We start from the raw sequence: 118,379 nt of genomic DNA on the forward strand, positions 1-118,379 counted from the left end.
GGTGTCCTATTCTTTAGCTACTTGGAGGCACTGCAAACAATCTTTAACCAGACTGTAAAATACCGTTGACTATCTGTGAGATGGAATCAAAAAGTTCAGGAAAACTAAATGGAATTTAGTGGAATTGCATTTTTTGACATAGTAACTGTGTCTGCTCCCAGATCACCAAAGAACAAAAAAAAAAAAACAGCACAAATCAATTTAAGCATAAAAACTTATAAAGAATAATATAGCATTCTCAAGTGCACCAATGAGTAAAACATTTAAATGTGGATTATTAAACATTAGGTCTCTCTCTTCCCTGTTAGTAACTGATTTAATAATTGATCAACATATTGATTTACTGTGCCTACAGAAACCTGGTTACAGCAGATTAGACAAGTGTTAGTCAACACCTGTCAGAATGCTCATAGCTCAGTCGAGATGGAGGAATAGCAGCAATCATACACTCCAGCTTATTAACCAAAGACCCAGACAGAGTTTAAATTAATTTGATAACTTGACTTGTACACCCCAACTGGAAACTCAAAAAAACAGCTTTATTTGTTGTTATCTATCCTCCACCTGGCCCTATAGTGCCGAGTTCTGTGATTTGGTTTGATCATTTCTTAATACTGTCTAAATTTACAATAATGGATTACACAGCAGTAGGGAATAAATCTCATTACAGTAGATGCCATTCTGAAAGTGCTGTAACTAAGTTTAAGGATATAATACTTTCAAGCCTGGTGGAGGGTTGGACACAAGCATGGAGAGCAGTGATACGGTTTGAACAAAAGTTATTTTACAAAGAAAGCTGAGTCCTCTTTGAGGTGATTTTGCCTGTGAGGGGCAAGTTGCAGCTCTCTCCCTGCCGCATCTCTCTCCACAGCTCCAAGCGATTCCTGGCCAAAAGGACACAATGGTAAGTAAGAGCCCAAAAAACAGCACTACACCGTTCAGCTAGTACTGCAAGTGGTGCAATGATCCAACAGCACCTGAGAAGACTCTCCAGCCTTTTGTAGCCCACGGGTGAGTGATTAGGCATGTGGCTCAGGTGTGTGATTGGCAGGGCGGAGACTCTAGCATGCTCAACTTACATATCCGCACAGACACTCACACACAAAGAGAGAGAGAGAGACTGCAGATCATGACAAATTCCTCCACTGCTATCTTCAGTGCCATGTGCCAACACAGTGCAGAGCAGCTATCTAAACTCTACTTCCACAGAGGTTGATTATCTCGTCTGTAATTTACATCCTCATTGCATATGACTGTGGATACTGTGGCTCCTCTGAAAAAGAAAGCCTCAAATCAGAAGTGCTTGACTCCCAGGTGTAACTCCCATATGTACAGCTTAAAGCAGATAACCTGTAAGCTGAAGAGGAAATGGCTGGAAAAAGAGTTTGTTGCACTATTAAAAAAAGCCCTCCATAAAGCTAAGACATCTTACTGTTCATCACTGACAACCCCGGGTCTCTTTTCAGCGCTGTAGCCAGGCCAACAAAGAGTCACAGCTCTGCTTATTAGAGTATTCCTTAACTAGTAATGATTTCATGAATTTCCTCACAAATAAAATTTTACTATTAGAGAAAAAAAATGATACACAACCATTCCACGTACTTATCTTTGTGTACAGCTACTTTCAATACTATTGCTATTTATTTAGACTCTTTTTCTCTGATTGATCTTTCTGAGTTAACTTAAGCGGTCTTACCTAATTATAGGCCAGTCTCCAGCCTTCCTTTTATCTAAACATTTCTTGAGTACTTGCAAAGCAGCTAATTGATCATCTGCAGAGGACTGCTTTATTTGAAGAGTTTCAGTCAGGTTTCAGAATTCATCACAGCGCAGAAACACTTTTAATGAGGGCTACAAATGAGCTTCTTATGGCCTCTGACAGTGGATTCATCTCTGTGCTTGGACCAATTCTATTTACACTATACATGCTTCCCTTAGGCAGTATTATTAGAAGGCATAGCATACATTTTCATTGCTGTACACACTGTAAACCCGGATAAGTTGAATCTACTTAAAAAAAACCAAGGTAACTCATTGCCTTAAATTTTTTAAGTAATGAAACGTTGAATAAGTGCAGTGGACTATGTTCAATGTACTCGAGGCCCTTTTGGAATGGAATGGAAGATCTAAGTTGAATGTACTAATAACAGAGTTTCAGTAACTGAAGATACTTAGTTTAAGCAATCATTCACCACCCATTTATTTAACTCAGCCTGTTAAGTAAGCACTACTCCATTCCAATTGAACTAAATTGTATGTTCTAATTGACCAAACTTATCTTTTATAGTTCATGAAAAAATAAAATGTCTTTGATCAATCAACTTCCCTACCCTTTTCATGGGGGCGTGGTGGGGGCTGGAGCCTATCCCAGCTAACAAGGCAGTAAGACACAGGGTCACACAGGTCACCAGCCTGTTGTAGGGCTGACACAGAAGAGAGACAGACAACCATTCACACCTGTGGGCAATTTAGAGTGACCAATTAACCTAACCCCAGAAAGTGCATATCTTTGGTTTGTGGGAGGAGGAAACCCACACAGACACAGGGAGAACATACAAACTCCACACAGCAAGACTCCCAGGCCAAGGTGGAATCAAACCCAGGCAGCAGTGCTAACCACTACACCACCATGCAGCTGCTCATTAGTCCAGTCTGTTAAAACTGGTATAAACTAGATTTTTAGCAGGTGCAAAACGTGATGATATTAAGTTGTTTGAACTCAAACACATCATTACAATAAGATTAGACCATCAAAAAGTACAGTCTACTCAGCATAACAAGTAATGTTCACATACTAGGCAATTTTAAGTAATATGAACTCAGTATTTTTTAAGTGGAACCAAAATCTGGATTTACAGTGTAAGTTCTGTTCTCAAATTCTTCTGTTAGACACTGTTTTTATTTTGGTGAGAACTTTTATTTTGATATATCCTGTGTGGCGAATGGAACTTCCTGCAGAAACTATTTGTGGTTTTTTTTACTTTGTTTTACGACAAGTGTAAAGTTTTACAACCATGGCTACTGAGCACATTTCCAGAGCTGTGATGAAGTTGAGAATAAAGGAGTCAAGAGACTAAGAAGTGTGTGATCATTTACGACATGGAAGAAGCTGCAGGCAAACCCAACAGGTTATGGGCCAGGGCGCAACACAGAAGGAAGATGGCAGAGATTAACTTTTGATGGCGATGAAAACAACTACGAACTTTGGGAGGTAAAGTTCCTCGGCCACATGAGAATAATAGGCTTAAAGGACACAATCCTATCTACTGGTAATCCAGATCCAAGAAAGAATTGCAGAATGCTACGCGGAACTAATTCAATTTCTTGATGACAAAGTCTGTCGTGTGGTGATGAGAGACGCTGCGGGATGATGGCAAAAAGGCGCTACAAATTCTACGCAGCCATTACGCCAGTCAGGGTAAGCCAAGAATCATCGCCTGTATACAGAGCTAACGTCCCTCAGAAAGAAGCCAGACGAGACATTGACAGACTATATCATACGCGCTGAAAAAGCAGTAACCGCCCTGAGAAACGCCAAAGAAGTGGTAAGTGACGGACTGACAATCGCTATGATTCTGAAGGGCCTCCCGGAGTCGTACAAACCTTTCGCCATTCACACGACGCAGAGCAGCGAGGAGTTAACATTTACAGTGTTCAAAAGCAAACTCCGAAGCTATGAAGAAACAGAAAAGTTTGACATTAAACCAAGATCAGACAACGTGATGAAAGTGGACATGACATCGGTGACGTGTTACAGCTGTGGTAACCGCGGGCAACATTGCGAGGGACTGCCGGCAGAAGGGAGTACCAAAGTGGTGCAGCTACCACAGGGAGCGCGACACACAGCGATGAGACATGCAGGAGCAAAATCAAGCACAAAGATGATGCAAGCAAACTGCAGAAGAGACGAGAAAACAAAGAGGAACAACAGACATTTGTATTCAACAGTCAGTCAGTGTTTTTCTACCAAACAACTTAAAGAAAATAGAATAATGGTAGATTGTGGAGCCACATCTCACATCATCAGAGAGGAAAACAAGTTTGTGAGATTTGATGATACTTTTGACCCAGATGAGCACTACATGGAGCTAGCAGATGGAAGCAGGATGAACAACGTGGCACTAACGCGAGGAGATGCAGAGGTGCTTTTAAAGGATTCAGAGGGGAGAGACGTCGTGGTCACACTGAGAGGAGCCCTGCTCATCCCACTTACCCACAGAGTATATTCTCAGTGAAGGCAGCCACGGCTGATGGAGCCACAGTAACTTTCAGAGAGAGACAGAATAAACTCATAACAAAAGATGGGACACACTTCCACATCAGGGAACATGAGAGACTCTACTACCTGAAAACGGCAAACAACTACAAGCAAGTACATTGAAGGTCAGGTAAATGGACATGTCAGGTGACAAAGTGAATGCAGCCTACGATGTCAAGACATGGCATGAAATATTGGGACACTGCAATGTAGATGATGTACTAAAACTGCCAGATGTGGTTGAGGGCATGAAAATCACAGGTAACTCAATGATAGAGTGTAATGTCTGCACAGAGGGAAAGTTACCAACAGTAGAAACAAGAAACCAGATGCAAAGGCTAAAGATGCCCCTAGAGTTGGTTCACACTGATTTAGCAGGCCCTATTGAGCCTACTGGGTTAGAGGGACATAAATATGCCATTTCATTCACAGATGATTTCTCAGGTGCCGTGTCAGTTTACTTCCTTAAAAATAAAGGTTGAGGCAACTTTAGCGACGGAGAAGTTCCTAGCAGACAGCGCACCATACGGTGAGGTAAATGCATCAGGTCAGATAATGGCACAGAATACATGAGCGGTGCTTTTCAGTCACTGCTAAGGAACAAGGGATAAGACACGAGACATCATCCCTTATTCTCCTCACCAAAATGGCACTGCTGAACGGCAATGGAGAACCCTTTTGAGATGGGAAGGTGTCTATTACTAGAAAAGAGGCTACCAAAAGTACTATGCCTTATGCTGTTCAAAATGCTGCTCACATTCGTAACAGATGTTACAACGACAGAACTAAAAAACACACCTACTTCATGCTAATAGGAAGAAAGCCAGATCTCTCAAAAATGTGGGTGTTTGGATCAGAGTGTTATGCATACAAACATGATCAAAGAAACTGGACCCCAGATGTAGAGGAAAGGAATATTTGTAGGTACAGTAGGAACAGCCCAGCATATTGGTCTATAATCCACAGACAGAAAAAAAGTGTTAAAACACAGACTGGTGAGGTTCATTAAAGGAACAGTATTGAACAACAGACACCGACAGATGAGTGTGACCCAGAAATCCAGGGATATAACAGAAGAACACCCAGTGACAAAAATGGCATAGAGTACAGCCAGAGTCAGACTGATGCAGGAAACCAATCTCAGTGCTAGAAATGATGAAAGTGTGAACACAGGTGTTACAGAACAGCTACAAGATGAGGAAAATATAGAAATTATAGCACAAGATGGACAAAGTACAGATGCAAAAAGTGAACAAATCAGAATCATTACCCACGAAGAAGAAAGAAGCCTCCAAAACACTTGAAGGCTACCCTACCAGATTTTGAAATAATGATGTAACTCAAACCACTGTAGACTGTTGCTACAAGGCAGTGTGTGGAATCCCCCCAAAATTATAGTGAAAGCCAAGATGTCACCCGATGGCACACACAGATGGGAACAGGCCATGAGAGAAGAGATCAGCTCGCTAAAGAAAATGACACTTTTGAACTGAACCTTCTACCAGAAGGTAAAAAAACACAGTAGGAGGAAAGGGGGTGTATGCACTCAAAGAAAACACAAGGAAAAGGGGCAGATCTTTAAGGCCAGATACGTAGCAAAGGGCTACAGCCAAACAGAAGGTATAGACTATCACGAGACTTTTGCCCCAACAGCAAACATTACATCTGTAAGGGTGCTGATGCAGGTAGCAGTACAAAACAATCTTACCATTCATCAAATGGATGTTAAGACAGCATACCTACATGCTCCAATAGATGAAGAAATTTTCTTGGAGCAACCAGAAGGATTTGAAGAAACGTCAGAAACAGGGGAGAAGTTAGTGTACAAGTTAAGAAATCCCTCTATGGTTTAAAACAGTCTGGGAGAAAACTGGTACAAGCTTCTAAATGATCACCTTGAACAGGACAACTTCGTGCGAAACCTGTCTGACCACTGTGTGTATCGCAAGCAGGTCAAAGATGATATCATTATTGTACTCATTTGGGTGGATGATTTAGTCATAGCAGCCAGCAATAATGACCTACTTGACAGTTTTAAGGGAGCCATGAAGACCAAGTTTAACATGAAGATATGGGAAAAATATCATGTTTTCTGGCATACGATTTGAACAAAAGAAGGAGAAATCAAAATGAGTCAGAAAGAATACATCCTAAAAATGCTTGAAAGATGTAAGATGTCTGAGTGTAAAGCCAGGTCTACACCAAGTGAGCAAAAACAGGATGACCTTAAAAATGAGCAGGAGGATACAGAGGAGGTTGTCAACTCAAAAGAGTACCGTGAGATAATAGGCAGCCTTATCTATGCCATGACCTGCACCAGACCAGATATCAGTTGGATTGTGAGCAGGCTCTCACAGACACTGGCAAAGCCAAAGCAGAAAACTTGGTGGCTGCAAAACATGCACTGAGATATCTGAAAGGGACAAGTGACTATGAACTGAGTTTCAAGAAAAGTGAGGAGGACTTGAACTTAATCGCATTCAGTGATTCTGATTGGGCATCTTCAATGGAAGACAGACGCAGCACTACAGGGTATTGTTTCAGCCTTACTAAACAAGGTCCAGCCATTTCGTGGAAATCAAAAGAAACAACCAACAGTGGCTTTGTCAACTTGTGAAGCTGAATACATTGGTTTAGCAAGCACCACTCAGGAAAGCATGTATCTAACTCAGCTGTTAAATGGTATGGATAAAGAGGGTACAAATGCACAGTGATTCACGGAGACAATCAGGGAGCCATTGCACTGAGTAAGAACCCAGTGAGCAGACAAAGATCTAAACACATTGATGTAAAGTACCACTTCATTCGTGAAGCATTCAGCCAGGGAAAAATAGATGTCATCTATTGCCCAACAGAAAACATGGCTGCTGACATACTGACAAAACCCGCAACCAAAGCAAAACTGTTAAATTCAAATGTGGTTCTTTGGAAATTAAGTATCTGGGTTACAATGATGAGAACAAGGGGGGGTGTTAAGTTCTGTTCTCAAATTCTTCTGTTAGACACTGTTTTATTTTGGTGAGAACTTTTATTTTGATATATCCTGTGTGGCGAATGGAACTTCCTGCAGAAACTATTGTGTTTTTTTTTACTTTGTTTTACGACAAGTGTAAACGTTTTAAACCATGGCTACTGAGCACATTTCCAGAGCTGTGATGAAGTTGAGAATAAAGGAGTCAAGAGACTAAGAAGTGTGTGATCATTTACGACATGGAAGAAGCTGCAGCAAACCCAACATACAGTACAAATGATACCCAACTTTATCTATCCATTGAAGTCAGATGGACACACACATCAATAGTTGCACAAACATCTTAAAGGCATAAAGGCCTGGATGACCTGGATTTCCTGTTTCTAAATTCAGATAAAACTGCTGCACTCAGCCCTACAAATTTTAGAAACATGGTGTCTAACCAGATACTTACACTGGATGGCATTACCTTGGCCTCCAGTAACACTGTGAGGAATCATGGAGTTATTTTTGGCCAGGATATGTCTTTCAACAAACATGTAGGACTGCTTTTGTACAGTGTCTCTAAAATTAGAAACATCCTGTGTCAGAGTGATGCTGAAAAGCTAATTCACACATTTATTCTTCTAGGGTGGACTATTGTAATTCATTATTATCAGGCTGTCCTAAAAGCTCCCTGAAAGCCTTCAGCTGATCCAAAATGCTGCAGCTAGAGTACTGTCAGGGACTAGAAAGAGAGAGCATCTCCCATACTGGCTTCTCTTCATTGGCTCCCTGTTAAATCTAGAATAGAATTTAAAATCCTTCTCCTCACCTACAAGGTCTTGAATAATCAGGCCCCATCTTATCTTAAAGACCTTATAGTCCCATATCACCCAAATAGAGCACTTCACTCTCAGACTACTGGCTTACTTGTGGTTCCTAGGATAGTTAAGAGTAGAATGGGAGGCAGAGCCTTCAGCTTTCAGAACCCTCTTCTGCAGAACCAGCTCGCAGTTTGGATTCGGGAGACAGACACCCTCTCTACTTTTAAGATTAGGCTTAAAACTTTCCTTTTTTGATCAAGCTTATAGTTAGCAGCCTCCTCTCTATGTTGACATTGTGTTTCTGAGTTTATCCTTTGCTCCTGTTGCAATTGTTGTGGCCACCAGCAGATGCTGTCATGCTATGGTATGACAGTCTTGAATAATTTGCTTTGCTATTTTCTCTTGATAATATACTTGCGCCTGAATATTGTTGCGTTTAGCACAATTTATGAAACATTTCATATTCTGTATGATAACGTGTCTTCTATACGTCACATTTAGACGTAAGAGCTCTCTGTGGTTGCTGAAATACATTACACAGTGTTGATTACAGTTTGGAGGTTACAGGTATAACATTTTAAACTTCCACTTCCCCAGTCACCCATGCCTTGGCAGGGCCTGTAAGCAAATGAATGTTTGCATGAGAGATGTCAGATATTGTGTCCTGTGAGCCCTGCTGCACTCTATGCTGACCTGAGTTGTGCTGATGCAGCGGAGATGAGGGAGCCTCAAATCAATGGTTCAGTGTGTTGGGCATAAAAGGAGCATGTGTCCCAGATAGAAGGGTTGTCTGTGCCCCAGCGCCATGCAGCTGTGGACCCGGGCACCCATCCATGCACTCTGCTCCACACGCTGTTAGACCTCCCTCTATGGCCAAAAACACTGGAAGCAGTAAATTTTTCCAAAAAGGACTGCACTTCAAGTACATCTGCTACTGCAATGCAATGTTGCATATATCTTTGAAAAATGTGTGCAAACAGAAAGTTACTGACTCATAAGCTGGAGCCTGGTACTTGCAACCTTGTGATCAGTGCCTACTCCTTTCAAAAATCATCCAAGGCCACATATAATAATGACATTTAACCTGTGTTTGAATTACTGCCCCACTTTTCTGCAGAAGCTGCTCCCTGAGTCCAGTGAAGCAGCACGAGGCGGGAGACATAATTTAATATCTGGGGTTTTTACAGTTGTTTCATTCATTTATCACATATTTGAAAGTTCATTGATCTCTAAAATCTGTTTTGAGTTTTCACAGAATCTGAGGCAGAGCAGGGACTTTCTTGTGACCACAGGGCTTCATGCTCAATAGCACACACATTAAGGCCTCTGTATTTCCCTGTAAGGCATGTGTGATTTCAGATATTAGACTCACTGCTACACCCTATTTATCTCCTGTTGTTGTGCAATCGGGTGGAATTATGTTTTTTAAAAACACACCAACTTTCCCCCCCCCCTAGCTAGTGACAATACAAACACAAACATGGTTATGGGTAGGCTACATCCAACTTCTCCACAGCAGCATTAGCATTTTTGTTTTATTTTCCAGTGGGGAAAAAAACATCCAAGAATCCAAAGCTTTGAAGAAGTAAACTTTAAACCAACCCTAAGCCTATGAATATATGACTGCACAACTATACATTTGCCAGCCACTTTATTATGTATGCCTGATCAACTGTAATGTAAATATCTAATCAGCCAATCATATGGCAGCAACTCAAAGCATTTAGGCAGGTCAAGACAGCCTGGTGAAATTCAAAGCGAGCATAAGAATGGGGGTAAAAAGGTGATTTAAGTGACTTTGAACGCACCAATTATTGGTGCCAGACAGGCTGATGTATTGGGATTTTCCCACTCAACCATCTCTAGGGTTCACCGAGAGTGGTCTAAAAAAGAGAAAATATCCAGTGAGCAGCAGTTCTCTGGGGGGAAAATCCCTTGTGTATGCCACACGTCAGAGGAGAACTGCCAGGCTGCTTCGAGCTGATAGGAAGGGAACAGAAACTCAAATAACCACTCACTCAACCAAGGTATGCAGAAGAGGACCTCCGAACACACAACACACCAAACCTTCAAGCACATCTACAGCAGTGGAGGACCACATCAGGTGCCACTGCTGTCAGCTGAGAACAGGAAACTGAGGCTGCAATTCACATGGGCTCAACAGAAAATTGGAAAACCACTGCCTGGTAAGATGAGTCATGATTTCAGCTACAGCATTTGAATGGGTCTGAATTTGGCATCAACAGCATGAAAGCAGGGATCCATCTTGCCTTGTGTCAACAGTTCATGCTGGTAGTAGTTGTGTGGGGGATATTTTCTTGCCACAATTTTGGTCCCTTACTACCAACTGAAAATTGTGTACCATGAAATGCCATGAAGAATGAAGACAGTTCTGAAGGCAAAAGGGGGGATCCAAACCAGTACTAGCAAGGTATAAATCATAAAGTGGCCAGTGAATGTACGTTTTAGTGTCTCCATGTTTATGTTAAACTTTGGTGGCTTTCTGTAACCAAATCTTCAAGCTTCTTAACCATAATATGCAAAAAGGATATATTTTTATCAAGAAGCCAAAGCTGACAATGAATGACTTAGTTCTGAGAATGTTTGCTTTAAAAAATGCAAAGTAGAGATGGTCATTAATGCTTTTTGACTTCGAAAATACTGAAACTATAACTTAAAGTTGCAGTGTATCATTTTTTTTTTTAAATGGTGGCTCAAATGATTACTATTGATTACTATTGTTTAACTGGGTTGTACCCTTTTTATTTTCTCAAATAGAACAGCTTTGAACCAAGGGGCAATCTCCAGAGCTGAACAATGAAACCAAGGAGGAAGTGGCAAAAACTGCCATCCATCTATTGAGGCTGGCTCCAAAGGGAGTCAACCCCACAGACCCCATAAATGTCCAACTTTACAGCATTAAAAAGTGTATTTATAACCTGGTATAAAAACCCCCATATATTTTGCCAGAATTGCATAAATTGCTTCCTAATAGATTCACCATTATAAGTTTTTAGTTTGACAGAATGTTTGAAACAAGAAAGAATTGGTTAATGCTGCAATCATCATATTGTCAGCAGAACATATTTTTAACAGCAAAAACTGTGAAGGGAATAAAATTGGCTTTCACATAATGAAATGCCTTCCTTTCCTTCATACTGTGAGTCAAATGAGAAAGCTACGGATAAACTTTAAATCTGAGGATAATTATGACATATATTACATACAACATTACCACTGAGTCAGTCTCTGTGGGAGCAAATGGAGAGAGAAGACGCATTTAGGCTTCAGTGCAACACTAATTCAACCACAGTTCTTTCCTGTGTGTGTGTGTGTGTGTGTGTGTGTGCGTGCGGTGCGCACTTACTGGATCTGGAGCTGCATTTTAGGTTTTTGCCAATAACCAAATTATCATCCATAGCCAACCTGTATACAAAAGGTTGCCATTATCCTCATCTCAGTAAACTGAACCACAAGGAGTCATTCATGCATGTACCAATATGATATACATAGAGTGTACACTTATTATCTTTAACATTGCATTTTACCTATGTTCTTGTGCAATGTCATCAAATTGAACAAACTACAGTGATGAAACTATATTTCTTAAGTATAACAGTTTGAAACATGGGATTGTGCCATTGATTCATATTTCTGGAGCCTATCCCAGCTGCCATAGGGGCGAGGCAGGGTGCACCCATTTAATATTAATATTTCTTAATTGTGCCAAACATAATTACCTTAAATTTATGCAAATTGGAGGCTAATGGGCATCATAACTTAGTAGTTACCCAACCTAGTATTTAGCTGATGTTAAGTTGTGTAATAATAATAATCATGTATCAATAGGTTTGACAGCTGGCTGCTTAAAAATGTCAAAAACATAAGAAACTGACCAGAAATGGGTAGGATGGAATCTAATTTATTAACCTCAAAACCATATTTCTTGGTGTCTCAGCCGATGAGTTGCTAATATAAAAAAGGACAAAATTCAGTGAATCAGTTGACTAGGCATGTCATTTCTATTAAAGCATTTTTTAACAACCCATATCTTATATGTACAGAAAAAGTTAATCATTTTTATCTTTGATTATAATAAGAGAAGCTATTTAAAATAGAATACGACAGTGGATCAGTAAGTGCAGCAAGTTGTGTATAAAGCCAAAATCTTCTGATGTGATCTACAGGCTTTTCCAACTGGCACTGGTATACGCCACTACTCTGTCATGCATAGATATACATCAGCCACTTTCTTAGGCACGCTTTGCTAGTACAGGGATAGACCACCGTTTGCCTCAGAACGGTCTTAATTCTTCATGGCACAGATTCAACAAAGTGCTGGAAACATTCCTCAGAGATTTTGATCCATCTTGACATGATTGCATCACACACACATCTATGATGCAACTCTCCTGTTCCACCGAATCCCAAAAGCACTCTACTGGATTGGAATCTGGTGACTGTGGAGACCATCTGAGTACTGGCACTTTCAGTCTGGTTTTAAACCTCTCCACAGTATGGAATCTGCATTGTTGAGGGTGTTTAATGACATTCTTTGACTACAGATACAGGAGATCATGTGATTTTAATGCTTTTAGATTTAACGGCTGCTTTTGACACAGTGGACCATGATATTTTAATTTCTCATTTAGAGCATTGTGCTGGTTTCATGGCACTGTTCTGAAATTGCTTAAGTCTTACTTGACCCAAAGGTCTATCTGTGTTAATCTAAATGAGTTGTTCCGTTCCGTTAACGTGTGGAGTACCACAGGGTTCAATTTTGGGACATCTGTTATTTTTCTTTGAATCTGCTCCCCCTTGGATCCACTCTCAAGAAAGCATAAAATTGCTTTCCATTGCTATGCTGATGAAACTCAGATTTATATGCCTTTTAAAACGCAAGGAAGCCAACTTTATACAGACCCTAATTGAGAGTCTTGTTGATATTAAAGCGTGGATGGCTCTAAACGTTTTGAATTTTAATGAAAAAAGACAGAGGTGATCGTCTTTGGTCCCCAGCGTCCCAGGTGGATCTTCCCCCACGGACGTGGGTTCATTATCGCAATATGTAAAACCATCTGTCACAAATTTGTGTTTTATTATGGACGAGAGTTTTAAATTGGAGGATCAGATCACGGCAGTGGTGAGATCTAGCTTCTTTGATTTGAGGCAGCTGGCAAAATAAAAAATATGTTATCGAAGAAGCATTTTGAAGTAGTGATTCATGCTTTTATTACAACTAGACTGGATTACTGCAATGCTTTACAGATTGGTGTTAGCCAGTCTGCTCTAGCCTGTCTGCAGCTGGTTCAAAATGCTTCTGTGCGTCTTTTGACGGGATCGCGAAAGAGAGAGCATATTACTCCTGTTTTATCCTCACTGCACTGGCTGCCTGGGTGTTTTAGAGTTCATTTTAAATCCTTTTTATTTGTTTTTAAGTCATTACATGGCCTTGCTCCACCTTATCTTTCCGAGTTGCTGCACCTACATACTCCATCCCGTCACCCAGATCAGCTGATCAGCTGTATCTTGATGCGCCGAGGACACAGCGAAGGCTCAGGGGAGATAGAGCGTTTGCTGTGGCAGCTCCAAAACTCTGGAATGCTCTGCCATTAGACATTAAACAGGCCTCTTCATTGGCCAATATTAAGTCTGCTCTTGAAACGCACTTCTTTCGTTTGGCCTTTGACTAGTATGAGCTGCTGTCTGTTGAATTTTTTTACTTTTTTATTTTATTTATTTCTAAGGTAAAATTATGCTTTTATAGTTGGTTTTAACTGTGTCTATTATTTATATATTGTTAGGGTAAATTATGCATTTTATTGTTGTTTTATTTGTGTGTAAATTCTTAAATTTTTACTTTTGTAAATTTTATTTTTATGCTGTCCTGTTTTATGTACAGCACTTTGGTCAGTGGTTGCTGTTTTTTAAAGTGCTTTATAAATAAACTTGGCATGTTCAGGAAACTAGGCTGAGATCATGGCGCATTATCCGCTGGACACAGCCATCAGAAGATGAGCACGCTGTGGTCATAAAAGGATGGACACAGGCAGCAATAATACTCTGGTAGGCTGTGGTGTTTAAACAAACAATTTTCAGTACTAAGGGGGCCCCAAATGTGCCAAGAAAATATCCCCTACACCATTAGACAGACCATTAGCAGCAGCCTGAACTGCTGCTAATCGTTGGATCGATCCATGCTTTCATATTTTTGGTGCCATATTCTGACCCAACCATCCAAATACTGCAGCTGAAATCAAGACTCATCAGACCAGGGAGCAGTTTTCTAGTCTGCTATTGTTCAATTTAGGTCAGTCTGTTTGAATTCGAGCTGGTGTGGTCCTCTGCTGCTGAAGACCATCTCAAGGTTTGGTGTGTTGTGTGTTCAGAGGTCCTCTTGTTCTGCATAGCCTGGTTGTGCTGAGTGGTTATTTGAGTTCCTGTTGTCTTCCTATCAGTTTGAAGAGGTTTGGCCATTCTCCTCTGGCGTGTGGCATCAACAAGGCATTTTCCCCAGAGAACTGCAGCTACCTTGACATTTTCTCTGTTTTAGACCATTTCCCATAAACCCTAGAGATGGCTGTGTGGGAAAATCCCAGTCGATCAGCATTTTCTGAGCCTGTCTGGCAGCAACAACCATGCCATGTCTAAAGGCACTTAAATCACCCTTGTTCTCCATTCTGACACTCAGTTTGACTTCAGCTGGTGAGCTTGACCCACATCTACATGCCTAAATGCTTTCAGCCGGTTTCCCCTTAATGGATTAAGCATGGTCCTAGACTGAAGGAAAAAGTCAATGAAGACCACAATAGGAAAAAATATTTAGTCCAGGATTAGACATAATCCCTGTACAGGAAACTGGGGCCTGAGTTGCTGAGATGTGATTGCCTGATTAGATATTTGCATTAACAAGGAGTTGGACAAGTGTACCTGATAAAGTGGTCAGAGAGTGTTTTTATACAGTCCAGATCCTTGAGAGACAAAATTTGCAATTTATCATTTGATCTTTACAAAACAAGTGTGAAGAATCTCAATGAGTTTTATTAACGACTTGAGGGATACAGTTTGAGGGGGGAGTTCAATTTAAAGCATCTCCGTGTCTGTGCGACACTAAAAGGTTTCTGCATCTCTGTGGAGTGAAGCTGAGGAACAGACTGTTGATTTGTATTAACATGTTCAAGATAAAGCCTCATCATCAAATCCATACCTGTCTAATATTCTATTATTTTATTAATTATAGAATGGCTTTATTGTCATTGTATGTCACAAATAATGAAACGAAACTGTATTTATCATAATAAATCTGTTAAGCTTCAGTCAGTTGTGTCAATAAAGTCATAGATGCACAACAATCTTTGTTGTCTGTCAGTTCTTGTTGTTGTTTTGATGACCAGATGTAAGCAGGAGTACAGGAACGTACAGGATGTCATGGTTGGTTTCCTGTGCAGCTGCAAAGGAGCTGTGCTGCCACCTGCAATCATCAGCGGCTGTCCAGATGAACATGCATGGTGGAGCATGTCAGGCGGGTTCCCCGCTGACCTTGATGCTGCACAGATATGACTAGAGTGAACCTCCATGTGGCACAAGAGGTAAAACAATAAATAGCAGATCAGCACCGAGGCATCTCACTGTTGTTGAGTTAACTGAATTAAGATGGAAACTTCCAGTACTGCAGTGGGTACCTTAGACAATCCATGTTAATTAGCTGTTAATTTCCTGACAGTGAGCTTTAAAACATTCTATTTAAAAAGGCCTTTTTTTAAAAAAATCTGTGAAATACAGACTATCAGTTGTTTATTGCTATCATTCTTATCAGTCAAGGGCTTCCCGCAAAGGTCAAAAATATATTTTGCTTTAATCTTAGGCAATCAATCATTTTGTCAAACCATGGGTATCGCCTTATTCTGTCAGATATCCCAAAACTGCAAACTGTGCAAGAATTCTTGGCAAACACAATTCAAAACACATTAATTCCGTGTTTCTATTTCTTCCATTTTTAATCTGACACATCACACTTGAAATTTAACCTTTTAAATTTGACAGAGTTTTAACCACATCAAACAGTCACGCAGAGAAAAGGTCATGTGGTGGTGGAACAAATGAAAAGAAGGAAATAGCCACCAGATAGCGGGGAGGACGGTGAGGAAAACAGGATCAGACTGAGAAGAGACAGGATGTTGCAGGTCTCCTCTGAGTCTCTTCAAAAAACACTGTAAATCACTTGGACGGGCCCCCACTTTATCATTTCACGGCCAGACTTTGTCACACAGGGAGGAAAATTGTTCGGGATGTGACTGGTTTACATAAACAGATGGGCTTAACTGGTAACAGTGAGCATAATAGATAAAGTGGGATATTTTCCCAGACGCTGAGGAAAACACAGCGTGTTCATGGGCATGTTGACACAACTACAGTTCAGGCAAAGTTAATATATGGTAGAAAGCTTTTGTGGGAAGAACGGAGCATGGAGGACCCAGATTTCATTCCCATGTGGACATCTGCTAAAATAGCTATCGCAACTTTTCTGAAGTGAGTTGGTGATGAATTTGTCAACGAACAAAACTGAAATGTGTAAATAAACTTGTTATGTTTGGTTGATTATTTCTTTCTTGTAGCAATGCTTCTTGGCAGTAAGTCTCATACCATTGGAAAGCCTAAGCAGCAGAGTTGAAAATGTGGGTTGCTCCCATGAAAACTTGCCAGATCTCCTCTGCCAGTGCCAACAGCTTATTCTGCTACTGACTCTTGTTTTGAGCTTCTGGTACCCGAGGCGCTGACAGTCAGGCTTTCATCATTGAAGGCAATCTCAGTGCAGAGAGATATTGGGATGAGATTCTGAAACCAGTGGCAATCCCATATCTCCACAGTCTGGGACTGAACTCTATCCTACAAGATGACAACGCTCTTCCCCACAGAGCAGGATTTATCAGAGACTACTGCCAGAATTTGAGAGTGGAAACAATGGAATGGCCTGCCTGCAGTCCTGACCCTAACCCCACTGAGGATCAGCTTAGGCATGCTGTTCGTGTCAGAGTGACCAACACAACCACACTGTCTGACTTGCAACAAATGCCGGTTGAAGAGTGACATGCCAGGTGCCAGGCTGTTGTGGTTGTGTTTGGTTCTTCCACGTGATACTGAGAGTCCTGTTTGTTTAATGAATAAGTTGTGAAATTGCCAATATGTCCTGTTTCTTCAGACTTCAATCATACAATCCAATAAACAACACCAAACAAGAGTCAACAGCAGAATAAGTTGTTTGGCATTGACAGAGAAATAAACAGGCTTTCCAGTGTTATAAGAGTTGTTACAACAAAGAAATAAAAGAAATGGGGGCTCCAACCAAAACAACTGCAGGAACACATCCACCTGTATGCACCCAAAACCCTGACAGCAGCCCTAATCGAAGCAGAGAAAGCTGAACACGTGCTTGGCTCATAAGAATACAGCTCCAGCACAAGTTATTGTGAGTGCATCAGGCAGACTATCATGGGAGCGGCAACAAAGAAATGACCCATCACATCACCACCACATCTCCTTGGTGGCCACAATGGGGAACTGGAAGAGCAGCCTGGCAGTCTAGAGATGACTGGTAAATGGACTGGTTCTTATATAACACTTTTCTACTCTACTTTGAGACCTCAGAGTGCTTTATACAACATACTTCATTCACCCATTTGACCCATGTGTGACATTCATACAAGCACTTCTTCCTATGCCTAAGTGCTTTCTACTTGACATTCACACACATTCATGCTCCAATGGATACAGCGGAGAGCAACCTCTTGGTTCAGTACATTGCCCAAGGCATGCAGACTGGAGCAGCCAGGGGTTGAACCATCAACTTTCTGATTTATAGATGACCTGCTCTACCTCCTGCCAGTGTGTGCCGGTATGACGAGCCGGGCCACATCATATCGCACCACATCACATGTTACTGCCCATCTAGGACGAAGCCGAGCACAACATGTCTGGACTGTGATATCAGTGAGACCACATGTAGAGCCCTCGTAGACCCTGGATCTGCTACCAGAACACTTCCTGGCACACGTGGCCCAAGACCTGCTGTTTGCTTCATGTTTGAATCTGATAGTCAGTGTTTCTTTTAACCATGAGGATGAAGCACTGTTGCCTTTGTTTGTTTGGTTTTTTTTTTCCCCATTTAAAATTTTCAGCGACACTTTTTCAAACACATCTTAATAGAATGCTTTGAACACTACACGCTAGGTGTTTTCTTCCTTAAACAAAAAGCATTCAGGATTAGAAGCTTATTTTTTTTTTCTTTTAAATCTGGAATCCGTTGCCTTATAGTTTTCATCCTGTCTTTTTTTTTTTTTGTGAGAACCCTGACCTCTAACTTCAACCATAGACAATCATGAAAATTCATTTTTGTTTTTATTTAATTGTTCTCCCAAATCTTGATAATCAGGCAACAAAGCAAAGAATCTAAATGGCAGACATCAACAACTTTTGACAATTTTTCTCTAAAAAAATGTAAGGACAGGGTAAGGTTAGGGTTAACACCTACGATGACTTTGATCTCAGAGGGTTAAGGACTTCGAGACCAGTACCTGTTACCATTTCCTCCATATAAGTGAAAATGTGTTTTTAATTAAGGCTATCCAGTTGGCCAGAAAAAAAAAAACTCTTCCTATCATTTATGCTCTTCAGTTTGACAGCCCTTTGAAGTTAATTTGAAGACAGTGCATTTCAGGCACTCTTTTAAGTTAGGTTGGAGACTCTACAGTGCTCCTCGTACGGGCTTGAGCATCTGTCTCTTTGTGTTAATCGTTTGGTGGACTGCCTACCTGTGCTACCCTACCTTCCATGCAGTGCGTGCTTTGATAAGCCACTTTGCCGGTGGGAAAGAAGAAGAAGTTAATGAAATAAATATGATGTTCTTTCCTGTTTAAAAACATCACTGGAAGCAGCAGATGCCAGAAACCATGCAGCATCCTTGCTTCACATTGAGTATTCAGCTTTTCTTTGATTAGCAGCCTGCAGCTAACAGCAGATTCCAATAGAATTCTAAAAGCTTGTCTCTAGGATCTCTCATAGATTATCTATCAGCTCCAATTTTGAGAAATTCTGACCTAAGGTGACCTGGCGCTGTGATGAGTGAGATGAATTAAGGGTATAATAACACAGTGGATGTGTAACCGGCATTTGTGTGGTTTCAGCTGTTTTTGTTGTCCACAGTCTACGGAGTATCCTGCCAAGTTGGTGTTTGCTTGGAGCCAAACAAATCCTGCTTCCATGGAGTCATAAATTGAGCTAGTTTAAACTAAAGTATCATTTGGATGCAGCAATCGGTTTGTGTCTGCACACACAAAAAAAACTCATTTTCTGTGGGTTTCAGTGGTTTCATCATTTCCAAGAGAGTGAGAAACAAAGAGATCTCTCTCACCGCCACACAGTGTGAAGTAAAGTGAATGCCGGATCTTCAGTTTTGGAAATTTACTCATAATATACGACAGACACCCCCTGTATGAGGCCAAAGGAGCGTGGGGGCAGGGGGTTCGAGATGCTTTTAGGACAGCGCATGAATCCAGTTTCATCTCCGCTTTTAAGACTTAAATATATTGTTGGCCTAAAGCCACAGTAAGTAGTTTGAAATTTTCCAACTTTGGGGAACCCACTGATAGAATCCAAAAAGGTGACTGCAGTAAGCAGCAATAATCCTGATCTAGGTAATGTGAGATGAACGAACCAGAGGAACAAATAAACTGCACCGGTTCTCACCAGAATTGCCGTTTTTGTTATTATTATTATTATTTCCCTGCAGGCAGTTAGAATGATTGAACTGAGTTTAAAATACTTTAGTCATCCCAGAGGGGGTAATTTGAGCTTAGCTAATTTGAAAGTGCAAACGCAGTCATTGCCATAGTAAACAATCTAGGAATACTAAATATGATAGCTTAAGAAAGTAGCTGAAACACACACAGCAGTTAGTTGCAGTGGCTGGCAAACAATTTCCAGCACTGCCACCAATTTATAAAAGATACATTTATTAAACTGTACACAAGTTACACTGAGACCATGTGGAATTATATCATATGCTGTATGATAAAATATATGACAGCTGTAAAAACTGCTGGCAGCTTTTTCACAATTTCTGAGTTTCTCATAAAGAGTTCAATGAAAAGCAGAGCATTATTATTGTTATCTGAAAGAATAATTGCTACCTCACGTTTCAAAATGGACATTAAGGTTGATGGTTGAACCTCAACCAGCAGCTCAGAGTCATGTTTCTGTGCTTACTCAGCCAGTCTGGATAATTAAATTGTGAGCAAGGGACTGGAGCCCAGGATCAACTGATTAACATCCTGATTGTCTATGAATATGCATTACTGCTGTGCTGTGTCCATCTTTGTGTCTGTTTCACTTTCCTCAAAGGCCTGGTCATCATCTCGTTTCGCTCTCCTCTGAAGAGCCATTGTTGTTTCCCACTGCAGAGGAGAGAGATGCTTCATTATTAAACAGGCTGCCTTTGAAGTAGTTCAGATTGATCTGTCCACCCGCAATTTAAACAATCCTGTGTGTGTTAAGAAGAAGGGTGCAGCATGGATCAATAGCTAAACACTTATAGTAATTTCATTTTGACTTATAGCATTGTGCATGCAGATGCAGCTGAGTTGAACTCGAGTAAAGAGGAACACAGCCACTTAAACCGCTCTCAACCTCAGAGTACTTCCACATAGAATGCACGCTTGTTTTCAAAGTGCAACAGCACTTTTATCTCTCGCTGACTTTTAGGCTCAAACACTGTCTCGTCTGCTATTCAATTCTCTCGGCGGAAATGTCTTAATGATGCAACTGTGGGAAAAATGATACTTTTACAGATGGGTTACAAACGAAGAGGAGACACCTGAATAAAAGAGTTGAGAATCGTAACATAGACATGCTACGAACACTGAGTGTAATAAACGTAAACATAGTTCGGTTAACCTGACCCTAAGATTTGTATTCACTGGCCACTTTATTAGTTTATACCTTGATAATACAGGTTGAACCCTCTTTTTCAGAAACTACCTTATTTCTCCCTGGGCAGAAGATTTCAGGCAAAGTGCTAGAAACATTCCTCAGAGATTTTGCTCCACATTATTATGAATGCATCACACAGTTGTTGTAGATTTTTTTTGGCTGCACTATCCATTGATGTGAATCTCTTCTTTCCAAGCCTCCCAAAGGTGCTTTCATTGGACGGCTCCATGCTTTCATGCTGTTTATACAAAATTCAGAGCCACACCTCCAATATTGCCAGCAGAAACGGGGACGGCAGGGCGACGATGGAAACATGTGCACAGGCGGGTCAAGGTGTGGGCTGGAAAAAAAAAAAAAGGCGAAGACAAGAGCGAGCGGCTAGCGAGCTAGCGAGCTATGCGAGCGAGCGAGCTAGCGGATAGCTAGCGAGCCGATCTATGCAGAGCGAGCGAGGATCGTAAGCTAGCGAGCGATCGAGCGAGCGTAGCGATCTATCTATCTAGGTATAGCTATCTAATCTATCTATCTATCTATCTATCGATCTATGCTATCGAGCTATCTATCGATCTATCTATTAAATTAATAAATAAAAGCATTTTAATTCTATTTCACCCGTAAATGGTTTTAAAGTGGGTGCCTGTAGAAAAGGAACCAACCCACATTACAGCAACCTGTCACTAAATAGCCAAATTTGATACTTTCAAACATTATAATTTGACTGCCTGAACATGTAATAGGCTTTGGTCCCAAAGCACTGCCACTTAGTGGTGTAGAACCATACTGTAAGCGCCTCTTAAACATGTGAAATAGCTTTAAACCTTTGAAATGTGCTGCTGCTGGAACACAAAGTCAAAAATTGTAAAAACACTGTAGAGTTGAGGGTTGCTGCAAAGTTAGAGACCCCTCACACGAGCATTCCTAACCAAAATTACACAGCAAAGTCTTTACAGATGTAGGGGAGTGGTACACACTGAGTATACACTATGAATAAAGTTTAATTAAGCTTTTCTGTTTCTCCAGAAGACAAAGACTGGTAAACAGCTGCAAGTGATCTCTTAACTCGTTTGGGCTAATGAAATGAAAATAAAAATCTGGGTTTTGGAGTTAGAAAGAAGTGAGCTTAATCAGCGCCTCTGCTCTGCTTGAGGCTAGCCGCTCAAGGCTTCATTAGCTCCATAACACAGAAATCCCAGATGAAACTGTTGGTGGTTATGTTGTGCTGAGGGTAATTTAGGCATGAAGTTTTTACAGGAAAAAAAAAAATGCATGGCAAAGACTTCAGGCCACTGCGAGTCATTTTCTTTAAGTATAGACCAGCTATTTTAATAACACTGTCAATCCAACCTGCACTCTTCTCTAGGGCGTCAATTAATGCTGTTTTGTCAAAGCACAAGGTTCCCTTTTGCGCCTGTGCCCTGATGCTCTGGGTTAAGGCATTAGTGAGAGGGATCTGTTACCCCAAGGTCTTGATTTGTCAGTGAGCACATTTCCAATCAAACACCAAAGCGTTTAATTTTCAGTGCCCGAACTTAACCAAGCAGTTTTTCAGCGCTTAAACCCAAGCGGCAAGTGGGAAAAATGAAAAGGTTGAAAAACACAGATGTCCTATTGGGACAAGAACAATGGTTCTCCTGGCAAACAAACCGACAATTTATGCTGCTGCCACCCTCCAGCCTCCTAATGGAGACTTTGTAGGCCTCTAAAAGGGGACTGTGAGCTCACGGCTGCGGATATTGCTGCATCAGGATGCTGTGCGTGTACTGAGGAGACACGAGAAGAAATGAACAAAACTGCATTATGTTACTCCAACATTCAAGAGTTATGTTGAGCTGACAGCAAAACTTTCATTGGACCAACATAGAGAGCAGAGCATCACCACTGGTTATTCAGCACTGTAACGTTTGCTGGGTTGTTACTGTATACCCACCCGGTAATGGGCTTTAATGGGATGAAGTTTTTATTAAATCAACACAAACTCTGAACGTGAGTGTGTGTGTGTGTGGGGGGTGTCTAATGGCAGTGTTACACAATACTGTAAACTAAGTTTTTCTAGCATATTACAGCACTGCAGCCCTGATTTTCTGAGAAAGGATTAATCAAAACAACCTGGGCAACATCTCATCAGTGATTAATTATATCTAACTCAGCTCTCAAAATAATAGCCCACCTTGTTAATTTAGCAGGCACAATGGGGAACTGATACCTCCGTATTACTGCCCTTTCACGGACGAGCTCCCATCATTTTTATTTACAGGAGGGGGCGAATAAGGGCGCGCTGCCCTTTGGGCCAATAAATCCCATCATCTCTGTATGCAAAAGTGAGGGAGTCAATAGGCTGCTATCAGCTGTTGACTTCGTGATGAATCAGTGAGGGGATTGTGCCCATCCTGACGACACTACAAGAAATAACAGCAGCTCCTCGCATAGTTACTGGAGCTTTTAAATATCTCATTGAACGCGAGATGCTGCCTAAAATTAAACATCTTCGCTTGCTTGGCCCTGTGTGTCACTATAATGTAGCAGCAGTGGGAGCAATAAAGGATTGTGTCACCTTGATGCCCTTTTCCCTGCATTTGTATTCATATTTGGTCACTTGTTGACAGGAAGAGATTTTTATTTTTTTTTAGCTGGAATGACACAAGCGTTTTATTTTTTCACGGCTTTACGTCCCCCCCCCCCCCGCCCCCCACAGACCGACAGTATATGTGCCCGAGCGCGTCTTCCACCCTCCTGCTTGCCTTCCTGCATCTGACAACGTCCCTCCCTCTTTCTCTCTCCCCCGCCCTCCCTCTCTCATTACGCTTTTTCACCGGCAAAACCCCAACACACACCACCTTTCCCTTTAAACCGGGGAATAAACACGGAGCGGCCGCAGGAGCAGGACTGAACTCCCCCGGCGCGCACCATCCATGGTCCTCCCCTGGATGTCTGTCTGACAGGAGGGTATGTTGAAATATTCATATTTTTTTTTTCCCGTCGACATAAGCACAGTCTTGGTTTTATTTGAATGTCGGCTTTAATGCTTCCTTCCATTTCCTTTTCCTTTTCGTTTTTTATTTTATGTTTTTTTATTTTACACATAATTCGCCTATGATTAAGGCTTATTGTTACGGTCTTGTGCTGCAGTGGAAAAAAAACAGGGGGCTTTTCTTCAAGCTGCAGCTACTTCATGGCCGGGATCATTTTATAACGCGCATGGACTTCGCACGCTTGCCTGCGCCGTCCTCCGCCGAGGGATGAATAACATTGTGAGAATGAAGCAGAGGCAGGAGCAAGTTGTAGTGTCGTGTTTGCGCCCACTGGCCCGCGTTAATATCAGAGCTGCAAGGCTGCAACCAGGCAGCCCCTCCCTCTCTCTTTAACGTGATGTTTTCATCCAGAAGTTGAAAGTTGCTGCTTTTGAAAAAAAGCTCCAGAAATCACTTGATCAGTTTGTGTCTCGGCCTGTCAGGGCAAACTGGATCTGCTGTTGTTTAAGTCTGTGTGTTCTCATACGCGCCCATCATCACTTATGCAACAGCCACCCTGACACGCGCGCGCACACACACACACACACACACAGAGGGCTGCACAATGTTGCCATTCGCACACCCTCCCATCAACACCTCTGGTTTGCCCACACAAAGCAGTTAAATTTAGCTGCTAAACAAAGTGGAGGGGATGTACAGTATTGTGATTCTGTCAGTGATGTGGTTTGAAAGCTGAAAAATGTGAAGTCAGTTTGGCCACAGAGGTGCACGCTGAGGCAGGCCAGTTTATGGAAATGGCCTCACCTTTGACCCCTTGGCTTTTCACTGGTTATGTCGACTTAGATAGAGGGCTGATGTAGCTTGCCTCCAGGTTGCTTTAGTAGGAATCTAAGAGCACTTGTATGGCTTTCCAGATTATATTTCTAGCTTTGACATTTCATATACAATCAGTCATTTACAGCTAATGCAAAATGTCATTTCCAAATGTTTATAACCTCTGATTGATTGACTTTGTCATCCTTAAATTTGTTGCAAGTCAGGCCAGTTGGGTGGCTCTCTTCCCTCTGCAGCATTCTGGCCAACATACAGGTGGGCTTATGGTACTTTGTCAACATATCCCTTCAGGCGCACATGCACTGTCAGCCTCAGCTGGCAGACCTGCTGTCACGCCGCATCTATGTCGTTAACATCGGACACACTCCTGCGCCTGCTGTGTCAGCTTTGCCTAATCAGCCTGCCAGCCAGCCTCCCTCTGAGCATCACCTGATGCTTCTTCTTCTTCTTTTTCTTTGCCACCCCCCCCCCTCCTACCTGCAGGGGAGCCATTACCTCATCTCAGCACCAGTTTATGCACTGCTAGCTCATCATTATTTTTCTCATCAAATTGTGATCATATGAAGTTCAGACATGGCAAAGCTGCTCCAAACTCAACAATTCTCTGTAGCTTTTCTTTTTACTGTAGTGTATACACACACACACAAAGTCTTGCTACTGATGCGTACACATCGGTGTTTGTGTGCGAGTTAGATGCCCGAGGGTGCTGCTGGGATTTCACAGCCCAGCATGCTGCCTAACACCCATTTGCAATTCAAATGAGTTTGTATGAGGCATCTGAAGCAGCCTTTCTCTCCTCTGTGTCTCTTTGGAGGCACCGTTCCTCGCACTTGCGAGTGAACTTCAACCCATCCCTTATTTCAGTGTTACGTCTCTGTTGGAAAAGGAGGGCAGTTAGTGACTTCTCAGAGTTCCAGAGGAGGAATATTTTTAACAGTAGCCATCTTCCTTCAGCTGCGTTTTATTTTTGTATGTCCTGTAGCATCTGGTAACAGGCCATGGAATGCTGCATAATTGTGCGGGGGTCACCCTGATGTTCCAAACATTCATAACAAGGCACCAAGGCCATGTGGGTCTGTGTGCATGTCCTGCGCTTTGGCTGTCATTGCTGTTGGCCTAGCTTAAATGTGCTCCGACCTGTCATGTTTTTGTGGCTTGGCCAGTGTGGTTCACGTCTCTTCCTGCCTGCTGAACTCCAGTGACCGATCTTTACACACACCACACACACACACACACACACACAGATGCATTTGTACTTCTATAGTTGTGAAGACTACTCTAACCCCAATTTTACCCTTTCTCATCTAAAGGCCTCCCCCTCTAATCCAGTCCTATCCTTTCAGTGTTATAATTCTTTCCAAGCATGGATACATCAAACTCCAGTGTAACAATATTTATATTCTATGGCTGTGATTCTCTAAGCAGTGACTATTCAGTGTTTGCATTCTGTAGCTGCTTCTCAATGTAGTTGTTTTCACTGATAATGGGCCTGCATTCAAATTGTATTTCCCCCCCCCACACACACACAAGGGCACAACAATGCGCGCATGCGGAAGACGTGATGTGGAAGACAAAAGTTGGTGTGTTACGTGTATCCCAAGTTAAAATTCACTGTTTCCCTCTCATTTGGAGACACACGCACCTTTCTCATTATTAAAAGATTTGCTGCTCCCACTGCTAAATGCAAATAAACTGAGGTCGACATGTTAAAAGGACTGCTTGTGATTCGCTATTACAAAACCAGAAAGTTTGTGAAAACAGAATATTCAAACTAGATGTAGCACACATGGGATAACCTCCCTGCCCCTTCCGATTAAGTGTGGCCCATTACATTACCAGGGCACCAACTGAGCATGCTTGCTCAGTGCAGACTCCAGAATAAGTGCAAGTACAAATCCACAGACTTCTCTGTATATGGGTCTTTAAAGGATTATAATCCTGGCCTTACAATGAAGACATCCTGTCATTCAGACTTTGGTCAGTTTAGGTTAATGTTTCTCACAGCTTCATTCAGACAATGACCGGAGGGAGGAGAGCAGCAGAATGTGCACAATTTTTGTTTTACTTGTGACATTGAGGAACGTCATCACTGACTCAAGTGAAGTATAGCAACACTTTTTAATGTTTAGATTCTCGCTGCCATTGTTACTAAGAGCTGTGTGTGTGTGTGTGTGTGTGTGTGTGTGCGTATGCGTGTGCGTGTGCTGAAGCACTTGAGAGAGCTGCCCTGGCCCCTCTCACATCGACTCCCAGAGAGGGAGACCTCTCTTGTAGTTTGAGAATAGTGGAAATGCCATGTGTCCCTCAGTGAAAGTTACAGTTTGCTGCAGAACACATATTTTGTGTTTTGAAACAAAGGCTAATCCGATGGTTAAGAAATGAAATGTTGACATTCTTTATGCACGATTCTGAGCACTGGTCTGAGAGTTACTCTGTAACTACTAATTCAGAGCAGCTTTCTGTCGATGCTTTATAGCATGAAATAACTGATCCAGAATAAATCTGACACGAAGTACAGCAACATCACTATGATAAGAAGCCCCTAATTTGCAGTGTTTTAGATCTGGATTCTATTGTGGTGAAAGCAGCTCGGTAGAAGCACACGAGTGAGTGCAACAGGAAGCACATGCGAGCTACATAATATTGGTTATAATGTGCTTCTGAGCAAGATTTTAATTGCAAAGTACTATGTGAGAAACAAATACTGGATCAACAATGGCAGGTTCCTCTCCAGTGAGTCTCTGGGCTCCAACTCCAAGGTTGTGGACTGCAGCTGCCCATCAGTGAATTCGGCATAGTGGCACATTACTCAGCTTCCCACCTGCTACAGATTCAGTGGTGGTCACGCAGCTCACAGTTGACAGACTGGAGAAGCAGGTGAAGGAACATCTTGTAGAGACAAACAAAACTATTTTATTCTGTAGAGACAGAACTTTCAAAATAAGAGCAAGTGACTGTTTACTAGTAAGTCTATTGCGAAAAGCATTGTACTTTCAGACAGATGAAAAAAAAAATCCTTTAAAGCTGCCAAAAATCTGGGGAGAGACCTAATAAATCTGATATGTAAGTAACTATATCTGGGGATTTTTTTTTCATATCTCATCGCTAAATAGTGAGCAGAATTTATGACCTATACTGCAACCGGCCACATGAGGGGCAATCAAGATATTTTAGCTTCTCTCCTGGAAAGCTGTCATTTTTGTCCATCATGGAGCCTGCGGTCTAGCGGAATACTCACTACTTTCACATGCAAATGGAGGCAAGGTTTACACCACTTGTACCCTAATACCTGCTATCTGATAAGAGATGAGTAGCGCTTTGTGTATGTATTGTGGGCTGATACAGCTGTAATTTTAGTAGTGCAGCAGTTATAACACTCTGCAGCTTTGTGTTTGTTTACCCAATAGCAGAGAGACCTAATCTTTTTCTGTTTTTACACGCGCTTTTGTCAGCTTTATTTGGAAAACCCAAAAGAGGATAACACAACATTACTGGCCACCGCGTCCTGACAAAATAATACAGTGGTTGTGTGATTTGGTTTTTATAGGGGATCGAATTAAGCCTCATCAGATTGCAGCGTCCACTGCAGTCCCTGTCAGAATATTATTAGGGGCAGGCTCAAACATCAATGTTTCACAGTCTGTTGGGGGTTGCCAGCAGCAATGTCAACATTATTTAGTCCTCCCCAGTTCCTTCTGTTACAGGTCTTATTTTAAGCCAGTTACATCCCTCTGCTGCTGTCTGTCTGATCAGATTATTTATTTATTTTTACACCTTTTGGCAATTTATTGCCTTCGTCAGATGTATCATCGTGTCTGCCCTCAGAGGTGAATACAGAGAAATAGAGGAGCTATTTCATGCCATGAGACAGTTTTATTTCACTCTTCTGTTTCCCACCTCGGTCACATGTCCTTTCCCCTGCTGATGAGAAGCATCACTTTGTCCTTCTAAAGGGGAGGCTCTGAGCTTTACCCCGAGCAGCTGCGGCTCAGCTCGCCTCTGCCTCATGATTACAGTGAGTCAGCAGGTTCTCCTTTTTTTCTCCTCGTTTCCTCTTCTTTGCATACCTACACTCGTCTCCCTCGCTCCCTCTTCACCGCTGCCTTCTTTGAACAAATCCCCTGCCTCTGAAGGATGAGACTCATCATGTTGTTGTCTGGCTTTGATCTGGTACACCAATACCCATAATACAGCTTTTTTTTTTTCCTTGCCTCCCCACAGTAAAGTAAAATATATTTTTCAGGCAGAGTGGGTCATGTGGGGGACGTGAACAGTAGCCACTTCTTTTCAGGCTGTTTATTCCGCCTTCACTGAGGTCTGCTGTGGAAATACTTTTCTCCAGCTTTTTTGGCCTCTTCCCAACAAACCGAGCCAGCAGCTATTGTTTTTCTTTTGGCCGCTTCACTTGACAGTCATTAATTAGAGCCTTTGCATTCAACAGTTTGTTGGAGGAAGGACTAATTCCTTTGTTTATCTGTGTTCATTTCTTCCTGTGATTACTGTGTGATTGCCCGAGTTTCGCACATTGTAAAAAAGCTGGCGAAATGAGGAAAAATAGTCTGCGCCAAGGTCGATCTCCATGCAAACTAGTAATAAATCATAAAGCAAGACCTAAAAAGAGGATTAGGCGAGATTAGAGTTGCAAAAAGTAAAAAATAATAACCAACAATAGCCTGCTTACTGCTGCTTAGCAAAATCCAGATGAGGTGATTTGCATAAAATAATTTTCGAGCATTGATTGACTTGCATGTTGCAGGTGAAGTAAGGCTGAGTTTGGCCCAAGTGCTCAGTGATTAAATGTGTTGCTGCTGCTGCGTGGTTAACGAGACATACAGCTCAGCTAAGTACAGTAGGTGCACTCTGATCTCTACACTATATTTTACTGGTAATTAGTTTGAAGATGATTGTTGCAGCAAATGCCCAGTGAAGCAGGTGGGCGTAGTCTGCAGGCAGACTGTGTTTGGCCGCCCTGCTTGCTGGATAGCGCCCAGTGGTCCTCGGTGCTGAGGAATATGTTAAACGAGGGTCTCACTGCTGGTGTTTGTTGCAGCGGCCTGTGAAGGTAGTAGGTATCCATGCTACTCCCGCCGCCTTTGGGCTTATAAACTGGTCGGACAGGTCGGGAGGCAGATCCAGGCACAGCCACAGTCATTACTCCACACTGTGTACAGTCATGTTTGGTTAGAGAGTGTGTGTTTACACTTCTCAGTTTATGCTGCGGAAACATGTGACGCACACCTTGTGTGTTTGTTTGTTGTGCGTGTTGCCACCAGCTTGCTTGTTGCTGCGTTTGGAGCATCGTGAGGATCAACTGTGCTGTGCTCTGCACACGCAGGGAATCTGTGGCAAAACGTGCAAGTTTTGCACTTATTCTTACATCAAATCCTCTTCGTGACGTCTCTTTTTATATCGTGACTGAAAAACGTCTTCAGCTTCACACGGTTTCTTCTGTCAGAAATACTTTTTACCACAAAGTCCATTTGGTAGCTGTTTGGATTATGTCATATGATTGTGCTATATAGGAGCCGAATATTGGTGTCAGCAGCTGCATCCTGTTTCCACCTGTCACAGGTGGAAAAAAGGGGCTAAATGTGCAGAAATTAATGGCATGACAATCCAAAACACTGTAAAACTGAGTTTTTTTTTAATTTAGAGGTCCCGTGTTCTCTGGGATGAAGGGTAAATAAGTAACAACAAAGTCAGCAAGCAGAATAAATATTGGTATCTGAATTGGCTGTTAGCCAAATACTTATTTTAACCTCTTAACATCTATTAGGTCACTGGCAGCCAGGTAGGGTCAGGTTAGATTCACATTTCTCCGTGTATATGGATTTTCTTTATGTCTGCGGTACCCCAGAATGGATTCCTATAACAGAAGAACTGTAAGGCATATAAAAGGTGACCAATTCTAGTTTTTTGTAACTATGGTGATTTTGCATTTGGTTACCACACACTAACTCTACCCTACTCACTAGAGGTTTGCCAGCAGCCTGGTGGATGTTATGAGACTGAACAGACCAGAATTTCACAATCACATAGTCATTTTTTCTTTTTTTGACTCTTCTCTCTGACTTTTCAACTTTTAAACGTGCAGCCGAAGGCCCCGGAGGGCTCCAATTTGAAATTTGAACATCTGTGCTTTAGTGAGCAGAATCATATGCAAAGGAAGACTGTGTGATATAATAGCAAGTTCCAAAACAACTCCTAAATGGACCATGCGCTGAATTGATGAAATCTGTTTTGCCATCAGTCATGTTACATTTTACATTATTTTGTCCGTTTAATACAAAATGTGTATACTTTATATTTATATTTCTAAATGATTTTAATGTATGAGTCACATCTTCACTCAGCCCTCAGTGTAACCATAAAACTTATGTACAGAATAAAATAATCAGCTTTTAGCAGCCTAAAATGTGGTTATGATAGAGAATCCATCCACAGTGAATTTGTGACTGTGAGCTGAAGTATGACTGCCTCATGGCATGCAGTGGGAAATAAATGAATACATAAGTTGCTGTGAAGCCGCACTGATGAATGCACCAGACTTTCAGTAGGTACAGAAGATGTGCAGATCTTCAGAGCAATGGTAAACACCATCCCCACGTTGGCCTGCAGTCTGCTGCGTTCTGACATATTTAGACAATGCAACAATTTAATTGAAATGTCTACAGAAAAGGTCGATACATATTTTTGAAGTCACTTTGAATGAATGAAAAGATAAAAAGAAAAGGACCCGTAGTTACAGCGTAAGAACAGACCATTTGATTGCAAAAGAAATCTCCAAAACACTAAAAAAATCATCACAGGATCTGCAGGTAACTCTTGCAGCAGTTGGCATCAAAGTGCAAAAGACTGTTCAAATTGTATCTGTGTGGTGTGCCGGCAGTCATTGCTGTTCAAAAGAAAAAAAAAAGAAAATCAAAAGCTGGAGTTGTTTGACCACAGTAATAGTGGAACATGTTTGGCACAGAGCAAACAGCTTTTCAGGGGAAGACACTGTTGAAACAGCTATTAGCTGTTGAAAACATGGCTGGCGGGAGAGCGGCCTAATCAGTGACTGGGAACAAGATGCAATGAGTTCTGCATCATATCAGAGTGCCTGGACCTTTCAACGGGATAATGATCCAAAGCGCACTGACCCACCGACGAGTGGCTCAGAAAGAAGAAATGGAGGCCCCATTGATGAGGGGCCGGACACACGCAGTAACGTCTGATACTGACAAAATTATACATGGAAAAACATTACAGGTTATGTATATTTTTGTTGAACAATCTACAAAAAAGCGAATTTTCCTCATGGCTGTGTTCAAGTACACCTTTACGTGTAGGCATTGTTTCAGAGGATCAAGTATTTACTTGCACAACCGTGTTGAAAAAGCTTGATGAAGGTGAGTACATTCACCTTAAGTGTTGACACTGCTTACTTTGAGCTTTCACTTTATACCCCACCCCCCTTTTTCTTTATACAGGCGGAGAGAAACACGTTTCTGCTCATACTGTGAGAATTTATGAGTCACAGGACTCATTTTATGACTGCCTTATCTTCTCTTTGTATTCTGACATTGCTTTGTAGCTCGGCTCTTGATTAATTCAGTCCAGATGGTGAGTCTGAACGTTCATCTAGATTTTCATGCAACCAAAACAGAACTTAGACAATAACTATATATGATGTTCTGTAATGCCTTCAATTTTGAAGTCTTTTTATGCATTACAAAGTAATAGAACACTTGTAAGAGAAGTAAGAACACTTGTCAGCACTGATATGAACTGTAATTGGGATCAGATATCAGTCTGATCCTGGCACAAAAAGCTGGATGGGGGTATTTAGGGTGACAGTGGCCCGATCTGCAGGGCAGCAGAGTCGCGACTTGCAGGCAGGAGAGTTAATATAGCTTGAGTGTGGTGACAGCACAGATGCTCCACCTGTGCTACACCAACAGCTTTTCTTTGTGCGTTTGCAGTCATGTTTTTTTTATTTTTTATTTTTTTAACTTGACCACAAACTGCAGTTAAATGAGCTGACATGTTTTCCCCGTCAGCTTCTTCTGTCACTCTCGCTCTCAGTATGTTCGGTCTCATACTTGTTGGGAAACTTGTACTTGTGGTAACACGTAAATTAGTTGAATAACATGAATATATTATAGATTTATTTTTTTATAGCTTGGTCCTGTTGCCATGTTTCTTATTAATGAATACCAGTTCAGTAAATTTATATTCTTGGATAAATTTACTTATTATATGTATTTTTTTTCAATGTTAGTAAAGAAAGTTGAGACTGATGTTGCCATTCCCCATCTATTTCTTACAGTACAACTTATTAATCTGACACTGGTATTTTATTAGAGCTGGAAAAAGTTGGATTGGAGCATCCCGAATTTCTTCTGAAAAAGAGTGGCCACCTCCTTTCAGTTCTTCATGAGGTCATTGTCACTTCTGCTACTGCTACTGCCTGCCAATCATAGCTGAATCAATTGCATGCTCCTTCATTTAGTTTACTATCTTGTCTTCTCACTTCTTTAATAATCTTGTTGATTTATTATCAGCATGTGTTCTCATCAGCCTGTCTCTGAGAGTGTTCAGTGATTTTGCAGCAGAAACATTAGTTATCCGTGACTGTCGGTGCTAAACTCACAGTACAGCAACAGTTCCTTGCCATTCTGTTCAGCAATCAGCAGCATTTTGTAGAGGAAATGAAATGTTGTATTTTAGGGTGGTCCACTCCTGCTTGAAACTGCTGCGGGTTGGTTTTGATCACTCATGCATTTGTATCGTTATCTCTCCCTGCACAGCGCTCTCACTTCTCTCCCCCACCTGCACTCATGAAGTTGTAAGGCTGTTCTTCAGTAATGGAAACCACTTGCTGTTTTGGCATCAGCAGCTCCCTCTGTGATAGAAAGTTTTTTTTTTTTTTTTATATAACCGGAGGCTTTACTTTCATTCCTACATGGTTTTTTAGAGCATTTTTTTTGCTGGCATCATACGTTTGACTCTGCACGTACCGATCATTCATAGATTCTGTGTCATCCATCGATTTTTTTTTTCCCCTCTGTTGTTTTTATGTTGGCAGCAATAATGAGAGGCTCGTTTATAATTGATGCTATGTTCAATGTCCCTTTGGTAGCAGTTTTCATGCTACAATCTCACCAGACACTTGAATGCCAACAACACACACAGCACTGCCAAAAACTCCAGTCTACAGATTAAGACGATTGGTGTTGGCTTTCAGCTGCCATTTAGAAAACCGCACTCTGTTGCCTGCATAGTAGCAGTCTTTAGCAAAAGGATGATTCTGCCTAGAAAAGTTTTAAAGACAAGCCTAAAATGTGTGCCTGTCTCTCTGTGCCTGTCGCTGTCTATACTTAAACAAATAGCACTGAGCTACTTGTTCAGCATCTTTACAAACCCTCTGACACTGACACCAATAACACAGAGGGGTCCTGTAGCTTCCTTTCAGCCTTAGTACTGATCCTAATAAGGAGATGAATGGCTCTATACAAACAGTAGAGTTGAGCTGGGGACTGGATGTATGCCCACTGCTTCTGACTTTTTCTTTGCACTCAGGGTGAAATTCCTTTTTCAGTCCCTCTGATCTTGTGGTCCTCTGTTGAAACGGTCAGAGCTCAGTTGAAGGAACAGAGGAGACAGCTCCCACTGCGCCTGAACTGGCCAGGGTTAATAGCCCAAACAGTGCACACGAGCATGTTGTGAGAAGAGAGAGGCGGTGCTCAAACAGGTGACCACATCACAATGTCATCACTGCAGGTGTTTCTTTCAGGTAGAATGATGAGAGCGATGAAATCGTCATCTTCACCCCCCAAATGAATTCAAAGGACTTGTTAATTTTAGTAACTCTTGTGTGGAAATGCACATGATGCTGTGAACTGCAATTGTTTTATAGTATGTGAGCTTAATTCAAAAGTCCGTTATAAAAGATATAAGTATACAGAGCTTCACATGACAGCTGAGTAGTCATTCCTGTTATACTTCTTTGAAGTCCACTTGAAGTCTGTTGTCTGGGGCGTATGCGCAGTTGGTGCATTGTAATGTAAAGTCTCCGTGGAAAGGTTTGTGTGGTTATCAAAGAACTGGCGGGCACGCAGACGTCCACACAGACCCTCACGCTCACAAAACATGCGTCACTCAGACCCAAGCTGACCCCTGGTGGATCCTAGCAGACTGGTGGATGCGGAAAGTCTAATCAAGCTTGTTAGATTGGGTAACTTCTTTACAAATCGCCCAACACTGGTAAAGCTTTGAAAAAAGGTCTGTGGTTCAATTTCCCTTCAAAAACAAATTCATTTAAGGTTTTAATAGCCAAACTTTTTTGGAATTGTTTCAAAGAAAATGAATAAGAGTCAAAGAACGGCTAACTAGCTTAATTGCTATAGCTAGATCTTTCTGGATAGCACTTTAAAAATAAAAAAATTTTATTAGATGGAAGAAAGTTGGGGTGAATGCTAGGGAAAGGGTGAAATGGACACAGATAAAGAGCAGGAACTATACATAGAAGAACGCTAATGCTAAAACAATGTTCAGAGATGCCAGTTTTCTAAAAAAAATAGCACCAGATTACTGTATAGGTAGTTCAAAAGTACAAGCCACATTGTGTTTGTTGAAATTAGAAAATATATTTTTAAAGTCCCAAAGACACTCTTTAGCTTTCCTAAAGGGACACAATTCCACGGGGACTATGTAGCATATCATTTCCTAAGGGACTAACATTGCACAGGGATTTGATTTCATGGCTTAAAACTCGAAAGGATGGAACGAATCAATTAGACCACCAACCCCAATTCCTTTGAAAAGTTTTTGCCAACTGGTATCAGTACAACTCTGGCTCTTAGCTAACTCTGTGGCACATGACCTAATGGACAAGTGTGATTTATATGATGGATGGGGTTAGCTGGTGGTCTGCTTTATTGGATAAATATGCGCATACTTTTTAATGCAAGATGAATAATTAAAATGCCAACATAAGAGTGTTGAGGAAACATATGGAGAAAATGTTTTCTCCAAATCTTTTATTTTCTAATACATAGTCTTATATGGAAATGTGAGATAACAAACTACAAATGTTGATTCTTTTACACAGTCTTTAGTAATCCTCTTTAGTACAGTCAGTTCTGTGCTTAACCCTCTGCCTATGTCTCCTGCACTGTGTGACACCTTTCTAAAATTGTTTTATATTGTTTATAAGTCAACAGCTATTACATGTAAATCAGATAAGATTCTGTTTAAACAAATTTCCATGTAAGTGGACCATCGATTTAACAATTTCAAATATGTGTTTAGTAACAGGGACAGTGCCAGGCTACTCTAAACCTACAACAGTACAAAGACAGTCCTTTCTATCTAAAGTATTAGTCAACGTGGTTTACCAGCGGCTGCAGTCTTTCTTACACAATAACTATATTGGTGAGATTTTTCAGTCTGGTTTTCAGTTTAATTGCAGCACAGAATTAGCTCTTTTAAGCGTGTTAATACTTTAATAAACTGAAGCTGGTGATTCAGCTGTCCTCATATTACTGGATCTCACTGCAGTATTTGGGCCACAGTATACTGAGCTCATGTTTTGTATTGCTACATGTGACATGTGCCATGAATTGGCTCAAGTCTTATCTGACTAACAGGTCCTTTTCTGTCAGCACTGGCAACTGCTCTTCCAACAGTGCCTCCTCGACCTGTGGTGTACCCCAGGGTTCCTTTCTGGGTCCAGTTCTGTTTTCACAGACTATCATTTGAGTCTAGAGTGTATTTAAACAACATTGGCTTGTTTACCAGTTTTACACTGCTGATACCTGCTACCAGATACAAATCATCTGTCAGTTCCTTAACCCGTGGTTTAGCTGACGTCAAAACTTGGCTCTCACAAAATTTCTTTAACTGTCATGAAAACAATGTTTATGATTCGTTCCAGGCAGCTTAATGTCTCAGTAACTCCTTCATATCGCAGCCCCCTGGCATCATTTTAAACCTCCAGTAAAGAATCTGTGTTATTTTTGATTCCTTTTTAAAATTTGGCCCAGAAATCAAATCAGTTTAATAACTATAATAGCTTAATACTTTAATACTTTGATAGCTTTTAAGACCTTGAGAAACTCATTCATGCATTTCTTACATCCAAATTGGATTACTGCAATTTGTTAAATGCTGGACTGACCAAACCTCAATATTACGATTGCAGTTGGTTCAAAATGCTGCTGCTAGACTCTCCTGACTGGTACTGGACACATGATCATATCTCGCCTATACTTAAATCATTCTTACATTCATACAGGATCAGTCTTAAAGTGTTATTGCTCTCACAAAAGTGATTGTATGGGCTTATTCCAGGTTATCTATCAGAACTTTTATATTCCTATTTCCATTCCTATGAAAAAATTCCCAATTGGCTCTTGTGGTGACCAGGTATTATCAGTTGCAGCTCCAAACCTCTGGAATTGCCTCCCTCTTCAGATTAGGTCATCTGGCTTACTAAAAGTATTCAGACTGAAAACATGCCTCTTCTCACGGCCTTTTCAGGTTCAATTTGACTCACTGTCATTTTTCCCCAGTGTATTTTTTTTACCCTTATTAAAATGTTAACATTGTTAACATTGTTGTCTTTTATTAGTTAGTGCATTATTTGTTAAATTATTGTTGATATATATTGTGTGGTTTTTTTTTTTACTGTTTGTCGTTGGTTTTATTTGCTGTGCAGGGCTTTGCTCAATGTCTGTTGTGTTTAAATGCGCTATATAAATAAATTGACATGACCACCGTAAAATACATAGTTAGCATAAATGTTGACCACTCACTGGACAAGGCCGAAACACAGCCAATGTGGATTTGGTTAGTGGGGCTCAGTGCAGCAATGCTGTTAGTAGGAATGTCACACTTGGAGAAAGATGTTTAATGCTGGGACAAACAATCTGATGTGAAAATTAAGTATATTTCATCACTTTAAAAAACAAACAGTTATTTTAGAAATTAAACAAGTTCTCCATTAAATATTGACATGAATTTTAAAAGCGTTTATGTTATTCAGCAATTACAGAGTTGTTGATTATTATGGAAATGGTGCCACATTTCAGCTGCAGAGAGAGCGATATCTCAGTGCTCCATTCTAAGACTAGACGGTTCCTCTAGACTGAGTAGCATAATGCAGGAAAGGAGCATCAATCTTTTTCAGATAAGGTACATTGTTTTTTTTGGGTTTTTGTGGAAAAGCTGGCAGGTGTTTTATTCAGAACTTCTACTTTCTTGCAAATATGCAACAAGATGGGAAGAGACCATGGTTGGCAATTGTTTCCTGTTGAGGAATATGAAATTTGCAAACAATAAAAGCCTCAGAAATCACCAAGTTATTGTCTTTGCTCCAATTGATTTCTCTGAAAAGAGTGCTCACTCCATAAATGCTTTCTTTTGTAAAGTGGTTTGCATTTGCACATGTTGCATAACAGATGTAGGAGTGAAACGATGCACCGTCACAACATTGCTGGAATTATATATTTGTGTTGTTCCCTGGTAGCAGGCGGCGTTGCTTTTTAACCAGCATATTTAGTGTCTTACTTGTTCACAAAGAGAACAAATCAGGCGTGACTTTTTTTTTTTCTTCTCCAAAATGTAAAATTACTCTGTCCCACAGGGCAGGCTTTACTCGGAACGAAACTCCTTGGAGCTGGATTGGGAAACATCAGCAACAAACGTAAATTGAGGGTTTAATTTAATTTGGCACCTCTTATTAACAGCTTCTTTCAGCCTTGACAAAGCAGCGCAGGCTAATGTTGTTTAGCGATTTGGACAGCGTTTAAGGATGATAAGTCAGTGCTTCTGGTCACTTGCTGTTCAGTCTGGGAGCAAGCTTGATAAGCCTAATTCTATTTCTGGAGAACTGCTGCTGACCATTAGTCAAGTTCATTCTGCTTTGCTTGTTAACAGTGAGTTGACAGCACCCTGATTTGAACCACTAGATATCTTATCAGTTTCACTGATTAGTTTTCAGGCCGATGACGTGTAGTTTTTATACCTTTTCTCAAGCAGCAAATCATGATTCACCAGCAGATGTGGAATTAGGGTGAGGACAAACTTGCGCTATCATGCTCACCTCTAAAGAAACACTGCAGTATTGAGAAATATTCCCATCTAATTTGCCTACAAAATATATTTGTACTTGTTATGCAAAAAAGAAAGATTTGTATACGTGTGTATTGCTACACAAGTTTATTCACTACTTGAGAAGTGAAATATGGCAGCAGAGAGAAACATCAGAGCATCGAGGAGTATGTAATATTCCTCGAGTTAATACACAAACAACACAAGTCAGATGGACACGATGTTTTCCATCTGACTGTCACAGTTTCTTCCATCTATAAAATTACATGGGTAACCTTGTTGTGCCCTCCTTTAGCATCCCCACAGCCAAGAGCAAGTTAAATAGTTAATTATGCTCCTTCCAGCTGCAGCATTATGATTAATTGCTGTTAATTATGATTGCTTATGATTAATTACAAAGAAATACAGTTACAGAGACAATAATTACAATTTGGAAGTGAAAACAAAAACATTGCATAAGACAAATATTTGGTTATTGTTTATTAACTTTCCAGCAATGTGCTTAAGGAGCCTGTCACACCACAGCCTGAAAAAAGGATCGTACTGCACTGACTGTGTTTGTGTCAGTAGTGTGGAAGGAGGCGCTTCAGTGCTTTCTTAAAACTCTGTATGTAAATGTTGCGACCTTGAAATATCCCTTTTAATCTTATTTGTATTTTCAATTATTTAGTTGGCAGTAACAGATTTAAACAATAGGTAAATATTTTACGTTTCTATTTTATTTTGATGTTATGCCAAATATTACTGTGATTAATGTTGCTACTATGGGGTCAGAGTTCAGGATGTGATGTCATCAACTATCGCGAGGTTGGTGAGCGGTGCGACCTCTGGTGAATGTTTTTTTTTTGTTACTTTCTCTCGTTCATCTGTGCTCATGTTTGTGCCTGCTTTGTGGAATCATTCAGAGAATCGGGAATAAAAAAAGTTGCTGAACTGAAGATGGAATCCTGTCTTTTTAAGAGGGCAACATAAACTTGGTGTTTCCGCCCGGTTGAAGTGTTTTCTTCACCGCGAAGCAAGACGAGAGAGAGCGACAGATGCGGACTCGGTGCGAGCTAGCACTAGCTGCTAACCAAGGCTACAGACTCCAAGAGCCCCGAGGAAGAAGGTAAAACGTTTTGATCATGGCCGAAGTGCAACGGATGACATCTGACTGGGAAAGCCTGGTGGCTGAGATAGAAGAAAAGTTGTTGAGTCTGAAAGCACAGGACCTGAAGGATGTGTGTACAGCCCTCAGCCTAACTGTAGATGAACGTGACAGCGACGTAGCACGTAAGTTGAGAAGGTGTATTCTTCAGTATATAGAGGGAGAAGATATTACCTCAAGAGAGAAGATGAAGGAATGTCTGTTTTGCTGAAACTCAATGACCAAATCGACGAATTAAAAGAGAAATGTGAGTACAGTGAAGTACCCTTGCCTCAAAATGTCATCCAGAAGCGCCACCCTGTGGCCGAAAATGAAATTGCACCCAGTGATGTAGAGGGACAAAGGGAGAGTGACTTGACCATGAATGCAACAGCTGCTATAGCTAGCCAAAATGTCTCTTTTGTCCACCCGCTGTATAGAAGAGAGTTAAAAATAACTGGACAGATTGGGGAACCAAATCAAAGGGACAAATTAACATACTCAAGTCTGGAAAGACAGATTCAAAAGGCACTGAAAAAGGGATATGATGAGGGAGAAGTTGTCGAAGCTGTTATTCAAGCAATAGCTCCTGGAACAAAGCTAAAAAGTTATTTAGAGAGTAGGATAGACCTGACGCTGCAAGCCCTCAGACAAATCCTGCGGACCCACTACATTGAAAAAGATTCCACTGAGCTGTATCATTCCCTCACACGTGCAGTTCAGGAACCTAAAGAGACGCCCATACAGTTTCTGATGCGAGCCATGGACATGAGACAACAAACTGTCCTTGCCTCAGAAAGAGTCAAGTCTGGTCTGAAGTACAGTGCAGAACTAATTCAAAACCAGTTCCTTCAAACAGTGATGACTGGTCTTCGTGATGACACCATTCGAACAGACATGAAACCACACTTACAAACCCCCAAAGTGACTGATGAAGCTCTTCTGGAGAAAATGACTGCTGCATACAGTCTGGAAATGGAAAGGAGAAACAAGCTGTTAACCACACCGAAAACCAAAATGATCAGTGTGGCAGCAATTAATGAGGAAAATGAAGGAGCTGAATGTGAACATGTGGCTAAACCCAACAAGAACAAAGGTGGGGAAGCAAATAAACGTGATACACTCATGGACAAAGTGGATCAAGGTAACAGAGCCATATGTGAAGCTATTCAGAACCTCACAACACACATTGCAACCCTTCAGCAGAGCCCGCAGTCTCAACAAAGAGCGAATGGAGAGCCAAACGGAAAATACAGAACCCAACCTAAGACTGGGAACAGCCGAAAATGTCAAAAATGTCAACAGTCCAATCCTGATGGAAGGTGTGCTCATTGCTACAAGTGCGGCAGTACTGAGCACTGGGCAGCAGGTTGCCGAATGAAAAACGTAAGAGCCAGCACAAGCAAATTGAAATCCTGCACTGTCCCACTGAAAGCGCAGAGAAAGCAGATCTTCTCAGTCTAGGAGCACCTCTCACTGGTAAACAATTGCAAACTGCAAAACTGGGGGGAGGAGGTGTCTAGTTCGAGCCTCCCTAGGAGGAGTGGACACTACAATACTGTGGGACACGGGCTCACAGGTATCAGTAGTGGGAATGGGCTGGAAAAGAAAACATTTGCCAGATGTGGAAGTCAGACCGGTGACTGAGCTGCTTGAAGATGGATCGTTAGAGCTTTCAGCGGCAAATGGAACTGACATCCCATATCAGGGATGGATGGGGATTGAAGTGACTTTAGCTAAAGATGCTGTAGCTGGAATGAGCGACAAACCTGTCCTGGTCCCCATCCTGGTGGCAAGCCACGATATGGAACGCCCAATAATCGGCTTTAATGTGATTGAGGAATTAGCCTGACCAATGACACACATGAAGACTGCATGCGATCCGGTCATATGGTTAAGAGACTTTGCTCAGCACTGGAGGTAGGTCACAGAACTGCAAAGGCTGTTTTATCTGTTTTGAAAAAGCCAAAGCCTGAAAATCAGCCCCATGTAGCCAGAGTGGGTAGACAACCAGTGACCATCCCCCGTAACAAAGTGATGGGGGTGCAGTGTGGCCGACTAAACAAGAGTATGGTGGGTGCATCACACGTAGTGCTAGAGCCAAACCTTGAAGCACCCTGGCCATCTGGTCTTGCCATTAGAGCACAGCTGATTAAGCTCCCTCCAGGAGATCATGAAAACATTGAAGTGACTGTTGAGAATGTGACTGATAATGACATTGTGCTACACAGTCGCACCACACTTGGCCTGTTGTACAGTGTGGATGCCATCTACCCATTGCAGACAAAACTGGCTGATGAACAGACTTCGCAGCCACCACACAGCTGTGCTGCTCCACCCACACAGCAGTCAAGTGGAGAGCTACGAGGTGAGCCATGGGACCCACCCGGGGACCTGAGCCATCTATCTGAGGACCAACGACAGCAGGTACAGCAGATGCTCAGGGAAGAGTGTGATGTTTTTGCTAAGGATGACTGGGATACAGGGTGCATTAAAGATTTGGAGATGGAGATACAGCTAAAAGACAATGTGCCTGTTCAAAGAACATATAATGCGATCCCCAGAATCTCTATCAGGAAGTTAAAGCGCACATACAGGACCTACTCCACCGAGGCTGGATCCAGAAATCCTGTTTCATACTCTTCATGTGGTATGTGTCAGGAAGAAGGATGGGAGTCTGCGGCTATGTATAGACTACAGGCTACTGAATGGGAAAACACTGCCTGACCGTCATCCCATCCCGAGGATACAAGAGATTCTGGAAAACCTGGGAGGCAACTCCTGGTTCACGGTGCTGGACCAGGGAAAAGCATACCATCAGGGCTTCATGAGTGAGAAAAGCAGACCCTGCACTGCATTCATAACGCCATGGGGACTCTACGAGTGGGTGAGGATCCCATTCGGGCTTACGAATGCCCCTGCCTGTTTCCAACGCTATATGGAAGGATGCTTGGGGACCTCAGAGATGAAGTGTGTGTCCCGTATTTGGATGATGTATTGTCTTTAGTCCTGACTTCGATCAACACATCCAAAATGTAAGACAGGTGCTCAGGAGGCAGCGAGAGTGTGGCATAAAGCTGAGACCAAAAAAATGTGACTTTTTCAAAAGTGAGGTCTGTTATGTGGGTCGTGTGATTTCTGCAGAGGGATACAGGATGAATCCTAAAGAAACAGAAGCAGTTCAAGCACTGAAGCACGAGACACCAACCACTGTGCGAGAGGTGGGGAGAAAACTCATGGTATTACTTTCTAAGCATGAGTATTATAGATCCTACATCCCAGATTTCTCCAGGACAGCCAAGCCCCTTTATGAACTGTTAGCCAAGCCAAAATCTGAGGTGAAGCAAAACCAAAAAGAAAAGGGTGTAGCCGAAATCAGCCCAGTTACCACCTTCCCATCCAGTTCAGTGGACCTCCTCCCCAAAGAGATACTGAACCAAATTGTGGATCAGCGGACCAACCCACCTTTATGGCATACCCAGATTTGGGAAGCCCTTTGTGCTTCACGTAGATGCTTCTGAGATGGCTTAGGTGCGGTTTTGTACCAACGGCAAGAGGGGGTACTCAGAGTGATAGCATATGGATCAAGAACCTTAACAGCAGCAGAAAGAAATTACAAGCTACATTCTGGTAAACTGGAATTCCTCGCGCTGAAATGGGCTATCACAGAACGGTTCCGTGACTACCTCTTCCACGCACCTCACTTTACAGTCTACAGTGACAATAACCCCTGACCTATGTCACCAAGTCAGCAAAACTCAATGCAGCAGGACATCGCTGGGTTGCAGAGTTGGCAGACTATAGGTTCACATTGAAATAGGCCTGGAACAGCAAATAGAGATGCAGACTTCTTGTCACGCAGACCAAAGCCCATCGAGGAGCTCATCCAAGAATGTACGGAGGAATGCCCACAGGAAGCTGCTGAATGCATCACGAAGCTCCGCACCTGGACAAAATAGGTGAGGTGAATTGGATATCAGCTGTTACCTGTAACGAAGATGTGCTGTCAGAAGGGTGCAGCATCACTGAGCCACTCAGCCTCTTGCAACAGAGGACATGAGGACAGCTCAAAACACAGACCTCATCATAAACAGAGTGGTGGCCTTAAAAAGGACACACGCCCACATGAAACATAAGACAAACTGGCAGAGAATGAAGGTGTCAGACAGCTTCTCAGAGAGTGGCCCCGCTACACATGGATGGTGATGGTATCCTCAGAAGGGAGACGGCGACACGAAAACAGCTAGTTGTTCCTGATTGTCTGAAGCCAGTTGTGTACAAACTCCTGCATGAGGAGATGGGACACTTAGGTGCAGATAAAATGGTAGCACTGGCAAGAGAACGCTTCTTCTGGGCCTAAGATGAACAGGAGATGGAGCACTATGGTCCAAATGTGTGTTTGCTGCATAAAGAGAAAGAAGCCTCACAGAATAACCAGAACAGCTATACAGAGATAGAGACCTCCGCACCGTTTGAGATGATCTGCATTGACTACTTACATCTGGACAGGTGTAAGGAGGTGAAGAATACATACTGGTCGTTGTTGATCATTTTACAAAATATGCACAGGCATATGCAACGAGAGACAAGTCTGGGAAGACTGCAAGCCAAAAGCTTTTTGATGACTTTATCATGCGTTTTGGTTTCCCATCCAAGATACACACGACCAGGGAAAAGAGTTTTGAAAACACTCTCTTTCACAAACTCCAAAGCTACTGTGGTATCCGCCACTTCCCGCACTTCTTCCCACTATCACACCCACCCCCAGGCTAATCCTGCAGAGGCCGCTTCAATAGGACGCTGCTAGGAATGCTGCGCACACTGGAAGAGTCTCAGAAGGCAAGGTGGAAGGAGCACCTGAACAAAGTGGTTCATGCTTAAATTCAAACTGTGCATGAGGCAACAGGGTTTTCTCCATTCTTTCTTCTCTTTGGTCGTGAACCAACACTACCAGTGGACCTGATTTCCCCAGCAGGGAAGGGAAAGAAACCAGTCACAGACTGGCTATGGCAAGAAGTGGAGAGAAGTCCATGCAGGAGGCCTATGCGATTGCGATGCAGAATATGAAAAAAAATGCACGAAAAGGACAAAAAAACCTACAATCAGAACGCATGGAGTTCTAAACCCTGGGGTCAGGTGACCATGTCCTGGTGAGAAACCTGACGCCTAGAGGTGCACTGGAAAACTAACGCAGCTACTGGGAAGATCTGATTTATGTTGTCAAGGGAAGGAAGGACCTGATAGCCCTGTGTATGTAGTTGAGCCATTGCAAGGAACAGGAGACAAACGTGTGTTACACCGAAACCTACTCCTGGCCGTGTCCTTACCTGGTTGAGGCGCAAGAGGAGCCCAGCCTGAAAGAGAAAAGCAATGGAGACAAAACAAAGCAGAGAAACAAGGAGAAACGGCATAAAGCCAAGCACACTTACCCCACTGATGCAAAGCAGTTCCAGTGATGAGGAAAATCACATGTGGGCAGCATTGAGGCGGGCAAATCACCCCTCAATATAGAAGCAAAAGAGTTTTGCCCCCGGAGTGAAATGCCCAGAGGTGAACCTGAGGAGGTGTTCATTACCTGAGGAGCACTCTGAAGAGCAACATGCGGAGGAACAACATGAAGCGCCATCTATGGAACTTGAGGATGAACAGAGTGATGCTGAAACAGGGAGAGAAAGGCCTAAAAGAGTCCGACAGCCCAGGCGTGTCTACACCTATGATCAGCTGGGCAGCCGACCTTTCAGCCGCTGGAAACCTGCCCTGTTAGTATGAGGGAGTCCTCCAGAACCAGCCATGGCCTGCTAACCAGACCATAATCCATGTATCCTTTTTACATTGAATAGAGGCTCACACACACATATACAAGACAACTACAAGTTAGTTTATTTGTGATTTGTTATACAGTTATAGTTCCACGGGGATGTGGTCATTCAAATGCATCACAGAATATAAAAAAACAGGTTTTCTGAACATTTATTTCAATAATAAGTACAGAAAATGGGGTACTAAGCTAACATGTTGGAGTTAAGGCAGTAGTGTGGTACATACTGTAAAGTGAGAACTAGTAGTGGTGTACACTTACTGATAGGCATGCAGAACACATGGCTATGAAATGTGTGAATACACAGTTCTGGGTGTAAATGGTAATTTCCTTGTCCATTTGTGAAGATTTGGGGGGCCCACCAATGCTTCTATGGACTATGCACCTTACAATACTTAGGGACTGTACATTTGATCCTGTATTGTGGCCATGAGAGACCATTAGAAAGAAAAAAAAAAATGAAGAATGGACTGTTAAGATAGCACACAGCCTCATCATCCTGTAAAAGAGAAAAAATGTGATGTGTATGATACTCACCTGTTTATGTACCTTTGCATCAAATGTTCAGTTAGAAATTAAGAAAATGTTCTGCAACATTTTTTTAGTGGGGGAGGGTGTTGCGACCTGAAATATCCCTTTTAATCTTATTTGTATTTTCAATTATTTAGTTGGCAGTAACAGATTTAAACAATAGGGTAAATATTTTACGTTTCTATTTATTTTGATGTTATGCCAATATTACTGTGATTAATGTTGCTACTATGGGGTCAGAGTTCAGGATGTGATGTCATCAACTATCGCGAGGTTGGTGAGCGGTGCGACCTCTGGTGAATGTTTTTTTTTGTTACTTTCTCTCGTTCATCTGTGCTCATGTTTGTGCCTGCTTTGTGGAATCATTCAGAGAATCGGGAATAAAAAAGTTGCTGAACTGAAGATGGAATCCTGTCTTTTTAAGAGGGCAACATAACTTTGTTCCACGTGTAGGAAACACTGATTCTGACTGCGTACATTATTGTTGAACCCATATATCAGTCTGGCTCCATAGCACAGCAGGTCAGGTGTATTTCCACTGACTGTACTTTTAGGTAAGGTTTTACAATGTGTGTTTAATGAGACATTATGTCCTTATCAAATATATGAAGCTGCATATAGTCAAATGTTTCTTCTTGCAAAACAAGGATCTGATCTGCAGACTGTGCAGTTGTTATTCCAGCTCAGATTGTTTGTGTTGTGCTATGAGAACAGATGAACAAGTTTAAAAAAAAAAAGGAGGGAAAAAAGGCTGAATGACATTTGACATTACAGAGAGCTTCGTACAGCCTCACTGTGGTTACAGCCTCACTGTGGTTACAGCCACATGCACAATAACAAATGTACATGGATGGTTGGAGCAGGGCAGGACCATCATCATTCACTTCTCTGTGTTGTTCTGTGTCATCACTTAATCCCTCAACACTCTGACTGAAAACCCTATACATAATTCATATTTATTACATCAACATTTTGAATATTTCATGTCTCGAGTTCCATTTCTCATTCATTGAAGGAATCCTTCGTAGCTTGAAGTGTTCATATTTAGGAAAAATGTACTATCAGAGAGGTCGGGTGAAACGGAGATGGATTTTTATCAGAAAGTCTGACAAGGATCGATCTTTATGTAACTCTAATTCATATTCACATTCAGTCATCATACTTTATTGGAAGTAGAAGTACTAATTCAGAGAATGAGCAGCAGGTTGACACAACCAGTGGAACATTCGGTCCAGCTACAATGATCTTATACTTTGTGTTTGTCTCCAACTCACATAAACTCTCTTATGTCTTGCTCTCTTGTGCTGTTGGCTGCCTGTGGCTGTTCTTTTTTTGATTCACCCCCTTCGCTATGGTGTCAGAGGTTAATAGAGCCTGCCTTTGTAACCTTGTTCTGTCATACAAACTCCTTTACCTCTAGGAATGGTCATTTCTCTATCTGGTATAGACCAACATTTTCATTTTCCCCCCTTCTTGTGTTTTGATCAGCTTACATTAACGTCACATGCAAATTGGAGTCAGTGCCTGTGACCGTACTCCAAGGACGGAACAGCAGATACGATTTGTTTGAGCTTAACAAGCTCAGGAAGGAAGTGTTAGTCTAGGGTTGGAATGCTGCAGTCCTGGGACTGAGGAGACACAGTTGATGGTCCAGAGGAGGAAGGTGCTCGCAGCAAAGCAGGGACAGTGAACGGTGGAGGTGGTGTTCATACTGCAGGGGCTAAGCTCCTTCTCTCCTGTTTGGCTGATGTTATGAAAGTTGCAGTTCTAGCTCACTTTTTTTGCTGTAGTTCACAAGAAATTTTCATTGCTAAACTGAGCCTTACAAGTTCCAGGAGCAGTGTTGTATAAATAATAGGTGGGCAAAAGGGATGTAGGCATAGCTGTAGCCTGGAGATGAGGAAGGTACACGCTGCTAAATTGAGGCCAGATATTGGCATCTCCTCTTCTCTCTGAGCTTAACTTTTGTTGTATATGATCCTTCAAAAGCAGTAAGACAGTGTGTGTGTGTGTGTGTGCAGTCTGAGCCTTCAGAGTTTGTGGAGTTTACAGTTAAGGAGTCATGAACACAGCGAACAGAAGGCAAGACCAGAGGCTGACTTCAAAGGCTCGCTGTAGGCTGCCCACTGAAGAGGAAGCACAAGTTAGAGTGTCGCTGTGTTTCCGTTTTTTGACAGGGTGGGCAAGAGTCACATTTGGATGGGCTGAACATATCTTATAAATACTTTTAAAGATCCAATTGCTCCACTTGTCAACATAAAGTGTGACTTCAACTCCAGCTTTTCTAAGGAAACACATTCAAACGCACCAAAAGAGATAACTGTTCTGGCAACAATATAATGGATCAAAGGTTCCATTTAAAGTTGCTAGCGCTATTGGACTACACTGACTGGAAACAGCCTAATAAGACAAATCAGGCAGGATTTCTTAAACATTTGGTAATTTCTCGGTGCGGCTGTATTGGAGCTTTTGTAATCCTGATAATTCGTGGTGCGCCCTGGTGCTGCCTGTGCATGCAGACTGTGCCTCACCCATCAGCCAGTCTAACCTTTTAGCCTGATGCGCCTGTTCCATAATTAGCATGCAAGAAGCCACACAGAAAGTGTCAGAAACAAGGTGCAAAATATTAAACATTCCTCGACCGCTCAACCACACCACCCTGTTTGATTCAAATCCAGGTTTGATTCCTGTGAGTGTCGTCTCTGTGTGGTCATTTAAAAGCTCTGTGGTTTGGCTTTATGCTGATGCATCTGTGTAGCCTTTGGCCAATAATCGGACCTGCCAGTTGTGGCCCCATTCAAGATGGCAACATTATGTCACTGAGAATTTGAGCAACAATTAAATGGCTCCAGTGTGATTTGGATGGGCTGTGTGGCATTTCACTTGGATCAAAGAAGCTTTCCGCTGGCCACAGCGCCGTGGACTGTTTTCAGATGGAACGTGGAAGATGAATGAGCTCAGCAGGGCATCCACCTCTTCCCGTGTTGGCCCATGTACATCATTTATTCCCTTATCATTGCTTGTCATGCCCACATTCATAATTTACACTTATTATACTTTAGATTTTTCATATTTCACGGTTGAGGGTGATTATCCATTTTTCAACAACTCCTGTCCACTGCAGCTTTGTTGTGTTTGTATGAATATTTAATGTCTGGAGATGGAGAGTACATGGCTGCAGCACATTAAATGTTGTCATCAGATGATTGGTGATAGAAGGAAATTGCAACATTCGATTAGTGCTGATCTGCTCTGTTCCTGCCTTTGAGCAGCGTTCAGTGCAAAATTAAGGACGAGCCATTCATCTAATTCAAATAATTATATCTGTGAATTTCATGCTTCGGAAGTTCTGCAAAAAGTGTTTGTGTGTGTGTGTGTGTGTGTGCTGTCAAAGATTATTGTTGCCCCAAATTGTTTTTCTTTCTCAATTTTTGGAAAAGTGAAACTGCCTCTCTTCCAGATTGATAATGATGCAAATTGAAAGAATATATAATTGATTTTTAAATTCTTTTTCTGAAACCCAAATGCAAGTAATGGGCTGTGAAAGCTTTCCAGCTCTGGCAGCAACTTGAATGTAAAACAGAATGTGCTTGAGTTGCTACGGTTTCACGTAAAAAAAACAACAACAACCGAGCAATGACGTCAGGAGGACAAGATTAACATGTTTTTTATATCTCATAAATCAGCTTTTCAAAGCTCTCAAAGATTTTGCATTGTTGCTGGACCAAGTATCCTCCTTATACCCGCACTTCTGTTTGGTAATGTCTCTCCAGCAGGTTTGCAAAAAAATGAAAGTTGACTGAAACTGAAGTTGACAGAGCTTGACTGACAGTGAACTTCCCTAACACTCTGTACAATATGTAGCTCACACTGTGCCACATTCACTTTAAAGCACCTGACCATTAGGAGAGTAAAACACAGGGAGAGACTGACAGTAAGGTACTACTGTCTCAATATACATACGTTTAGTCTTCCTAAAGAAACAAAAAGCAAATTATGTAAGATGGAGACTCAGTATAATGTAGGCGGCAGGAGGATTGCTCTTCTTGTTAACATAAAGATGTAGCTAAGTATAGTTTTTAATATTTCTTGTCTTACATTATATACAGTATAAGTTAGCTTGGCATTTGTTCACAGCTGTCAAAGAACTCCTGTTTCTCAGGGTTTGTTGTGGTGGTGTGCTTATTCAGTATTCCGGAGAGTGGGTCTGGGAAGGTGAGCCGACCCAGGGCCATCTACAAGCTTACAGAAGACTACAAGGAAGGGAGGAGTAACAGTGATCAGTGGAGGGGGGGGGTCAGGTGAGAAGATCAGGCTTTACCCATAGAAGAGTAAAACAAGGGGTGATAGGGGTCTGTCTTGACAATCTTCCACACCGCTCTGGAGGACTGTGAAGAGAACACCGACTACATTCACTACGGTTTCTGAAGTTTAGCAACCTGAGGTTTAATGGTTTAAATGTTTTCATGGTGACAGTGACCTCCGCTCACCAGAGACGGAGCTTTTTCACTTTAGGATTGTGGGTGGAGTAGTTCGTCTCCATCACAAAGCAAATAAAATGCTTATTTTTTTGTGTAAACAAGGTGGATATCACAGAGACTTGTGGTTTCTTCAGGAACACATGCTGTCCTTTCACAGTGTCATAGCTTTAGGCGCCTTGAGGCGACTGTTCTTGTGATATGGTGCTATATAAATAAAGTTGAATTGAATTGAATTGAATTGAATTGTAGTAAGTACACTTTGGATGGTTACAACATTACAGCTCATAATCAAAACCCCTATGGAGTATATGAATGGAATTTTTGCTTCTGGAACCTCACTGTTGTGCTCTACTGGTATTGATGACAAAGTACTTTCCCCCCTGCTGTTCATACAGTGACTTTAGATATCTAGCTAGCTTTGACTGCTCTTTCCTACTCATTGTTTGTTGACAAAGGTTTGTTCTCTGGCTGTGAGAACACGACAATGTCTAAATTCTCAGCTATCTACAAAATATAATTCATTTGCAGATGTTGAAGTAGCACAATGAGAAAAGCCAGTTTTTGCCCTACCGGTGCTAAATCTACACATGAGTTTGTTCCTCGATAGCTCAGTGCTGCCTGAACAGCATGAAAACTTTGCCTGTCTTATTGTTGCTTTAGACAAAGATGTTCAATACAATTCAGTCACCAAAGCATCAGCTTCTGTCCTGATGCAGAAGTCGGGTTGATGAAAAACAGAAAGATGAACTAGTGAGCAGACTTTCAGGTTCTGTGCCGTCTGCTCCGAGTCTTAGTAGAAGTAAATGAGTTTCATCTTTTGAAGTGCTTTGAAGTGGCAGTCTGTACTGTATCATAATACTCAGTCCTTCACAGTTTTCCCTTGGACGCCCAGTTCGGTTCACAGTTTTGTTTGCGGTTAGGGCTTTTGCAATTTAGCCTGTAATTTACACTTTAAACATTTTTAGCTATTTGAACGAAAGCGGGGAAGCTGGCCCGCTCGCTTGTGGAGGAGGAAGCAGATTCAGGTTCCTCGGCTGAAGCTGTTTATGCAGCGTTGGCATGAACTAAATCATCAAGAATCAACTTTTAACAAATTTGGTGTCAATATCCAGCCCTAACATATGACAGCTTTCTTAATAATGAAGGGCTCCTGAAATGCAAATTTAGTCCTCAAATTAAAATTACTACGCAAATTACTCTTACTTGAAGGGGGACCGAGCAAGTTGCGCTTGATTTGTCTTGAGAATACTTTATCCATCCCTTTTTGTCTCTCAGGATTCATCCACACTGTTTTTTCCCCCACTTCATATCCTCTCTGGGCAGCATACCTCTTCAGTCAACCCTCCAAACTTCCATGACTCTCGTATTGGTGTTACTTGAGTATCTCGGCCCGACTTGGAGGGGGCATTGATTGAAGAGGGCGACAGGTTATTAGCCATCTCTTTTGTTTACTCATCTGAACAGATTGAAGTCGAACGTAGGAAGCAGAGCACAGATCAATGTTAGATTCAGAGAGGCTTTTTTATCATGCCGCATCAATCACAGGTTCCCGCCACCGACTCATCCATCATACTTATTTGATAGAATCTCAATTTAGCCATCTTTTCAAGGTTATTACAATACCTCTTCAACAGCCAAGGGTGTGCAAAATTATAGTCAACATCTAAAACTCCATCGAATTGTCCACGGTGCCATCCTTCATGTGGCAGAGCTGTTTATCAGACTGAGTGCACAGAGGGCGTGTGGCTAATCTTATCTGCCAGCAAGGAGAAAAGTTTTGCCCCTAAGGATAAATTTGTCCTCTGGTTTGACCCATTCTCACCTCTTAGGAGTGAATTCATCTTTACTGGCAGGGGACTGACTCTAATTCAGTGCCCAAGCCAATAGCAATGGCAAGATATTTTTAATATAAGACATGTATGACTCTTTGTGTGGGAGGCAAACCAGGCCAGCCAGAGGACACCCACAAATAAACATCAATTTCATGCCAGTTCCACACAGGAGCATGTCTGAAATTTTAACCCAGGCTCCTCTAACAATTTACCTCTTTACTGTGGAGCTGCCTGGCTAATGCATTTAATCTTAGTGTTTTTTAGAGCTGACAATTATTACAGCACGCAGATAACTAGAATGATGCAAGGAGATGTAATCCCATCATTTTGACAGCACTAACAGCAAAGACCCTAAGATCTACGAGACAGTTTTCTGTGATGCCACAAAAGAACAAGGAAAGTTTCTCATGTATACTGAATCACAAAGGCAGTCATATTCAAAATGCACCAATCAGAATGTCTACGTGTAATGTGTAAGGGGATGGTTATATTTGCAAGCATACCAAAAAACACTGTCCAGCTCTCCACAGCTTGTTTTGGTTTTACAACCTGCAAATTTGCCCTTTAATTTCACTCTCAGCATGCGCTCGCCTGGTTTGTGCTTTTAGCTGCAGGAAGCAGTGGACAACTATTAGCAACTAGCTGCTGAACACAGTAACGTTTTTAGCAGCCAGCACACATTTATTTTGCAAATACAAATATTTCTGAAACAGTTGGATCATGAATATTTGTGAGGTCGCCACTAAAAAAAGAATGAATGATGTTTTTGAATAATGTGTAAACAGGTTGTCTGTTAGCAAAAAAAAAGGGCAAATCCTACAATACTGGACTACTTCATACAGTATTTTAGAGCCATATTCATAAATATAACAACACAATATGATGCAGTACAACATTATTATATTTTGTTATCTCATATTTATAAAATATAAATAATAAATCAACATAAAATATTAAATACTGCCCCTAAGCCATTAACTGGGGGGGAAAAAAAAAAAGTAAAATAACTTTAAATCATTATTAAAATGTAAATGAGTGTTGGACTGTTAGGAAATGTGTTTACCGTCACTCTAGAGTATTTGCTGGTGCTTTAGTTGATTTCAGCACAGTTACGGTGTTTTTGCGTTAGCATTCACTCAGGGTTGTTAACATCTGCGCTAATGAGTCAGTGAATAATTGAATATGTAAGTGGGAGATGGATGCCCCCCCCGCCCCCGCCCCGACAGGTTCGCTTCAGCCTTTTCTCTGCTTTTCTGTCTTGCCACAGTTATGAACTGGAATTTAGTCCAACGTGGTGGATGATTATTGAATTGATGTTTTCACAGCTTCTCTTTCAGCCTGACTGACATCTTCTTTAACGTTCCAGTCTACACATATTTATTGTGAAGCACTGAAATGTGACTTTCAATTAAAGCGTTGCTTTGCAGAGGACTAATTGCTAAAAAATTAAAACTGAAAGCTAATGTTGCATTGGGTTTTCAGTGTGTCAACAAAGCACTATTGAAATTCTGGTTATTACTTAAGAAGATGGATGGATGTTTTGAATTAATAACACTCCTGCTTTATTGGTCTAACCCAAATGTATATGCCAGTCATGCAGCTTTGAGTCTTTCTTGTTTCAGTCACAGTGGTAGACAGTGCCTGCAGAAAGGTTTCTTAAAACAAGCGTGGTTAGGCAGAAAAATGCCCACTTAAGTTATTGTATTTCTTTTTCTCTCAGCTAGCTAGACTCAATCATTCACAACAGATGCTCAAGGACCCAGCATTTAGAACTGTGTGCACACGAGTGTGTGATTGTGTGTGTGTGTGTGTGTGTGTAAGAGTGAGTGAGAGTGTCCACTGCCATTCAATCCCTTCATGAACAAGGCTTATAGGACAGATAGCCATTTACCTACAGAGTGCTGGGTCAGCACATTCAGCCTCTCTTATTTCAAGGCCTGCCAGCTACCCCACCAAAGGAAGGAGAGAACTGAAAAGTGTTTTTGTTTTGGTCTGCTGCCGCCTCTTCTCGCTGTGCCGCTGTATGTCCAGCTGACTTACAGTCCGCTTTTGTTCCCCGGTGTCCTCTCTGCTGCTGCTGCTGCTGCTGTATTCAGTTGGCAGATAGTGATGAGCACTAAGCACTGAATCCTGTACAAGGTCATGGACTAAACAAGCATTCAGGTGCTTATCCAGGAAGCACTCTTTACCCCGATTCTGCTTGTTCAACACATTTTTAATCATTATGTCAGAAATGTTTTAAGTACTGTATGTGCAAAAATGCTAAATTTAATATAGCACTTTACACCTACTCATCCAATATTAATGAGAACCCTCCACTTAACTCTAAATTAGGAAGGATGCAAGTTAAAGTTAGTTTTAGGTTCGTTTTTGTAGAAAACGTTCAGTGATAACCTGGGGCTGAGTGGTGATGATGATGATGATGGCTAAAAAGCCAGTTGCCTGCAAATGGTGTGCTCTGAAAAGCAGAATATATCAGATACAACTCACATGCAATCAGATCGGGTTCTGGTTAGGCTCTGCATGCGGCATAAATCTGCTTCTTTTGACCCTCTGAGGTCTAAATCATCTTCAGTGATGAGCCCCACTGCCTAAGAAGGAAAGGAGATTTTTTGAACAACGACAACAACAAAAAAAAAGTCGTTTTTGATGCGTGTCAGAATGATTGCATTCTTTGTCCCTAATTGCCAGCACTTTGGAGAGCAATTTAAAAGAAAAAAACAAAAACTACAGAGTCTGAAAGCAGGTTCTGTGGCATCACCAGTGACAAAGAGCTTTCGGCTCCACATCTCTTCTAAAAGACACGTCTGATGGTGTCCTCATCATCTCTGTGTGACTTACTTGTAGCATCATCCAGTGATTTCCCCTGAAACCCTTCACATCTGACCCTCTGGAAAAGTGTTGTGGAATATTGTAGCAACAGGGATTTTATTAGACATTTTACATTTTCATTTTCATTGATGGATTTACTCTAACTCTAACTCAGTAACTCTAAACATTTATTGCAAATATTATCGAATTACTACCTTTGTAAGTGTTAACTATGTAAAACTGTTTTTGGCACAATCAGAAAACAGAAAAGTTGAACTTGGAAACTGACGAGAAGTTAAAGTTTTCGATCCAGAAATACGACTCCTGTGATATTGTCATATCTGTCATATATCATCATATTGTTAGTACTGGTGCATTTATGCTTGAGGTGTAGCTGCTTTCATACATTTTTTATCAGGCAATTATTTTCAGTATGAACTGGATTTAATACTAGATTGATGGATTATCTTTGGTTCCTGGGGCCAAAGTAGCACTTTTGCAATTGACTATCTGCTCCTCCGAGCATGATGCTTTAGTATGTTACTGAGTGATGCTCTTTAAGTATGAAGGCTAAGTCGAAAGAGTGCAAAAAGGAGCCTTCCTGCAGCATTAGCTGACTTTCTCCTAGCTTTCTTTGGAGGTGTCAAAGGGCGGCTCTTCACGTCTTAAGGACGACATAGAAGTTGCCTTTAAGCAGAGACATGCATTATTCATTTGGGTGCACATGGGAATAGGAAGGGGAATCATAACCAGCAAAGAAGCTCCTGATCTGAATATCCTCTGATAGCTCCTGATAAACAGAGCCAAACATGAGTATGAATGTGGAGCATTTTAAAAAAGGGATTTTAACATCAACACTTTGGATCACGACAACTTTGTGCCGCCAAGTTTTCTCGAAGATAATTCACAGGTTTCGATGATTGAGAAGAATTATACGTAGCGTGCCTGCAGTGCTCAGACCGCCATCTCCTCTTCAATTATTCATCCGCTCAGGTTCCAGGTCAGCCCCTGTTTAGCGCAGATTGATAGATTTTATAACTGGCAGGTTTTTACTAAAGGTTCCAATTATACCCCAGGCTCAGGACAAGCATATTAAACAGGAGATTATATGTAATGCCTTCTGCGATTGATCTTTGAGGGTCTCTGAGGTGACAAACAGTGCATGAGAAGATCTTGGGAAAACACACACTCACACACACAGACACACATATGCAATGATGTCAGGCCCAGATTTAAGCTGAGGGAGCGGTTTGTGCTGAATTAGAGACTGAGCACTGATCTAGAACTGACCTTCAGGTCACCCTAATTGAACCGAATGTTTCTACAGAGCTGCAGCAGAGATGTGTGTGTGTGTGTGTGTGTGTTTGGGAGTGTGTGTGTGTGTGTGTTTGGGAGTGTCTGTCAGGTCTCTAATATGGTGTAGTTATCTCATTATCCCATGATTACCTTTGTTCTATATAAACCTCACTTTTGTTTCACTTACTTGAATTTAAATAACCATTCACGTTGTTAACTGACTGAAAAATGTGGCTTGGAGCAGCTTTAATTTACCTCACCGAGGTCTGCAATAACAAAATAGGGCTAAACAATAATTCAAATTTTAATCGTGATCACTATTTTGACTTCTCACCATTTAACAAACGTGATCGAGTGATATTAAAAATGCCGTCTCCGCCAACAGGACAAAGCAAAAGCAAATCAAGCGCTTCCTAAATCACTGCCTGATGACATGCCTGCATGTGCCAATCCCAGCGTTTCCCTGCGTTGTGCAGACACAAGTCAAAGGTCAAATGTCTGGATACAGCAGCTGGCAAAGAGCTTGTCCCTTGAAGCAGATCAGTATATGTTGTTTGGACTTATGAGTGATGTTAACCAAGAAGAAATTGTATGCAAAGAGTGCTGTGTGTCTGCACTGCAAAACAACATAATTAACTTATTCGGGCAGTCAAATAAGTAAATTGCAGTTAATTAAACTGCAGTATAATTAATGCACAAAGGCCGAGTAAAACATAATACAATGGTTGCTAATGTGAATCGTCTGGTGTCAACTCAGACCTCCACAGAAGCGAGCCTGTACAGCGTGCCAACGCATCCATCCAGCTCACAAAGACACACTGAAATCTCCAACACAATCGTTTTCCACTTGCCCAAAGGTATGTGTCAGCTAAGCACAGTATAGTAACTAAGGCTCCAGGTAAGCGCTCAAAATGCTGGAAAAAATTATACGTTATCCCCTCACACAATTATTTTTCAAAAGCGGCAAAACCTGCGCTGTCACAGGGGAAATAGGCAGGGATCTCACATGCCTGTCGAGTACTTTGCTGTGAATTTTATTCAAACCCATCATCGCAGGTACAATGAAAGCTTCAATATTTTGCTTCTTGGAGTTGCACTTAGGCCACGCGAATAAACTCATTTGTCTGCAGAGATTAATGAAGAGAAATGCAGCGCAATCTAAAAGTGAAAGCAGTGCCCTTTTGATTTAATTTTGTGTTGTTATTAATTATAAGTTATTTATTTATTTTCTAAGAGGTGTACTGAACAAGGAGGACCAATTTTATTTTTACATTAGCAGGAATGCAGCACAACATTTAGGTGAAAGCAGTGTTATGTTTATGAAATAAACAGTGAATAATCCTGATACATAATCGTGAGCTCAGTTGCGATCAGAAATAATCATAATCATTTTGGGCATGATCCTGCAGCCCTGTAACACAGAATGATTTTTCTTGTATAACTTTAGGTTAAAACATCTTTAAAACACCTGCGGCTGTTTAGCTGCAGCAGATTCCTGCTTTAGCTAATAGTGTATTGCTTGAATGTGAAACAGGTGCCATTATTTTGATGCTTGAAAACACAGAGAGATCAGCTGATCAGTTAGCTGATTGTCTCAGTTCACACAGCTAGTTTGCAGTGGTTGAGTATACATTTCAGACAGCTTGTGCAAAGTGAACACTCATATAATAATGGCTGTGTATTGGCTTACATACTGTGAGCTATCGGCAGTAGTTTTCTAGTGAAAACAAGCCAAGGCTGCTATCCATTTGACAAAAGAAATGATATTTTAGGTGCTTGATTTCATACAGAAACAAGTTTGAGATTATGCTCAGCACACGCTCATTATTACATAGGTTAGAGTTTAATTTATGAACTAATTGCAGTTTAAATATCCAGCATGTTATCTTTATATGCTATGATTATTATTATTGCTATCATAGTGCATATGAGGGAAGACAGGGCTGTTTGACAAAAAAAATGCACACCTCTGCCCCTTCCAGCACACACAGACTGATGCAGTCAGTTTCCTGTGCTGCAGTGGTTCCTGGCGTGCCCTCAGTGGGAGGATAGCAGAGATTAGCCAAGTAAGTCACGTATTTGCCTTAGTGTGTAATCTCCAGTAACAAGGTTGTGTCAGTCAGAGTGTGTAGGCCAGCGCTTATGTTGTGTGTTTTTTACCCAAGTGAACAGAGTCACATTTAAGTTGCTTTAGCTTCAGAACATGAGCTGTGTGCATATTCTACAGCGCATGTGTGTGTGTGTAGATGTGCCTGTTTGTAACTCCCCCGTGTAATTTCCTGGTAAGAATGGACTCCCACGCAGGTATCGAGGAGTCTGCTGGATGTCCCATTTTGAATTCCAGTCAGATTCAGGAGTAACCTCACATTGCATTAATGCATAAGGGACTTTCTCTCCCTGCGGGTTTACACTTGGAATGTCGCTGATCGCTCTCCTGAGACTGTAGAGTGCACAACAATAGAGCATTACAGCATATGTGTAATAACACAGGGCAATAGCGGAGTGAAATACGGTTCTAAATAGGACAAGATTATTTGGAAAGAGGCTGGCTGGCCCTTTGGCAAAAGTGTGAGCTGGGCCTGTCACTGTGGCGAATGCAGGAACAAGCCTTAAGGCGGCTCTGAATTCATTCATAAAGGGATTGGTATGTGAATTAGGGGGAACTCTGCCTGTTCCGTCTTAACTTGTCAGGCTGGAACATTTGCTATGGGAACGCCTCACACTGTACATCATAGGAGTCAATAAAAGAAGACCCACTTCTCGTACTAAATGTCTCCAGCTTGCTCAAGGATGCCTCTCGCTCACATTTTGCTGCAACAGTGACAATTTATTTCATGGAATTCATGGATACCTCTGGCTCGAATGCAGAACCAAATAAGATTCAAATGCCATCCAAACTGTTAAGTTTCATTGATTCCCCAATTGAATTTGGGTGTGTTGTTGCAGTTCATTTGCAGGGGTGAAATTGCTGTGTGAACCATTTGAATATGTTTTAAGAAGTCGGTTTGGTTTTAATATTAAGGGATAGATTTAAAACTCAATGAACATGGAACAAAAAATGTTTGTTCTTTCTGCAGCATTGGCAAATGCCATGTTTTGATCCAGCTCATTTAAGGCAAGAGTCCCGATTGTGTAGTGTTTATTTTTCACTGCTATATTACATTCTGCATGTCGGACTTAGTTGAAAATCATACACATAAGCTTTTTCCGTGTGTTCTGCGGTGCTTCAGTGCAGTCGATGCTGTTCTGAGGTCAGTTTGGTTGTAAATCTTAAGCCGATATGTGAAAATCTTAAATCTAGAAAAGAAGGGGCTGTATTTAATAGGAAGGAGTGAAAACACTTCTTCACTGTCACAACAACAGCACTGTTGTGCCTTCGCCCATCCCCGATGCCCTCTTTGAGCCACACGTCTCTCCTACTGCACACATTTTACACCACCGTGATGAATACCATTTTAATGTGCAAACTGAAAACTGTTAAGGGGGCGATTTGTGTGCAAGCAGCCTGTCTTGATATATAAGACCCTCTTATACAGAAATCCTTCTTTGAAAGGTGACAAAACAAAGCCTTAAAATTGTGCTGAATACTTTCTGTTTGTCTTGATTTAAATAGGCTGGCTCTAATGAGATCTCCTCAAGTGTTTTAGACTTTATTTGAGTCTTGATTTGGGCACTTACAGCTAAGTAAGACTCTGGCTTTCTCATCTTGATTAAAATGTATCAAGTCAGTAGAAGTCTGGGTGCCGTGATAGTGGGTTTACTTAGAATTTGAAATGGGTGAAAACAAAATAGCCTCAGTCTTCTTTTCTTCAACAACCAGGCTGCATATTTGCAGAAGAAAATGGGTTTTCAGTCAATCTCACCTTCAGTTTAGGTTTTCAGGTTAAAGGAGATGTGAGGAAGCATCTTAATGGGATGTGGAACAGTCTCCTGGCTGCCCCTCTATACAATGCCCATTGTTTTGCACCTCAGAGTCGGTGCTGAGAAAATTCCAAAATGCACAGGTCAGTCAGCCATGAAACAAAACAGAACCGTGTCCGCTGCTTTCCTGCAGAAGCAGCAGAAAATCAGCTGAATGACAATTAATTAATTCTTTCACTCATTCATCAAGCAAGCGGTCCACTAGCCAGCAGTGAAATCAAGCAAAAACGCCAAACATTTGCTTCTTTACTGCTTCTCAGTAAATTAGGTTTTCCGTTAATCATGTTTTTTGTGATTGTTATCCATCCTTTTAGCAAGCTCAGCAGCTAAGTTCCCCTGAACGAGCACAGCTACTTCCTTTAAAATGATGCAGTCATGTCCTGTTCTTTGCTCAAAGTGACTCATGTCAACCAAACTTTGCAACATTTTTGACATTTGTTCACATCGACTACCTTACTTTAACCCTCTGAGATCTAAACCGTCACCACTCATTACCTCAACTGTAATCCTGTGTTTTAAAGACAAGCTGAATATACCTTTTTGGAAAAAATGCAAACAAAAATGATTATTTCTGATAGCATAGGGTTAGGGTTAGAGTCATCATCAATGATAATCACAATAAACATGGTTTCAAATATTGAGGTCAGCTAAAACCTCTGGCTCCAGGTGGCCGTTTTTTTCCTACAGGTTCTATATGATGATGTCAATGTTCTGAGAACAGAAGCCCCGCCCTCCCCCGCTTTTCAAACTTTCAGTTTACGAGGAGCAACCAATCAGAGAAAAGCTGGCTTAAAGGGAATGAGGAACTAAAACAGCATGTTAATTTCATGGGCTGCAACAACGTGCAGTGTAATATAAGTAAGGATCATTTAAAACTGTGGCTCATGCTCTGGTTCAAGAATAAAACTATGGAGCTGGAAATGACTGTAACAGGTCCCATTTAGTGTGAAAATGCATCTTTAAACATAATTTCAGATAAAATAAACTCACACAGATCATTTAACACTTGTCATATAAAAAGAGATACTGTTGTATCAAACTGCCCATGGCCTGTATCTCCTGTCCTCTGACTTTACTGTGTCTCTGTGTAACCTTGTGATGTAAAGGCTCAGCTCCCCCCTCCCTCCCACTGGCAGATTGTGCCACAGATGTTGAACGGGGCTGCAGGCAGCCCAGAACCCGCTCTGTTTGCTGCTTTTTAAGGCCAAGCAGCAGAGGACACTTTGAGGAGGACAGATCGATGGCGGCAAAGAGTGTGTGGTGGCAAATCTCATGCCACAGAGAGCAAACAAACACTCAGCCTCTGCAACAGAGCAACTTACGTGCAGGGCTGGGCACACAGACACACACACACACACGCCTTGCTCTCTGGATGTCACCATATCTAGTGGCTCCTATTGGACAGAATTCAGTTGTATGCGTCATGAGTGAAGAACCATATGCTAGTGAAGAATTCATCTTTTTCTTTCTTCTCACCAATCTGGGTGGCTCAGCAGGTGATTGGCTGGACAGCTGCTTTATGCTTCACTGGGACTTGCAGTAGGCAGGCAGTGCATAATAGCTTGTACTTTACTTTGCATCAGTTTTAAGCTTATTATGCTACATCATTTTAGTGATAAGCATGCATAATTTGTTAATATAGCACACTGGTTAAACATCACTTTTAATTCCTCATGTTTCCATTATGTATAGTAATTAGCATATTCACAGTGATCTCTTTGTTTTAACAGTCACAGGTCAGAAAATGTACCTCTAATACACAGACAGATGTAGGGAGAAACGCCTCATTAAGTTACAATACAGTTCTTTCTTTGTAGGTCAGTTTTGTATATTGTAAGTGTTCTTACAGAGGTAATCCCTCAGATATGTGAGGTCAGGTTGATTTGGCAGTACCCCGGGTTACTGTGGTAACAGCAAATGCAGTCTAACGCCACATAAGGCACTCCTTAAGCCACTACTTTGTCACAAATAGGACAGAGGAGCAACTGGTGTGTCTGTTTACAGAGCAACCGAATGCTACATGTTTTGCAAATGGAAAAATCGGTTAATAGTCATTGCAGCTTTAATGTGATTTCTGATAATCACGTTGTGGCGAGGTGGTTCAGCGGTGAGCGCTGTCGTCTCGCGGTCGGTTTCCTCCCACAGTCCAAAAAAACATTTTAAATGTTCTAAATTGGCCGTAGGAGTGGGTGTGAGCCTGTATGGTTTCCAGTCTTTCTGTGTTGGACTGGTGCTTGTGGCTCCAAACCACCCCCCCCCACCCCAGTTTGTATGAGCATGGGTGGATGGCTTTATGTTTCCTGTGGTTACCTCACACCCTTGTTTCAACAGTGTGAACACTTTTAATATTAAGAAGCAGGAGTATGCTGTGCAGGGTTGCAGCCGGCCCACTGGGGGGGGCAATTTAGTGCACTTGCATTTGCATTGAATTAATGTAGTGCTACAGATTACGAGGCAAACCAAGGCGCATGCGGCGTGTGTAGGTGCAGCTCTCGCCACTTCTGTGTGGACAGAATGGGTGGTAGAGAGAAACACACAGGAGTTCATCTCCCACTTTCAGCATAAAGACAGCCAGAGAGCAAAATTAGCAAACCAACAAAAAAACTATAATGACAAAATGTGTGAGAGTTAATTTGAAATCTAACATTTTCTAATGTCAGAAAGAAGAAGTTAAGGCTTAACAACTGCCTGCTTTTTAATTTAATTTATTAGACTTTTTTTTTTTATAGTTTCAAGATTTTTGTGAGTAACATAAATTAGCTACCTTAACAATTGTCATGTTAGCTTAATAATTGTTAAGCTAGCTATCTGGTCCGACGTTTAGACACAGCTGGGCATCGGGCCAGACGAAACCGTGGCAGCGAAAACATCGGTAAGAATAGCACAAATACTACAGGAAACGTGACAGAGAAAGGAAATTTTCTACTGAAACTACAGAAAACAGCGGTTGCCAGTCAGTTGCAAAACTATTGCTGTGATAGACAAGTTGTTAGCCAAGGAGCGAGCAGCTTTACAGTGAAATCCACCTCTTGCTCGCCCAAAATTAGCAAATCTCACAGTCATCACATTGTCAGTAGTGATATGTGACAAATTAATTTAGATATGGTTCAAAGCTAGATGTTAGTAATAGTAAGTAGTAATAGTAAAGTGATTAGTAAATAAGAATAGCCTAACTTGGACCAAACTGAATTGATTCTAACCCTGCTAATAATTTAAAAATAGAAATACTGACCCACTTAAATTGTATAAAAGGCAGCATAGAAAAAAGTCATAATCCCCGAAGTTTTTCTTTCTGTCTTTAATTGTCCACCCACGCCAAGTGTTTGTCTTCATGTCTCTTCATGTAACTTCTTACTTTATTTTGGAGGGTAGTTTTCTCATGTGTCTTGTTGTGCTTTTACTTCCTTCTTTTGTTGTTTTTCCCTCCATCCTGATTATTTGTCCGGCCCTCATTAGTTTCACCCGTGTTTGAGTGTTTCTGCCTGTGTGTATATATAGCCCTGTCGTTCCCTTTGTCTTTTGCACATAGTCTGGTGGCACATTGTTTGTCCTCATCGCGCTTCTTGTCTCGTCCTCATTCTCCTTTTTTTTGGGTTTTGTTTTCACTCGTTGGACTTTGTGGCGTTTCGTGTTTCCTTGGATCTGCTCAGCTGAAGACTCACCTTTTGTAGTTTACTTTGCTCGCCTCTGCGTCTCACATTGGAGTCCTCTTTCCAACAAAACCATGACCTTGTTTTATCTAATTGAGACACAAAAAAAATGAGTCATTCTAAACCCACGTTCGGACCATTTGGTTTAGTAAGTGAAATTGAATGTTCTCTCATAAATTTGATAAATAACAGTTAAAAATGTCACTAGCATGAATATTTATATCATTTTGCTTGTTGTCCGAGTCATTTAAAAGGCTGAAACTCTTAAGGAATAAAATTTGAGAAGAAAAAAAATAGAGGATTGACATAACCACCACAGCTGGGCTCACAGCCGAGCAGGTGGAGGGTGGAGAAGCTGTTGATCCGACTGATGCTTGACTAAATGTAGCTCACTGCACACCGCAAAGGTCTTATCTTTACAGTGCAGTCGTAGCCTTTAGTGATCTCACAGTTCGCTGAGCATCGTGTTCAAGCTTTAATCATGACCTATCACAACTTCCCGTCTCCCTGCTTTTATGAAGTATTTAGATATTGTTTTGGTATATTGTTTCTTAATCCTTATTTTTACTTAACTGATGAAGCGTGACTGCCGTGTCACAGCTTTGTGTCCTGACGTTTTGATTTCAGCGAACCCCCCCCCCCCCCCCCCCCCCCTCATCAAATGTGTCATGGCTGTACCTGCAAAAGCTTTTGTACATCTGGCCCATCTGTACAGTTTTTTAGTCCAAATGGTGCATTTAAAATTCACATTTAACACATTTTTTATCATCAAGGCAAACCGATATATTCACAGATTCTTTAATTTAACTTTTATCTGTAATAACAACAGAAAGAAAGAAAAATAAAGGGAGTTATGTGTGCTTTGTAGTAAATTTTAAACCCTTGAAAAAAAATCATTGTTCGCGCTGGTCTTTGCCAAACAGATATTTTCTTAGTTTAATCCCTAACGGAAGCCATGCGAGCTGAAGTTCATATCCTTTACTCTGTCTGCTTTATCAGCGCCACTAGAATATCAACATTAAACACGCTGGAGCTAATTTCTGAAGCCGACGCTTTGATGATTTCTTTTAAAGCTTCTCTCACATGATAATTACATGTCATTGTGAAAGCTTCCACTGTTATTACTGAGCTCTGCTTTGGGGTCACACCTGCTGAGATCTGTGCTGCTTTATCGCCGCACTGCAATGGAGCTGTTAGCAGATAACACGCTAACTGCTTATTATTCCAGGCCTATCAGATCGCAAAGGGCATCGGGGAGAAGCACAACGAGAGAGAGAGAGAGATAATACGCCTCCTTCTAAACCTCGTGCCTCCATCTACAGTCAAGATCATGAGCCACCATCTGTTCTACATGTAAAGATAGTTGCAGTTTTGCTTGCCTGAGCGGCCCTGGCAAAGGTGCTGCTGGGTGAAGGGTGTCTGGCCTGGTTATGAGCTAAACCTCGCAGATCACAGAGACGTTAATTAGCCCAGTGGACAGGATTCTTCCTTTTACAGCTCAGCTCTCCCGCAGAGTGCTGCACTCTGCCACGTAGAATACCATATGGTGTGGCGTTGTGCCACCTTCTCTATTGGGCGCCGGGGACCAAGCTTGAAATGGGCCATGATGGTGACAGTGGGTGATACTGCAGTCTCTGTTGCCATAGTGTTTTGTGTGAAACTGTAGAGGATAATAATAACTTTATTTATATAGCCCCTTTAATGACAGCAAAGCAACAGCAGAATATTAATCAATGAGCAGAAAGCGAGACAGAAAGTAAAGACAGATAGAGGAAGCATCGCTCTAAAAAATGCAAAGCACACATTTTCAGTGTAATTAAAAAATACTAATAAAAGAACAAAAACATTAAAAAATAACAAAAATAAACACAGAATTTTTTTTTTAATGAAACGCTAATTAAAATTTGAATCAGGTCACTGATTCTGTGATCCTTTTCTTTTCAGGGAGGTTGTAACAAAGGGGCCTTCACGGCAACAGCACGGTCACCTTTACACCGCCGGCTTTGGTGATTGGCTGCACATGCACCGCACGCATTGTCTCTCTCACCCTCTTTCCCCGTGTGTCCTCTCTTCACAGCGGTGATGCGCTGCGGCATTTTGCATGCATGTGGCAGAGCCTTAGATAGCCACAGCCTCAGTTTCTGCATCCTGGCATGGAAAATGTGAACTGGCCCATATCCAAAATATTTTGGAGTGTGTGCCACTCGTCTCGGATGATGGAAAAGCTCATGGCCAGTGTCTGTGTGTGAATGTGTGCAGAAAAACTGGGGATGAAGGCAAGCAAACAAGCACTCACAAACTGAGTCGTGCACTCCAGCCTTCTTTGTGTGGTGATGGCCTGCACCTGCACCATGTTGATACAATGTCCCGCAGCAGCTCTGCCCCCCCCCCTCGCTGTAAGCAGTCCATTAGCCAGAAGCAACTGAGTGCTGCTGTAGCTAGCCGGGCTGCAGCAGGAGGATGTATTCAGCTGGCAGAGAGTGGTGCCACTGGGGGCTAGGAGGAGGGCCCATCTGTGCCAAAATAGCATGAGTCCAGCAAACCTCTTAAGTTTTCTGAATTGTCCCCGGCGGACCACACTGCAGTGCTGTTCTGATGTGTTTTTTATATGCTTCCATTAACATTCATGGAAATTCTATATAGAAGTGTTCTGGAGATGAAAATAACTGCTTTTATCTTTCCATTTAATGCGACAAAGGTGAAACAATTTCTTCGATGCGTCTGTGAATCACTGCATCTCACAATATTTCCTTTATTTTAGAAAGGTGAACGTAAAGTGATTTCAGCTTCTCTGTGAGAAACAGTTTCATTTTCTGCAGCGTGGAGCAGACCCTGCAAATTCCCAGAATTCTGCTGTGATCACAGGTTTAATGGGATTTCAAAAAATTGCTCCAGGTTTCCTCCCAAAGGGAATCCTAACAAGTCCCACCAGCTGATCCACGTTGATCCCCTGAGTACAGTTTAAATACAGTCAAAAAAAAAAAAAAGGTGACTATAACTCAAGGCGACCTGCAAAGGGATGAGTCATGCTGTAAGGGGTTCCTGACACCCACCATTTTCCTGTTGATTTATGGCTTTTGCTATGACTTCTAAGGGTGAAAGGAAATTGGAAAAACCATCTTGGAGGGCACTGCTGTGTGTATAAATGGCATCTCAGGGTTAGGAGGCAGTTAGTTGTGTTCTTATAGTTGTGTCCAGATAACCGAGGCTTGTGGTTGTGTTGTTCTCGTTGGCGCTATTCCCACTGAGCTTTGCTCTTCCTGATGAACTCTCTCACAAGGACATGCATTTGCAAAATGCACTTGAGCATGACCATTAGCATAATATATGCCAGCTGACACAAGGCTTCGTTGTCACTTTTGTGTGCCATAGCGCTGAAATCCTTCCTAACATGTAAGTCATATTTTTGGTTGAGAATAAGTGGGGACTTACATTGACCTTGAATACATCAAAACTTTATGAAGAAAGCGCCAGAAAAGATGAGAGCACGTTTTTTTCCCATTAAAAACGGCCTGTGCTCGTCGTCGCTGGAAATAGACTCAGATGGGGCTCTCATTTAACGCATTTTAAAGAAACCTCATCTGCAGATCAGTTTTCCACTAAAAAAAGAAAACTAATCTGAGCCTTGTGCCAGTCGGGTTAACACTGCGGGAAACAAAGCGGGTATTGTATCGGTGCTTATAACAGGATCATGAGGCAGGACTCGCAAACTTCCTGGTTGGAAGGGATGGATTTCACCACACACTTATTTATCTCACAGCCTAAGTTATCTAGGAAGAGCTTTTTGTAATGTGTTTCTAATACTTTATTAATAATAATAATTAATATATCATCATTATGTGAATTGTCTTAGTAAAGCAGAGATGGAACTGAAACATTATCCTTTCATGTTTTAGAATGTGTAGAATTATTGGTTTCATTTTTCTGGTGTTATCTTTCAGTACTTAAATAAATGGCTTTATTAAAACATAACTCTTAGAGAAATGCCATGAGTGGGAGAGAAACTGAAGAAAATAATGATACCAAGTTTAATCTGAATGCTGTGGCATTAAATTAAGTTGCACAACCCATCCATCCATCCATCCATTCGCTTCCGCACATCCTGTTAAGGGTCGCGGGGGGGGCTGGAGCCTATCCCAGCTGTCATAGGGCGAGAGGCAGGGTACACCCTGAACAGGTCGCCAGCCTGTTGCAGGGCCAACACAGAGGGACAGACGACCTTTCACACTCACATTCATGCTCTCATTCACACCTATGGACAATTTAGATTAGCCAATTAACCTAACCCCAGTAAGTGCATGTCTTTGGAATGTGGGAGGAAACCGGAGTACCCGGAGGAAACCCACGCAAGCACGGGGAGAACATGCAAACTCCACACAGAGAGAGGGAGAGGCCTGGACCAAGGTGGAATCGAACCCAGGCCTTCCAGATGGTATTCTAACTGTGAGGCAGCAGTGCTAACCACTACGCCACCGTGCTACCCAGTTGCACAACCCAAATGACACTAATGTTAAAGTGTAGCGACAAACCTTGTTTCACTGTTTTGGTTCCGCATTGTAACCTTTTACTGCTTAGGTTAACCAACCGGTTCTTAATCATTTACAGCCTCAACAGACAGCACAGCAAGCACCAGTAAACTCAACGCGTGCTACTTAACTAGTACCAAAACAGATACTAACATCTAGAGACCAGGTGGCAGTTTTGTGTATAATGTGTTACAAGGTAGCATGCTAGCAGGGTCGTGTATGTTTCGTGTTTGAACCGGTGCCAGAATCTGTAATTCTGTGCTCAACAATACTTTTTGTTAATTTACTCACTCTGAAATTAGATGTTAGATTCAACTCATTGTCACTGTGCACACAAGGCACACAACGAAATGATTGTTCCAGATCACTCATCCAGAGACGAGCATCTGCGGTCATGCAGCCGGAGACCGGTGCTTCTGGAAATGATAAATTCTAAAAATTTCTCTTGCAAAATAAATAAATAAATAAGCAACATCTATATGCTAACTGCAACTGTTTCTTTTGGTAACAAAATTGTTACTTTTCTCTGTGGGAAATTTTGTAATAATGTCTGAAATCTTCTAATGTGAAAGTTAACAAGTTAACGTGTCACTTGTAGCCAGTTAGGGTAATGGGACATTTAGCCTATCTGAAGTGGCAGGTAATTTCTTAAGAAGCTGGCGGAGAGCAAAACAGCGATAAAAATGACGTATTGGACTGAAATTTGTTCTGGAGCCACAACCTCAACTCCAAATGGAAGCTAACAAACCACATGGAACCAAGTGTTTAGCACTGTGTTAGCCAAATCACCCTCAGAGCTCAGGTCAGTATTTTGTTGACAGCTCGTTTTGCTGCCCCAAGCGGCCAAAAATCAGGGTAAAGGCTACAACAGCACAGGATTAAATCATGCAGTGGCTCGGTGTAGTCGGCAAATCAGAATTATTTGTGCATTGCTGAAATTGTGATTGAAATTTTCCAAATTATTCCTTTGATTTTCTTTTTTTTTTTTTTTTTTTTTTTTTAGAAATAAATCAGCTTTTATTCAGACATGAGCCCAACAGGAAATTCTCATTGCATCTATGTGTATCTCTGAAATGGCCTCCAAAAATAGAGGCTTGTATTGTTAACAAATGCTCCCGCAATCATCATCTGCTGTCTAAATGATTGCACAAACAACAAATTTTCTACATAGAAATATATTATGACAAGTTATTGTAAAGGATTTAGAGACAAGGACAACTAGAGGCTTCTAAAAAGAAATGAAAAGCCATATAAATATGAATGTAATACATAAGAAAAATAACAGTCTCATTGTAGAAAGGGCGAATCAAAGAGAAAGTGAGAGTGTCGGTGTGTGGGAGGATGTGCGTTTGTGTATTTCTTCAAAGTGATTGACTAAGTTTGTGTGCTGTGCAGGGGAAAAACTTCAAGTAGTTTGGGCCATCAGACGAATGTGGTTTGAAATTGTTGGCAGAGATAGCTTTATTGGGAGCGTGACTGGAAAACACGGCACAATGGAGCGTGTCTTCAATGAACAGCACAAGAAGCAGCGTGTTTGGGAATCCGGTGAGTAGGTTGCACGAGTATCTTGTGGTACAGACTTAAACTTAAAAACTGATGTAAACTGCAAAGCTAACAACTGATGCATTAATGCTGTCAGAATCTTAGCAGGGTTTATCCTTGTTTGTGCTCGAGCTGCCTTTAACCCTTCAGCATTAAACAGTGAAATGCTTGCGAGCAGAGTTTCAAGTGTTTAAAGTGACGCTCCAGACTGCACCGACCTGTTTGTTCTTCGTTGTCATCAGCAGTTCTCCAACAGCCAAAAAAAACCCAACAGCTGCAATTGTGATTCTTAGCAACAGGAAATAATGTTCCCGTTCAGAGATTACAGTGGTTGAGAATCTGGTTTGGGAAGTGCAACCATTGTGACAGTCTCTCATTAACTGGAGCACATTGGAGGCTTCCTGCTGAGACAATTACACATATGGCCTTTGACAATGTGACAACGCCTTTTTCTGACATAAACTGATAAAGCACGGAGACACATATCCTCACATCTAAAAGGGCTGCATTTAATTCCTGGGCTGCACATATTTTGTGCATCTGATGGGACAAAATTGGAAGAAACTGCACTTCTTCTCATTATTAGCACCTGACAGCCTTAAATAATTTATTTGTGATGAACAGAATTTGAGCTTTAGCCTTAGAATAACATATTCACACACAAAGTGGGCGGTGTGAAGAAACAAACACTGCTGGAGGACTTCTTTTGGAAGCGACTTCGACTATTGTTGCCTGACACTCTCAGGAGACCCGAGGAAATATCTTAAAAAAAACAGCATTAAGGGCTTTTACCCTTAAAGAAGCACAGATCAGAGTGTCATACTTGCGGCTTTCAGAATTTTGCACAGCTTCGACAGCGCTCCGACAATCCAACAAGCTTCGTCTTGCCACCATGTGTCTCCCTGCCCTCGAGGTTTGTGATGATGCCTCTTCAACCGCTCGTGTGTTCCCACGCCCATGCCCTCATTTCCCTGTTTTAAACTCTCATTAGCATGCTCCCAGCCTGCTATGGTTCACTTTAGTTGCATAGCTTTTGCTTATTTATCATAGTGTCAGCTGTGAGAGTGGGACATGAGGGAAGAAGTACAAAGGGAGGAAAAAAAACTTTGCATTCGTAGTCCCCGCTGCGAGCAGCTTCTGGGCACCCAGAGAGACAGATCCGTCAGAGGTAAGGTCCGCATGCATGCTCCAGTAGTCTCCAGCCCAGCATGAGAAAGGTTAGCTCCCGTTAGATACACTGTGACAGAAGGATGTCTCTGCAGCCATTTATTCTAACCCCAATTCTGGCCCTCTCAGTAATTCTGCTCTCTGCAACTTTGTGTGCTGATGTTTATCTCATAGTGAGCTCATATCTAGATTCAGATATCTAGTCTGGTGAGAGGAAGGAGAAGTAATATTCCTGTTGAATCCAGACGCTGTAGGAATGCGGAGCTTCATGCTGTTGTTGTTCTGTCTTTCTGTTGAGGCCAGATCTGTCATCGTACTTTGGAACATGATTACCTAGGAAACTGCACGGAGTAATGAGAGGGCACTCCAACTATAAGAGGTGCACAGGCGGGCATTGTTGCTTAGGGAAAGAATATCATTAGAGTGAATTAGAGCAGCGTCCTTGAGCCCCTCTTCCTTCTGTCGGAGTGACTGTATGAACTGCCCCTGACACATAGCTGTGCGCCTCGGATCAGTGCTACATGCCAGCAGTAGCACTGCTGGTTTCTGGAAGGAAGAGCCTGAGTTGCTGACAACTTGATGAGGTAGCCTATTGCCCAGCGCAGCAGCAGATGCCCAGTGACCTTAGAATGTGGGTAGAAAATGCATAGACCACATTTTATCTTTTAACTCAGCAAAAAAATGTGTAATGTGAATCCAGTATTACAAAAATGTGTACTTGGGGAAAGGTGCTGCATTTTAAAGCTTAAATTTTCAGTTCCCCTGATTATTCCCTTAGGACCGTAATGATGCTGAACAGTTTGTATTAGCTGAGGTGTGGTCTAGCAGACAGTTATGGACAACTCCCAGGGTTGCAGCACCTGCCAACCAGAGGTCGCCATAAGGTGAAGACCCTATAAAATTAGAGGGAGATCCCCAGCAATCACACCAGTCACTATAAGCAAGCATGTACTTGGTGACACTGGGAAGGAAGAACTCCATTTTAACAGGAAGAGAGGTATGGCAGATCCAGGCTCAGGCACAGGCAGCCTACGACCACTGCTCTCCGAATTTCACAGGCTGTGATTGTGTCAGTTTGAGTGGAAGCTTGGCATTTCTGTATGGGGGGTGTATGGGGACAGAATTGCTTTTTGGAGCCAGCCTCAAGTAGCTCCCCAGGAACTGCAATTTTTGTCATCACTGGTGTGTTAGCTTTGTGTTGGACATTTGACTGAAACAAAATGAATGAATGACTGAACAAAAGACTGAACTGATTATTCTGAATGCATGCAGGGTAACTATGACTCGAGGCTTGTGACTTCTTACCTCTGCCATCTCATAAAAAACAGCTACAGTACACATCATTTTAACACTTTTGCTTATGTTATAGACAGTGATTGATCCACAATGATTGAAACTGTGCCTAAATCCGCTTCCTTTTTACCATTTAGTGCACTAGTTACTCACCACCATTTTAAACTCCGAGGAGTTTTTTATGAATTTATCATCACATTAGCTGCAAATATTGATATTTTCATGAAAACGTGCATTCACTCTAAATCAGTTCCTCCTCCAATTAGACTGAGTGGCTACTTCACAAATGAGGGTAACCAAAATAGAAATGAACCAAGCTGCAGTGAAGAAGGTGAAAATCAAATCAGAGCTAAATATTGAAACAGTGTTAAAATAAAATAGTTATGACAGTACACAGACACTGACAGCACTATGAGGGAATAAATATATAATTCATGCTTGTCAGTCCTCTTGTGAGTATGTTTTCTTCTTTAGGTGCACATATATTGTGGTGTATTGTGGATGGTTGCAGTTATTTAATGTCACAGAATTACTTCACAGTGACACTGTCATTATCATTGGCGATGTATTGTGATAGTATTGCATTGTGGGTAACGCTCACAGTTAAATGCCTTGGGTATGGCATGTGTATTACTTCTGCAAACAATTGCACAGTGCAGTGCTGTAGAAGTCAAAATGTCCATTGTGAAAATGAATATGAGTCACATGGCTTTGATGTGCAGAATACCAGAATGTTCAGAACACACAGTAGGTTCTTCTGCTTGTTTTTACTGTATTTGAACATTAGCTCTGAGCTAAGGCTGTGTGTACCAGTAACCCAAGACATCTCTTTTATCTCTATTATATACCACATATCACCGCTGTTGCTTCATCATCAAACAGCAGTACTCTTAGGACTTTCACTCTGGCTTCATTTATCCCGCGGCCAGCATATGGCCCACTGCAGCAGCTACCCTCTTCACTTTTTGTGTTTTCCAATGACTGCCGTGCACTTTGTGATTACTCGTAAGCATTGCTAATGGTGAATTTGATTAAGATCACGTACTGTAGCAGAGGCATGGCTTGTGCAATAGGATTATAGCTGTGTGCTGGCCAAATAGTGATGAGCATGGGGTTCTCATTGCTCAGATGAGGAGCTGCTTGTGTTTGCTGGTGCAGCACACAGTAGAAGGAGGTTAGCAAGCGGTGGCCTGCAGCCTCCACGTCAGTCCCTGTGTGCAGCTCGTCTGATGCAAAACCAGAGGGAAGGCTGCTTGACATTTCCTTTGAGTTGCGATGCCACATCAGCTTATTTCCTGCCTCTTGTCATTTCTTATCTTTTCCGTTTATCCTTGATTCCCCCCACCCCCCACCCCTCCGCCCCATCATCCTAGCCGCCTCATCTATTGGCCTCTCATCTTTCCCTCCTTGTTCGCTCGGTCTTTCTGTTTCTCTGTCGCTCCTCTTTGGAGAGAAAGAGAGGAGAACGGGTGTGAAAGAAAAAAAGAGGTACTCTGTACCGTTACCATGGCAACTGCATCTCGGAGCCGAGCCAGTAGTCTTCCACAGACACGCACGCTCCCTCTCTCATTTTCCCTCCACTTGGCCAGCTTAGATGAAAGCTCAGCTCTGATGAGAGTGAAGAGAAAGCGGCAGAAGAAACAAGGGGAAAGGCTGCACTTGTTAGGGAAAAGGAGTGTGTCATAACCCTCCGAGGAGACAATACGCTTTTCCCTGTAATGAATTATTATTACTGATGGCAGATATCAAAGACAGACCTTGTCAGTAAACTGCACACAGTGTACAACAAAGGAAACATGCAGTACATTCTGCACTCTCATATTCTTTCTTCTCCTCTGCAGAGGTCTCAGCGAGTGTGTCGATCGAGGCCATTGTGGGTAATAGTCTGTTACAGGAAATTAATGCTTTTGCACAGCTTGACTGCCTCACTCTATGACATCAATCTGCATTAATTTGGTAATTAATCTGATTTCAAGAGATGTCTCAATAAGAGACCCCATTTAGCGCAGAGCCGCACTAGATCATGTGATTTATATTCTCTGTTACGTGTGCTTGCTTGAATGTGCATCCTTGATGGGCTTTTTCATTATCGGTTGGTGTGAATCGAAGACTTCCCTTCAAAGCAACAGCAACTACCGATTTGATTATCGTTATAAAACGTGTCACGCTTGGCTGTGTGCTTGCTAATATGGTTTGAAGTGGAAGTGAAAAATGTCCACAGCGGTGAACAGACACTGTTAGACTGGAGCTGTTTTCAGGTAATTTGTTGCTGTGAGCACAACAGAACGGAGACAGATATATTCACTGAAACGGCTGTAGTTGAATGCACTGTGTCATGTAGCGCAGATGGATGCTAAGTGAGGGGGGACGTCAGCTTCTGTTTCTCTTGGGCAGAATGGGAAAGCACGCACCTGTAAAGCCCACAGGGGAGAGGCTCGTTATTTTCAGCTTGACTGAATTGGACCGAGAAAGAGAAAGACACGCGGCTGCTGAGTGTTTGCTTCCTCCTCCATCAGAATGCGATACCTGACTTTTACCTCTTCAGTCGGGGGAAGTTTACTTGGCAGTCATACCCACAATTCAGTAGTGACAGAAAATTGATTTGGCACCTTATAGCTCAGTGCCCAGCTGGATCAGACAGCGAGGAGGAAATGAGGCCCCGAGCGGACATACCAGGCCACGCTTCACTTTTGTCCCCGAGGAAGTGAATTCATTTCTGTAAATTCACTGTGATTGTAAGTAATGGGGCAGTTGTGATAGAACTGCAGAAGAGGAGGTGGAGTGAGAGGAGGAGGAGTAGTGAGAGGAGGGTTTCACACTCCTTTAACCATGTGCATGTATGTCAAGACCTTCTCTGGTTTGGAGTCGGGAGGGGAATATCTGTCCTCTGAACCAGTGTGAACCGGTTGTGCCGCCTTGGATGTGTTGGCTGTGATTGCCTACAATCCTCAGGTGCATTATTTTGATGTGATTTGCTACTTGTGGGGCATAGAGACCTCCTGGGTCACATACAGTATAGATTATATACAGCATAGTCATTCGGAGGACTTTTAATACACAGCTTTTTTCCTAAATGCTTAGCTGAACAGATCCCATTGGAGATATGCTCACACATTATGCGCCTTGCCTTCTTTTGATAAAAGGTTAAGGAAGAACATGTTCTTCGGTCAGGAGTATCTTTTTCATCTGGTGGAAAATCTATTCTAAGTGGTTTAAAAAAAAAAATCTCCCCAAGACTGCAAAAATAATGATCAGCTTCTTTATTTTTCACACCAGTTAAAAAACAAAAATAAAAGCCCAAGCAGGGCGTATTTCTCCTGTGTATCTGTGCCACATGCAGCAAAATGTTCTACGGCTTCAGAAGCCTCATACTTAAATCCATTAATGTTCAGCAGTCATACAGTGAGAAATTCATTGTTGGCAGGCAGAGTTGTCAGTTCCCTTTTAATAAGACGACAAGGCAGTGCAGTAATTTTGTAATTTTTATTTTCGCATCTCACACATAAATGCATCCGGCCCACGTGGGCTTTGAAGACGTTAAACATAGAGCTGCAGCCGTGAAACAAGAGGAGATAAATTATTACACACAAAAAAATCTACAATGTGAACAAAATATGTCGCTCGCGCCGGTTTTTCTAAGCACTCCTAACAAAATCTTAGTCACAAAAAGCTTCGCTTAAAACTGAAAATATTTAATATGGTGCCAAGGCATGGAGAATGAATAAATAAATAAAGCTTCCTGATTGGATACACTCTACAAAATACTGCACAGAAATCCTTCATTTCCCCTCTGCATTAGTCATTTTTATATGAGGCAATGTTATATGTTTCTGCACATATTGTGACTGTTACAGGGGAGCTTGAACACTCATTTTAGGAATGTTTTAGGAATGCCTCTTTCAAGTCAGCCAGGAAAACTGAGATGCGCACAAACAGAGAGAAACAGGCAGCAAGGTTCCAGTTACAAGTATTTTTTAAAGCTCACTATTTACCACTCCAGACTCCAAAATGTTACTAAGGCAAGAAATGACGCAGCACAAACCCTGGAAAACTTCTGCTTTTGTACAAATTTAACCTGCAAGTACTGCGTGTTGTTTAGTGAGGTTTAGAAATAAGACTGTTGCTCAGACGTCTCCACTCCTAATGCACACATAAGCTAATCTAAGCTAAACTAAACTAAGCTCTGGTAAAATACAACTATAGTTTTTTAATGTAGTTGTATTTTAATTTTGTACAATGCTTTATTTGTTTACTGCACTACGTTTCAAAAGGAAATATTGTAATTAAACTAATTTATTTGACTGCTTTAGTCACTAATTGAATAAAATTGATACAGCCACACACATTCATATAAGCACTTTTTCTAGCTATTATGCACACACACACACACACTGACTGACGCATCAGATGCACTTTAGTGTGCAGCATCATGCTTATGAATGCTTCCGATCAGCAGATGACCCGCTCTGAACATGCTACGACATTAGCCTGAAAGAGCAGAAATTCAACAATGCATCTGTTGCATTTGTGCACTGCGGTATCACCCTTAAGTGTGTATCTAATGGGCCTCTGTTTAAACGGGCTAACAGTACACACCTCTGCAAACTGACATAACTGGCTGCTCTGTTCTGTCACCGCAGTTGCGGTTATTGTTCTATCCACCCACACCTATACCCTGCAACTAAAGACAACAAGCTCCAGCAGATTTCCGGGAAAGCTGACAATTAACTTTAATCACTGATGATACATTAGAAACCTACATAACTTGAAACAAAGCATCTGCTTTGTACCGTTTGCATCTTTGTGCCATTGATTTATTTCTGTAGCATATTGTCTTCATTTGATAAATAATGGACTATTGGATGCAATAACTTTTGCACACGTATGCACTCAAATCACAGCGATTGAAGCGTTGCAGGCATACCTGCTGATGGATGAGTAATCGCCTGCTGTTGTTTGTGTGTCTAACAGCTTGTAGTTGAAGAAAGTACTCACTGTAGCACTCATAACCTCATTTACTTTTTGTGGTATTCTTCATCTTAATGTCAGAACTTGCCTTGCTTAAATAGATGATCACTATCTGGCCCAGTGAGGGCTTTTATAGTTAAAGTAAAGGCCCTTGATGGCAGTGTGAATTATGTCTTTGGAAGTGGTGTTTTACAAAGAAAGTACAGCTTTTAGAACTTGCAATAAATGTGCCATTAAGGAATTGTTCACTTTTTTGCAATTTTCCCTTGTTTTAAAGGGCACGCATTCATGACGTTGGTAAAACATTTTGAAACAGTAGCTCAACACAGTTCAGCTGGTATTATATATTTACAATGTTCCTGTCTCTTAACAGGTTGGCGCTATTTTGCTGAAGCGACAGAGGAAGGCCTTGAGTCGGGGTGAAGAAAGCAGGCAAGGAGTCTTCCCGCTCAGCAGGGGGCAGCAGCAGACATGCAGGACTCAGCCTCTGACAGTAAAGTAGCTAAACAGGTCAGCTTGGATCTTATGGGAATAGACTAGTGCTAATGCCACAGATATCCAGTTGGTGGTGTGAAGTGAAAACATACCATCAATTGGAAAAATACGATATATTAGTTTTTATATTGTAAGTAAGAAACTGTTCTTATTAAGTATTCCTAGAGTGGTTGACAGTGGTTCCTGGAGGTTGCTGCCCTCACTGGGTGAAAATGGTTGTAAAGAAGGTGCTGCACCAAAAAAAAAACCAACTGATTGCTTTAGTTGCTGGCAGATTGCCATGGTTGCCTGTAGTTTTTCATGTTTGTTTTTCTGGTTTGAGTTGCAGTTCGCAGTTTCACTGCCGCTCGAAGAGTAGCTGGCTACTGTTGGTAGACAAGTCTGTCACTTCTATTCAAACTAAACCAAAGTGAGTGCCAGCTGGTTGGGAAATACACATTTTTCCTTGGTGACAAGTCTGTAGGCCTGTGTGACTGGGGCCGTATTCACTCGAACCTGTATTGTCACCATGATTGTCACATGTCTGAAGTGGCAGACAAGTCAATGCCACGTGGTTAGTGGTCTCTGCAAATCCTCAGAATGACCATTGGATCCACTATTATAGAAAGGTCTGAGATGTTGTAGTGGGACCAGCACTAGGTTATGAGTTAAACTATTCAAGCAGCATTGCTAACTTAACAAATGCTACTAACGTTGGCATGTTGCAATTTGAGGTATATGAGATTTAAAATCTTTACAGAGAACATCATTACTGGACACTATAAGAAGTGTCCAGTCAGATCTATTGGTCATAAGTCTAAAGGAAGTTTGACTGTTGGTTTTTGTTAGCTAGCAGCAGCTATTTACTGGCTGTGTTGAGATATTGCCACTAACTAATAGGCCTTTTTCATAGCCACCATTTTGCCACAACAAAGTTTTAATAGTATTTTAATAATGGAGGTATGAATCATGATGTTAATTAAGGATGTGTACCTAAATATAACTGAGCCTTTGTTATTACAAGTTATTACAACACTTGTGTTTCCTTGCTATTTTAGAAACACATTTATATGTTTGCAAAAACATTTTGTGTTTGTGGATTTTTTTGTGGACAAAAATGGCTGCATGAGTATTTAAGAATAATCTTAAAATTTAAAACTAAAACTAGCTTGTAACTCACATAGATTTTTAAGCTAATTTAAAGTACTCACACAACCTGAGTTCAGAGAATATTATAACATTTAAGAAAGAAAGAAAAATTTGTTTACATTGTCTTCTCAAAACAGACTTTTATATAATGTGAATACAGTGTTTTGAAGTGTTATCTTGTCTCAGCTTTACTTCTTCTAGAGTGCAGTGATTGGATTTCATTTCTGATTTCTCTTTTGTCTTGTTCAGGGATTACTTTCCTAACTAAAACTAAGTTTTAGATTTAAAGTAGATATGTACACTATGTTGCCAAAATTATTCACTCAGCCATCCAAATCATTGAATTCAGGTGTTCCAATCACTACCACAGGTGTATAAACCAAACACCTAGGCATGCAGACTGCTTCTACAAGCATTTGTAAAAGAATGGATTGCTCTCAGCTCGGTGAATTCCAGCGTGGTACCGTGATAGGATGCCACCTGTGCAACAAGTCCAGTTGTAAAATTTCCTCACTACTAAATATTCCACAGTCAACTGTTAGTGGCAACTCAGCCACAAAGTGGTAGGCCACATAAAATCACAGAGCAGGGTCACTGGATGCTGAGGTGCAGAGGTTGCCAACTTTCTGCAGAGTCAATCACTACAGACCTCCAAACTTCATGTGGCCTTCAGATTAGATCAAGAACAGTGCAGAGAGAGCTTCATGGAATGGGTTTCCATGGCCGAGCAGCTGCATCTGAGCATCACATCACCAAGCACAATGCAAAGCATCAGATGCAGCGGTGTAAAGCACACTGCCACTGGACTCTAGAGCAGTGGAGACGTGTTCTCTGGTGTGATGAATCACACTTCTTGATCTGGCAATTCAATGTTATTTGTTTATATTAGTAATTGAGTGAGTTTGGTGTGGAAGAACCTGACTGGCCTGCACAGAGTCCTGACCTCAACCCAATAGAACACCTTTGGGATGAATTAGAGTGGAGACTGTGAACCAGGCCTTCTCGTCCAACATCAGTGTCTGTCTTCACAAATGTGCTTCTGGAAGAATGGTCAGAAATTCCCATAAACACTCCTAAACCTTGTGGAAAGCCCAACAAGAAGAGATGGAACTGCTATAGCTACAACAGACATCATATTAAACCCTATGGATTAAGAATGGGATGTCACTCAAGTTCATATGTGTGAAGGCAGATGAGAAAATATTTTTGGCAACATAGTGTATAATACTGTATGTTCCAATATTGGACTTGGTACATATTGTACTGTACATAGTGCCTGAAATGAAAAATCTATTTGACACATAGCTAACTCTATACTGTAGCTTGGGGTCTGTTCACTGTATCTTTTATGCTGCTTATCCAGTAAAGGTAAAATCAAGTGTAACTATTATTAAAGAGTATTTTCTAAAGTTTATTATGGTCACATCTTAAAGTGCTTTACTGAAACTGCTTAAAATGTTTTAACCGTTTCAAATATCCAGTCAGTTGTTGAGAAAGACTGATCTAAAACTGTCATTTCACTTTCTATATTTTTTCATATTTACATGTAAAGGACCAGAATTCCAAGCATATGGATGGACACAGAGAAACTGATGACATGTCTGAAAAGACGTCTCCCAACAAGAACCTCAAATCTCCCCAGAAAGGCTCCAAACGGCTTAAAACTGCCCCCTTTAAAGTGACCCTGCTGGATTCCTCTGAGTTCGAAGGAGAAATCGAGGTATGCCCGACGGAGAACAATTTGCATTAACATGTTTTTTGGAATTAGGCTTATCGTGCTTCGAGCAAACCACTGAAAAAAAAAGAGGCAACATTTTTTTTTTTTTCCTTTGTTGTTTTCCTCTGTGGGCAGTTTTGTGTATTGTATAGTGCTGCGCAGAGCGGATAAAAGGGGCAAAAAGAATAAAAGAGAGGGTGCCAAGCTGAGAGCTCACTAGGGGGGGAATTCAAAGAAATGTTACACATGCTACACATTTCTGTAATACACACAGAGACACACACACGCACACAAAAAAAGGTTTAAAGTCTTCGTTCCAAGCGAGATATGTGTTGTCATTACACCACAGAGTGGAATAGGGCATTTGCCTCTTGCTGAGAAGGGAAACTGCATGCATAAGTGAGGAGAGAAGAGATAGATTTAAGTCCATTTCCTTAGATGAATACAAGGCATCGAGTTTCAAAAGTTTGGAGGTTTATGAGTAGCAGCGGCATACACCTCAGACAGAGCAGGCCTATCTTTTTTTTGCTGAAATATCTTTTCATGATGGCTGTGCAGCAATATTTCAAGCTATGCCACTTTTTAACTTTTTATTGCGCTCAAAGGAAATCTGTGTAGATACACATCCAAATTCAGGAAGTGAATAGTCTGTCTGGTGCTACTGTCTGTGCACAAAAGCCTAGCAGACAAAGTGGCCTGTGTCACAGTCAGTACAATCTATACAGACAGTGATACAAACGACGGATGTAGCCACTGGTTTCTGGAGTTGTAGCATTTTGGATCAGATACTGAGTCAGCAAACTGCATCCATAAACTGTTCATTACTAACAGACCAATAAAATACTAGAAATTCATAAATCAAAGTGGCCCTACCTTTAAGCCTCACCAGTATCCAAATGTAGATGTTACAAAAATAACCATCCATTGTTTTGAAGAGGGAAGTGAAGTATAGGATAAGATATTCTAAGATAGCATAAAATAGTTTTTTATACCATCCTGTAAACATGCTTTTGAAACCAACAAAAGATCACTTTTGCCCCTTTAGGGATTCTAAATAGCATTATAGCAGGCGTTGCTGCAAAGACACAAGAGTTGCACCACATCGCATCACTTTTCTGCTTTCCTCGTAACCTGGCAACCACCAGCAACACAGTACATAGAGTGATGAACGCAGAAGAAATGACTTTGCTCAGTACTTTGAGGCATTGCTAAAAGTTCAATATTTCGCTGCCCTATTTACCCGTTTTTAAATACTCTATTCCGACGTTCCTTATTTCACAAAGATGAGGGTGGAAATGAGCATCCGTGAACATGTTATTTGTTTAAAACTCCCTATTAACAGGAAGAAACCTCCAGCAGAAAAAGGCCCTCGATGGATCCTACTTGTTCTGCATGCTAACCTTATGGTTGCATTAGTTTTGTTTACGGCTGTTTTTAAATCACAGATCATTTCCGGGCTGCAGGTGGTTAGCAGCGTGGCTAACACTAACAGCATTGCTACTCTAGCAAAACAGTACACAATTCTAAGAGTGCCCTTTCAAACTCCGATGACAGTTCAGTAGTATGCTGAGATCAAATGAAGATACTTAATTGAATAACAAGCTGGCAGATTTTGTTGTTTACTGATCGAGTTTAAATAACTTCAGGTGTCTGTCTGTTTCGAAGCCTCTTAAATCCTGAAGCTCTCTCTATAGACAGCTGACATATTGAACTCCCCTATAAAAACACGTTTTTAAGTTCAAAAACGGCATGGTGTTTAGATTAATGAATAATCATATAAAATAGTTAGGTTAAAAATAGTGTAAGTGTCATTCTTTTGTGTGTTTTGTGTTTTCTTGGCTATGTTTTAGTTATTTCTCTGATTATGTTTATTAGTTTTCTTTTGTATTCCTCAGTTTATTCTAGTCCCTTGTGTTTTCCTGTGTCAAGTCTACGTGTACCTTGTCTAGTCACTTCCTGTTTTATTTTGACAGTCTTGTGTTCCCCGTGCTTTGTGTTTAGTTTTGCTTCCTGCGTTATTAGTTTCATTTGCTTCACCTGCCGTGCCCTCGTGTTTCCTCTTGCCCTAATTACCTAATGTGTATTTAAGCCCTCAGTTTTCTTCTGTTCTTTGTCGTGTCGTCGTCCATGTATCTGTTGTGTTTGTTCTCCGTCCCTTGTGTCCCGTAGTTTAGTTCTGGCCTCAGCCCAGCCCAGTTTATTTGTTTATTATCTTCATTTCAATAAAAATACACTAAGTTCATCATCCTGCTCCTGCCACACACCGATATGACAGTAAGGCTACCCAATTGTACCAAAATATTCACAAAAGCATAAATAATGTCTTGTTTTTATTTGAATTCTGATTTCATGGCATTTTGAATAAAATGCCCCCAGCAGAGGCTACTAACTGGGTGTAAAGAAATCTATATACTTATTACATGATTGCAAGCCAGGTGCAGTCAGGGAGAAAATAGAAGAACAATATTATTATGAGGCAGCCCTCAGGACACTTATCCACAAGTGCATGAAACTTTGTGTTTGAGGTGTGATGATGGAAGAGGGGGCTTTTCATTTGCAAGAGTGTGTGAAGTATCTATAAGCATTGCTATCCTTGTGCCAACCTCTCTTTGAGGACTGTGAAAACATTTGGGCTTTCTTCACACCATAACAATAGCTTGCATTATGGTTATGAAAACTAAGTGCTCTTCTGGAATATTTGCCTACCTTCACATGTTTTGTAAAAATTCTAGTTTGGAGAGAGTCCAGGACTTCCAGGTCATAGACAGGCTTGCTCCTGTTTCTTGTCTATAATTGCAAGGGTAGAACTTCATGCCTGCCATTTCTGAATGTTCCTCATATTTCCAAGAGGTTGTAATAACATTGTTGTGAGGAGGCAGGGCATACCTTGGAAGTGCTCTTGCCGGAGGAGGCGGTACTCACGAGTTAATTGAGTCTCTTGTCAGGTATGCATGGCTGAGCCTCCCCGCGGTCCTTAGACAGAAAAGGACACACCACACCCTTATCCACTTCTCTCACCCAGCCCCTCTCACCATACATGGTCATGCTGGGCTAGGCCAGTGTGTTGAATGGGGCTATTTTGGGTGGAATTGTTTGCTGCATACTGGTTACTATGAAACAGCCAAGACTGTGTCTTGGATTTTCCCACGTCTAATTGAGGTGGCAACACTGAGATAATTTTTTATTTATTTTTTTTACAACTGAATGTTTAATTGCACCAGAGCAGAGCACATAGACTTCAGTCATGGCTTATTAAGACTCTAAAACTCAAATCATTGTTTATTTAATTCTGCCTGCTGCCTCTGATGGCATACAGCGCGCGCTCGCTGTACTTAAACAGCACTGCTATTGGGAACTCACTGACTTGTGCTTAGAAGCACTTCCCAAGTGTTCCTCCACCAACCTCCCTTCACTCATCGTGACGAAAAGGAAAAACACTTTTTCAAGTTCTACCCTTGAGATATTAAGAAAATAGCACAAGGAAAAAAAACTGCATCTGTTTCTCTGGCAACTCCTCTCTCAGTCTTCCTGTCACCTCTCAAAGCAGGGCTTATGTAAGGAAGAAACTGTGAATGTGTAGTCTAATGTTAAGTGTTTCTCTTGTGCTATATTTACCATGGAATATAAGTCCATGCACAACGTGTCCCCTTAATATTATATCCCCCTCATATTCCATATACTGTAGACACGCCCAATGAAATATCTGCAGCTTATTTGTAGATATCAACATTATACACTGTATCTATGCCAACTAACATGGTTAAAGCCATAGAAATGAAATATCAATCATTCAGCATCATTCCTTTTCATCCTACTTTTCCTTTGCATTCCATCAACTGCTCCCCTGACTCTTTTATTACCATATGGTTGACATGAGTGAAATGTTTCATTAATTTTAGAATGGATTGGGATAAAATTTGGCAAGAATATGCAGAGCCCTCCATAATTCATTCTTTTAAAGTTTTTGCTGTCTCTCTGACAGCTTTATTTGGGTTTTTCAGCCTAATGACGGCCTCCCTCACTCGCACTAACACCACTTTGGACCTCATATTTAAAATGACATTAAAATTACAATGAAAAGCTATACAAATACAGCACTTTGAGTCAACTTCAAATATTATTCATTTGTTGTGAAATAAAAAGGGAGCAGGCCTCACTCGGCCATAAAACCGCTTGTCAGTCAATTGTCTCATTAATTTTGAAACTCTGAAAATGGGGCCTGTGGATAAAAATGGCTGTACTTCTTAAACAGTTTATGCAAAATATTTGTAAAACCGCTTGAATTAAAGCTGAAAGTCTGCATGTCAATCACACACACACACACACACACACACACACACACACACACACACACACACACACACACACACACACACACACACACACACACACACATATATAAAATGTATGATGATAATGATGATATATTTATATTCCTGCCGTTTGATAAATAATCCTCCCAACCTAACTAAGATATCTAGTAATTTGAGTTTTTTTTTTTTTTTTATAATTAGGAAAACTGTCTTTTTAAGTTGTCACTGAAAACTCTGTAATGGAGAGTGAAAAGTCCAGGATTTTGCAGCTTTTCACAGTTCATCAAACATTTTACAGTTTTCACTGTAAAGTGTTTGATGCACACTGACTGTTCCACCACACCAAATGACTGAATTATTTTACTGTCTTCAGATCCGGAGAACCTTAAAAAACCCAGCTGTCTAATGGACCGGTCTGACAGTGTGTTAGTGAGCCAGTTCTTTTCTGATTAAAACTTGGCTGCTGCAGTAACAGGCACATAGCAGTAACAGAACATATGGTAGTTAAAAAATATAGCAGAGTATGTTTTCTCTTTCTTTGCTCGTAACTGTTTTCCACACTTCTGTTTCATGTATGTTTGTCTTTGCAGAAACACTCTAAAGGACAGACTCTGATGGACATGGTGTGTGAACACCTTAACTTGCTGGAGAAAGACTACTTTGGCCTGACCTTTGCCGACACAGACAGCCAGAAGGTCAGTGAATTGTGTACCACTTTAACCTCTTGGGACATCTCAGTGCATAAACACTGCTCACTTAACAATCTGTATTCCTCACAGCATTTTGGCTGGCTCTCTCGGGTGTGCGCTATCCATCATTCAAAGATGAATGGAAAATGGAAATGTCCATGTTAAGTTTGGGCCTGGACAAAAGACATCTGAATAACTTGTACAACTGAAGAGGAGATGAAAATGCCCCATCTACTCTTTGCAAGATGCATATATGAAATTTAGTGATAGAAATATTTCTCCGAGCCAGAGCTGCTCGGGAGGCAGACACAATTTCATGGGTTGAGTTAAACCTCCATGGAGTGAAGCTAAGTGCCACAGCTGAGAAAAATTTGAAGAGCTAAAAAGAAAAGTTAGATCAAAATGACTTCAGCGACTTCTCTGTGTTTTTCATTTATAACTATGGCAAGGTGGAGGGTAAGCTGGGAGGCTTTCTGCTGTTTTCCAGGCAGTAGCTAAAGGCAAGTTTTAACTTTTAGGTCACACAGGTTAATTAGCTAATAAAATTGTCTTATTGGGTGATTTTTTTTTTCATTTGAAATGAGACAGAATGAGAAAAGTATTGGTTGTCTGAGCATGCGTGAATTTATTTGCCTAGGCTTTAGAAATGTATTAGGTGCTATGCGGCAGTTAACACTAGCAAACTGCAGCAGACTGCATTCATACACTGCACATATCTGCTGATCAGTGCTTAGCAACAAAAAAAAAAAGGAAGCACAAACTTCTTGGACAGGCGGTACCACACGAGAAGACTTACTTGTGAGAAAGTTCTGTTAAAAATGCACCAAAAGACACGAACATCACAAAGAGGTTTGAGAGGTCCATTTCAGTCAGTCTAATTAGCTGAGGTAAAGTCTTGCAGGCAGCTATCTGCTACAGCTGCCTGTGTCACAAATCCTGCCAATCACAGCAGCAGCTGCCCTCTATCCAGATGGATGAGTTCTAAAAAACCACCCAGTCATTATGAACACTATCTATAGAGGCCAAAACCCAAAGCATGTTTACCAGGCTGTAAACATGTTTTGAAATGTTGTAAAGTTATGAATTTCAGCATAGGAGTTCGTGGGCATTAAATCTCTTTTAGAGCCAACTTCACGTTCCTACAAGAGGGAACTGCAGCTTTAGGCATGCGTTGATTTCATTTTCCCAGCCCCTGATGTTGCCCCTGATGCATCTAAGGGTAGAAGTATGTCCTGGGTGCATGCTCAATTTAGTGATCATGCTATATAAATGAACATTTGTGTGAGAACAGTAAGCATATACATACATTAGCTCAGTGCAGTAATTTGAATGGGAAGCGAGAACGCACGCGACAGAATAAACAGCTTGCAAAACATGCAAACTGTGAATTGTTACTAATATAAGGCCTCAGTTACACAGACCTAGAGACTAATCAGCAACCTCCAGTACCTGGGAATGGTGAGTATTCCGGACTGGTTGGTAAGTGGTTGCTGGTCGTCACCAGGTGAAACTGGTCGCAGAGAAGGTGCTGCAACGGAAACCTCCTTGTGTTTGCTTTGTTCGCTAGCAGATTAATGTGGTCGCCCATAGGTTGTTTCTTCAGTTTCACAACCACTTTGTGAGTTATTTGCGAGTGTTTGCAGACAAGTTAGCATCTTCCATACAAACTACAGGTGACCTGCTAATGACCAAAGCAATCACAAGGAGGTTTGCAATGCAGCACCGTTCACTACGTTGCCACCAGTTTCACCTAGTGACACCAAGCAAGTTCTAGCAATCACTTGCTCACTGGTGGATTAATATACATTTTTCTCTAGTGACCGGTGGTTAGTATGGGGTCGCTGACCGGTCTTTAGGCCTGTGTGACTGAGGCAGACTTAAACTTAAATGAACCAAAGGAAAGAATAATCAGAAATCACAGGTATTAACAGTTTCACCACCATCTAAGCACACTCATATATTTAAAATGTCCTATAATAAAGCAGTGTTTTTCTTTTTAGATAGCAAAACAATTATATGGATACACATAAATCAGACACATAATCAGCATTTCATTTGGTTGCATGTTCACGAGATAGTTGCTAACTTGTCTATCATTTGGTACCTGAGGGGACTTTTCAAATTAGGGGATAATTATCGTTGGGTTTTTCATGATGAGCAGCACATTTTTTGTTCTCATGTGCTCATAATCTGTGTTTGTTAATAGAAAAACATTAATTAGTACAGCTTAAACAACCTCACCAAGAGCAAATTTAAAGAACAATTTTCTGGTGACTATGAAAATGTTTATAGTTCTGAACAATGTCTCAGAGAAAGTCATCTGTGAACTGACCTTCAAGATTCACAGCATTATCTGGCTCGTTTTTCACCTCCAGTGCGTATCCACTCGACTTTAGTTTGACTTTGTCAGAATCACTTTTTCTTTGATTCTTTATTCCATCATCTGAGGTTTAATTATTTCTGCTCCTGATAAATGTGCTCTAACATTAATCTCCGGTCAACAAACCAACCTTTTTGACATTTCAAAAAGAAGGTCTGAATATGTTAGTCACGGATTGTTGTTGCTTTGTTGTAAGGTGCACAGACCAGACTTATCACTCAATCATATAATTAACATGGAGCTGATGGGTCCTAGCTGTCAGCTCACATGAGAGCTCTGCGTTTGATGTGGGTCTGGGGTTTTGATTGATATTTTCCCCGAGGGCAGGTATGTGATTGCACAACAGGCTACAGAGGAACCTCCGGCCTTTTAAAGATAGGAAGGATGACAAGACTAAGCCGCTTTTAACATCTGGAGCATATCCTCTGTCCCCATTATTGGCTTGTGTGCACTCTGTCAGCTCACATGCTGTGACTCGACGCGTGCGTGATGGCCGAGGCTTTGGATTGAGCATGATCTCGGACCACACAGACAGGTTAACTCGGGTGCTTGAGAGGTAACCGGGCCTGAAGTTCAAATATTTTCCTGTCTCTGAGTGTAGGTACGGCTGTAGCTTAGATCAATATGACAGTCTCATCAAAGACCGGCTTATCAGGGCACAGCTTGAGCCAACTGTCTGGGGTCAGTGCTGATTGGTAGACCAAACAAGCTTGAGAATTGAAATGTCATTTCAGATGCCCTTTCTCTGTCTCAGTTGGGGCAAGAAGAACTTAATCTTTGCTCTCCAAGAGAACATTTATTCTCTGTGATTTCTTTATAAAGGGAAGTTGAAAAAGCAAGTGTGAAATATTGACTCGGTGATTAAAAGTTCTTTCTGCTTTTCTGCAAAGAAACTCAAATCAGCACCTTACTAATTGTGCACTCGTTACCCTTAGGTGCTAGACGGTAGATTCAGGGGGACAATTAAATGCCTATGGCTCGTTAGAGTATTAAGCAGTATGATTAAACAGCAGAGGATTAACACTGGAGGCAAACCATCAGAAATACAGTTTGCAGTTTGTCTGTCCGGGCCACGGGGTTGCACCGTAGTGTCACAGCCCTTCATGGTTTCACTCTGATACCAGCTGTCACGAAGACTGTCTGCACTAATAAACAGCTTCTGTGTGGTATTCAGGTTAATGAAGATCACTGTCACCTCTCTGCATCATGGACAGCTCAGAACGATGCTGCATGCAGCAAACACCTGTTTTTATGTCTGTAAGCATAAGGATCAGATTTACATCAAAATAAATACCCACTGAAACAAGAAACTTCTATTCTCTAATGTGATTTTTGGAAGTAGTCTTTTCCTCTAGCCCCACTATAAGGTTCACTTTTCTGATTTCTGGTGAAGCTTCTTGGTAACTGTCGATAGACTGGTTTAAGCTTCAGTGATTCTTATGAATGACTTGAGCAATCTCTTAAATTTCCTTCTTGGATTTTTCCTTTTTTGCCATCATAAAGTTAAAGTTGGTTTTGAATTTAATATATCCACAAATACTAATGGATACCTGAGATTTGGAATAGATGCAATTGTCACCTTAATAATTCTGGTACTTTTCATCTCAAGTTATCACCAGAGCGAAATTTTTCACTGTTCTTAACTTGGGATATGATTTGATTATTGTGCTGAGCAGCAAATGTGAGCATGGTAGCATGCTGTGCCAAAGTCACAGCCCTGCAAACATGCCTGTGGACTCAGCTACATTTTTACATTGAAGTATGTGTTTTACTTTGTTTTAATTAAAACTACAAGGCTTTTTTTGGTTGACTGAAACAATCTAAACAATAGAAACAGTAGAAACAAGGCATAAATAAATGTAATAAGTGGATGGAAGGGCAGAAGAAGATTCCACGGGACCCCAACAAGGATAATCATTTTGTTTGTTTGAGCCATTCAGAGGTGGAGTTGCTGGTGTGTTTCGGATCATTGTCCTGCTGTAAAACCTGAGTGTGTTTGAGTTTGAGCTTGAATCATGAACTCTGACCTTAACTGAGGCAAGTGAATTCCTGCAGTTCTTTAGATGTTGTTCTGGGTACTCCTGGATGAGTCGGAGATGCGCTCTTGGAGTAATTTTGGTAGGATTGCCACTCCTGGGAAGTTTTCTCCATTTGTGGGTAATGGCTCTCACCGTGGATCGCTGGAGTCCCAGAGCCTTAGAAAAGGCTTTTAAGCCTTTCCAGAGTGATAGATGTCAGTGACTTTGTTTCTCAGCTGGCAGATGGCATGATGTGTTGTTAAAAACTGCATTTTGTATTTACTCGGGTTATCTTTCTCAAATATTAAAATTTATTTGATGATCTGAAACATGTACAGTAAGTGTGACAAATACACAAAAAATAAGAAAACGGGAAGGGGGCAAATACTTTTTCACAGTAGTTTTTTCAAAGTAAGAGTACTTGTGGGAAATATTTAAATTGTCTGACGGCTGTCTGAACAGCATGAGTTACAGCTGCTGTTACAAGTGGGTCCGCACGAACTCCTCTGCTAGTGAAATGCTCTGGCAACCAAATCTGAAATGGTGCCCCCGTTGGTGATCCGGTTCGCGGCACAATCAGATGTTATGGGATCAGATAGGTAACTGGCTGACAGTTAATTTGCAGTGCAATGAAGAAACATGCCTGCTCTCTGCATGTTTGAATGCCTCCGCGGGGGAGGGCTCAGTTTCTTTGTTTACCATATGGAGAGGCTTTCATAAGGAACACACACACGGCAATTAGAGTAAAATGTGACACTGGGGTGTGCATTAGCCATGTTTCCAGTCTACCCTGTGTGAATTCTGCCTTCTGTCTTTCAGAATTGGTTGGACCCCTCTAAGGAGATCAAGAAGCAGATGCGCAGTGAGTGTCTTTTCCAAGTAGCTGTAGTGTATTAATATTTTAAAATTCAATTAGCAGAGATATAAAATTAGCTTTGTTGCTGATTGTACTGCAAAATTTCAGCTAAATTGCTAAAAAACATTCAAAAACGGGCTTCTAATTAACACTTTTTTAATGTTATACTACATACATATATATACATATATATATTTAAGCTTCCTGCTCTTAATGCAATCTCTTATCAGACTCTCCATGGCACTTTGCCTTCGCTGTCAAGTTCTACCCTCCTGACCCGACCCAGCTCATGGAGGATATTACCAGGTAGTGTGCTGACACACACTTCTACAATATTACCTCTGGCTGTGCTCTCAGATGCTCCTCACAATTATTCAAAGGATAAATTGCTAACACACGTCAGCTCTGCAGATAATTTCCTTTTTTTATATTCCCATTGATGTATGTTTACATAAAAGCATTGTAACAATTCTCATGGCATATTTGCCCCAGTGTCAAAGCAGCCCAAATCCCTCTCTCCTTTTGAAGGATTAGCCCCGGAATGCTACTAACTGCCATGGATTAACTAGGCTGAATACTTGTTGGAGCTTGCATTGGCTCAGGCTTGTTTGACTGCCAACACTCCCTTCTTTCCTCCCCTTTCGTCTCATCTGACAGATACTACCTGTGTCTGCAGCTGAGGGATGACATGCTGTCAGGTCGGCTGCCGTGCTCGTTCGTCACTCACGCCCTGCTGGGCTCCTACACCGTGCAAGCCGAGCTGGGAGACTATGACCAAGATGACCACGGCTCTGACTACGTCAGCGATTTCCGCTTTGCTCCCAATCAGACACGTGAGCTGGAGGAGAGGGTGATGGAACTCCATCGAAACTACAAGTACTGGAGACACTCTATTGTATAAATGAAACTTTTGTGTATCTACATATGTCTTAGGGTGATCGTCTGAGGAGTTTTCAGTTGTATCTAAACACTCCATTATGCATATGGCTGATAGATGCTGTCACATTACCATAGCATCTGTCATTGAGATGTACACGGTGTGAATCTTGCCAGTGTGACAGCACCTCTCATTTGCAGTGCAATGCTACGGCATTGTTTTTTGACATTCTCCTAAATTTGGGGAACTCAATGGGAGGCACTTAGAAGTGAATATATCAAGCATATTCAAATGCTGCTCCCACTGTACAAGATTCTGGATCTATTATTTAAGAAGGTCTGGTACACATATTGTTATTATTCTGCTCTTATTCCAGGGGGATGACTCCAGCAGAGGCTGAAATGAACTTCTTGGAAAATGCGAAGAAATTGTCCATGTATGGAGTAGACCTCCATCATGCTAAGGTAGGCTATTCCAGGATTCTTTTTCAGGCTTCAACAATGCACTCTGTGTTGCTCCTGAATAATTTCTGCTTGTGTCTGCCGCAGGATTCTGAAGGGATTGAAATAATGCTGGGTGTCTGTGCCAATGGTCTGCTGATTTACCGTGATAGGCTGAGGATCAACCGCTTTGCCTGGCCAAAGATCCTTAAGATTTCATATAAGAGGAGCAACTTCTACATCAAGATAAGACCTGGAGAGGTATGCATTATGGTTAAGGACAACAAAAGGGCACTTCATCTAGTCTGTTTAGAACACAATCAAAGAAGATGGGGCTCTGGTTCAAGGAAATATCTCTTTCTATTGTATTTTGAGGAGAGTGAAAATTTAAGATTGGGTGGGCTCATTTTTAAATAAAAGGTGGACCTAGCCACCAGGACATCACGCATTGGTCAGTGAAGTCCCATTGTGACATGGACGTAGACTTCTATATAATCAGACTTCAGGAGTCAACTCCTACTGACCATTAGAAAGAACACAGGCTTCACTTTTCATACCTGGAAGCTGTGACCATATTTTACATACAGTCTATGAGATTTTTGAAGCCAGCCTAACTATTTTTTTTTTCCTCTCCGTCTCCTGACTTCACATGTTGAGCATAAAACTTGAGAGTGATGAACATATTATAGAAAACAAACATGTTGCAGAAAATGTTAACCTATTCCTCATACAAAGGAAGAATTCTTTTATTGTTTTAAAGCCACAGCAGAAACGAATGTGTGGAAACTACCAGCACAAACTAAACACTGCCTTATACCTTTACTTTTGCTCCGCTGCATGATTAGGGTCTGTAGTTTGACCCTCCTCATTGTGCTGGGCGCTGCTGCAGCTTATCCTCCATGCTGAGCCTCAGAGTGTCAGGCTGTCTGGGCGAGACCCAGTCAAGTGACAGAGTCGCACAGTGAGCCTGTGATAGCGCTAAAGAAAGAAGTCTTTTAACAGAGCTGCTGCAGCTGCAGCCACAGTCAGAACAGAAGGATAAAGAGTGTAAATATAGAGCCATGAAATTGTTTTCCACTCATTTGCTCCCAGCCTCTCAACACTGGATGTTATCCTTCCTAGCTCTGATCTGCTCCCTTCTGTCCAGTTTGCATAATAATGTTAATAATATGTTAGCTTATATATGAACCTAAGCATTGTGCCAGTAGTGTTTTGCAAGCACACCGCAAAGACTGTTTGTATTGATTGGGTCCAGTGTTCATTCACATATACGATATTATATATTTATAGATTTTTTTGGTCCATGAAACTGATATGCCCTTCAGCAAAACAGAGTAAACACACCTGGTGCTGTACCCAGCTCTCGCCTTTTCTTCATATTTCTCTGTCTCTTTGTTCCCTCTCCCTCCTAGTATGAGCAGTTTGAAAGTACAATCGGTTTTAAGCTTCCCAACCACAGAGCTGCCAAGAGGCTGTGGAAGGTCTGCATCGAGCATCACACCTTCTTCCGGTAAGAATCGATCCCCTCTCATGGTTGGAGGGTTTTTTTCGTTCAGTGGCCATCAAAGCAAAGCAAACACTTCCATGTGTACACTTCATTAGGTGCAGTTGCTCAGGCTACTATCACGGCCACCTTGGCTTTGCTAGTAAACGTATAACTTATATGCTGATTTAGCCTCACAGAAGTGTGCAGGAGGTTCACACATACTGGGACTGCATGATAAAGCGCACTATGTGATAGCATGCACATTACAATTACATATATTATACAATGCTAAAAGAAAAGTCAGTTTTACATTAAAGGTCAAGCCAGTTTACATGCAAAAGTCATCTCAAGGTGCTTACATTGAAAGGGAAAGACCCTGCAATATTGGAGAGAAAACCTCAACAATCGGGCAGGCCCTATGAGCAAGCACTTGGTGACTGAAAAAACTGCCTTTTAACAGGAAAAGGCCGCTAGTGGACCCAGGCTCAGGGAAGGGCAGCCAGCTTGGGTCGGTGAAAGAGAAGAAAATTGCTGCCTCAATCTCTGGCTGGTCAACAACTGTTGTATTGTAATAGGAACATATGGAGAAGCACTGAGTTTTAGGATCAGCTGTGTGTGAAATCACACTTAAAGGACAAAATCCTTTCGTGGACCAGAAGCTGTGAAAAGAGTCTCACAAAGTGTGAATATATGTGTCTGTGAACAAATCATTTGAGACATTTATATGCACGGGCAGCTTTCCAAATGCAAATCTTGTTGAATCTGTGAATTTGAAGCTGAAAACATAATCTACATGGAGAGTACTGACATTTATTTCAAGTTGGGCTGCGTTTGTAAAAATTGGTTAAAATCTTCTATTTATTCAAGTGTTAAAAAATGTCTTTGCCTTCGAGCGATCGAGATCATTTGCTTATCGCAGTTTGTTTTTACAGGCTGGTATCCCCTGAGCCTCCCCCTAAAGGGTTCTTGGTGATGGGCTCAAAGTTTCGATACAGTGGAAGGACACAGGCTCAAACCAGGCAGGCCAGTGCTCTCATAGTTCGGCCTGCTCCTCACTTTGAGCGGTCAACTAGTAAGAGGTACCTGCTGTCCCGGAGCTTGGACGGAGGTGAGCGCTGCCGTCGTGCCCCATTAGATGTGTTCATGGAGAGTCTAAATATGTATTTTTTTATTTATATAGCTTGACTTTGAACAGAGGCTCCAATCTGTATGTTAAGCTAAACTGCGTTTTCTCATCTTAATCTATGGAAGGAAGCAAATAAAGTGTTCTTCCCAGAATATCAAACTCTTCTGATCTGTCTGCCCAACAGAGTTCTCACGGCCGGTATCAGCCATGTGTGAGAACCACGACGGCCTGTCCCACCGCAGCATCAGTGAGCAGCGACGTCTCCACAGCCCCTCTGGGGACGAGCAGGAGACGGAGCTGGAGCCCAGTTTGGAGCAGGACGAGGAGGAGAAGGAGCATGAGCATGGCCAGGAGATGGAGCAGGACAAAGACCAGGACGGCAGCGTCACTCCGAGCAGGAAGAAAGAGATCATGGTAGTAAAGGCTTCCTGATGGACATTTATTGAGTTTCAAATGACAGAAGGTCTAAATGCATAGTTTTAGTTAACTTGCCCACAACTCTGTCTTTAGTGCAGGGAGTTGGCAGAGGCTGCGGGGGGGATGATGTAAATAGGTGCAGTGCAAGCTTCTCAGTCCAGCTGAGCTTTATCCAGGAGGGGCATAACGCTGTGGCAGCTTTGGTGGATTTAGCATTTACTAACTCTTCTCCTTTCACTCAGGCTTACATGCTTACTCTGCACTGCTCATAAATCCTGCTAATGGCTTTACAGTTTTTAACCCTTTCTCGTAATGCTGAGAAATGCAGACTCAAGTCATGCGTCTGTTTACTAACATGCTTTGCTTTTTCTATTTTTAAACTCCTGCTGGCGAGAAGGAGGAGGCTGGGTCACCAGTTGACAGTAAACAGGAGGTATTTGGTGTCTGGTGATTTGGTCTCTGTCTGTATACTGTCTTTATCATGAAGTCCATCTTTATCTAATTGGTCCTCACCCTCTCTGCATATCTTTCACCGGGTTTGTCTCTGTACCTGTTGCTGTCATCACAAACAAATCAAAACAAACTATACCGCATTGAAGCACATAAACAAGTCAAAGGTTGCAGTGGACGTATTGGGAACAGTTAGGCATCCCAGCAAACATTTGAAATACACTGATTGGTAAAATAGGTGTAAGGTCAATTTTAGATGGTCTAGATTTATATATAGCAAATATAAATAAAATGTAGTAATGCTTATACTTTTATTAAACTTTAAAAATTTACTGGGATGCCTTTATTTTCTAATTTCAATTTCAGAATCTTGGCATGGTATCTAATGGCAATGTCTATGCTTTCTGTTTGCCTGCTTGTCCTCTTACTGACTTATCACCTTGTCTCTGCATCTGACCTTGTTCCTGCACTGTCTTACCCTGCACTCTTCACCTTTGACCCCTCTCTTGCTCATCCATTGTCCTGCCCCAACTCAGCTCTCTCAGTTGGACCAGGAGGCTACTCCTCGGCACAAACAGGAGGTACAGGTTCTTGGATTTGGCTCTTGTGCTTCTTGTCCTGTGTGCCTTTTACAGACTTAGGTTTGCCTGCATCTTTTCAGTCAATTTATATTTGATTTATTTGGATATTTGAAACATCCAACGGCAAATCTCCAGTGTTGCTTTTGCAGACAGACATGAGCTTCTCTCCTTCCTTAAGTGCCTATAATGCATTGGTGCATTCTTCTCTGCCTAGTGCTGGGAAAAGCACTCAGATGCTTGACTAAAGTGAATGCACTGGTAGAAGTTCTCCATTTTTAGTTTGAATTACAAAGTCCTTCATTCAGAGCTTCACTTTAAGTGCAGCAACATCCTCAGAAAACATCAACAGTAAGAATGCTTATCTTCAGCAGCACTTCACATTGAATAATCTAGCAGTATTATGATAGCAGTATTCACCACATGTACTAAAAAAAACCCTTTGATTTTATGACCAACTAATTAATGGAGAATATTGGCCCAGTTGGCTCGAGCCATTTTATGTAATTTATTTCCTGTCTTAAGACACCTTAAATCATTAACGTTAACACTGACAGACAGACAGACAGACAGACAGACAGATAGACAGAAAGATAGATCGACCGATCGATAGATAGACAGATAGAACTTTATTGTCATTGCTCAGTACAAGTACAAGACAACGAAATGCAGTTAGCATCTACCAGAACTGCAAATAGTAGCATTGTGCAAAGTCATAGGAGTGCAAATATGAAAACTGTGCAGTTACAGAGTGCAACAAAGTAAAAAGTATTATGCAATTACAGATAAAATGGAAGTGCATAGTGCTATTATGACAGAGTGTGATAAATATGAGATAGATGTGGTAAATAAGAATATATTTAAGATCTATGGATATGTATAAATGCAGTATAAATGTGTAGAATGGTGAAATAAGTTATAATATTTACAATGTCCAGTGAACATAATGTAAGGTTAGTCCAGTGTGTGCAATGTGGGCAGTAGTTGTCCTGATGTGATGTGATGTAGTGGGTAGTTATGAGTGAATTGAGGAGTTCAGTGTTGTAACAGATTGTGGGAAAAAGCTATTCCCTCCAGAGATCTGGACAAGCAAAAACTTGAAGCTAGAGACACGCTGTACCTCAGCTCTGTTGATCTGGACAGGAGTGTGTTTGTGTCTGTTTTTCCTGTAGTCCACAATGAGCTCTTTGGTCTTCTTGGTGTTGAGGGTGAGGTTGTTAGAGGAACATCATGCCGCTAGGTGCTGGATCTCCTCCCTGTAGGCCGGTTCGTCATTGTCATTGGTGTGACCGACTGCTGTGGTGTCATCTGCAAATTTAATGATGATATTAGATCTTTACAGTGGCACGCAGTCATGGGTAAACAGGGAGAACAGCAGGGGACTCAATACGCATCCTTATGGCATGCCGGTGTTTAGAGTGAGGCTGGAGGACATTTGATTGCCCAGCCTCACTGCCTGGGGTCTGTTTGTGAGGAAGTCCACAAACCTGTTCCATGGGTTGTTGATTCCCAGGTCACTGAGTTTGGACACCAGTCTGGTGGGGATGGCTGTATTGAAGGCAGAGCTGAAATTGACGAACAGCATCCGAACATAGCTGTTTTTATTGTCCTGGTGGGGGAGGCAGAAGGAAGAGCCATAGAGATGGTGTCCTCAGTCGCTCTGTTTGAGCGGTATGCAAACTGGTGAGAATCCCGTGATGTGGGAGTGCTGCTTTCAAATGACTGAGGACCAGTTTCTCAAGGCACTTCATAACAGTAGGTGTGAGTGCAACAGGAGAAGTCGTTCAGGTAGATTGGTAGTACTAAAATGTCAAAGTCTGTGGCAAGATATACTGTTGTGTTAGATGGTTAATGTTCACACATTTGTCACTATTTTGGACTGCGGTGTTAGTACTCCAGGTGGAAGTTTTTTAAAGGCTTTAAAGAGGACCTATTATGCTTTTCTTTGTTTTCTATCATATATGCGCTGTTGCAGTCGTCGATGGCTATTATAAAACAGCCCCAGTTTTAAAAGGTGAGGTTAGTCTACATACAAATAATTCCTCTGAGCCTAAAACTCAGACTTTAGACTGTTCCAAACAGATATAATAGAGAGGGGAGATCCCTAATATGGCCATCGCAGCAGCCCCACCCACCTGCTATCTATTCCTGTTTGCTCTGTTTGTGAGGGACAGACATCAGCATAGATCAAAGACAGGAAGTAAAATGACTCATTTCATGTCCCTTTCAAATATGTTTTCCCTCTAATGATGCATAGCAAAATCCAGTGTCCCCATTGTGTGCACATATACATTCCAGCATAGTTTATATCTGCAGGGGGTATTTCTCAGGTACAGTATTTACTGTTATACTTTTAGTGGAGATATATAGAACACAAAGAGGGACTTTTGCACTAGAAAGCTTGTAACTTTGGGAAATACGCTGTTGGTGTGAACAGCCATTCTTCAGATGAACTTCTGAATGTTTTTATGCAGATAAAAGGAAGATGGATTTTGTTTCTAATAATAGTCGTGTTCCATCTTTCCAAGAACAAAGCAGACAGAATTTTGATTACTGAATAGTGTTATTAGATGCTTCATATTCATTTTGTCTTGCATCCATTTTGCAGTGTGTGTGTGCGCCTTGATTGTTGTGTTCATTTGTGTTTTGAAAACTAATTCTGTTGTAACTTATTGAAACTCTGTTGGAGCTTCAATAAGCATCTTAAATGTCAGTGAACACCAGCACAAAGGAGCAAAACAGTAGCGTAATCGCTAGTTGGCATAAATGTAAGGAGTTCACGTGGCATCCTCTCCAGTGTACATGAAGTATTATCTCATAATGCATGTCAGAAATGTGAGTCCTCATGGACTGTTGTCTTCTGCTCGCTCTCCTCTAGTTTCTCGATAAGTCGAAGGATGTCTTGCTGAAGCACCAGGCCAGCATCAACGAGTTAAAGAGAGCCTTGAGGGAGCCCAACAGCAAGCTGATGAATCGTGAGAAGCGCCTGTCAGCGACCTCCCCGACTGGCACACCAGAGAAGAAGGCTGTGAGTTGGGGCTGAGGGCGGGGCTGTGTTGTGGAGGGCTTTTAAGTCCATTACGGTCAATATCTGAAATCCAGCGACCTCTAAAACTTGACATTCCATTAAAGGCCATCGATATTCCCATGAGGCCAGTGTCCTCGTTTTCACTGCTCAAATCTAGGCAAAACAGACCATGTTTTCTGTCACTTGTTACTTGTTACTTGTTTTGCAGGTTTTTAAATGCTTTTTTTTCATGTTTTTTTTTTTAGCCCCAAGACATACTGCACAGTTATATGATAAAACAAAAAACATAGCAATTGAGTGTGATTGGTGAAGATAGGTTTTGTTTTCCCTGCAGGCATTGCAAACAGGTATCTCCTTTGCAAAGATATTACGGCTGTTGGGAACAAACATACAAATCCGCAGTTTATTTTAAGACATGCATGTAATGAATTGCATTCCGTCTTTCTCCGGAATACCAGGATAATTCTCACAATATCTCAGAGGGGCTTGAAGATGACTGACAAGTAGCACACAAGGAAACATCTTGATGAGATTAGATCCGAGATGTTTTTGAGATTTGCACAATGTCAGGCACTTGAGAACTAATCAGTCAGTCATTTCTTTCCCCTTGATTGCCTAACAGATAGATATTTTTCTTTATGCTAGATCACAAAATCTCCTCAGCTTTGATCGTATTGTGGTAATAAGGCTTTTAAAGATGAGATTGGCCTCTTCAGATAGGATAGTCTTTGCTGGTGCCTACGTTGCCTTCAGACAATCTCTCATCTGCTGTCTGCCACAATCAGATTATACCCATAGAATGTCAAATGTTGTCTGAAGCAGAAAATGTAATCTGCTCTGTGCTTCATTCCAGAGGAGGGGGTGGGTGGGTGGGTGTGGTGGGTGTGGGGTATTATTCTGTTTGAGTGACATTCGAAAGCTGGGGAAGTCTTGCTGCTCTTTACTGTTTCCAAGAGATTTAGGGGAACTCAGGTCTTTGATGTTGTTGCAGAAAAAAAATATTTGCATTGCAAATGCCTGCAGATTTGCTTATGTGGATTTGGTGGCTGTCAGGTACATGGAACTGCATGATTTCAGTTTGAAGTTCATTAAAAAGTTTCTTCAGAACAACTCACTTGTGCCCTGTTAACACTGATTCTTTCTGCCTTTTCCAGTTTCTCTCTTTTGCTTGAAGTTGTATCTTACAGAAGCACTCTAATGGCTGTTCTTCCTTCTCTCTTTTAAACCCTCTATTCTGCCTCGTGTCGGCCAGTTGGTGGGTCGCGCAATGGGAAAGGAACCTGTTAACAGTCTGTCTGTTGAGGGTTTCGTCCAGAAGACTCTTGTGGCTTCACCTGAGGTTGCACTTCTCTTACTCTCTCTTTCACAAAGCAGTTTACTGTTTATTGCATTTATGGGTTAATGCTATGCAATTGCTATTATGTAGTGCTGCCACTCCACACCCAGCAAAAATTTGCTGAAAAGATGACTTTGCCAGACATCTGAACAGCACTGGTTGAAATTACCTCTTTGTTGGTCACTGAAAAACAGCTTTACACCTAAATTTGGTTGAAAAGTAAAATCCCACTCTTAGAGCAAAAAAAAAAAAAATTTTTTTTTTTTAAATTATGACACGTATTACAATGATATGCATATATAGCAAACTTATTTACATGGACGTAGCATCTGGGTCAGAAATATAAAGCGGAAGTACACTTTCCTGCTGAGTTTATGGACCCAGTCACTCATTTCAGGTCATACTATGTTTCAAAAGGATTATCTGTGGTATGAAACCGCATGCTCATTGGGTAATGAGTTGTCAATCACAACTCATCAGCGAATGAGCAGTTTCAGAGTCAGACCCAACCCTCCTCACCAAGTCTCACAAAGATAACTGAGACTGCTCTGTAGGATTAGACCAGTCATAATTTTGCTCACAGATTAGTCGAATGTTTCAGAAAAATAAAGGGTGAGTCACTTAAAGCCACAAAAAAAAAAAATTAAAAATTACCCCCTGGCAAACGCAAGCCTGATGTTGATGTTGCCGTGGTAACAATCGGCAACACCTGCTCTGACTAGTGGCACTGAACAACACAAAGGAAAATAGGGTTTATATAATGTGGTGTACTAATGTTGTTGAGGAGCGAGAAATGAGAAGGAAAAGAACTGTTACTGCAAATATACAGCAGCGAGGACACTTTGCCCCAGGAAACCATCCTGAGCCCGACTGAAGAATTAACAAAAGTACTGAGCCTTTCCATATTAAGAAGCAACTGCAACCAAGCTGTGTTACGGGTATTTTATGCAACGTGTTTCCTACACTGTTTATTACACACTTAAAAACATCCTCGTGGCTGCAGAATTCTTCCAAAGCAAAAACATTTTCTGCAAGGCCAAACCGAGCTGAGCTGTTAGATGCTGGTTTTTCTTCTCTGTATTTACCCAGAATTTGCTGTAAGGTTTAACATAAAAACGACTAAACTACTTGGTGCAGCTGATAAATGTGATGTCAACATCTACCAACCTTTGGGTGTCTTTAATCAATGAGTTAGCAGGTTTATATCTAAAGATGAGGATTTTCAACAGGCTCAAAAAATTATTCTTAATAAATCAAAGCTGTTGTGACATCTGGCAAATTGATATTTTTATTGTATTTTTTTTAACATCTTTTCACCAAGTTTTTGCAGGGTCTGATGTGAGTGTAAATTTGAACTGCATCAAATGCACAGCCCATTTTCAATGACTATTTTTGGATTAAGTAAAAACCAAGACTGGCTTACCAGATTTAGCTAAAAAGTCTGTCCATGGGTGTCTGGTGCTTGGTGGATCAATTGTCTGTTGTTTAAGAAGCACATTTTGGATAGTTAATACAGCTTTTTACCATAACTTCACTATGTACAAGTTGTACATTGTGGCCCCTTTTTTGTTATTGAAGTCATTGCGTAGATTTCATTGTGTGCAGTAGCTGTGCTTGGCATGTCTAACTGTGTTTAATCTATACCAACATGTAGGGCTCTGAGGAGTGGGTATTGATTGAAAAACAAGAACCTTATCAACAAGACCATGACTGGAAGGCAGAAGAAAAGAACAAATCTCTCACACCTGATTCCTCATGGGAGAAAAAGGGTCTGGAAAAAGAGATAGACGTTACCAAGATGATACATAAGGAGGTAGCAGGGTATGACAGAAAAGAAATGAAAAGCCATATTGATGAGTTTCCATCAACAAAATCGTCCAGAGAGGCAGATGTATGCTCTGAGCCTCGGCGTTTTGTGATCCAATTATCTGAGCATGCAGACTCGTTTCAAGAGAAATCTCAGAGCAAACCAGCTCAAGCCTCAGACCCTGAGGCGAACAGCGATGCAACCCCGGGCTCGCGGCACATAAAGGAGCATACGGCTTCTAAACCGAGAAAAAAGAGGAGACCCCAGAGCTTAAACCTGGGAATGCCTGGAGAGCACATGTACAGGAAAGGAGGCGGTGATTCGACTGAAGAAGAAAATGAGGGTTCAGACTCGGACAACAACTCGGAAAACGCATTTAAAAGAGGAAATCATTGTGAGTCGCCCCCAGTGGCAATGATGAAAGATGATAAGGGATTAGGAAAGGAGCAGCCTGTCAGGGTCTATAAAGACAGCAAACAAGAGGGTAAGTTAGTTGGAGAAAGCAGTGAGGTCTCTACCCACGGAGCAGAGCAGGTAAAGAAAAAAGCGAGCCATGTTGGGACAGCAGAAATTGATTTAGGCTCAGTGAATGGACCTGAAAAGATAGAACATGACAGTTTATTATCAGGCGCTAAAGGAGAGTGTGTGCTGAAGGTGCGAGGGAAAGGCTTCATTGACAACAAAGAGCTAGCAGAGGTTAAACTGCGACAGGTCAGGACACACGAAAGAAAGATCAGTAGCTCTGGAGGAGAGGATGTTGAGGGTTTTATGGGCGACAAAGGTCAGAGGACATCTCTCCACCGACTGTCAGGCAGCGCCTACCAGTCAGAAATTACCAGGATTGTTCCTCTCAAGCCGGAGCGTTCGAAGAGCGTCACGTCTAAGGACGAAAGAGACCGAACAGGACAGGACGATCCCAAACGGGGCATCAGAAGAGAATACCGGTGGTCAGTTGGCTCTCCGGAGGGATCCTCAGACCTTAACTGGACCGACGTCTCCACCTTTCATCCAGCGTTTGCTTCAGACCTGGAGGGTATTGCTAAAATCGAGCATCCAGATGACAGCTTTCAGTCTGGTAGAGGGTACACAGAGAGTCAGTCATTTGGCTCAAAGGTTTCAGGGCTTCCTAAAATGGCTCCTCCAGCTCCACCGGTGAAAACACAGAAGGCCCGAGAGTCCGTACTAATACTCCGTAACAGCCGAAATGCCAGCAGGGAGCCGAGCCTGGACGCAGCCAAGAAGAGACACTCGGTAACTCCTTATGGCATCTGCTATTCAGTCATTGGAAACAAAGCATGAGCTTCAGACAGACTTCAGCATGAGCACGCCATTTTTCTTTTTTCTGCGTTTTCAATGACTTGAAACACTCATCCATCTTGCCTGTTCGTGCCTGTATGAAGAGCAGGCAGAGCGGTACCTCTGCTCTGTCTTGTGGCAGTCAAAAAGTGTGGACATTTTCCCATAAGACAATCCAGTTTATCCCCTCCCATTGCCCCGCTTGACATGCACCACACTGTCTGGCAAATCTGTACAGCTCAACACTGGCTGTGAAAGTTTAAGCATACCAGAAAAAAATGTCACATTTTGGTTTTTGGTTCATCGTTTCCAACTCCTGAGCCTCAAATTTCCTTCCAGCTCACATTGTTCTCTGTCAGAGGGTGGCAGGCTCACATATTAGCATCGCTCTGATGATTTATGCTCATCTCCATGCCATTTCCAAGCTGGAAATACAAAACAAACGATTTATTGCATATGAATGTTACAAATTAAATCACTCATTTGTGAAAGAAATGGGGAAAATGTACTGTCATCCATTACTTTGTTAGAGAGCTAATATCTTCCAAAATTAGAGATAAATGGAGTATAGAATTGGTTTGCGCACAAAAGATTGAGAAACCACATCAAACTGATAACCCTTAAAAAAAAAACCCCACAGAATTTACAAACTGTCGCTGGATCCTTCACATGGGTGGTAATAAATCAGAAATCATGCGTTGCATTATTTCCATTTACCCTCACCTGGATTGAAAGCCCAGCGGTGTTCTAAATACACCAGTTCCTCCAACTGTGAAAGCCCAGCAGGCAGCAAGCAGACAGACACCACAGCTCAGTGCCTGACACAGTCAGATTTGCTGCTTTCATTTCACTGTTGGTATCATTGGGAGCTTGCACGTGTTTGGCACCGGAATGAAAGGAATTTGGAGTGAATAGACATGACAGCTTTCATCATTCCCCACCTTTTCATCTGAGTCAAGCTCTTGCGTATATTGGATTAAACAGGCATGAGAAGAGGTGTTGCGTAGCTCTCAATGTGCGAACAGACCTCACCGGCGAGTGACAATCATATTAAGATCTGATTGAAGTGGGAGCGGTGGGGGGGGTGGGGGTATGGGAAAATATTAAGGTGCTCCTCCAAACATGTGGATCCACTCTCAGTCATTTTGACAGGCTTTGAAATTCATCCCAGCACTTTTTGATTAGAAATGTAACATCATCATTTGACTGTGTTTGTATTTGAAATTCAAGGTGAACAGTTTTGCAACAATTGCTCAGTTAGTGGATGAGTGGCTGCTCTTAAACCAGAAACCTGCTCATTATACAAAGTGCATGATTTTCTTGTCCTGCCCCTGCTAATGACTACAAATGGCTGTAGATATGTTTGCTGCAAAAAGCTCACCTCTTTTCTGTCCTCTAAACTCTATCCCTGTTTGCTTTGCCACTGTAGAGCAGTCCTTGAAATTTGTGCTGGTATCCATTTGGACCTGACTGGATCTGACTGGTCAGAACCAGCAGGCTTGAATTGGGTCTGGCTGAATTTCTCACCTAAACTTGGGTTTGAGTTAATAATGCAGTAGTACTACTTAAAACTTACTAGCTATTTGTGAGCAATACAATTGCAATTTTTTTTTTTAAACTGTATTTGCATTTGGACTCTTAATCAGCAGAATACCAGGATCCCAGTTTAGGTTTGCGCTGAAATATTTTGTGCACAAAACCCACTGGGCTCATATTTTCAGCCCCCCCAGTCAAGCACTGCTGTTTGGTCTTCTGTGTCTAAGTCAGCCCACACTCAACTTCAGCTTGCACTAACCCTGAGATACTCTCTCTGCTCTTTCTTCTGCTTTCCCCTGCAGGAGCCTGTCGCTACTCCTGCCATATATGAAGAACCATTTGCTGACTTCAAGGTTATTCATTTGAATTTAAGCCCACCTTCATCTTCACCTGCTCCATCCATCTTCTCTATTCCTTCCTTCCTCACTGCAAAAATGCTTGTCTCATAACTGACTGCAGCAGTCTCTCCTGACATCTAAAAGTCTAATAAGCAATTTACTACTTGTGATCAATATATGTGGCATTATCTTAAGATGCTACAAGACCTTTATTTTTTAATTCAATGACTCCAAAAATGTTTGGTTTCATTCATACATACTATAAGTATCAAAAACACCTGTTACAGTCATTGTGGTAGTTGTAGGTGGCTGTAGCTCAGTAGGTAGAGCAGGTCACCTACTGATCGGAAGGTCAGGGGTTCGATTCCTGGCTACTCCAGGCTACATGCCAATGTATCCTTGGGCAAGATACTTAACCCCAAGTTGCTCTCCGACCGTTCCGTCGGAGTGTGAATGTGTGTGGATGTTATATAATTAAAAAGCACTTAGCTTAGTTAACATGGAAGTGCTTGTATGAATGTGTGTGCATGGGTAAATATAAAAAAACGTGTTGTATAAGCGCTTTGAGTGCTCTGACTGAGTAGAAAAGCGCTATATAAGAACTAGTCCATTTACCATTACTTGGAGTATGCATATCAGGCTATGTCTGCAGCCAGATTTGTTTTTTGGAGCCAGAAGTGACCAAGAGGGTCTACAGTCGGATCTGCCCCTCGCTCATCACTTTCAGTTTCAAAACACCGACATTTCCATCCATCCATCCATTCTCCTCCGCTTATCCTGTTCAGGGTCACGGGCGGGCTGGAGCCTATCCCAGATGTCATAGGGCAAAAGGCAGGGTACACCCTGTACAGGTCGCCAGTGGTGAAAATGCTAGTCTCAAGTACTTTAACAGGACTTTACAAACTACTGGGTGATGTCACAGTGGCTCTCTTAGCTAGCTTAGGTATCACAGTGCTTCCATAAAATACGCTGCTCCAAAAAATGAAAGGAACACTTTGAAAACACATCAAATCTCAAAGGGGAGAAAATGCTGAATATCTACACTGATCTGGAGTGGATAATGTGTCAGGAACTAAAGGATGCCACATCATTTGATGGAAATGAAAATTATCAGCCTGAGGGCTGAATTCAAAGACGCCCCTGAAGCCGTGCATTGTCGTGCACCAGGAGGCATCCAGGACCCACTGCACCAGCGTAAGGTCTGACAATGGGTCCAAGGATTTCATCCTGATACCTAATAGCAGTCAGGGTGCCATTGCCTAGCCTGTAGAGGTGCGTCCCTCCATGGATACGTCTTCCCAGACCATCACTGACCTACCACCAAACCGGTCATGCTAAACGATGTTACAGGCAGCATAATGTTCTCCACAGCTTCTCCGGACCCTTTCCTGTCCGTCACATGTGCTCAGGGTGAAACTGCTCTCATCTGCAAAAAGTACCGGGTGCTAGTGGTGGACCTGCCAATTCTGGTGTTCTAGGGCAAATGCCAGTCAGGCTCCATGGTGCCAGGCACCTCTGACCCTCAGGCCACCCTCATAAAGTCTGTTTCTGATTGTTTGGTCAGATACATTTACACCAGTGGCATGCTGGAGGTCATTTTGCAGGGTGCTGGGAGTGCTCATCCGGTTTCCTCCTTGCACAAAGGAGCAGATGCCAGTCCTGCTGATGGGTTAAGGACCTTCTATAGCTCTGTCCAGCTTTCCAAGAGTAACTGCCCCTCTCTTGGAATCTCTTCCATGCTCTTGAGACTGTGTTGGGAGACTTAACAAACCCTCTGGCAATGACACACCAGTGGTATCAATGTGCCATCCTAGAGGAGTTGGACTACGTGTGCAACCTCTGTAGGGTTCAGGTATCGCCTCGTGTACTAACACTGACCCTAGCCAAATACAAAACTAGTGAAAAAAGTCAGAAAAGATGAGGAGGGAAAAAATGTCAGTGGTCTCCACCTGTAAAGCCATTCCTGTTTTGGGAGTTGTGCCATTGTTGCTCCTCTAGTGCAACAAAGCGGGAATGGAAATTTCATTACCACCCAAGGAGCTGAAACTGATTAACAACCCCCTCTGCTACTTAACTGACCAGATCGATATCCCAGAAGTTTAACTTCCCTGATGCTATACTCTGATTAAAAAAGTGTTCCTTTAATTGTTTTGAGCAGTGTACTTAATTTCCATTCCTCCTCACCTCCATCCAAATGACTGTCGCCGTGTGATGTCAGCGTTTTGATCCTGTGTCTGTACGTGCACCAGAAGGAGCTCGGGGAGAGGAGGCCTCAGCCGAGAGCAGCCTCGGAGGAGGAGCAGGAACGGGATACCGTGGCCTGCATGAGAGAAACCCATCTGGGCATCGAACGCAAGTGTTCCAGCATGACGGTCAGCTCCACGTCCAGCCTGGAGGCCGAGGTCGACTTCACTGTCATCACTGACCTCCACTCGGGCATGGAGGACTTTTCTAAGGGTGTGCCAGAACTGGGGGAGAGGGAGCGACAACCAGAGGTGGGCAGGGAGGACTTTGAGGAGACTTCCAGGTTCTACTCTGCCCGTCTAATGGGCTCCCGGGACAAGTCTCCCATAGATGAGAGGCTGCCTGAGGAGGGGATGCATCATGAGGTAGAATGTATTTATACTTATTCACCGTCGTCATCACCCACTGGCTTCACCCTGCCTGGCTGGACTTCAGTAGCCACTGGTGCATTTTTTTTGTTGGACCATGTTGTGTTGCTTAAGTTTTGTTGGTTCTTAATTTTGTTCAAACTTTGTTTTATTTGTGATGTATTAATAAATGGAGCATTCACCCATTTTACTTTTGTTGAACTTGGTGTTTCTTTGAATTCCCCTGTCATATCACTTGCATGTTGTCATCCAAACAGACTAATAAAAATGCATTTCACAGCTTGTTCCTTTAAGTTTTTTTTTTCTTTAAATATGCTGCCTTCAAGAACAGCTTTGAAGTGTTCAGGTGAGAAATTGCTTGCTGCTCTTTGACTGTATTGTGCTGTCTGTATTTGACACAGCCTCCTGTGGCAAAGAAAGACCCCAGCGCTGTGAGTGTCGCCCACAAGCTGAAAAGAGTCGACACCAAGACGGAGACGCACACAAATGGATCAGAAGTCCACCCCAATATCATGAATGTCTCTCCACAGGTAAACCAAAAGCAAAAGCAGTAGAAACTCTTTGATTTTCTATTCTTGCTTTGTTATTTACTGTGTATACTGTGATGCTTTTGACAGCATCTCCACAGTTTTAGCCAGTGACTGACAATGTTACTCTCAGTAAGGTATTTAAAAACATAAACGTATTCATAATAGTGCAAATGGTAACCCACTAGTATTTCATTTATCAGATATCATGCTATATACTGTGACACCTCTAGTACGCATATTTTTTGGATCCCACACAGGCATGTGTATTTAGGGAGAGAAAAAGAGACGGATTAAAAAAAGAGTTGTTAACTCAGACCTAATTGAATAGTTTGATTTTGGGAAATACAAATATGCATTTTTTTCATGTTCACCTTTAAACTAGTTGTGCGTGTCATAGAAGCCAACACATTTCAAAAGGAGCGGTCTCTGTTTCCAGTTTGGATTGCACTCTTCACAGTTTCACTACCGCTTAGTGAGTAGTTGGTGACAAATTACGGGAGACCTGCTATCATCCAAAACTGTCACGAGGATGTTTTTGGTGCAGCACTTCTTTGTGACCAGTTTCACCTTTTCACAGCAAGCTGGTTACCAGGGGTTCAATAACTGGCCTCTAGGCAGGCCTCTGGGGCTTTAGCAGTCGAATTCACAGGGACTGACAGCAACCACTCACAATCAGTCGAGGAACACTCGCTTTTCCCTAGTTGCCAGGTGACTGCCAACTGTTTTTTTGGCCCATGTGACTGGGGCCAAAATACCAAAGCTGCAGCCGCTAGCCTGTTAGCTTTTGGGGAATGGGGAAACAGCAGTCCTGGCTTTGTAAAAAAGTAGCAAAATCCAGCTACCCACACCTCTGAAGTGTAAAAGTTCATCTTTGCTTTAATCTGTACAAACATCAGAGTATTAATAACAGTGTTGGGGTTTTAACAAGAGCTTACCTGCCAGGCTATTTGTCAGTCAGTCTGCTTTGACTGTCTGGCAAATTCAGGATGGAAGTCACTGTTGTCTTTACACTTTGATATTTGCATAGCTTTAATATTCAAGATATAACATGTTAATTACTGAGCTTTGGGTGTGCCTGTAGGTGGATTTCAGTACATTTGGACTGAGCTAAGCTTCTTTCATAAGTAGCCCACAAATGTAAGAATTGTAACAATCTACTCCTCTGATTCTCAGGAAGAAGATGAAGGTATGTTTTCCCCAAATTACAAAGTATTTACTTTCATATTTTCTTACATTTGTACAATGTTGGGATGAATATCATGTGTACTTTAAATACATGACATATTTTACAGGTGAGTGCTCATACATTAAGCTGCATTACTGGCAGAAAGAGAAAATGAGGACAATACCCATTATAGGATCAGTTCCATCAGTCACCATCAAAGTGACTGGCAATGAAGAATTTCTTATTTGTACGGCGCTCCGCAGACTTGATTAGAGAAAAAAAGCGCTTTCTTTGAGCTGCAGTGACATGTTGGTCATATTCCCCAGACGCGGATGGAATAATAGCGTCATTATGAAGTGATTAAAGTATTGACAGTGTATTAATGAGGATGATGAAAGCAGGTGCGAATCCCATTCATCTCCGGAGGCAGAGATTTGAGTGCCGGCTGACTGTCCCACAGGAGCCTTATTAAAATGTAATCATTTCTGGGCTCTTTAGCCATTCAGCTAATAGTGTGGATGAACTCAGGCAGCGATGTAGAGAGGGTGCCTTTGAAGTGCCACATCAGCGTTGAGTCACATTTTCAAAGATGTCAGAGTAAGCCACAGCACAGAGTGTGTGCACGTATGTATCTGAGGCAAACTGGAGACTGACGTCACCTATGGGCAGATTCAGATCTTCATCAGCGGCACTGTACAGCCAGCAGAGGGAGACATGCTTTATCTGTTGTATTGGGTTTCTGAACAAAAGCACAAAGGCTCAGCCGCTGCTGCTCGGGTCCGGCTGTCTGCAAAACACTGACAGCAGGCTGTAGTAAAATTCATTGTGCTTTTCCAAAACAATTCATCAAGTACAGTCATGAAAAAAATAGCAGCATCTAATCTCATTTGAACCTCTGATGTATGTGGTCTTCTGTTCTCTTTGCTACTGAAGTACCATCATCGCAGAATCTAAAGAGAGATGTGGATTTTGGGTGCCTATGAGTCTGACAAGGAAAATCAAAAATATTTGAAATAATTATTTAAGTGTTGGTGTGGTAGATTGTCATTTTAGAAAATTAAGCCAAATGGTTGGTGGCAAAGTGTTATGCATCTACAATCAGAAACAGGCTGTATATACACTCACACTTTAATATTCAACTGCTTGTTAGTGCAAATATCTAATCAGGTATGTAAATGTAAAGGCATCAATCCAGTGCATTTAGGCATGTAAACATGGTCAAGATATCAAAGTCAGCATCAGAATGGGGACGAAAGTTGATCTAAGTAACTCTGAATGTGGCATGGATCACAAACTGTTGATCTACTGGGATTTTCCTGCACAGCCATCTCCTCACTTTACAGAGAAACGTCTGAAAAAAATACCTTGCTGATGTCGGAGGAGAATGGTTGGACTGCTTTGAGCTGACAGGAAGGCAACAGTAACTCAAATAACTACTCATTACAACCAAGGTATACAGAAAAGCGTCTCTGAATGCAGACAGACTGCTGTCAGCTAAGAACAGGAAACTGCAGTTTGCATGGGCTCACCAGAATTGAACAATAGAAAATTTCTTGGTGATTTCTGCTGCAATATTCAGATCAGAATTTGGAATAAACAACGTGAAAGCATGGATCCTGCCCTGTATCACAGGTTCAGGCTGCGTGTGGTGTTATGGTGTATGGGGATATTTTCATGCTACACTTTGGAGAAGCATGAAAAGTGATCTCTTGTAAAATTCTTTTTAAGAGCAATGAACACATTAAAGCATCAGTTGGCTTAAAACTCAGTTTGGCATGTCGCAGTAATATTTTTACAGATGCACAGAAATAAACAGCAGAACCTCTGTGTGATGCAGTTTAGATTGCTTTCACTGTAACTAATGGCATTAATAAGCTTTAGACAGGAAGTCAGCACTGACAGCGGCTCTTTTTCACAACAGACGTTTGGACTTGACAGGAAAAACAGGTGAAACCAATTAGAAGAAACTGTCCCAACAGCCGTGACATTGGGCCAACGAACACACTGAACCAGCTCAGTTAAGGTGCTCGTTATGTTGGTTTATAGCAGCTTGTCCTGTTACGACATGCCAAAATGTCTGCAGCGAAGGTCCAGCCCTGGAACTGTAACTGACTGAGGTGCAGCCGTTATTCAGGTTACTGAATGCAACCATTAAGTTCCTGCTGTAACGTGTTAGAATGGCTGCTGTGGGAACGGCCCAGCAGTCTGTGTCCTAATTTCAGCTTATATACCGGCTCTAGGATGCAGCGTGTTCACTTTACAAAGTTACAGATTAAGCAGACATTGTTTGCATCGGTTTAGAAAAGTATGCTTGTAAAATATTTTGTGTCTTTGTGAAGTAGTATTTTAAAATTGCATATAATTTGACAGGTTTCCTCTTGTCCGGGATTCTTCATTGAGATTTCTATGAAGCTACAGTGATCCAGATGTTTCTACACATTTTTTTACAGGAATAAAAAAAAAACAAAAAACAGCCACGCTGAACATCAGAATGAGAATCGCAATGCTTTATTGTTTGGTTACAGATGCTCAATTTAAATCTAAATATGAAAGATAGAAATGTAAACTCTCTCTCTATTAAAAAAAGTAAGTAAAAACTAAAGTGTTCAATGTTAAATCCACTACAATTAGTGGAGAACAAAACCGCACTGTTTTGTCTATTTCAAATATGCACTAATGCTCCTTTGTATGATCACAGATTGTATTTTAGAGGCTTATTAAAGACCGTTAATAAGGGCCATTTCTTCTTTTCTCAGAACTATGGAGTCATCAGCCCACAGGAGGCTCCTGCTGCTGTTAAAGAAAATGGCTCCCCTGTAAGTATCTTTGATGAGGAACTGAGTGTGTGTGTATCCACAGTGAAAAACTAGCCATTGTTCCACTGCTTTCCTCTCTTCTTGCCTTGGCCTTTATTTCATATCCTTCTGCATAAGCTTTGAATGAAAAATGTTTCAAAGGCAAATGTTTGCAGGGCTTCGTTCCCACTTTGCCAGTATCTGATATCCTGATAATGACTCAGTTTTATGTAATATAGTATGTCGATTCAAACATTTACATTCTGTAGCAGTGACAGAATAACTGATTTCTCTGAGTGCTCATTATATTTTTGTGCCTTTTGGTTGGGTTTAATTTTTTTGTTGAAATACTGTAAATGCTGGATTTACAGAGTTGTTTTTGAAGATGTGGGCAAGTACCATTGAAAAGAGGCTGTGCGACCAATCAGCATATCTCATTTCATGTGAAGAAACAGACTTTAAAATTACATTTCGGCTTTATGCTAAATTGTTTACGTAAACTTTTAAAATCTTTTTTAAGAAGTCTATGAAGAGAGGGAGTGCTTGACACACATACAGATATATTTCCAATTAGGGATGCCCTCTGCTCACCATTCCATTGCCTATCCAGAGCTTCCTGTATTAAAGAGTGGCTGTATTTACATTATGTGGCCTCTGTCCAACCGAGACAGAATGCAAGACATCATACTCTGAAAGTCGTGCCCACTGGAGGGAAAAACCCCACAACAAAAGCCCCAGAACACACGACTGAGGGCTGGAACACCTGGAGCTGGCTAAAAAGTTCACTACTAGACCTAGCAGCTGCATTCGGTGTTTCTCCTCACATTACACATTGTTGGAGTGAAAGATGTGATCAATTCACGAGTGAACAATTTCCCGTCTCTTATTTTGAAAGTTCAGTTGCTGCTAATCAGTTAGCACTGACCCATCCCGTCTCATGCTTTCCTATTGGTTAGCAACAATAAGCTTTGTTCTGCTCTGGTGGAGTTTGACTCCATCCATGGGATGGTGGAGCGGATTTTTATTTACTGTCCAAAAGTATATACAGTATGATGAGATTCATGGATTTATTCGAGAAAGCGTGGGTGCACCACCTTTTTGCATGCACATGCATGAATGTGTGCCCCCCGCCCCCGCTACTGCTACAAACTGTCATTCTATTGGAAATCATTACAAGTAGTGTCTGTTAGTGGATGTATTTTTTTTGTTTTAAATATAATTTTTTATAAGCTATTCAAATGACTTTTTTATTTTTTTTTTAGAACAGAGCATTTGACTTGTCACTTAGAAAATTCTTGCATCATCACTGTCAGTGGCAGTATTATTACCAGCAGCTGATAAAGTGAGTTTTGTTGACTTAGGCCTCTGGTGCACATAAACCCTGATGACACTTAACAGATTTCAGCTCTCTGATATTCATCCCGGGAGGCTGAGACCCCCCCCCCCCCGCCCGGCTGGCAGAACAGTATATGTTGTGTATGAGCATGTTTGTGCCTTTGGGTCCTTCCATTAGTGTATGATTGCTCTCTAATGAATGTGCTGCAGGTAAAAGCCAGCACCCAGGGGAGAGAGTCTGTCGTGTCCCCACTGACCATCACTGCTGAGAGTGTCACCTCAGCAACCACGACACAAGTTACCAAGGTAACACCTCATGAGTTCCTATGGTTACAGTTTGACGACCGGAGCATACAGTCAGCGTCACCACATCTGTATCCGTTACCCATCCTTGTACACACGCTGGAGACGACCAAATATATAATTTGATATTTAACAGGAAACTGCATTTAATATGTTAACAGTGTATTGTGAGAAGGCTATCAACTCCAATAGGCTTTACATCGGTACTAATAACACAAATCATTATTTCCTTCATCTCTCTATTAGGACTAATTTACTGTTAAACAATAATGATTCAGTCTTTTTCCACTTCATCAAGACTTTTATTGCACAAAAGATACATTTTTTGGAGTTTTTCAAGAGGGCAGTTTTGTCATTTCATGCTTAAAAGGCTAAAGAGTCTCACTCTAAATAAACTGAATGGGCCTGTGTAAATTGCGTAGGTGGATGCAGATAAAATAGGCTACAACAGTGATACCTCACTGCTTTCTCCATCGAGTGCAATTTTATACGATTCATTAAATTTCCTTCTTCTGGTATTCATTCCACAGACTGTGAAAGGAGGCTACTCAGAGACCAGGATCGAGAAAAGGATTATAATCACAGGAGATGACGATGTGGACCAACATCAGGTGAGAAACACTTGCAGCGTGTGTCCAACAACTCACAAAGCACTGGAAGTTTGGATGAGAGGGTTATTAAACGTGTTGGTGGTTTTTATGTCCCAGGCGCTTGCCATGGCAATCCAAGAGGCAAAGCAGCAGCATCCTGACATGCTGGTGACAAAAGCAGTGGTTATCAGGGAAACAGAGTCGCCCACTGAGGAGCTGCAGCAGAAAGCAGAGGTACAGGAACTCTGTGCTTTTTAAGGATTACTTAAAGCGCCCGACAGGCACAGAGCTTCTGTTTAGACTTGAGGTTTCTTGCTGGAAGGTTAACCAAATGATTACAAAGAGATGCAAAACAAGCACACAGAGATAGAAAACTACAGAGGGTCAGGAAAATGCAAAGTGACTCCAAAGAAATGCAAAACAACTATAACACGTTGGGAAATGACTGCAAAGAGACATAAAACAACTAGATGAGATACAAAATAACTACAAAGAAGATAACAGATGATTACAGAGGGGTGCCAAATGGCTATAATGATATAAAAAATATAAAGACAAAGTTGCTACAGAAGGAAGAGAAAATGCCTTTAAAGAGATGCCAAATACCTACATAAAGATACAACTACAGACCTCGACATATATGACCAAGAAGATACAAAATAAGTTTAGACATAAGATGCACATACATTACAAAGAAGTGCAAAATGACTACAAACTTATACAAAATTGCTACAAATAGGTCCAAATGAAGATAAATAAAATGTATAGTGCTGTAACATGGCGAAAAAGAAATGCCAAAACACTGCAAAGGGAGGTAAAGTAGTTGGAGGTCTAAGATGCACATATGAGACATAAAGTGATATGAAGTGACTCAAAATGACTAAAAAGATGTAAAAGGACTAATGAGATGAGAAATGACCACAAAGACCTACAAAAATGCTGAACTGCTACAAAGGGATGCAAAATATAGACAAAAAGATGCAAAATGACTTGAAAGAGATCCCAAATCTCAACTACAAAGAGAGGTAAAATGCATTTAGAGACTAAACCTACTACAAAATGCAAACCCTATAAAGCAACGCATAATAACCATAAAGATGAAAATTAACAAGGTAATGCCAAAAAAGGTGCAAAACAGATGCAAAACGTCTAATTCTGTTTCTCTCTGGCTCCTCCCCTCCTGCTGCACCTGAACCAGACACTCTGTTTGATTTCCTCATTCATAAAGCTGCTATCAAAGTAAATTAATGTGCAGAAGTTTACATTTTTACAACCACTGATCCACACAAAACTGTACTGAATTTTTTTTTAAGTCTATAAAAGCTGAGACATTTCTTGTTTTTCCCTTACTGATAAAACTTTACATTCTTTTAAGACTTGGAAAGCTGCCTTGCTTAACTCTTAATATTAACAGCTATGCCTGTAAGAAAGCACTTATCAGTGAAGGCTGATATTAGATCAAATAAAGGGTTAAACTGGGGAACACTAAAGCATGGTGTTCTCTAAATCGTGGCTCCATTGATGGTGATGATGGCCAAAGTCATCTTAAATGATCGTAAAGGAGTTAAATGAATACAGAGATACAAAGATGTCAAATTAGTTTGACAGTGTCTAACGATTACAAATGGAAGGCACAGTGCAGACAAACTAATGCTAAATAACTACAAAAAGATGTAAAACAAATACGAGCTCCTAAATGACCACAGGTGAGCAAAATAAATGTAAATAAATATGTGCAGACATAAAATGAGGGATGCAAAATGACTGCACAGAGAAATGGCCACAAGGATTCTGAATTACTTCAGTGATGCAGCTCAGTGGCCAAGAGTGAGCACGTGCCTGTTCACCACAGATCATTATATGCTGTGTTGTGGTTGCAGTCCTGATTGAACATGGTGGCTCCTGAGACGGGGGACAGGAGAGGACCCTCCAGCTGTGTGTCTCCTGCCCCGCCCTGCAATATGCCACCAACCCGCAAAGAGGACTCTCTTCCCCACTGTGTACACACCGACACAAGAACAGACTGCGCTCCATGAAGCAGTAGACCTCCGCTCCTTTTTTCCCTTTAGACATACCAACTGTGACTCGGCCTCTAATCCGACCCGGCATCCCATCCTGTCTTGTTCCAGCCAATCCCAGCCTTCCACCCTCTAGTGGAAAGAGGAGAAATCTTCTGTTGGAAGATTCAACACTTTACTTCCATATTATTTAATGTAACATGTTTTGGCTCATTTGAAGCGATGAGGTGTCATATTTCACACTTTGTATTTAAAGGTCGCACACATCTGCCCTGTGCTGCTGTCATACGCCATGAAAATATAAAAGAAAAGCAGGGTTAGGTGAAAGCATGGGGACAATGCTGGTGGTATGGGTGGGGAGGGGAGGCGCCAAGTGGCAAGAGCCAGCCTTGTTGTTGGCCACCTCCCAGCCATGACACCTTCAGTATAATCAACTGCTGTCTTATTAGCTTTTTACATTTTTATCTATAGAGGATCTAATTTATGTTCAGTGTTTGCTTGTTTATGAAATAATGTATAATATCAGATGATTATAATCTGCATGATTCAATTAAAAAAAATAGCAGAGGGAATGACAAAAAAACAAAAACATACATGAACATGTTCACATTTGAAACCCTGGAGAAGCTCTGTGGCGGTGGGAACGAGCACCTTTGGAGAAAGTGTAAAATACCGATGGATAGTGGACGAATGCTGAGAGACTGTACTGACACTCCAGAGGACAGCTGGAACTGGTCCCGGGTCTTCAACATACAGGCATCACCGTCCTTGTCCCACTTCACTGTTATCGTTTCATTTTGGTGTCGGCTCGCCGCCAACATAAAGAGATGCTGGTCACG

At 41.6% G+C, this 118,379-nt stretch overlaps 1 protein-coding gene across 1 annotated transcript; it reads left to right on the forward strand.

Annotated features, from left to right (window-relative positions):
* Positions 1-23,858: 23,858 nt before the first annotated feature.
* LOC115780082 (band 4.1-like protein 1) lies at positions 23,859-117,627 on the forward strand. The gene is made up of 21 exons (XM_030729050.1): positions 23,859-23,962; positions 78,255-78,391; positions 81,057-81,224; positions 86,125-86,229; positions 91,441-91,483; positions 91,708-91,783; positions 92,135-92,353; positions 92,731-92,818; positions 92,903-93,055; positions 94,207-94,304; positions 95,213-95,388; positions 95,591-95,820; positions 96,221-96,256; positions 96,810-96,854; positions 99,730-99,879; positions 109,206-109,334; positions 113,256-113,315; positions 114,840-114,935; positions 115,463-115,543; positions 115,640-115,756; positions 117,403-117,627. The coding sequence occupies exons 2-21, from the start codon at positions 78,353-78,355 to the stop codon at positions 117,406-117,408; spliced, it is 2,115 nt and encodes a 704-aa protein (XP_030584910.1). The 5' UTR covers positions 23,859-23,962; positions 78,255-78,352; the 3' UTR covers positions 117,409-117,627.
* The last annotated feature ends 752 nt before the right edge of the window (positions 117,628-118,379 follow it).

Source organism: Archocentrus centrarchus, chromosome 5 (genome assembly GCF_007364275.1).
Source record: "Archocentrus centrarchus isolate MPI-CPG fArcCen1 chromosome 5, fArcCen1, whole genome shotgun sequence".
In the NCBI taxonomy this organism is placed as follows: domain Eukaryota; kingdom Metazoa; phylum Chordata; class Actinopteri; order Cichliformes; family Cichlidae; genus Archocentrus; species Archocentrus centrarchus.

Excerpts from the sequence above, each read along its gene's own strand:
- LOC115780082 (XM_030729050.1), top strand. The coding sequence starts at position 78,353 with ATGCAGGACTCAGCCTCTGACAGTAAAGTAGCTAAACAG. Across the intron at positions 78,392-81,056 it reads ACAGTAAAGTAGCTAAACAG|GACCAGAATTCCAAGCATAT; the intron begins GTCAGCTTGGAT and ends TTACATGTAAAG. Across the intron at positions 95,389-95,590 it reads GTCCCGGAGCTTGGACGGAG|AGTTCTCACGGCCGGTATCA; the intron begins GTGAGCGCTGCC and ends TCTGCCCAACAG.